Source organism: Ursus americanus, chromosome 6, assembly GCF_024610735.1.
Source record: "Ursus americanus isolate L20-20 chromosome 6, mUrsAme1.1.p, whole genome shotgun sequence".
NCBI classification, from domain to species: domain Eukaryota; kingdom Metazoa; phylum Chordata; class Mammalia; order Carnivora; family Ursidae; genus Ursus; species Ursus americanus.
Window position 1 is genome coordinate 27,954,385 of NC_142132.1, and position 121,896 is coordinate 28,076,280.

Genomic DNA, 121,896 nt, shown 5'->3' on the forward strand with positions numbered 1-121,896 from the left:
GGTCTTAAAGTCTTTTCGGTGGGTTACAACTAGCATTTTTGAAGAATAAAATAGAAGTGAATAGAAAACGCACATCTAATGTAGAAGCGTGCACATAATACTTTGAGTGTGTGTGCACACGGGTATTATGTGTTATGTATATGTTGAGTCACAGTGTAAAGTGTGGGGGCCACAGTAAAAAAATGTTTGAAAAACACTTAAATCTGACCCCCACTGTTTTTGTAACCAGAGAGATGAAGCTCAGAGAAATTGAAATGTATGTCCAAAGTCAGTGCTTAGATCAGGAATAAATCAAGGTCTCCCAATGCCCAGACCATCAGGGTTGAAGCCAGAAGCACAGCCCTGAGTTCCCAGGAAAGTATTGTGTTAGGGGTGTCAGAGAAGGGGCTTCAAATGGAGGGGGCCGTAGCCCAGTGACACGCCGCAGAGATATGGGAGGGGTGTGGACCAAAGAAAGACCTTGCATTTGGCTGGTGGGGTGAGGAAGAGGAGCAGCCAAGGCCCAGGGCAAATTACAAGGAGTTTAGGAGGGAGGCGGTGATGAAGATAGAGAAGCAGTTCCTTCAAAGTTCGGACGGTAACTGCTGTGGAACAACAGAATCCAGGAAAGTCCTGTGTTGTTTTCTCCCAAGATGAGAAAAAGCACAGATTTGAAGGCACTTTTGCCAGTGTTACATAGCTCAGGTTTTAGGACTTGATGGGGCAAGGTTTCTTTTCATTGCAAGTGTGGAAACATGATATCTTTGTAGCTACCGACTGGATTCAAACTATAGGAATAAAATGTCTATCAGTCAATCCAAGACATTAGCTTTTCATCCTGGCTGATTTCATATGCTGATTGCAAGCCGTGAGTGTGGCAGGTGTCGTGAGGCCTCTGCCACTCTAGAGACAAGGGGTGTACCCATCGGAGTCACGGCCAGCAAAACAGACTGGAGTTTCACGCTCAGTAATACAGGTGGTGGCGGTGGGACTGCTCTACTTCACCTGCTTGAGTGTTCTCAGAGCACCTTGTGCATTTCCCTCTAATTTCATAATGTTACTATAAGCACGAGCCACTCAGCTATTTTTAGCTCACAAGGATGTATTGAGTACCAAACACTGTTATGTGCTGGTTAGACCTCGATTATCTGAAGAGCCTGAGGAGGGATGGGGCTCCTCCTCCCGTCTGGGTGGGTGTGAACCAGATGTCCTTGGGACCAGCTGTTCCCTTTCTTTTTCTTTCTCTCTTTCTCTCTCTTTCTCTCTCTCTTCTTTCTTTCTCTCTCTCTCTCCTTCTCTTCACGATTTTGCATTTCCCTGAACTTCTGCTTTGTCCCCTCTCGTTGCAGACCCACACTTCCCGTTTACTCATAGTTTCTACTCCCTCCTCACTTCAGATTACACGTAACCGACTCCTCCCACACTGCCTTGGGGCATTATTACAGCTTCTGTTCCTGTCTGATCTGCCTGATCCCATAATTCAGATTCCCGGGAGAGTGAGTGTAAGTGACTCAGCTTGTGTTTTTTAGTTAGTCCCCATCATATGACCTAGCCATTCATTGATTGGGCACAAATCCATGGTCCAGAACGGTAGAGGTCAAGTCCGGGATGGGGGTCACCTGGTGTAAATCATTGCGATGGGGACTGCCGATGGTGCCGATTTGGGATGTAGTGGGCTCTGGAGGTGGCAGGGGTTCTGAGGTGTGGCTGGTCCACACCAACCCCATGTTTGGAAGTGGGTGGAGGTATCTTTTGGCTGTCACAGTGGCAGGGTGCAGGGAACTACTTGTTTAGAAGGCAAGGAACAGAGATGCTAAATGTTTTCAGTGTGTAGAACTCTCCTACCCAATGAAGAATTATCCTGCTCAGAATGCCAATTGTGTCCCCATTGAGACATTGGAGAAGATGGGTAAGACTTGTGCCTGCCTTCAGGAACTCGCGGTTTTGAACAGAAAACAGCCTATAAACAAACAATTAAAATAGTTTCGTAAGTCCCTTAAGGGGGACTGTTAGATACCTTTCCCCCACTTGGCCCTACTACCTGTGTAACCTTGTGTAAAGCATTTAATCTCTCTGTGCTGCAGTTTCTTCATCAGTAAAACAAGACGATGACAATGTACCTATGTGACCATTTTACGAGGATTAAGTGAGTTTATAGACGTCTACGCAGCTAGAACAGTGCAGTAGAGCCTGGCGCATGGTCACGCTGAATAAACACGAGCCGCCACCATCATTCCACCAGCACGGAGATCCCACGTTGCCTTTGAATACAGTTCAGCAGGGATTTGGTAGCCAGTACTTGTCCTTAGCACTGTACCAGGCATCGGGGGTATCCAGAGAAGAATGCTCCCCCACCCCCGGCACACACAGGAGTTTACGGGTCAGTCGAAGAGGTGAAATGTGAAACCAGGAATCCTGTACTACAGTACCCAAGTCTAGACCATGAATGCCGTGGACGGTCAGAAGGGGGAGGCTCAGTCCTTACCTGAGTTATGGGAAAAGGCCTTAGGAAGATGTTTGAACTTGGGCTAAAGCTGAAGAGAGTGAATAATGGGGGTTGGTGTAGGCAGAAGCGGGGGGAGCATTCCTGGTTGGGGAAACTTTATGAACAAGGGGACACAGTTGCGGTGACAGGAAGGAGCACAGCGTGCGGAGTCCTGAAGCACTGAAATCTGAGAAGCCAGATGGCAGTTTGGACCAGAGCTTGAGGAATAAGGTGAGCGTGTGGTGAGTCACCCTCTCAGCTGTAATCACGGAAACTGCGTAGACGCCCTCTGTGGGGCAAGGAGCCGCTGGAGAGGAGAGCAGGTGTCTGAGAACTGAGCCGCAGGTTGCGGGCGGGCGGAGGAGCGATAGGGCGAGATCATGTGAGGAGGTCAGGAGAAAACCAGAGAATTTAAGAGAGAACGGCCAATGCTTTGAAGAGCCCCAGGGAAATCAAGGAGAATGCCGTTGGATTTGTTGAGGGGGTTATTGGTTGACTGAAAAGACAATATTGCTGGAACAGTGGTGATTCAGATTACTTGCAGAGGATTTCTGTGGGGGAGGAGGTCCTAGAAGGAGGGCATGAAGACCACTCTTTCAAGACCTTTCACTAAAAGGAGCAAAGACCCGTGACCGTAGCTGAGGGGGCACAGAGTCGGACAAAGCTTTCCTGTGCTTGCTTTTTAAAATCAGGGTCTTGTTGCTTGTTGGAGGATAGATGGGTAGGCAGGAGCGAAAGGAGAAGGAAAGGGTAAATACGTGGAGGCAAAAGGACATATATGTAGGGCCCTGTTTCCCCAAAAGTTGGGAGATGATTGAAGCGTGAGAAGAAATCAGGCCCTCCTGAGGTTGGAATGATCCAGTCTGGCAGACTCCCACCCAACCCAGAAGCCTTGCGCTGGCATGAGGAGTTGTATCCTCAAGCCAGGTTGTCTGTTTTCTCCACAAGCCATTACCTAAATTGTCTTTGTACGATGTTTCATCAGCAACGTAGGAAGATTGGCCCGGGAAGATTGCAGGTCTCTGTAAATCAAGAGACCTCAAGGAAAGGCAAGGTATTGAGTATGGACAGGAAGAGGTGAGGCATCTTCTTTCATGTGGACCGGAGGAGGGGTGAATCGAAGCAGAAAACTTGCAAAACTGTGGCAGGCCTGGCCTTAAATGGGATGTCAAAGCGGGAACTCAGGAACTTGACTCACCCACAGAGTGGGTGCCGCGGAGTTTTCCAACTTGATATTTCCTGAGAAACCAGGCAGTGCCCACACTGGGCATGACCATCAGGGTGTGACGGTGCCCACGCACAGCGATTGCTCGTGGGAAGGGCCACATTTGTATACATGGTTCCACAGTGGACCTCATTGTACCATATCAAAAAACCCCTTTCTTCTAATTGTGAACTGAGAGGAGACCGATGGAATACATTGTGTTTCATTGAATCTAAAACACCATCTATTGTAAGACACTGAATAAATTTAGGTACCATTAAAAAGGAAACTTCTAATTTAACACGTTATTACTTGGAAAACACATTTTGCTTTTAGAGATGTTAAAATGTGGGGGGAAAAAGTGCATCTTAGCACCTCCTGAAATGTGAAGATACTTCTACCTAGTGCTGACCTCACAGCAATGCTTCGGCAAAAAATATGGTAGAATTCCTCTAACTCTTTCCTCAGTGCTTTGGAGATAGGGAATTCGATTTTCTTGCTCTCCAGCCTCTGCCCTGCTTAGAGAAAGATTGAAATCTGATTTACGCCCCGTGCCACAGGTCCTAAATTTTAACTAAAACTTTAATCAAAGTTAGAATAGTTCATGATTTTTAAAAACCTTTGGGTAGTGTCTTTTACCCCAACTACAGCAGAGTAATGCTCAGGGCACTCTAAGTTATAATATTGTTGGCATTTAGTAAGTGCCAGTTGCCGTGCTGAATCCTATGGATTAGGTAGACATTAGGCATGCACGAACGTCCAGTAGCGTCTAAGCTTTGTGACTGTGGTAAAGATAGTATTTCCAGAACCTAGTAACTTGGCATATCATAGGTGCTCAGTGAATGTGTGTTGCCGAGTGAAATATTCCATTTTGGGGCACAGAATATGTACGTCAAAAGTTAAGTAGGGTTTTATTACATGTCCTCTTCCAAGTTGAGAGAGTTGCACTGTATTCCTAGTTTTGTGGTATCTATTACAATAAATGGATGTGGGAGTTTTTCAAATATATTTTTTTCCCTGTCAGTTGACTTGGTCATATGATTTTTCTTCTTTTGCCTTTTGATGTGGTGAATTACATCGTTTGATTTTCAAAAGTTGAACTGGCATCTTATACCTAGAATAAATGTGACGTGGGAGTGTTTTAAAAAAAAATAATAAAGTAGTACAATGTGTTTTGTATTGCTGCTTGAGAAGAAGGGAAGCTTAGGGAAAAGACCAGTCCAGGGATTAGAGAGGCCTTCATGTAGCTGGGCTTGAAGGACAGTAGGTGAGCAGAAAGGCAGAGGGACAAGCTGGGCTTGTCACGTTCAAGGATGAAGAAGGGAGCAAATATCGGAGTCCCGTGCGGGTTCCATAATAACGGCAGCAGGGGCCCCGTCCTCAGGGCCTGCTGAGAGGAAATGGCTAACTGCCTAAGTGAGTCCAAAGAGGTTTACATACCGAGTGCCACTCCTCGTGGGACTAGTTAGTAGTTGACGTGGTTACTGCAAACTGAGAAGAGTAAGTGAAGTAACAGGGTAGCAAGTCATATCAGATTTTAGATCTTGGAAGTGACCCACGAGGCCCAACCCATTTGTTATATAGACATGGAAACAACAGGCCAGAGAGGTCATGTAACATGTATGAGATCACCCAGGAAGGATGAGAGGCAGGGCTAGATCCCAGGGCTTTTTTGAGTACTTTATCCACCACTCCTGCCCTCTCAAGATCTTAGAAGCAGTTCCACTTGTAGCCCAGAAATGGAAGCCAAGGGAGATACAGGCGGATGGAGTGACTCCTGGGCTGCCCAGAACTTGGTTAAACCAACACAGCACTTATGATTGGGGCCCCAGGGAAAGACCTGATTTATATTTCCCTGGTTTTGAGGTTTTATTTTTTTTCCATCTTCTAGCTAGAAGATAAGATACTAGTATATAATGTCAGATATCCTGCGTTTAATGAGATTTTACCATCAAAATCAGATCACACTCCAGAAAGAATCTTTATTTTGAGAGATTGGATTCATTCAAATAAATATAACCAAAATCCTTAATGCTTAAGTTCATTCTATTTTGCATTATTCCTTTGTTTCATGAATTTATGTTTTGCCTGTTCAACTTGTTTCATTAAGTCAAATAGAAATAACTTTAAAGACCATCAGTTTAACCCTATCCCGTTTGCTGTTCCTGAACACAGGAGAGATGACACGACTTTCCTGATGAGACTAAAGAAAGCTTTTGAGGGCATTTCAACTTTTTCTACGTGCCCGATGGCCTAGCGCTCTGCTTGGTGGCGCTCTATTAAATATTCATACAGTTTTGTAGTTAGAACTTGAACAGGATTATGATTGAGGTGAATTGATTGGGGGGTGCACAGTTATAAAGGGTACATAAAATACCATGAGGGCAGGTGGAAGGAATGAAAGTGAACCACCTCATAGAAGCTGAAGAAAGTCTAGTTTTATAGAGAAGGATAGAAACATAGCCAGAGGGGCTCGGACACGAGCAAATTTTGAAACATTATTAAAGTTGGAAATACAATGCCAGACATGGCCATGTGCTTACGGAGAAGACATAGAATCCAGCACAGGCCTTGACCCTTCATAGAAAGCGCTGGCCCTGGGTGCTGGTTTTGAATATGCAGCTTTCTCAGCCCTGCAGTCACCAGCAAGCCAGTCACAGACAAGCCCTGTCATTGCTTTGTGCCCGTTTTCTCATTTGTAAAATGAGAGCAATAATAACTTCCCTCAGAGACTTGGTAAATACAACATTAGATGTGTTTGCGTTTGGAAAATAAAGCTTTTCGCATAGAGGTTTGTTGGCTGATTATAATAAAAATCCGCTTAATAAACTGATAATTTATTCCTAGTGAACTGTTTTATGAAAACTGTCTTTGCCCTCTTGATACTTTCACCTCTTCCACCTAAAGATTAGACAACAGTAATAATGTCCCACCAACAGAGCACCCCTCTAGGAGTTGTGTGTATTTGGTAAGTGTTCAAAAATGGTGTTTGAGTTGGTCCTAGAATTAAAGTTCCCATCCTGGCAGTATAGGAAATTGCAGACTCCTGTATGTGGGGCACTTGACTCGTCGATTCTTCCGAAGGCCCGGATGGGGCCTGGAAAAGGAAGGGGCAGATGAGAAGTTTTGAGCTGAGTTTCCCTGAGGTGGAAACCCTCCAAGCAGGGATTGTGCTAGAGGCCACTTGCCCCGGTCGGCAGGCAGTGGCTGAGCAAAACCACAGGGAAAGTCTGTTCAGTTGCTGTTGAAAAGCCAGCAAGACAGTGCCCCAAGTTAGACACTGAGCAAACCTTCTCCAGATTGGAGTCTTGTAGGTGCTAAAGGTAAAGAGGCGGTGGGGGCAGGGTGGCCCTGCTGGAGTGGTGGGAAAAGCGGAAAACCAGGATTTCTGATTGCTCTGGTTGGGCCTGGGGGGAAGATGAGCAAATTTACAAAGACCCCTTTCTCTGGGGGTTTCCTAACAGATTGCTAAGCAGACAGTGGGGGGTTTGCTTTTCAGCAGCCTTTCCTGACCCACCGTGTTCAGCAGTCTACAGGGATCGGGCCAGGAAAGTGACCTCAGAGTATTAAAAAGTGAAGAAAGAATTTGAAATGGATTAACAGAGTAATTGAGAACTGTCGGTATGATAATATTCTCATTTTATAGCAAATGTTCTTTCTTCCACTTTTTTACTCTTTGTCATATCGACGTTACATGTTCACTGCAGAAATACTAGAAAATACAAAGAAAGGAAAAAAAATCAATTTCCATCACCGTCAAGACTTTCTCATTTTCAAATATACGCACTGAAAGTATTTTCCCTTTTTAACGAAACTGCAATTCTTTCATAAGCTCTTGGAATATGCTTTTTTCATTTAACCACACACAGACAACAATATAACAGCCATGTTAATAAATATAAATCTGTATCTCAATGGCTATAATAGCATTCGGTCACGCAGATATGCCGTGATTTCTTTAACCAGGTCCCTTTGGGGAGAAAGTCGGGCTGTTTCTGCTCAGGTTGTTTCTGCATGTTTTTACACCTTGGGGAACATCCCTGCCTATAACGACTTGGGCATTTGTCCAACAATTTATGTATAATAAATTCCTAAAAGTAGACTCCTGGGTTAAAAGGTTTGACTTTTTTTATTTTAAGAAGTAGAGAAAGTAGGGATGCTGGGTGTTTCAGTTGGTTAAGCCTCTGCCTTTGGCTCAGGTCATGATCCCAGGGTCCTGGGATCAAGCCCCACGTCAGGCTCCCTGTTCAGTGGGGACCCTGCTTCTCCCTCTCCCTCTACCCTTCCCCCGTGCTCGCGCTCTTTCTCTCTTGCACTCTCAAATAAATAAAATCTTTTTTTAAAGCAGTTTTTTTTTTTAAATTGTATTTGTCAGAGAGAGCACAAGCAGGGGGAGATGCAGGGGGAGAGAGAGAAGCACTGGAATGGTTTGCCTGCAGACAGAGTAGCTGTTGGTCAGGGGCCCAGAGGCGGGAGCCGGAGCGGGTTCGAATCCAGTCCTGTGCTTACTGAGCCCGTTAACGGAGTTTCTCATCATTCCTCCTCCATACAGTGGGGACGGGGATATGGTAGGATTGTTAGGATTAAATACGCCAGTGTTTGTAAAGGGCTCAGAACAGTGCTCGACACACCCAGTAAGGGCCCTGTAAGTATTTGTTAAAACGGGAGCTGAGAGGAGCTGCACTAGCTGGTGGGGGGAAGCGGCGACGGGGCTCACCAGCGGGGGGACTCACTGTGAGTGCTGCCGTTCGAGGGGCCGCGGGAAGGGCTCTTTACCAAAAGCCGTCATCTCGGGGATTGCTCAGAATCTCACCAGTAGAGAAGTTTAGTTAGCTTGACTCTCCGTTCAATTACTGGTGATACATTAATAGAGTCTTGTGAGATTGAGAAGTGCTGGTTCAGTGCTTTCACAGCCTTCTGCCCCAAATCCGGCTCCTGCCCTTAGGCAGGTTTTCTTTTTTCTCTCTTTCCCCTTTTCTCTTTTTCTGGTTGTTGTTGTTGTTTTTTACATTGGTTCTTTTTAAGTTTAAGTGCTTGCAAGCTGTGAGTGGGCTCCCAGTCCCTGTAAATTCCTCTGTGCTGATCTGTGCTGGGCCCAGCCCACGGAGATCTGCATTCTGATGGCTGCAGGGTAGGTCCCCAAAGTAGGAGGGCCGGGTCCCTGGGCAAAGCCCCAGCCTGGGGCGGAGGGGGTGCAGCAGAGAGCCAGGTCCTAGGGCAGACAAAGTAGACAAGTGCCACTCACTTCACAGCGTGGCCTCTTAAGTGAGAGATGGATGGGCCTTCAGAATTCTTCCCTAAAAAGAGCGTCCCCCCAAAACAAAGCTGAGTAGGAGTAGGCGAAGTGAGCGGTAACACTCTCGGATTAAAAACTCCTGAAGTGAAATCGTGACTGTTTCAGGACCGGGAAAGGAAGGCGGGAGGGGAAGGTGCTGAGCCCTAGCCGAGCTGGGCCGCAGCCTGGCGCTCGTTCCCCTCAGGGGGACTCCAGCTCCATCCTTTAGAACCGGCCCTGCCCTGATAGCCTGGGGGACTCGGGCGATTCATATGTAAATGTGGGAAAGCCTGGGGGAAATGCCTACCCTATTCAAAGGATTTGGGGGTTGCGGAGCATTCCAGAGCTCTGGGAAGATTCCGCTCCGCCTGTTACCCGGGGACTCACACGTCCTCCCCCCGGCAGCGGCCCTTCGGCACAGCAGGTGCGTCCCGGGGCGCCGGAGCTCGCGGCGGCAGGTGGGGCCGCAGGAGCAGCGGCGGACCTTGCCGGCCGGTCAGAGGCTTCCCCGCCAAACCCAGAGCTAGCTTTCAGGGCAAGGCCAGAAGTGAGTGGCTTTTCTCCGTGACTCTGCTTTCAAGTGTGGCTTGTGGAGTTGTGGGAAGCTGCGGGTTCACTGGACCCCTTCCAGCCCGTGCTGCGTAAGGAGCCTGGTGACGCCCACTCACCTGCGGGGGAGGGGGGGCACCGGGACTTCGTGGGGGTGGAGGGACCGGGAAGGGGAACAAAAGGGGAAAAAAACGTACGAATCGTTTGATCAAGGAGTAAATTTGTGCAATCAGTTTTGGCTCCGGCCCCTAAATTCCTCCAGGGCCATCCTAGGAAGGAGGTGGGAGGTGGTCCGCACACTGCCGGGAGGCTGGTACCGGCCTCAGCCTCCTCCATGTGCTCCCTCAGCTTTTATTGTTCTTAGAGAAAAGCGGATTGTCCAGGATCTGGACAGAGCGTTCCCACTTGGTGCATTTCACCGCAGTCTGGTGCAGACGGCAGGTTCCGGTCCATGGTGGGAAAGGAATTAACTTCTGTCGAGTAATGACCTTGTTACTCCCTCAACAGCTTGGGCAAGCAGGTACTGTTACCCTCATTTTACAGATGAGGACATTGAGGCCCAGAGGTAAGAGTGGCCTTGGCCGGGGTTCCCCAGCTAAAGCAGGGACGAGCAAGATTCCAAGCCCGTCTCCCCTGCAGCTAGCCGAGCGAGGAGGCCACCTTCTCTCACTCGGTCGTCCCAGATACTAAAATTTAGATCAGACTTTCTCCGTAGGACCTATTTGGAATAATGGAAAAAGGGTTTTACTTTAGGAGTCATTTCAAGCCAGATATTTCTAGTTTGACTTAATCTTGAGAATTAATATGTGTGTGAAGCTTCAGACATGTAGAATTTTGTCAAAATTTCAGATACATTCCACAGGAATTTTAAATCATGCTAAAGTGTTCTTGGTTTTGTTTTAAAGGCGGTCCAAGAGTTTATAAATGCACCTGCAAAAAAAAAAAAAAAAAAGCATCATGCTGATAGTTTAAAAAAACTGTTACCATTTCTTTTTTTCTCTTTTAGTAAAAATTGAAAATCTGAGTTTCTTAGTGTAGGTTGCTGGCTTTTGATTGATGAATACTTGGTGGCATTTTAAGCTTTCAGCTGTTAAAATTAATAGAACTTTGATTCCTGAGAATGGAATAATTTCCAGGGAATTTTAAAGATTTGAGGCAAATAAACCCCTGACCTTTTCTAGTTGAGATTCCAGGCTAGGGAGGCAAAATGGTACAGGATTAAGTGCAGAGGATTTGGATTGAAATATATTTAGATTCAAATTCCAGAACTAAAATTACAACCCTGGAACAAGTCAGTCAGCCTTTCAAAACCCAGGTTTTCTATTAAATCAAGTAATAATACAACTTCAGAGTTTTGACATGAATATTAAATAAGCTCAGGGACATAAATATGTAAAGCGCATTGCCTGTGGTAGGAATTCAGCCAGTGTTCTCCCTTTCAGAGCTTTTTAGTCCTGTATTAAAAATGAGCGTCTTCTAAAAATAACATATCATTAGGTTGTACACCTGAAGCGAGTATGTCAATTATCCCTAAATAAAAAATAATTTTAAAAATGAGTTTCTCTTCTCAACTTGCCACTTATGAAACCATATTTGTGAGACCCTATTGCTTCAAATTGCAAAGAAAATTTGAAACAAGGCTATAGAAAGTAAATTTTACATATGCAACAATTAATTTTTGATTATGACTTAGCACTCTAGTGAAATAAGAGTTATGCTTGAAATTTTGTCATTCTACCAAAAAAAGTTTAAGAAAGATATTTTCCGATTATGTCTTTTTAAACTTTATTTTGAATAATATAAAATTTATACATTATTGCAGTCGTACAAAGAACCTCCTATGTCCTTTATTCACATCCACCAGCGTTTAACATTTTGTTGGGTTTTTGTGTTCATTCTGTCTATACACACACACACACACACACACACACACACACACACTTTTTTCTGAGTGTAGGTTGCATATATTGTGTCTTTCCTTAAGGTTCCGCGTGTATTTTGTATGAACCATGGATTTTATACATGACCACATAGATTTGCTATTTTAGGAAAATTTTCACTTATTTAATTGTTTATCTAATTTACAGTCTATATTACAACTTCACCGATTGCCCTAGTAATGTCCTTGGTAGCAATTTTTTTCCCCAGATCAGGACCCAGTTCAGATTCACACATGGCATCTGTTTGTCGTCTCCTCAGTCACCTTTGATTGGGAACTGTCTCTCAGGCTTGTCTGTCTGTCTTTCATCCATCCATCCATTCATTCATTCATTCATTCATTCATTTTTTTAAGTAAACTGTATACCCAGTGGGGGGCTCGAACTTGTGTGACCCCAAGATCAAGAGTCACAGTCTCCTCCGAGAGAGCCAGCCAGCCATCCGTGCGCCCCTCTTTGTCTTTCATAACATGACATTTTGAAGAATACAAATCCTCGGTTTGCGTGTGTCTGATATTTCCTCAAGATTTGTTTCAGATTATGCATTTTTGATGGGGATACCACATAAGAGATCTTGTGTTGTTTCCAGATATGACAAATGGAAAAACATGATGTCTGTTTGCCTCTTACTGGTGATGTGAATTTTGTTTACCCAGTGTTCGTATTCTCCCTTTCTCTACTATATATAGTCACTATTTTTCATTTTTGTAATTAATAAGTAATTTGTAATAACTAACTAAAAACTGTGCAAATATCCTTATCCTCAGACCCCGCTGTCAACACCATAATCCATTGATGATTTATGCCTGGACCACATTTTATTCTGATCATTGCAAAATGCTGATTTTCTAATTCCCGTCATTTCTTCTATATTTATTAGTTGACATTATACCATAAGAACAAACGTCCTCTCCCCCATTTATTTATATACTTATATGTTACCAATATGAATTCATGGATTCTCATTTTAGTCAATGGATTATAGTCCATTGCCGTGCTTATTTACTCTGATACTCAAATTGTACCAGATTTGGCCAACAGGAGCCCCTTTAAGCTAGCTCTATGCCTTTTGGAAATACCTCCATCATTTTGTTGGGCGCTTTCTTACTTTCTGCCGTTAGATATTTCTGGTTCACCTATACCTTCCTTGCCCCGGTCTTGGAATTAGCTATTTCTCCAAAGAATTCTGGTTTCTTTTAGTGGAGAGTGGTTTTTAAAACCCAGAATCTGGGTGCGTTCTTTTTTAAACATTGGAATTCCCAGGTTCTTTGAGAAGGGGCAATGGGGAAGATTTTTGAAGACTAAAATCTGCTGTGAAAGCCTGGTTTTCCATAAGCAATATAAACACGCATGTTTTTGCTGCTTAGATCTGCTAAAAATATTCTTGTGATCACACCCAGATTAGTATATTGACTTAACCAAATTCGTAGTTTTTTTTTAAGTGGATCTTAAGGAATTTGAAATAAACTGAGCAGAGATTGCTTCATTGTTGGAATTTTCTTCAATTGTTTAGTGTTTAATATTTATTTTAAATGAACAAATGCCATCCCATCTTTGTAAATCTCATCATGTGTAGCTAACTAATGCGTAATTGTAAAAGCTAATGACAAGGTACGTATTTGTTTTTGTTTTTAGATCATGCGGTTTGGTCCTACAGAGCTGCTTTTGATTGAAAATACCATTAAAAAGAACATCATCTTTCTGGTACCTTTGTACCTTCTAGGGCATTTGAAATAACAAGGTGCCCAAGTCCTTATTATAATGTTTCAATAGGGAGAATCTGAATAATTTTTTGTATATTTCATTGGGGATGTTTATCCTCCGTCACAGTGACTGGAACAGAGTAGGTCCTGTAGTCACCCGGTTCTCAGACAGCTAATTCCTATCGAACTCCCATCTTCTCCCTAGTTGGCTTGTCATGTTCCCCGTGATATTCTTTTTCATGGGCTATAGCAGTGTTTTTAACTTCCAGCTTGGTATTTCTGCTGCTGACCTCATGCATTGGGTTTTTTACCCAATTAAGTGAAAGCAATTCTTTATAAGAACAGCGCCTCTCTCAGCCTCTTCCCCAAGAGGTTGTGGACGCTGATTTGTCCTCCCGAAATGGGCCAGCTACTCCTGTTTAGGACAAATTTGAGAAATGTTATCACACACATGGGAGAAGTTCTCTTTGCAGAAACGGCTTTCTCAGCACTTTGTTCATAATCAGAGCTGACGTGTGATCGGATTTCCTGGTGTTTGACAGCGGCGAGACTTTGGTTCTCAAGGAATGTGTTCTTTTCAGTCTGAACTGTTGAAGAGTCTCGCTTTCACACCCAGAGCTGCTGACCAGTTCTCTCTTCCCTTCTAGAAATGACGCTGCTCTCCTCCCAGTCTTCGTCGCCGGTGGCCCCTCCTGGGTCCATGTACACTGAAAACCCAGAGCAGAGGATGCTGGAGAAGAGAGCCAAGGTGGTAGAAGAACTTCTCCAGACGGAAAGAGACTACATTCGGGATCTGGAAATGTGCATCGAGCACATCATGGTGCCCCTGCAGCAGGCACAGGTGGGAGCCGTGGGAGAAAGTTCGCTTTACCCCGAACGTGATTCTCCAAGCCGGGAGCGTTAGGTTATGGGCGCTTTCACCACAACGGTTACTGGGTTTGAAATAAAGGCGGTGGTGCTGCTGCTCTTAGTTGAAGGGTCCTGCCATGCGTGTGTCGTCAGCTTACGCTTTCAGCATCCTGTCCCTTCCCAAGACTGCCGTTAACTTCCCAGACTTGCCGCAGCAGCTCCCGGGACATGTCCTGCTTCTGTGGCTCCTGAAGACCTCGCAGGCTGTCCGGATGGCCACCGCGTTGGGACGGTGGTCTGATAAACAAGTCTGGGGATGGTGGGCTCCCTGGTCTCACACCTGACGGTACAGCGTTTACTCGGGAAACCCTGACCGTTGTGTGTGTGTGCAGCTCCTTGTCTAGATGCTGGCGGTAGGGAAAAAAGGTTAACAGCATCCTGGGGAGTTCCTGTCCTTGTTGCTGGTTACTGGACCATCTGGGCCTGGCTTGGGTTCATATATCTGGAACATTCACTCCTAAGAACTAGGATAAGAAATGGGCACCGCCATCAGATTTTGGGTACTGCATGGGAATTTGTATCCCAATATAATGCTAGACCAATTGGTAACACGGTCCTTTACTAAGGTAGTGGGGGAGGGGGTCGAGCAGAGAGTAATTGGATCAGGGACAAAGAGTGACACTAAAGATAATGTTGGCACGCTTCTATTCTGGAATCTTGGTGACAGTGAGTGAAGATGACCTTGAACGGTTTTGTATCATCCTTGAGATGTTCCTAGTATGAATGGCATGCCATTAATGTCATTTCCATGCGTCTTTACCTTTTGTTTCCCTTTCTCAGATACCAAACATTGACTTTGAAGGACTTTTTGGAAATATGCAGATGGTGATTAAGGTCTCAAAGCAGTTATTGGCCGATCTGGAAATCAGCGATGCTGTAGGTATGAGCTCCTGCTGTTGCTTCAGAAGCAGCCCCCCCCCCCCTTTTTGTTAAACTTCACGGGTAGGAGGTAAGGGGTGAAGCAGCCCTGCTGGTACTAAGTGGGAAAATGAAGCTCAGGCTACTTAGCTCAGAGGTCACTTGGCCCTCTGCTTCCCCTTTTATCTACACCTACTTTGAGGCACCGCAGGACGTTAGCAATAGAAGAGATTTTAGATGTCACAGAGGGTGAGTTTTCTAGACTGATGGTTGCAGCCTGTTGGTGGGTCATGAGATCACTAGAGCAGGTTGCACCTGGTATATATTTTTTCAATAAAATAATATAGAAAATATCAGAATGTACTATAACGGATAAGCACAGCTACAGTTTTTTGACACTTATTTCAACTCTACATATAAGTATACTGAGTCATGATTTAAAATGTCACTCGTGGGTCATTGTCAAAAATGTTTGAAAAACAGTCATCTGTTTTTAATCAACAAAAGAACTGTATTAGTTATCTATCACTGTGTAACAAACTGTACCCAAACTTAGCAGCTTTAAATCAGAACCAGCATTATCCCCCAGTGCCTGTGGCCGAGGAGTCTGGGAGTGGCTTAGCTGGGCAGTGCTGGCTCAGGGTCTCTCGTGAGGGTGGTCAAGCTGTTGGCCTGGGTCCTGGGGCTCAAGGATCCACTTCCAAGGAAGCTCACTCAGTTCCTGAGGCCCTAGTTCCTTGCCCTTTGAGCCTCTCCGTGGACTGTCCTCAGGACATGGCAGCTGGCTTTCACCAGTGAGTGACCCAAGAGGGTGGGAACGCTCAAGATGGGAGTCCCAGTGTCTTCTCTAACCTAATCCGTCACTTCTGCCATCTTCTGTTGGTCACACAGACCAGCTCTGGTACAACATTGGAAGGGACATCCTACCATTTGCCGTTTTCCTAGGATCACGGTCACAAGATGCTACCACAGTTCTAGCCGTCCCCCTACATACATGACAACATCCAGCAGAAGGGAAAGTAACCCTGTGTCATTTAAGAGTGAGCAAAGCTTTCCCAGTGCTCTCCTACCAGATTTCTCTTTATTTCTCATTGGCCAGAACTGGGTCACAAGCATATGCCTAAGCTGATCACTGGAAAGGAGAATGGGATCGTGATGTTGGCTTAAACTAGGCAGTGTTTACCCGACTCACCTGGGAGAGGAATGGACGCAGGAACAGAATGCGGGCAGGTTAAAGCTTTGGCGAGCCTCTGCTACTAGCAAAGGGCAGGTTGGCATGCGTTGCATAAGCAATTTCTGGGGAGGTCGAGTTTATTTTAATATATTGCTTTGTTTTTTATTTTAATATATTTCTAATTTAACTTATTTTTGATGCATTCCATGGCACACAGAAAGTTACAAAGAACTATTTAATGATAAAGCTCTTACCCATTCCCTAGCCGGCAGCTCTTCAAACCAGAAGCACCCGCTGTTACTAGTTTTCTTCTGTCGCCCGCCTTCCAGAGAGTTCACCGTGTACCAGCGGTTACATATATGTTTCTTTACCCTGGGCCCCGATCCCCATTTTGTAAAATCACACAAGTGGCAGGGAATTATTCAAACTGTTCTACACTAGCCCCCCCCCTCCCCCCCCCCCCCCCCCCCCCGTCAGCTTTGTACCTTCCAAGCCGTTTTATGACCCGGGAATAGAAATGGTGAAAGTAGACAGAGAGGGGGTAACTTGCAAAAAACCAAGGTAATGCAGGTGCTGGCCAAAGCAGCGCGGAATTCGCATTAGTAGTCTGACTGGGGAGGGATTCTCCTGCAGGCAGCACAGATCTAGTGAGGAGGGAAAGAGCGGGACGTGCTCAGGGCTTGGCTGAGTAAGGAGATGAGAAAAAAGCATCAGGAGACTCTGGGTATGTAGTAATGTGGAAGGGATGGGTTTTTAGGTTATTTTACACCTATCTCACAGAAAGGAATCTATTTTACATCGTGACGCAGGACTTGTGTGTGTGCGCGCGTGCTTTGACTGTGTCCAGTGTTTCCTGAGATTTTCTCTTCTATGCCATTTTATTTCCCTAAAGTACTGAATGTGACCCACAGAGTAGATTCATGACCCATTTATGGGTTGTGACCCACAGTTTGAAGGACCCCGGAAATTAAGGTGTAGCTTTGCTAGTCGGTGATTGCTTGAGAGTGGTCCCGACGGGGGAGTTAAGAGCGAGTGGAGGTCGTGCGGCAGCCGTGTGACCGTGACGGTTCTGGGACTGTCTAGGGGAGGGCGGGAAGGAATAACGTGAGAGGAGAAGGCAGGCGGATAGTGGGTAAAGAGCCGTGGGTGGTCCGGGCTCCCGAAGTGTCCCGAAGGTCGGGAAGGCGGCCAGCCCGGTGCACTGCCGTGCTGCTGAGCTGCGGGGACAGACAGAAGTGAGGCCGCCGCGGAGGGGGCAGCATGAGTGCGATGTTTATGAAAAAAGTCAAGTTTCTCTCACAGAAAGGAGCAGTAACTAAAGACGTAGATTTAATAGAAATGAAAACTGAGCTCCGCGAAAGCAGAGCGTTCCATAGGACGGCGCCTGAGAACGGAGGGGGCATTGTGGGGAGAGCAGCTGGGTTCCGTGGCGGGGTGTGCTGCCCACGCAGCTGGTCGGAAGGGTCGCGGGCGGCGCCGAGCGGGGTCGCGTTTTAGGAGAGGAGTGGGGGGCAAGCGGCCGCAGCGCGAGCTGAAGCAGGAAGGACAGGGAGTCCGCGGAGGAAGAGCCGTTGCGGTGGTTGTTAGATTTACAGCTACATTTTTTTGTTTTTGTTTTTTTTTAAGATTTTATTTATTTGAGAGATAGAGACAGCCAGCGAGAGATGGAACAGAGGCAGGGGGAGTGGGAGAGGAAGAAGCAGGCTCCTAGCGGAGGAGCCTGATGTGGGGCTCGATCCCGGTACGCCGGGATCACGCCCTGAGCCGAAGGCAGACGCTTAACCGCTGTGCCACCCAGGCGTCCCTGTGTTGTGCTGTTTAAAGAAGATGTACACGTGTTACTCTATCACAGATCTGGGTTTTTTTTTTTTTTATATATTATAGGTATTTTAATATAATAAACTTCATTTATAGTCTGGTGTATTTAATTCATGCACAAAGAAAAAGTTAGAAACTGCTGCTGCTGTGGTTTCCCTGGGGCTTAGAGAGTGAGGGCCTGGCCGTTCTGACCTTCTGCGGGGAGCCCTTGTAAACGCCTCTGCCTGCCTGGAAAGGGACGGGAGGCGGTTTCCGGGACCAGCTGCGTGTGTGTGTGCGCGCACGCGTGCATGCGCTGAAGAATAAATATGTGATGACATGGTTCTCTTAAATTTTGCTTTAAATAAATATAATTTTGAGCTATGTCATGGAAATTATAAATTGGGTGTTTAGTCTCATTATCATTTCTTGTGCTAGGATTTAACTGATAAAAGTTGGTTATCCACTCGACATTGAGGCAACGGAGAAGAAAGTGACTAAACAACACTGTATGTTTACATATATTCCAAAGGGCCTGTGTTTCTCGATCACCGGGACGAGCTTGAGGGAACGTACAAGGTTTACTGCCAGAATCACGATGAGGCCATTTCACTGCTAGAAATCTACGAGAAGGATGAGAAGATCCAGAAGCATCTTCAGGACTCCTTGGCAGATCTCAAGTAGGAGTTTTGACCCCACTGGGCTTCCATCATAATTCTTTAGTTCTGCCTTTGAGAAGTCAGTCCGTGCATAGGTCTAGACTTCTTATGACCTCAACTTTTTTAAATCATAAATGATATGTTGTTATAGGTCCTGTTATGTAACTTGCTCTTCTGTCATCATATTGCCTTTTCCCTTGAAAATCTTCAGTGGCTTCCCACTTTGTATCTGTAGATACAAAATATTAAGTCAGCATTTCAGGTAGGAAGCGGCCAGGGAGGAGATAGTTTGGTCCAAACCGACAAGAGCATAGGTAAGAAGACCCAATTCACTTATTCCTGACCTGCCGGTGAGATTCTCCTGGATTTAGGTTATAAGGATACAACATATGTCTGAGTAGATTGAAATGAAGTTAGGGGCTTAAATAACTCTTTATCTTAGAGATGGCTCCATAGATACTCATAATTTCCCTTTATCCCATGTGATTTTTTTTTTTTGTCTGCCCAACTGATAAGCATTAGTTGAACTAATATATTCTGTGAAGAATGTGATAATCGGCATTTAGCATTACCTCTAAGCAGCTGTCTGTTTTCTTTTCATGCTCGCGGCCCCGTAGGAGCCTGTACACGGAATGGTAAGTCCCTCGCCCTTGATGCACAAGCTCATTTCTTTATTTTCTTACAGACAGAAACCTAGAAGCAGACCTCCTTTGCTGTATTTTTCTCCGTAGCGCTTACCACCAAATGCTACTTCCTACAATGTTTGTTGCCTGTCTCCTTCCACTAAATCCCTAGCACCTACAACAGTACCTGGTATTTATTAGGTGCCCAGAAAATATTTGCTGAATGAAAGAAATTGGAAAGGAGGGTGAGAGAACAGAGCTATATTTAAGAACCACGTACATTACCAACAGGCCCTGTATCATGGACATTTGATTAAAGGTCTCTTTTTCCTTCTCTATGAGGGGATGCACAAATTACATTAACCTAGGCTCCTTCCTCATCAAACCGGTCCAGAGGGTAATGCGCTACCCACTGCTGCTCATGGAGTTGCTGAATTCCACGCCAGAATCCCACCCCGATAAAGCGCCCTTAACCAACGCAGTCCTTGCAGTCAAGGAGATCAACGTGAACATTAATGAATATAAACGTCGAAAGGACCTGGGTAAGAACAGCATACTTGCAGAAAAGGAGGTATGCCCTTGGGAATGCTCTCCTCCTCAGAGGAATTACTCCTTCACCAGAGATGGGCAGGGCAGAGGGTGGGTAGGAGGGCTCTGCTGCAGAAATGGTGGCAGAACGGGGGTAACGGGGTATGAAAAGGCAGGCAATAACATAATGAAAGTACAGCCGTGGACTATGGAAGTAAGGCCCCTGTGGTCAGGCTTGTAGCAATGAGTCTTTCCCAGGGGCACGCGGAGTGGCTCCTGGGTGCCGGTGATGGCTTTCTCCGCTCCTGGGAGGCAAGCCTTTCCAGCTGTGCTTAGACTTGTTTTCCTGCATGTCGTGTCGGATGTTTCACTACTTCCGCTTAAGGCAGAACTTTAACTCTTCTTTCAGAAACCCCCCCTTCCCCAGTCTCTGGGTCTCGTGACTCCTCTCTGGTCTGAGCTCCGCCCCCAGCGCCGTGTAGTCAGTAGCAAACCACCCAGCGCTTTCTTTACAACGTGGAAGGAACTGAATCGTTTCTTTTCTCTTTCATCAAACCTCTTGGGAGGCTCTAATTTGAACCCTTGATGAGTATAGCATGGTGACCATGCTAAATTGCTTCGTTAGTCGTATCGTCGAAGACTCTGTATAATAGTATAACCTCTTTCTCTGGCTTCCGCCCACCACATCGCCCACATTGGTGTGCTGTGTTGATGGGGCTCTTAAAGCCCTCAGGCCATCTAGCCCTTTGTCTTGGTTCCTAGCGCCTTTTTTTTTTTTTCCTCTTTTAGATTTATTATGTTCATTTATTTTTCTTAAATATTTTATTTATTTATTTGGGAGAGAGGGAGAGTGTGAGAGCACAAGGTGAGGAGGGTCAGAGGGAGAAGCAGACTCCCCGCTGAGCGGGAAGCCTGATGTGGGGCTCGATTCTGGGACCCTGGGATCATGACCGGAGCTGGAGGCAGATGCCTAACTGACTGAGCCACCCAGGAACCCCCCCTTTTTAAAAATTTAAATTCAGTTAATTAACATATAGTGTATTATTGGTTTCAGAGGTACAGTTCGGTGACTCATCAGTCTTATAGAACACACAGGGCTCATTCCATCACGTGCCCCCCTTAATGCCCATCCCCCAGTTACCCCGTCCCCCTTCCCTCCAGCAACCCTCAGCTTGTTTCCTGGAGTTAGAGGAGTCTCTTATGGTTTGTCTCCCTCTCTGGTTCGTATTTCCTAATGTAATGTCTTCATCTCCTACAACAACCGAGTGTGCCTGTGTAGTACCACCCAATCTTCTTGTGACCCTTCTCATGTCTCCAGACTTTTCTAGAGATTGTGCCTAAGGTATGACACAATAGTTGATCACAACTCCTGTGTAGCATTTTACTATGTGAGACAATTGGATATAAATATCTCGTTTATACACAAGACCATTTAAGAGGGTCTTATAAAGCAGCTGTGTTTCTTTCTACATTTTATTGGAAAACAAAATGAGGCTCAGAGGAGTTAAATGACTTCTAGAAGGCCACACCTTGATGAAATGACGGACCCAGGCATTGAGCTCAGAGGTTTCCCCGACTCCAAATCTTAGACCCTTCTCCTGACCCCTCTGGTCCCTTTCCTCCCGACCCCCCCAGTGTGTGCCATCTGTGCTTCGTCACGTATTCCGTCTGTCCGTGGTGGTGACCTGCATGCATGCTTGTCCCTAGTTTGGGTTGTTGATCTCATCTTGTGGCTCGTTTGGTAGTCTGTCCATGGTCAGAGAAGGGCTTTCTTGACTCACTCCCTAGTCCTCAAGTACCGGAAGGGTGATGAAGACAGCCTCATGGAGAAAATTTCCAAACTGAACATCCACTCCATCATCAAGAAATCCAACCGCGTTAGCAGTCACCTGAAACACCTCACTGGCTTTGCTCCGCAGGTGAGGTTCGCACCCACAGCTCCGGCAACGTTTTGGGGTTCCACAGGGCAGCCTGCACGGTAGCGACTGGCAGGACTCCCCTCTTAGTACGTCTTGCGGTGTTTGCCAGCTGGCGGGTGCGGGACGCTGCGGCTGCTGCGTGTGCGAATCCACCCCCCAGCCCCCAGCCGTGCCGCGCAGAGCCGCTTACCCTGCGCGCAAAGGCGGATCTGGAGGCCAAATGGGTCACCGTATAGTGGTTACTGTGGTTCTAGACACCCACCGGGAGCTTGTGATGATGTATTTGGGGAGACCAAACTGTAGACATGAAGCTAGAAGGGATTTAAGAGATCACCGTAGTTCAACACAGCATGTCACAAATTTAAAAAAGTCAAGTCTGAGAAATTGAGTAATTTGGAAACACTGATCCGCATTGCTGAGAGCGGGTCGGAGTCACCAGGCTTCACGCTAGAGCCTACATGCGGCACGCAGTTCGTGGGAAGTGGCAGCTACAAGACAGTCCGCTGCCAAGGGCTGGAGTTTGTTCTCCGCACGCGGCAGTGCTTGGGAAAACAGGAGTCGCGGGACGCTGAGCTTCATTTGACAATAGATTTAATCTAAGCCTCAAAGAAAGGCAGTTTGGCATAGGAACAGGGGAGGGCATATCAGGCAAGGGGACAGCTCGAGCCACGGCACCAGGGTGAACAAGTGTGTCACCGGGGACAGGAAGAGAGTGTCCTGACCACAGCAAAGCACGTCTTCCCATCAGGAGCAGGGAGAGTAAGGTGTGAAGGCAGGAGGGCCCGTGTGTATTTTGATCTTTCAAGGTCACATAGAGGTATTTCAGTTCAATTCAGTATGATTCAGGGAAACATCAAAGGCTTAAAATTTAGACAAAAGATATTTTTAAGAAAGATACTTTTGCCAATAGGATAGATTGAGGGAGAATCCAGATCTGCTAACAGCACTTATTTTGAACAGATCAAAGATGAAGCATTTGAAGAAACAGAAAAGAACTTCCGAATGCAAGAAAGATTGATCAAATCTTTTATCCGAGACCTGTCTCTCTACCTCCAGCATATCCGGGTGAGTGAAGGCCGCGCTCTGCTTAGAATCACATTGGGTGCAGTTCCATCCGTTCTCCTGCTCGTCAGCATATTGTGGGATGCGTGTTGAATAATCTGGACTCAGATGACCACTGTGCCCTGACATACTTGTTCCTGGAAGTCCGGTAGGTTATTTAAGAGGCGACAGCGATCGGAAGATGAGCACGCTGAATGAATTCTAGAGCGGCCCGGCTCCTTCCTCCCTCTTGCGGTCACTGACCTTCCCACCACCTTTTTCTTTTTTTTCTTTTAAAGATTTTATTTATTTATTTGACAGAGAGAGACAGCCAGCGAGAGAGGGAACACAAGCAGGGGGAGTGGGAGAGGAAGAAGCAGGCTCCCAGCGGAGGAGCCCAATGCGGGGCTTGATACCAGGACCCTGGGATCACGCCCTGAGCCGAAGGCAGACGCTTAACAACTGAGCCACCCAGGCGCCCCCCACCACCTTTTTCTTGCCATCTCCTCTGTCCAGTTATTGTGAAGCACTTGTCACAGTTCATTATGTCAAGATCATTTGGAAGATCAAATAATACAAGAATGGTTCCGATCGGAGGCACGCTTTCTCATAATAATGTTAATTTCCGTCTAACTTAGTTGCTGTACTCAAGGCCTCTAAAGTCGTTTTCTGCGTGAACAGGTCTGGAGAGCTGGGGGGGCTGAGGAGGTCAGGCATGTTTGAGTCATGGTCAGAGACGGGACTAGACTCCTTTCTGTTCGGGTGTCTCCTTCCCCTGTGGGCTTCCCAGAATGGTGTTTATGTGAGCCTGTCATGTCCCGCTGTCCCTCACACATGAAAATCTCTTCCTGTGAAACTGTTTTCTTAAAAAGAGATCCTCTGCTTTCTAAAAAAAAAAAAAAAAAAAAAGGAAAATGGTCCAAATTCAAAAGGTACCAAGGGGATAAGTAAAAAGTGAAAATAATTCTTCCTCCAGCCCATCTCCTAGGCACCTTCTAGGAACACGGTCTGCATTAATCAGATTCTTTTCTCATCAGAGATAATCGTGCGTGCGCATGTGTGAGAGAGAGAGAGATACTGTTGAGTATCTTGGGTTTTGCACATAATAGTATTTTGGGAGTCATTCTATGCCTATGCACACAGAACGGCTTTCTTAACAACTGCTCAGTATTTAATTATATGGATGTGTCCTAACATATTTAACTTGTCCCCTTTTGATGGACATTTATTTGTAGTTGGCAAACGATTAGATATATTGGCACAAGGAATATCCTGGTAGCTACATCATTTTCTGATCTGTGAGGGTCTCTGAAGACCAGGGTATTAGATTTGCTGAGCCAAATCATGCAGCGTGTGCATTTTGCTGTTATCAAATTTCATAGACATTGTTCCAGGGAAGACTATCAGTAGTGACGAAACGATTTCCCCATCCCTTACTAGCACACAGTGTCACCAAAATCCAGATGTCTTCTTTTTGCAAGATAGGTTAAAAATGCTATTTCCATATAGTTTAAATTTGCATTCCTTATGAATGAAGTTGAAGATATTTTCCTATCTTTAAGTCGTTAATTCCTTTGTCTGTTGCTTTGTCTGTATTTTGAGGCTCTTATTTATTGATTTGATGCTCTTTCTCTTATTGATTTGTAGTACGTCTGTATAGTTGGAGAAGATAGAATAGCTGTTTGTGGATGACAGTGGTTTACAACTATTTCTCCCTTAGTTTGTTGACTTTGGAGTTTGCTTAGATATTTTCTCCGTGTAGAAAATTTTTAGGTTTACATGGTCTGAACTTTCCTTTTATGGCTTCTTAGATCTATGTCCTACTTGAAAAGGTCTTTCTTTTTCCAAGATAATAAGTATCTCCCAGGTTTTAGTATTTATATTATTTCACTTTTTTAAGTTGAAGTCATTGATGTAGCTGGAATTTAGTGTATAAGGTTGAGGTAGGGATCCAGTGCGATTTTTTTTTTCACCTGCTTTTCCAGTTGTCATCATTTATTAAATAACCCCCGTGATTTGAAATGCCCCCCGCATTTCTTCTAAATAGCAAACTCTTTCCCTTCACATTTTAAGTATATGATTAGGTAAAAATTAGGGTTTATAAAACTTTTTAGGAGCACAGTGGCTAAAAGTAAGAGATTTGGCAAAAACGGGCGCCTGGGTGGCACAGCGGTTAAGCGTCTGCCTTTGGCTCAGGGCGTGATCCCAGCGTTACGGGATCGAGCCCCACATCAGGCTCCTCTGCTATGAGCCTGCTTCTTCCTCTCCCACTCCCCCTGCTTGTGTTCCCTCTCTCACTGGCTGTCTCTATCTCTGTCGAATAAATAAATAAAATCCTTAAAAAAAAAAAAGATTTGGCAAAAACAATGTTGATACAACTCCCAAATGTATTCCCTGCTCTAGGACTTTCCCTTACAATTCTTCTACTTTCGATACCCTCCTATTAGGTGTTTTCTCCCCATGTTTTCTAAATGTGTAGCAAGCATATATCTGAGTCCCCAGCTCTTAAAAGGCCTATCTCCATAGCAGTGGGTGGGACATAATGTAACATCGACAGCCATTTGATAGCGAGGTCAGTTTGGTTCCGGCTGCTAACCAGAAATGAAGGGAGGAAATGTCGAACAGTGTCATCACTGACCTAAAATGAAAAGCCCTGCCAAATAAAATTAGCTGGATCCACTGAGAGCGAGCGAGCTGGCAGGAACATAAGCTGAGGGACATTGGCTATACTGTGGTAACTACATTGGCCCCGGGGACTACTATTTTGAGACTTCACAACATTTTTTTAAAAGAATATAAGAAGACATTATGTTTCACATTCATTCTCCCACTCAGGAGGAATTAGGAAGATTACACAATTTATCCTTCTGATGAAACACGACGTCTACACATAGAGGCATAGGCTATAAAGACAAGAGGTCTGCCAGTGTCATAAAATGTTGTAAAATCAAACCAATGTATGAGGCACTGATGTTTTTGCTTAGGGACTTCCTGCCCTTGAAATAATATGAATGGGGGTTTTTGGTACATTTAGATTTTATTTGGGTTGATATCAAAATATCAACCCAATATTCCCCTAACTTAAACTAAAGAAGGGGAGAACCCAGCGTTGGTTAAGTAGCCAGAGAAAACAGCCTGGGATTTAAAACCTGTCAGGATCCGTCAGGAAGAGTTGACTATGCATTTACTTATTTATTCATTCAGTCAGCAAATGATAATGGAGTCAGCGAACACCACAGACAAAAATCCCTGCCCTCCTGGAGCTTACATGTCGTTAGGGGGTTGTGGGAAGGAAATCGAGACAGTGAGCAAGCATCAGTAAATTACATCGTCTGCAGCGACAAAGGACAGCAGTCAGGTGCCCCTGAGTGCAGGCAGTGGGGCTGTAATCTGCATGGGGTCGTGGCCAGCTGCCTTTGAGAACGTCACAGCCTGAGCCGACACTTGCAGGAGGAGAGGTGATGGCTCATTATCGTGATCCTGCAGGAATCATCTGGGCTCAAATTAGGAACATAAAAAAATGCTAAAGAGCTGATAAAAACCCTCACCGTTTTTTTCTATAAGTAAGAGTCTTGGGCTTTTCTCTGTGCCTCATAAATCATAATTTAGGAGAGTGTGCTTGTTTCAAAGCTAAAATACTGCGCTAGAGAGAAAATTTTTAATTATGGACGCTTTTTGTTCCCTTCTGCTATCCAGGATGAATGGTGAAGGCTAGAAAGTTCTGTCTGTCTTACTGCGTTTGTTTCTAACTGGCTCCAGGAATCGGCGTGTGTGAAAGTGGTGGCTGCCGTGGGCATGTGGGATGTGTGCATGGAGAAGGGACACAGAGACTTGGAGCAGTTCGAGAAGGTGCATCGCTACATCAGTGACCAGCTCTTCGCGAACTTCGTAAGTGACTTCCTTCAACCCTCTTTTCGTAGGGTGGTCGTCTTCCTGGGGTTCTTGAACATCCAGCTTGTGCAAAAGGTCATTCCAGAGACGTGCTGTGTACATCAGGAATACCAGTCATCTTCTAGCACTATCCGTATTGGGGTTTTATATTCAGAACAATGGCTTTTAATTGGTTAAAAGGACTGGTTGGGCGTCTGGTATTCAGAGATTTTTTTTATAGCCTGTGATCAGTCTAGTTTGAAGAGACAGGAAAACTGGGAAATTTCATCTGGTATCACTGTTGATAACTCTGAAGAAAGAAAACTACAGGAGCGCTAACTTTAGAAAGGAATATTCAGGAATAGTTTCAGAGTGAACCAAAGGATCTTTGAGACCGCACGTGCTTCCTTATAAAGATGGTACTAAAGGCCAGATTGCTCTGGCAATTCTAAATATAGATGTGGGATTGTTTGATGGTGAGGAAAAAGTGATGAGTGGGGTTTGAAGGTTTCTTGGAAATTTCTGGGTGGCTTGAGACTGAAGAAAGCATTCATTCATACTTGGGGAACTTACAGGTAAAAGTAACGGACTAAGTCCCTGTGTATGTTCTTAACGGGGCAGTATCCTGACCCTCGCTGGCTGCCCGTCTAGAACAAATTAAAGAGAAAAATCTTTTGAAAAGTAGAAACAGGTGTTAACAAGCAGGTATGATTAGAAGAGGCGTCATGGGTGTACGAACGCTTCTCTACCTCAGATTTATGTAACCGCTACATCTTCGGTTAAATTCAAGCCGTGTAGACCTTGCACATAAGAGGTGATACGCGACAGACTGTCCCAGCCAGGTTGTAACGCAAGGATCGCATGAACGTGTGTCATCTCGCACTTGCCGAGGCGGGCTCAGCACAGCTCGCAGACTCTTTGGCGTGTGCGTGCGATTGATGAAGGTTACACGTTGAGACGTGCTGTAAAAATGCGTGAGTCCGTCTGGGGGCGGGTAAGTAGAACACCGTTCGACCCGCTCGGGTTTAGCTGGTGCGTAGCAGCAAAGCAGGTGGTACAGGGTATCACAGATCCGCCTGAAGGCCATTTCAGAGCAGGACAAACGCGTGGTGACGGGTGTTCACTGGGCTTACTGTGCTGGTCGTTCTGCGGTGTATACAAATACTGGATCCTCGTGTCGTGCACCTGAACCTGGCGTTATGTCCGTTATTTCTCAGAAGCCCTAAATATGGGGTAGGGAACAGCCGAGCCGTGTGATTTTCTCGTCCCCACAGAAGGAGAGGACAGAGCGGCTGGTCATCTCTCCCCTCAATCAGCTGCTGAGCATGTTCACGGGGCCCCACAAGCTGGTGCAGAAACGCTTCGATAAGCTTCTGGACTTCTACAACTGCACGGAACGGGCGGAGAAGCTAAAGGACAAGAAGACCCTGGAGGAGCTGCAGTCGGCCCGCAACAACTACGAGGCCCTGAACGCGCAGCTGCTGGACGAGCTGCCCAAGTTCCACCAGTTCGCGCAGGGGCTGTTCGCCAACTGCGTGCACGGCTACGCCGAGGCCCACTGCGACTTCGTGCGCCGCGCGCTGGAGCAGCTCAAGCCGCTGCTGTCGGTGCGTGACCGCGGCCGCCGGCCCCCCGCCTGGAGGAGTCTGGGGGCTCGCCCCGTGTCCTCCTGGGGAGGCGCACTTGGGTGGCTGGACAGCGCCTCCGAACTAGAGAGATTAAGCGGGTCATTAGGTCAAGCCCGTCCGACTTGGAATTCTCCATCCCCCGCCGGGGCCTGTGGCTTCCAAGCGGCCCTTTCCTCCCTGAGCAGCCGGGAGAGCCAGCCTGCGGGGGGGCCGGCCGGTGGGGGCGCGGGAGCTGTGCCCCCCAGGCCGGGTGGCCCGCCGGCAGTTGCGCCCAGCGAGGGGGAGCTGAGCCGGGGCTGCGGGCCGGGCCTGGGATCGTTCATCCGCGGTCTCTCTCTCTCTCTCTCTCTCTCTCTCTCGCCGCCCGCGCACTCCAGTTGCTTAAAGTCGCCGGCAGAGAGGGAAACCTCATCGCCATCTTCCATGAGGAGCACAGCCGGGTCCTGCAGCAGCTCCAGGTTTTCACCTTCTTCCCAGAGTCGCTTCCGGCGGCCAGGAAGCCGTTTGAGAGGAGGACCGTGGACCGCCAGTCGGCCCGGAAGCCACTCCTGGGCCTGGTGAGTGGGGGGCCCAAGAGGGGGCTTGGCTGAGAGTGGGAGCTGCGGGGTTCAGGCCCGGCTTGGAAGGTGACTCGCCCCGCGTCCCGGAGCAGGCCGCTCAGCCTCTTGCTCGTCTCTAGAACCCGGCTATCCTACTTCCATGGGCGAGGTACTGCGACGTTCAGATGAGTGCGCAGGCGTAAGGCACTTAGAGGTGGCCCGGCCCGTAGTAAGCGCCGCCCACTAAGCTGTCCTCGTGGTTATCGATGGACCCCGCTCTGCCCCCAGCAGGTTCATGGCAGGTTAAGGTCGTGAGTTCTCTCATCTGTCCTGGGCTCCCTCTCTCAGCATCGCGGCTGATAAGGCTGGTCACCTGGTGACCGCCCGGAGCTTTTTCACACTCGCTATGCACGTCAAAACACCTTCTGGAAAGCGTTCTCAGGTCTTAATCTATACAGTGAATGGAGTTCGCAAAGGATTAATATTAATACTTTGACCGGTTAATTAAGGAAACTGATTTAAGGGCATGTTAATTCTGCCAGGCTTCCCCGCGTTTGATCATGTATTGGAAAAGGTAATTATCTGGGGCACCAGGGTGGCTCAGTCCATTGGGCTTCTCCCTTCGGCTTGGGTCATGATCCCGGGATCCTGGGATCGGCCCGTCAGGCTCCCCGCTCAGCGGGAGGTCTGCTTCTCCCTCTCCCTCTGTCGGCTGCTCTCCCTGCTTGTGTGCTCTCACTTGCTCGCTCTCTCTGTCAAATAAATAAAAATAAAATCTTTGGAAAAGAAAAAGAAAGAAAAGGTACTTATCTGATACATGGCCAAACTGTTCATGGCTGACTGCTTTCTTACCTGGAGTTTCATGCTTTTAGAACTCAATTTTGCCATATTTTGAAAAGTAGGATAAGATACTCCAGATTATGTGGGGCCATAATCGAAAAGATTATTGATCTCTGTTTACCACAGTTCGCTCCAGATAATCTCACAGGCATTAATTTATATTACCTTAAAAGGGAGAATCAAATTTATTGTTACCTTTATTTTTTCTAATCCTTACGAATAGTAATCGTTTTATATAGATAGGGAAGTCAAGGAAAGTCTCAGTTTAAATTCATATAGCAAAATAGAAGAAGATCTTGTAATATTACTTAGATATTTTGACTCTTTTGGTGGCACTTTTTTTTTTTTAAGACTTTATTTTTAAGTAATCTCTACCCCCAGTGTGGGGCTCAAACTCACAACTCCAAGATCAAGAGTTGCACTCTCTACCGACTGAGCCAGCCAGCGCCCCACGTGGCACTTTAATCACATTTTTTGTCACAAGATAAACAGATATGAAACTTAAGTGTGTGTTAAATTTTCCTAATAGCTACCAAGGCACTAAAGCATGAACTAAGACCATGATTTTTACCCAGCCACCTGGACTGACTCAGGCATGAAAACATCCCATGGGAGTAGCGAGTGGCTGGCTGTCATTGCCCCCTTTTCTGAGACTCAGCCTGTGAGTTGGGATTAAATGTGGCCGGGGAGGGCTCTTGTCGATCGTATCTCTTGTGTTGCCTTGCAGCCAAGTTACATGCTGCAGTCGGAAGAACTCCGGGCCTCCCTCCTGGCAAGGTATCCCCCTGAAAAACTCTTCCAAGCAGAACGGAACTTCAACGCCGCTCAAGACTTAGATGTCTCACTTCTGGAAGGTGACCTGGTGGGCGTGATCAAAAAAAAGGACCCCATGGGCAGTCAGAACCGCTGGCTGATTGACAATGGAGGTAGGAAAGTTAGACCTCAGATTACTCTAACTCTAAATGAGGAAGAAGTTATTTCTGGCTGTACCCGAATCCTATCTAGGCCAAAAAAAAAAAAAAAAAAAGAGAGAGTCTTTGATTAAAGGGGAAAAATAACCTTACAAGTTCTTGCCCATTTTGGGAGAGTGTAGTGCCCAAGTCATTATCAAAACAAACCCTGTCTTCGGTTTTGTTTTTGTTTTTACAAATTCCAGAGAGGGCTCCGTTTCTTACCTTGCAGGATCTTGCCATGGTTTACAGCTCTTCGGGCCTCAGAGGCCCCGGGGCCCGGGCCCTCTCAACCTGTCCTAAGTGAGCCACGAAAGAAGCTGCCCTCTTCCAAGCTCTGTAAATGGGTTTTGAGAGCATGTGAATTTAAAACCTATAGGAAAGGATTTTTTGTTTGCTTTTTTGAGTTTTTTGTTCCATACCAGTTTTACCTCATGACTGGGGAATGGCTTTAAAAATAGCTTACAGCTTTTTTTCTAGCAGGGGTGGTGGTGGGGGTTGGAGGGTTTGTTGGGTACAAAATTTGAAGAAAAGTAAAAATAATAATCCATGTCATTTCTCCACGATTCCAAAAATCCAAAAAGCTCTGAAAAACAAAGGGCAACCCCCAGAACTCATTTGCCAAAACCATCCCTGATCTGAACTTATTTGGTAGGAAAATCTGAGCAAAGTGTTGTGAGGCTGTTTATGATTGTTACGCCTCTTTTTTGATGTGAACAGTCACACATTATAGAAACATTAATGGGTTTAATTAGGAGGTGGTGACCCAGACCCTGCTGGAGATATCATGCCATAAACCGGGTACGTACTTGATTACTTTTCCCAAATTCACAAAGTCTGAATTCCAAAACCCATCTGGTCCTCAGCATTTTAAAGAAGGACTGTGGGCCTGTACATAACCATCTCTGATCACACCACCGGAATGGAAAATTGTGACATTCTCAGTTTGAAAGTATTTTGTGGATTCCCGCACCCCCGCCCCCGCATCCCTTCCTGCTTACCCAGAAGATTGGAGATTGGCAGTGGGAGAGGAAGGCAAGGTTGGAGGGCGATGGGCAGGGGAAGCCACCGATGGGCTCACAGAAGGACTCCTAGTAAAGATCCAGGCTGCCCAAGAAGCTGTCCCACCCTTGGGGCTTTTATCTACGCCATCCTGCTGAGTGGCGACAGGAAGCCCACAGTCTTAGGATCAGCTGTTAGACCTTCTGCCCCTCGCCATCTGCCCAGGGGACCCCCCCATTCAGCAGGTGTAACAAAAGTGTGCCAGCATATTTTTAGGTACAGAAGACACAAGGACGGTGAAGACCGAGATGGCCCTTGCTCGCATGGAGGTTACGTGTGCTGGGTCCCTGCCTTGACAGATACTTCTTTCTTAATATTATAAAAAAATGTTCCCGTGGATCAAGGATTTCAGTGTTTTAGGTTTAAAAGGTTGAGCTGAGGGCCCCCCTCTGTCATCGTCTTAGGCAATTTATTAAAGCGATCGTGTGCTCTGTACATACCCCGATAAACCGCTTCCTACCTTAGACTGTTCTCGCAGTATGTCCACCACGTTCCCAGACCAGAAGCGGAGAGGCAAGGGCTCCGGGCGGATAAAAGGCCGGCAGCCATATCTGAGGGGCCCGGTCACTGCGAGGATGGTTTTTAAAATCCCCTTTTTCCAGGCTCCGTATGTCTGAACACATCCTTAGTTAAGTCTCTCCTAGCCTTTGTTTCCATGGTGTAGATACCCTGTTAAATTTTCCTCGGATGCTCATCCTCAGTGGCCATTTGTATTCCTTCTCGAATCTCCGCAGGGGCCCCTGTCACTCCGCTGTAGGAGGTTGTAACGAGAGCGCGCTGGCAGGTAGACAGAGCTGTGTCCGCTCCCCCCACGCTGTCCCCTGGGATTGCATGTCTCGGCATTTTTGTCCCTAGGCATCTTACTTTGTGTCTCTCCCTATCAGCCTAGCTTTTCAACCACAGTTTTTTTCTCCGTTGACCGCCCGCCGTCCCTTCCATTAAAAGCTCTCCTGTTGGTTTTTCCTCCCGTAGTCACCAAAGGCTTTGTGTACAGCTCCTTCCTGAAGCCCTACAACGCCCGCCGCAGCCACTCGGACGTCTCCGTTGGCAGCCACTCCTCCACCGAGTCGGAGCCCAGCAGCTCCTCCCCCCGGTTCCCACGGCAGAACAGCAGCAGCGCCTTGACCTTCAATCCCGGCAGCATGGCTGTGTCCTTCACCTCAGGGTCTTGCCAGAAACAGCCTCAAGAGGCAACTGCATCGAAGGAACTGGACCAAGAAACCCTCGGTGCGTCCTTCAACTTGGGTTGTTCAGAGAGCAGTCCTTCCAGATGCCCCTCAGACCCAGACCGCAGCCCCCAGCCCAGGTCATGGGACTTTCCGGAGGCCGCCAGCGCCCTTCACCAGCCCGCGCCGGCCGGCGGGAGCTACAGAAACGCCAGGCGCCCAGAAACGGTCGGGTGCTCCCTACCAGCGCGAGGCGGGCAGGGAAGAGACCTCACGAAAGGGTGTACGAGAACAACCCCGTCTCTGGAGGACAAAAAGGAAGAGCCAGAAAGCCGGGAGGCAGAAGGCAACCAGGTAAGCGCCCTGGTCACCGTGTGGCGGCGGCGGGGGAGCGTTGGGGGCGGTACTGGGAGCCTGGGGGCCGCCGGGGCCTGGGTGCGGATCTGGGCCGGGCTCACGGGCCGGTCTTGCAAAGCACACACGGAAACGCGCTGTAAGAGTGAGCGCGTCCGCACCGGCTGGCCACCTTCCGTGGCTGACCCTTCCCGGGCTCTTTCCGGGCCCCTTCTGCTGTGTCATTGTCATGGAAAATCGTTTCCACTCTGCCAGCTCATAATTCCTCATTGTATAAAGTCCACCATTTATCCCATCTATTTAGTTTTTTATTCAAAGAGCTGTATTTTTCTCCCTGGAATTTAGAAATAACATTCTGACTCTGTTTCAGTTTTTTCCATTCTTTTCATAATGGCCTGTTTTTGTATTATGAATTTGAGTATAGCTTTTGTATCTTGAACATATTAAACCTACCTGTTTTAAAGTCACTTTCACATTCACGGCTGAGGAAGCCCTGTTCACCCACTTGCTGCCTGTACCCCCTCTTGCAGCAGGGAGTTTCCGTGGGTGTCTTATACCATCTGTCTGTGAGCCCATCTCCATCAGGGTTGCCTTTGAGAGACTCAGACGTGTCCTGGGTTGTGGAGCTATTTGCCTCTGCCGAGCCCTGGATTCCAAAAGACCAGTTTTCACATGAGCTTCTCAGCTCGGCCTTTCTGTGCCACATTCCTCAGAGCTACAGATGAGGGTAGGGCCTGCCTGTTTCTCTGGTGATTCTGTCATTATCTGCTGCCCAGGACAGACATCCGAGTTCTGGGCCCATCAGTGGACACTTTTCTAGACATGTGGAAGGAGAAGATGGCCCTTTTTTTGATTCTGATTTTGTTTAAAAAGCTCACTTCTAGCTTCATTGATTCCTCCAAGTCCTAAGAGTGTGTTTTCATTCTTGTGCCCCCATGGGCCTCGTGGCTTCCCCTCCCGATCACCGAGCACCACCCATCTGCCATATTGGCTGAAGATTCCTTCTACTTTTTAAGGCAACTCTGAAAGAGTAAAAGGACATGAATTTTGGTTTTCTTTGGAATCTGCCCTGTTCGTTATGATAGCCACCAACCCTATGTAGCTATTTAAATTGAATTAGAATTAAATAAAATTTAAAATTAAGTGCCTCAGTCTCACTGGCCATACTTCAAGTGCTTGATAGCCACATGTGGCTAGAGGCTGCCATATCGGATAGGGCAGGTAGGGAACATTCCTATCACTACACGAAGTTCTGCTGGGCAGTATTGCTCCAAGCAGTTTCCCATTTCCCAACTCACTTTCTCCCCCTCTCACAGGTCTATTTTGCTGTCTATACCTTCAAGGCACGGAACCCAAATGAGCTGAGTGTGTCAGCCAATCAGAGACTCAAGATCCTGGAGTTTAAAGATGTTACGGGAAATACCGAGTGGTGGTTAGCCGAAGTTAATGGGAAGAAGGGCTATGTTCCATCCAATTATATCCGCAAAACTGAATATACGTGAGCCTGCTCTCCCGCCCGCTCAACCTTGCTGCCTTCACTTTCCTTCTGCTGAAGGGTTCTGGTCGCCCCGCGAGCGGCACCTGCTCCTGGATCACAGGCATTGTTTCACCACGGCACGGCGCAGGGCACGAGATGAGTCTTGTTTTCTGCCATTGGGTTGTCAACTTTGATGCTCACTAGACTTTCTAGAATTTGAAATGGCCCCTGGGGCTTGTGAATGATTCCGTGACCGTGAGAAGAAAGGCAAGTCTTGGGTCAGCCTTTGGAATTGAGAAATTTCCAGTGGGAAGACCAGTATCCGATGTATGCTGGAAGCTGTGCTCCAGCATGAGAAGACGTCGGCGTGGGTTGTACCACACTGAGTTTGGGGTGTTCCCATGCTCCACGAACAAACGACCAGAAACTGACTCGGATGAAGAGAATTCTCTGGGAGCCCTTGTAGACTGTGCCTCTACACATGGCAAGGAGTTTGTTGAGATTGTGCCAAATCTGGTGTTTCAGCACTTCCGTGTTTAGCCCACATTCCCCATACACACCCGCCCCGAATTTCTGAAAGTCCCTAAATACTACCATCTGTAATCTTTCAAATACTGCATTTCCAGATTGGCTAGGCAAAATTCAGTTGTGTTCTTTTTTTAAAAAGCGTTTAGGGTTTTATTTCCCTTCAACCTTTCTACGAATGGTTCTCTCCCCTTTCAGGTGTACAACCATCTACCCCTTTCTGACAGTCACTCTGCTTTATCGAGTCTGTGTGTGATCTCTCCTGGCCCTTCACCCTTAACCCAACAGCTGACAGCTTTTGCCAGGGGAACAAGACCAGAGCTCCAGCCACCCCATGGGAAGAACTCGCCCTGCGGTGAGCTGCAACCGGTCCGGCCTGGTGGAAGACTGGAGGCCTTTCTCCTTCATGCACACGACTGTCCACAGAGGCAGAAGGCATAAAGCTTGTGCACTGTAGGGATGCGGGGACGCCGTCCCAGAGGTAGCTTATCCAAGACTTGGAAATAAGCAGTCTCTGTTCACCACTAACCTCCACGCTTCAGGGACCGTAGTCTAAGCCAAACAGACTCTAAAGTGCCTGATCGTACCTCCCTCTGCCCTCAGGAATATCTTTGCTAACCCTTACACAAAGAATCTCCCCCTGAAAACGCTCTTTAAGCAGGGCTCTTATTCCTGAGGTCTGCCCCAGGTATGAGGCCTACTTGGGAATAGAGAACTATGAAGTTTGTCTTAAGAAAGGGAATTAAGAACACCTTACAGCCCCTGCTCCTTCAAGTGCACCTTTGGCCTTAAAATCCTGATGAAGTGGGAGACACCTGTGGACCCCTTAGCCCTGTGTGTCTGCGGTTCGGTCAGAAGGCAGCAACGCGAGTCTCTTGTGAATAGTGTTTATATTTAGAGATGTTTATATTTAAGTAGTTATTTTATAAATAAAGGCATTTCTAAGGGCCATGAGTATGTTTTCTTGATTTCCGTCCGTGTGTTTAGCCTGAACCTTATCGGATTTCTGAGGGTAGCTTTTTGACAATTCAAAACAATGGCGAGATTCCAGAAAATGGGAGAGGCTAACTAAAGAAATTCAAGTCAAAAATTCATTTTGTCAAACATAATTTCAACAGAATTCCTGTACCATCAAAAGATGTGCATAATGCAGGTGATTGCCTGTTTTTTAAAGCTGTTTTACACTATAAAATCCTAGCAGAAGAACTGAAGGCTCTGAACTGGAATCCCTACAAGGTAAGTGCTTTCCTGATACCACAGAGGTGGAGACTGACGCCCTAGGATGAAGTAAGGCATGGGGTAGCAGCTGGGCGAGGGTGGGGGCGGGAGGGGGAGAAGTAGCAGGAGCACTGGCTGCGGGGGGGCTCTGTGGGGGGGACCGTGAATCAATTGCCTGATACCGTGAAGGGAGAGAAAACATGATGGAATAGGTGGGCTCTGAGGAAGAGAAATCTATAGATCGGCTAGACCAACTCTTGCTTTACGGACTAGGAAAATGGGATCTAGTGACATTGTGACTTCCCCAAGCCACACATTAAGCGTTTGATGGATCCTGAATTGAAACTTGGGTCTCGGGTTCTCTAGCTGAGTCCACCTTGTTCTGGAGCCAGACTGTCTGGCTTCAGATACTTAAGAGCTTTGTGACTTTGGCAACTTACCCAACCCATTCTTCAGCTTCCTCATCTAACGTAGATGGTAATACTACCCACATCATGGGTTGTTGTAAGGATTGAATGAGTTAGGACATGGAGAGTGCTAGAATACTGCCTGTTGCATAGTAATAAATTGGAGAGCCTCGAGGTCCAAGTCAAGGAATTTAGATTTGAAGAGTCTGGTAATGAGAAACTCTGGTAGGTTCTGAAATGGATTGCCTGTTTTAGGAAAGCTAAAAGCTAACAGGATGATTGAGAGGGAGGACAGATCAAAGGCAAGAAAATCTAATTAGTCAGGAAAGAGGTAACTGTTTTGGGCATCAGACTGCTTGAGAGTGGCAAAAAGCATCCTATAAAGACTATGAAATTGAAGAAACGATGGAATCACTGGCAAAAGGGAGATCCCTGGGATGGAAGCAGGTTTATGAAAAGATGTTTCAAACGCTAGGTGTCTGCTTGTCTTGCTCCTGCAAGTGTGGCCTTCAGCCCAGCGGCATCACTATAACCTGGAAGATGCTGGAAATGCAGGTACCTGCCAGGCGTCCCAGGGCTCAAGATCCTGGCATGATTTGTGTGCACAGCAAAATTTGAGAACCATCTGTCAAGGCAATTTTTTTTTTAAAGATTTTATTTGCTTGAGAGAGAAAGCAAGAGCGAGAGCACAGAAGGAGAGGGAGAAGCAGATTCCCTGCTGAGCAGAGTCTGACATGGGGCTCAATCCCAGTACTCTGAGATCATGACCTGAGCCGAACGTAGACGCTTAACCAACTGAGCCACCCAGGCGCTCCAAAGGCAATTTTTTAAATGGAACTTCCTACTGTCAGAAAAGTAAGAGTTCTAAGACCCATGGAAGGAAAGGGTGTCGGATGTCTCAGATACAACAGAAGGAAAAGTTATTGGAGAAAATTTCTAAATCCGGCTTGTCTGCTTGCTTCCTCTCGTGAACTTTCTCCCTTTCCTGCCTGGAGGTAGCTCTTCAGTTGTGCTTTTATCCAAGAGTCCTAGGAGAACAGAGCAGTGGTGAGGACTGCCATCGCTACGGTCTAGATTTCTGGCTTTCATCTCAAGATTTTTGTGAGAACCAAGATGACGTGTGTAAATTTTTTGTGCAATGTGAGCCCTAGGAGTACATGGTTCTAATAAGGATTGAATTTTGTGTCACCCTGTTTTAATTCGTTGTGAAACTAGGACTCTGTTTATGTGGGTTTTGTTTCAGGGTCAGGAATACAAACTGGCCCTAGAAGAACACAGTTGTTCCACGTGGAGAACCTTAGACCCGAGGACCAAGAAACCTCAAGATGTACACACGTCATTCTAAATCCTTTCTCTAGTTGCCACAACTGGTACAACTGGGGATTTTAAGCTCTTCTGCCTATTAATACATTGTATCAATGGAGCTTTTACTGTCACACCTTTGTCAGGTACAGCAGAGCCCTTGCTCTGTCTCACCCAGCCCACTGGAATCTTCTTCCATCGTTACTGAAGATCAGTATTACTATTTTGCCTGTATCAAGAGGGAGTATTCAACAACAAACTGGGGGCCTTGCAAGTTACCTAGGGCTATCTATTCCTTAATACCCCTCCGAGGTGACCCTCAAAGAGAAAGGAGCCAATTTAGTGTCTTCCCAGAGTAAGTTCTGGTAGCGTGGTGGGAGGGAGCGAATGTTCTGGTTAGGGCAACAGCGGGGTGTTCAGTCAGGAAACGTTGATTGGGAGCAGGGAGAAGCATGGGAATCCACGGCAGATCGGGGGTCTGCAGACTTAGACCATGGTACAAGGCACTGCCTGTGTCCCGCCGAGCCTAGCTGTCCCTGAGACCCCAAGGTTCAAGCTCCAAACCTTTCCCATGGCAGCCACTCCTCGGTCCAGGATCAGGGACGTGAGAGAGACTGCTGATCTACCCACAGCCTCCTCTTGTTGTTGGAATCCCCGTGTCTTACTTTAACAAGGGACCTTCCTACAACCTCTCAACTGAGATCAAGAAAAGAGAACCTCCAAAAAAGGATGATGCTGAATAAGATCTTTGCAGTTTGCTAGAAGGGATGACAGGCACGCGCGGGGCTAAAAGATGGCCTAGTCCTCCACAAATTCAAACAACAGGATTCATGACGATCATGAATTATTAAACCAACTTCAGTTGGAGAATATTGGCCATTTTATCAGACCTACTTGGACGCAGGTTATTGTATTGGTTTCCCACGGCTGCTACAACAAATTACTACCGTGTGTGGCCTAAAAACAACACAAATCTATTATCTTACAATTCTGGAGGTCAAAAGTTCAAAATGAGTCTCACTGGGCCAGAGTCACCATGTCAGGAGGGCTGGCTCCTACTAGAGGCTTCAGGAGAGAATTTGTTTCCTTGCCCTTTCCAGCTTCTAGAAGCTGCCTGCATTGGCGTATGGCCCCTTTCTCCAGCATCAAAGCCAGTAGCATAGTGTCTTCGTGTCTCCGTCATCACATCATCTTCATTCCAGCAGACCCTCCTGCCTCTCGTATGGGGATCCTTTTGATGACATTGGGCCCATGTGGGTAAGGTCATCTCCATATCCTTAATCATATCCGCAAAGTCCCTTCTGTTAGGTAAGGTAAATAAATCCTCCTGGGTTTTGAGACTTAGAACATGAATATCTTTGGGGACCATTATTCTATCGGTTGTAGGTAGGAAGCCATGTGATATTTCTGAGGCAAATGATCTTTTTGGAAAGGGAAACATGATCCAGTTCAGGCTACACTGCTGGTGATTCTGGAATAGGGGTCAGCAGACCTTTCCTGTAAAAGGCCAGATAGTAAACATTCTAGATTTGGCAGGTCATACAGTCTGTCACAGCTCCTCAGCTCTGCCATTGTAACCCCAAAGCAGGCATGGATAATCCAGAAACAAGTGAGCAGGGCTGTGTTTCAGCAAATCTCCATTTACAAAAACAGGAAGCCAGATTCGGCCCTTGAGCCATACCCCTACTCTAGGTCCGGCTAAAACAAAAGGATTTGGGTCAACCATGAACACAAATTAAGGATGCAGGAAAATGAGACCCTTGATGAAGGAAAACGAAAAGCTAGCGAAAGCGTGATTGGTTTACAGATCGGAACTAATGTCTCAGCCAGGCAGGTCTCTATGGGGCTAGGAGGTGACTTTATGATACCGGAACATAAACCCTGACAAAGCAGATCACAGCTTACCTGCAGTTGAGTGCTAACAGCAAAGAGCCAGCTGACAATGTTGTTAGCACCAGGTCTAGACAGAGAAATCTGTCTAGATGTACAATGACTGGATAACTTGGCAATCCCTACAGGAGGATTCCCACAAAGTTTGCCAGAGAGGAGTGAGTGGCTGTGAGCTTAAGCAGCAAGTGTCCCGAAGTTTGCTGCTCCAGCAGAGCCCATCGTTCACAGGGGAAGCCAAGAAGAGAGTAAGTGGATCTGAAACCGGTGACCGTGGTGGTGAGGTAGAGGCTATCACAGCAGGGACCAAGGTAACTAACCAATAGGGCGACCAAGGCCTTGATTGAAGAAAGGAGCTCTAATATTAGTCCATTTTTTTAAGTTCAGTAAAAACCAAACTAGTCAATTTTTCTTTTCTTCCTGAAACTTTATTTTTCTGCTCATTTTATATAAAGAAATCCTGCCTTTACATAGACCCCCTTTTGTTTCTGTTTGCAACTTCTATCCTAAGTGGCTGCTTTTTACACAGCAGCGGGTGAATTCTACAGCATAATCTATTACTCGCCTAGGAAGTAAAAAGGAATACTATGGAAATGGAGTGCTTCCTACAGCCAATTCCTTTATGCATTTTTACAGACTTTTACTTTAATATCTTCAAGCGTCAGAAAGCCTTTTTTAAAAAATCTTTATTCCAGTATAGTTAACATACAGTGTTATAAGCGTTTCAGGCGTAAACTATAGTGATTCGGCGGTTCTGCACATGACTCAGCCATCATCATGGTAAGTGTGCTCTTAACCCCCTTCATCCGTGTCACCCATCTCCCCATCCCTCTGCCCTCTGGTAACCAACCATCAGTTTGTTTTCTTAAGAATCTGTGTCTTCGTTTGCTTTGTTCATTTGATTCTTTATGTATATAAAGGTTCCTATTTATTTGACAGCACATGAGCACAAGCAGGGGGAGCTGCAGGCAGAGGGAGAAGCAGACTCCCCACTGAGCCGGGAGCCTGACGTGGGGCTTGATCACAGGACCTGAGCCAAAGACAGACGCTCAACCAACTCAGCCACCCAGGTGCTCCTGTTCATTTTGTTTTTAAATTCCACATATGAGTGAAATCATATGGTATTTGTCTTTCTCTGACTTATTTCACTTAGCATTATATCCTCTAGGTCCATCCATGTTATTGCAAATAGTAAGATTTCATTCTTTTTTTATATAAGGCTGAGTAATGTTCCATTGTGTACATACACATCTTCTTTATCCATTCATCAGTTGATGGACACCTGGGCTGCTTCCATAATCTGGCTATTGTAAAGCTGCAGTAAGTATAGGGGTGCACGTACCCCTTTGAATTTGTGTTTTTGTATTTTTTGGGTAAATACCCAGTAATGGAATTACTGGATCATATGATAGCTCTATTTTTAACTTTCTGAGGAACCGCCATACTGTTTTCCACAGCGGCTGCACCAGTTTGCATTCCACCAACAGTGCACGAGGGTTCCTTTTGCTCCACATCCTCACCAACACTTGTTTCTTGTTTTTGATGTTAGCCACTCTGACAGGTGTGAGGTGGATCTCATTGTGGTTTTGATTTGCATTCCCTGATGATGATGATATTGAACATCTCTTCATGCATCTGTTGACCATCCTTGTGTCTTCTTTGGAGAAATGTCTGTTCATGTCTTCTACCCATTTTTAATTGGATTATTTGGGTTTTTTTGATGTTGAGTTGTGTAAATTCTTTATATATTTTGGATACTAATCTGTTATTGGATATGTAATATGGAAATATCTTCTCCCATTCAGTAAGTTGTCTTTCAGTTTTGTTGACTGTTTCCTTTGCTGTGCAGAAGCTTTTTATTTTGGTGTAGTCCCAATAGTTTATAGTTTGCTTTCTTTCCTCTTGCCTCAGGAGACAGAGAAAAATGTTGCTGCAGCTGATGCCAGAGAAATTACTGCTTGTGTTCTCTTCTTGGATTTTTATGGTTTTAGGTCTCACACTTAGGTCTTTAATCCATCTTGAGTTTATTTTTGTATATGTGTGAGAAAGTGGTCCAGGTTTCTCAACACCATTTTTTTTGTTTGTTTTTTGTTTTTTTAAAGATTTTATTTTTATTTGACAGAGAGACAGCCAGTGAGAGAGGGAACACAGCAGGGGGAGTGTGAGAGGAAGAAGCAGGCTCCTAGCGCAGGAGCCTGATGTGGGGCTCGATCCCAGAACGCCAGGTTCACGCCCTGAGCTGAAGGCAGACACTTAACGACTGAGCCACCCAGGCACCCCTCTCAACACCATTTGTTGAACAGACTTTTTCCCATTGTGTATTCTTCTCTCCTTTGTCCAAGATTAATTGAGCATATAATCATGGATTTATTTCTGTGCTTTCTATTCTGTTCTATTGATCTTGCGTCTATATTTGTGCCTGTACCATACTGTTTTGATTACTACAGCTTTGTAGTGTCTTTTTTTAAATAAATATTTTTTTAAAGATTTTTATTTATTTATCAGAGAGAGGGAGCACACAAGCAGGAGCAGCAGCAGGCGGAGGGAGAAGCAGGCTTCCCCGCACAGCAGAGAGCCCAACATGGGGCTCGGACCCTGGGATCATGACCTGAGCCGAAGGCAGACACTTAACCGACTGAGCCACCCAGGCGTCCCTGTAATGTATCTTGAAAATATTTTGAAATCTGGGATTGTGATACCTCCAGTTTTGTTCTTTTTCAAGACTGCTTTGGCTATTTGGGGTCTTTTGTGGTTCTATACAAATTTTAGGATTGTTTTTTCTAGTTCTGTGTAAAATGCTGTTGGTACATTGATAGAGATTGCATTAAATCTGTAGATTGCTTTTGGTAGTATGGACACTGTAACAATATGATCATGGAATATCTTTCCGTTTGTGTCATCTTCAATTTCTTTCACCAGTGTTCTGTAGTTGTCAGAAGACAGGTCCTTCACTTCCTTGGTTACGTTTATTTCTAGGTATTTTATTATTTTTGTTGCAGTTGTAAATGGGATTGGTTTTTTTGTTGTTGCATTTTTCCCTTGTTTTTTAATTTTTTAATTTAAATGTAAATAACATATAGCATATTAGTTTCAGAGGTAGAGTTTAGTGATTCTTCAGTTGCATGTAACACCCAGTGCTCATTACGTCAAGTGCCCTCCTTAATGCCCATCACCCAGTTACTCCATCCCCCCACCTCCCTCTCTTCCAGCAACCCTCAGTTTCCTAGAGTTAAGAGTCCCTTACGGTTTGTCTCCCTCTCTGATTTTGTCTTATTTTTCCCTCCCTTCCCCTATGCTCCTCTATTTTGTTTCTTAAAGTCCACATATGAGTGAAATCATATGATAATTGGCTTTCTCTGACTTATTTCACTTAGCATAATACCCTTTAGTTCCATCCACATCATTGCAAATGGTAAGATTTTATTTTTTGATGGCTGAGTAGTATCCCATTGTATATACCACATCTTCTTTATCCCTTCGTCTGCTGATAGACATCGGGGCTCTTTCCATAGTTTGGCTGTTGTGGACATGGCTGCTGTACACGTTGGGGTGCAGATGCCCCTTTGGATCACTATGTTTTTATCCTTTGGGTAAATACCTAGTATGGCAATTGCTTGATCATAGGTTAGTTTTATTTTTTACTTTTTGGGGAACCTCCATACTGTTTTCCAGAGTGGCCACACCAGCTTGCATTCCCCCCAGCAGTGTAAGAGGGTTCCCCTTTCTCCGCATTCTTACCTGACTTGTTAATTTTAGCCATTCTGACCCATGTGAGGTGGTATCTCATTATAGTTTTGGTTTGTATTTCCCTGATGCCGAGTGAGGTTGAACATTTTTTTCATGTGTCTGTTGGCCATTTGAATGTCGTCTTTGGAGAAATGTCCGTTCAGGTCTTCTGCCCATTTCTTAACTGGATTATTTGGTCTTTTGGGTGTTGAGTTAGATTGGATTGTTTCTCTTTTTGCTACTTCATTATTAGTGTATAGAAATGCAATGGATTTCTGTATATTGATTTTTTTATCCTTCAACCTTTCTGAATTCATTTATCAGTTGTAGTACGTGTGTGTGTGTGTGCGTGCACGCGTGTATGCGTGTGTGTGAAGTCTTTAGGATTTTCTATATGTAGTATCATGCCATCTGCAAGTAATGAAAGTTTTCGTTCTTCCTTACCGATTTGGATGCCTTTTACTTCTTTTCGTGGTCTGATCGCTGTGGCTAGGACTTCCAGGACTGTGTTGAATAAAAGTGGTGAGAGTAGACATACTTGTCTTATTCCTGACCTTAGAGGGAAAGCTCTCAGTTTTTCCCTCCTGAGTATGTTTGCTGTGGGTTGTTCATATATTGCCCTTATTATGTTGAAGTATTTCCTCTAAACCTACTTTGTTGGGGTTTTTTTATCATGAATGGATGTCGTACCTTGCCAAGTGCTTTTTCTGCATCTATTAAAATGATCCTATGGTCTTTATCCTTTGTTGATGTGATGTATCACATTGATTTGTGAATATTGGACCACCGTTGTATCCTGGGAATAAAGACCACTTGATCATGATGAACAATTTTTTCAATATATTGTTGGATTCTGTTTGCTAACATTCTGTTCAGAATTTTTGCATCTATGTTCGTCAGAGATACTGGCCTATAGCTCTCTTTTTGTAGTATCTTTATCTGGTTTTGGTATCAGGGTAATGCTGGCCTCATAGAATGAATTTGGAAGCTTTCCTTCCTCTTCTGTTTTTTGGAATAGTTTGAGAAGGATAGGTATTAACTCTTTTTTTAAATGTTTGGTAGAATTCACTTGTGAAACCATCTGGTCCTGGACTTTTGTTTGTCGGAGTTGGTTTTTTTTTTTTTTTTTTTTTTTATTACTGACTCAATTTCATTGCTGGTAGTCGGTCTGTTCATATTTTCTCTCTTTCCTTATTCAATTTTGGGAGGTCATATGTTTCTAGGAATTTATCCTACTCTTCTAGGTTGTTTAATTTGCTGACAATTTTTCATAATATTCTCTTATAATCCTTTGTATTTCTGTGGTGGTGGTTCTCTTTCATTTCTGATTTTGAGGGTTTTTTTTTTTTTTAATGAGTCTGGCTAAAGGTTTATCAGTTTTTTGATCCTGGGCCTTTGTTTTATTTTCACTTGTCTCCATGTATTGTATTTCCTCGTTGATTTCTTGGTTGGCCCATTCATTGTTTAGTAGCATGTGATTGAACTTCATGTATCTGTGCTCTCTCCAGATTTTTGTGGTTGATTTCTAGTTTCATAGTGTTGTGGTCAGAAAAGAAGTGCAGTATGACTTTGATCTGTTTGAATTTGTTGACACTTGTTTTATGGCCTAATATGTGATTCTGTTTTTGGAAAATGTTCCATGTGCCCTTGAGAAGAATGTACATTTTGATGTTTTAGGATGGAATGTTCTCAATGTATCTGTTAAATCCATCTGGTCCTATGTGTCATTCAAAGCCATTATTTCCTTGTTGGTTTTCTGTTTGGGTGATCTGTCCACTTATGCAAGTGGGGTGGTCAAGTCCCCTACTATTAATGTACTACTTTTTTTTTTTACTGCTCTGTTTGCTCCCATGGATGCATAACTATTTACAATTGTTATATCTTCTTGTTGGATTGTTCCCTTTGTTTTAAAATCTATTTAGTCTGACGTAAGTATTGCTACCCCAAATTTCTTTTCATATCCATTTGCATGATAAGTGCTTCTCCATCCCTTCACTTTCAATCTGCATGTGTCTTTAGGTCTGAAATGAGTCTCTTGTAGACAGCGTATAGATGGGTCTTGTTTTTTTATCCATTCTGTCATGCTAGGTCTTTTGATTGGAGCATTTTGTCCATTTACATTCAAGTAATTACTGATAGGTATGTATTGCCATTTTGTTACTTGCTTTATGGTTGTTTTTGTAGTTCTTTTCTGTGTCTTCCTTCTCTTCCTGTCTTAAGGTTTGGTGGCTTTAATGACAGATTCTTTCTCTTTATTTTTTGCATCTGTATTACTGGTTTTTGATTCGTGGTTACCGTTAGGTGTATATAACCTATATATATCGCAGTCTATATCACGTTGATGGTCACCTAAGTTTGAACCCACTCTTTACTCCTCTTGTCCCCACATTTTAGGTATATGGTGTCATACTTTACATCTTTACTTTGTAACTTCTTTGATTTGTATAGATATACTTAATTTTACTGCTTTTGTGTTCCCTACTTTTCTTATTCCTACTTATTGTCTTTCCTTTCTACTCAGAGTCCCCTTAATATTTCTTGGAGGGCTGGTTGAGGGGTGATGAATTCCTTTGTTTGGGAAACTCTTTCTCTCCTATTCTGAAGGATAGCCTTGCTGGATAGAGTATTCTTGTTTGCAGGGTTTTCTTTCAGTATTTGCATATATCCTGCCCCTCCCTTGTGACCTGGAAAGCTTGTGCTGAAAAATCAGCGGAGTCTTATGGGATTTCCCTTGTATGTAACAGTTTTCTCTTGCTGCTTTTAAAATTCTCTAGCACTACTTTTTGCCGTTTTAATTACTATGGGACTTGGTGTGGACCTCCTTGGGTTGATTTTGATTTGGGGGCTCTCTGTGCCTCCTGGATCTGGATTTGTTCCCGTCTCCAGATCCAGCAAGTTTTCGGCTATTATCTCTTCAAATTTTCTCTCTCTTATTCTGGGATCCCTATAAGGTGATTGGTATCATACTTCATGGTGTCACTGAGTTCCCTTAGTTTATTAAATCTTCAAAAAAACCAGTTTAGGTTTACTGTCTATGTGGAAGACTCCACACTTACAGCTAAATACGGTCTCTGCTCACTAAGTTGTAGCCATTTAAAGATTTAAATGTCAATGTCTATACAACAGTGTTTGCTAATTTTTTTTAGTAAAGTCATGATCAGTGTGCATTTGTGATTAAATGTGTCCTCATCCTATGACCTAAATGGAACAAATTTCTTCAGAAAGTATTTCAAAAGGCACTTATACAAAACTAGGCTGCTAAAAATTGAGGTTTGATTGGTATGTTTATTCTTCCTGTTTGTGCCAATGTATCCGTGCGAAGTTACTTTTCTTTCCCTATTGCTGCACTTAGCACACATTTTCCCCATTGTGTTTAAGATTTTTTGAACACTGGAAAAAATGTGAGTACTTGCTATATGCTAGCCACTGGAGATACAAAAAATAAGAAACTGTTCTCGTTTTCAAGAGGCTCACTCACAGCTTAGTGAGGGAGACCCAAACAGAAAATTATCTGACAAAGTGATATAATAAGTTAGCCGGGGAGTATTTTTAGTTGTAAATAACAGTCCCCAATTCTGGTAAACTTAAGCAGAAAGGAAGCTTTCAAATGATAGCAGGTAGCTCTCACTGACTCTCTGGGAGAAAGCCCGATGTGAGTCTTTGAAGCTCAATATCATGCAATATCCCTGGCTCTGGTGCTAGAAACCCCACCAGTGGAGAATAGCTGTGACTGTCACAGCTGCTATCACCAGATGTCCCTGCCTCTGTGTCCCCAGCATCTGAATCAAAATCTGCTGCTGGTGTATCTGATTAATGGAAAAACTTTTATAGGCAGAAGGGAATGAGACAAGGAAGTTATATTAGCAATAAGCAGCTTGGTTGTGGTAAGGTCACCTTCCTTTACAGGACACAGGGGTCTGCCAGGAGATCACCTCAGTAGTGTTGACCATGGAATTCCAGATTGACTGGTTTAAGATTCCATTCCTGGGAAAGGCTGAAACTATAAAACCGGTATTCTCACTTTGGTGGCATGAGGCTTAGCATAAGTGACCCCATTTTGGGCTTGTTGTCTCTCTAACAGGAATTAGAAGAAATGTGATTGGACCTGATGTTAGGGGGCTCTGTTATATCATACTCAGGATTTTAACTTTACTCTGGATTGCCACTAAATGAAGGGTTTAAACAGAAGAGTAACCTGGTCAGTTTTGCATATTTGATCACTCCAATAGCCATGAATAGATATATTTAAGAAAAACACAGGATGGAGGGATACCTATGCCCTTAGATGTTGTGAGAACCTGAATTGTAGCAAAAGGGTTGGGAGTAAGGAAAACCAGAAGGGCGTGGTGGTCAGTGTGATCTAAGAAGAAAAGTTAAGAGTGATGCCCAGGGTTTTCATTTTGTAGGACTGAGTAGACAATGTGTCACTGGAGGTAGGAAGTAAAGGAAAAATCTTTTGAGTGGAGGGAGTAGAAAGGTCTGTCAAAGTAGAGGGAGTTGAGTGTCAGCTGCCTGAAGGATCCAGGTGAGAGTAACTGCAGGCAGTTGAATATATGAATGTCAAAACTGGATGAGAGGAAGGGGCTAGAAATGAGAATCATAGAGAAACTGGAAGGTCAAGGACAAAAACATAAGAATATCCTAGTGCTTCAAGGGCAAGTGAAAGAAGGGGACCTTCAGGAAGGAAAGTAGGAAAGAGCAATCATAAGTGGCCCAGAGTAGGGATTCAGTTACCCAGGGTCTGGGCCAACAAGGTTTGAAATGGGAGGAGTCATCATCACCAAAGTTTTAGACCCAGGCTGGTTCTGGTTTCTACCACCGTCACTGGATGTCTTAGTCATCACTTCTGAGAAAATAATGACCTTCATTTATTTGCATCAGCAGGAGTAAGTAGGTCAATAATCCTCTGCCATTGAAGGAAAAATCATTGGCCCAAATCAGCAAATTGGTTTCTGGTCCTGGCTCTGCCAGAAACACCCATGTTTTGTTTTGTTTTTTTTAATGATTTTTTATTATATTATGTTAGTCACCATACAGTACATCCCCAGTTTCCGATGTAAGGCTCGATGATTCATTAGTTGCATATAACACCCAGTGCACCATGCAATACGTGCCCTCCTTACTACCCATCACCAGCCTATCCCATTCCCCCATCCCCCTCCCCTCTGAGGCCCTCAGTTTGTTTCTCATAGTCCATAGTCTCTCATGTTTCATTCGCCCTTCTGATTACCCCCCCTTTCTTTATCCCTTTCTTCCCGTACCGATCTTCCTAGTTCTTATGTTCCATAGATGAGAGAAATCATATGTTAGTCGTCTTTCTCTGCTTGACTTATTTCACTTAGCATTATCTCCTCCAGTGCCGTCCATGTTGCAGCAAATGTTGAGAACTCACTCGTTCTTTCTGATAGCTGAGTAATATTCCATTGTATATATGGACCACAACTTCTTAATCCAGTCATCTGTTGAAGGGCATCTCGGCTCCTTCCACGATTTAGCTATTGTGGACATCGCTGCTATGAACATTGGGGTGCATATGGCCCTTCTCTTCACTACGTCTGTATCTTTGGGGTAAACAAACACCTAGTAGTGCAATGGCTGGGTCATAGGGTAGCTCAATTTTTAACTTTTTAAGGGACCTCCACACTGTTTTCCAGAGTGGCTGTACCAACTTGCATTCCCACCAACAATATAGCAGGGATCCCCTTTCTCCACATCCTCTCCAACAATTGTTGAGAAACACCCATGTTTTGACTTTGGATGTTCTAACCTTTCTCAGGCATGTGCTTATCTGAAAAATAAGAGACTTTAACCTGATAATCTCTAAGGGTTCTATCAGGTTAGTCAGGAGACAGAAACCATACATTATTTTAATAGAACCAGATGAAGAATTAAGCAGGCACTGAAGAACGGGCCGAAGGAAAGTAAGCTAGCATCTACCAGAAGCAGCTGCCACCATGAAGGCTGTGAGAACAGAGCGAGAGAGGTCTGCGTGCCAACCAAACACAGGAGGTGCCCCCCAGAGCCGACTCCCAGACCGCTGAGCAGGTGTGCTGCCCGTGTCTCTGAGGAGCATGACGACACTGGTTCCAGGAGTGCAGGACAGACTGAACTCTGTGCTGCTGCCTGGAGGACCCGCCACCGCAGCCGGCGCTGCTAGGGTGATGCTGATGGGAACAGAGCAAAGAGGAAAAATCCCTTCCTCATCCAGCCTTGCCGCTGTGACACTCTTCCTACAGGAAGTTTCCGTCACCGCGCATCTCACTCGACAGCAAAAATGAATAAATGAAAATATAATTTCATCACTGAAATGGAAGTAAAGCATATACTAAACCCAAAGTAATGTGACACAGAAAACCCTGGAAGATAAGAAGGGTTAAAGCTTAGGGTGACGTCTGAAACCTGGAGACTTTGACCTTTGTTGACAATACAGGATGCCAAGGCAAGAGATAAAGCCCACGCCTGTCAAGATAGAGGATAACGGGAGGCCCTCTGATAAGCCTGGACCCAGAAGCTACCCACCTTTATCTGCAGTGTACAGGTAAGCCCGGGATAAACCCCACCCTGCAGAAGGAGGCAACAAGGCTACGTGTCTATCTCCAACGTGGCACTAGGTCAAGGGGTGGAATCTCCCTTAGAATTTGTGAACCACAAGTTGGTTCTTGTGCCAGATTATGGTCTGAAGTCATACTAACTATATGGTTGGAAACCCCTAGTGGAGAATTTAATTCAAATTGGTACTGGGTAATGACCCCAAGGGACAGGCAAAAGCTTTCCCAGGAGAACTCAGATTCAACTCAGCTTTCAAAGAATGCCCACAGATAAAATGCTAAGGAGAGTGAGCAGCTTGCAGTCAAAATTCACAAGGCACACAAGGAAATAAAGCACCATGAATAAGAACCAGCGGAAACCTCAGTAGTTCCCAGGGAAACATAAAACCTCAACGAGATGCCAGTTCATACTCATCAGATTGACAAGAAGTGTATTAAATTGGCATTACCTAGTGTATGCAAGCGCATACCTCCATTCCTACGTTATATCCTAAAGAAACTCTTACACGTGTATCTCAGGAGTAATACACCAGAATGTTCCTAGCAGTGTTGTTCATACTGGAGAAGAACACCTAGAAATAACCCGACGAGCGACATGACAACGGATGCACTGGGCGCGTTCACGCGTTGCCGTGCTGCGGAGGGAGGGGGAGCCAGCCTCACTTTGCGCATCAACGTGGCTGCATCTCAAGAATAATACTGAACAAAAGCCACAGAATACATCAGGTAGGAGTCAGGTCGTTTACATAAATTAAAAAAGATACACCTCGTTTAAGGGTACATACCTAGTAAAACTACGGTAAAAAGCAAGAGGCTAGGATTATCACAAAATTCAGGATGGTCGTTATCTCTGGGGAGGTAAGTAGGAAGGCGGTATAATCAGAGTGGGATCATCAAACCAGGGTTGGGGGGGTCTACTGTAACTGGATATAATATCCTTCTTTAAAGTGTACATTTTACACACTTCTGTGTAATCTCTCTCACAAAAAGGAATGATCCTTATAGTCCTTTCCAACCCATGGAACCTACTGTCAGAATGATGTGCTGTTCACATTTTCAATGCCAGCTTCTTTGGCCATCAGATAGAAGGGGCCCGAACTTCTCAGCAGTTCCTGAGGGCTGCCATACTCTACAATCTTCCCATTGTCTAGGACCATTATCCTGAAACAAAGGAGAAAGAAAGGTCTCAGCAGCGTCTTGAATCCTGGCATTTGTAAGAACAACCAGGACTAAGTCGTGGTATAGTCATTCACCAAAGGCTACAGAGCAGTGGGAATGACGGACTGCAGCCGTCTGCATTCACATGGGTGGGTCCCACGTCTAACGCCCAAGAATCAAGTAGTAGAGTATATACAGTGTAAGTCCACTTACGTAAGCTTTTTAAAGAGATACACTGTTTAAGGGAGCCGACTGTCTCCAAACAGGTTCCAAGACTACGACATTACCCCCACTTTTAATGTACTATGTCAGATTTGGAAGAAGCAGAAAGCTTCTAGTCATTGTTTGGGGCAGCTGCTGAGACCCAGTGTAGTGGAGATCTGTGGTTATTATCCGCCTCCCTGGCTTGGGCCTCCACATCCCCACACTCAGTCATCATATACAATTGCCCATTTTGCCCTCAAGTCCGTTCCCTTAACTCCGTTGGCTTTCATTAGCTTGGTGTATGATTTTGGACAAATTACTCGAACTCTCGGTTTCCTCATCAGGAGAATGATGGTGGTTAGACCTTCGACTGTAGGATATCTTACGACTAACACTATGACTTGTTCAAGGGCTCAGGCGTGTGTCAGGCTCTGAGGCCACACTCACTTGTCGCTGTCCATGATGGTGTGCAGTCTGTGAGCAATGGTGATGGTGGTGCAGTGGGAGAACTCCTCCTGGATGGTCGTCTGGATGAGGTGATCGGTCTCCAGATCCACGGCGGCAGTGGCCTCGTCCATGATCAGAATCTTGGATTTCCGAAGCAGAGCCCGGGCCAGGCACAGCAACTGCCTCTGCCCGATGCTGCAGGTGTGGAACAAAGCGAACCTTAGCCCCTAGAGACAAGGCCTGACGTGGCGGGGTGTGGGCACCCATGCACCTGCACTGCCCATGTTCCAGAGCCGACTCCTCACAGAAGAGGCTAACACGATGTTTTCCAAACTCTCTCCTACCGCAGGTGCTTAATTTTAAAATTCATATTTCTGGGCCCTACTCTTCTCAAGCGGAATGGGGAGGAGCCTAGGGACATGTATTTTAACAAGCACCCCAGGCAGTTTCCGTGTGTAATGAGTCTGGAAAACCCGAGCCTGGGAACGGTTCTTTGCCTCCCCAGGTGATATCCCAGCACATCGGCAATTCCAAAATAAGACAGGACGCCACCAAGTTCACCGCAGCCATGTTTGACCTGACACTATTGACATAGGGTGACATTGCATCAGAACGCCCCGGTGGCGTTTCTTAGTGGCCTTAGCAAACCCGTTCATTATCTTAATGTGTAATTCTAGTCTCAAGGCTAATTATTTGTTCAAGGCCTTCTGCCTTGATAGAGACGTAGCTATCTAATGACATGATGTCTTGGTGTGAGATGCAATGTATGTGGAATTCGAATATGCTTGTAAAATGCAAATCGCTTTAATTTGCTAAAAGCCAGTAATGAAGGCTGGACCTCTTACTTACATACAGAAGCTTTGGGAAATGATGTGGAGGAAATATTCAGGAATTCGCTAATTGCTCTTTCCTGCTGTGGCCATTAGGGAACTTATTAAACAGAGGGTGGCTAGACTAAAGTTCTGTAATTCTCCGTAAGAAAATGTCTGCAGGAGATGAGAAGTCACCCAAGACGAACTTCCAGTTTCCCTCCGCAGTGTCAGAACAGAGACGCGGCAAGAGCGGGTCAGCGGTACCGCACCCTGCCTGGCCCTGCCGGGCTTGCCAGAGCAGGCCGGGGCCGCCAGGCTGGCCTTCAGCTGCCGTCTCTCTCCACCTGACCACGTCCCGTCACTCACCAGAGAAATGGAAGCTTCAACACCTCCAACCCAGCTCTGAAATCAGGGCCCTGGTCATGCCATTTAGGTGTCCCCCAGCATGGACAGAGAAAGATGGGAGGATCTGTTCTCGCAAACCAGACGTGTCAAGGCCCCCGTGTCACATCCTGCCAGAGGGGCCCACACAGCCCCTCACAGCTGCGTATCCATTATACGACATTCTTTTGTACACGATCAATACATATTTGTGGACTGAAGGGTCTTTTCCATCGGCCTAAAGACCCGCTTACATCCTGCTGGTTCCTAGATCTGTTGCTGCCCGAAAACAAATAGGATGGATTCTATACCCAGGCTACACACTGAAGTCACCTGGGCCCCTGATTCAGTGGCTCTGGGGGTACCGCTTGGGCACTGGGATTTTTAAAAGTTTCCTCAAGTGATTCTAGTGTGGAGCCTAGCTGAGAATCAGTGCTCCAGGTAGCGCTTCTCCATGTAATGGACCACACGTCACCTGGGAAGCTTGCTAACGTGTGGTTTCTGATGAGTGGGCCTCGAGTCAGCGTCTGCATTTGTAACAAGCCCCCAAGGGAAGCCAGAGCTACGGGGCCTCCCTTCTGTTCTGAGCTTCCGCAGCTCATGGTCCATGCCCTGCCTACCGCTCCGCAGGACTGGAATAATCCTAGGGTACCACGGACGGCCTAGCACCGCGAACAAAGGGGTGCTTCCCCCACCTCCTCCCACTGCCTGTGGGGGATTGGGTTATGAAACATTACCTAAGGTTGTCACCAGCCTCTGTCACTTCGTGAGACAACCCAAGTTGCAGGCCAGACACAAAGGATTTGAGGTGAGCCAGCTCCAGGGCCTTCCAAATCTCCTCATCTGAGTGGTTGTTAAAAGGGTCTAGGTTCATCCTCAGGGTTCCAGAGAACAGGATGGGATCCTGCAAGTCGAGAGAGGAGGGGGCTATTGAGGCTCATGACAAAAAAGGGTCTAGCAGTTTTTTTTGTGGCCAGGAGAAGGCAGAGTGGACTGGCCTGAGATGCAAAGCTGGTTAGTGGTCAAGCTTTTGCAAAGTTTCCTCACTGAAGACCAGAGGGGCTGCCACAGAATTAAGAGGGGTTCTTGGTTTTTTCATTTTGAGATTCATGTATGGATTTCCAAGTTTGCCTGAGCATATCTTAAGAAGGTAAGAGGAATGTTCCACACCCTCAAATGAAAACTCAGGGTATGGAAGTGACGGGATCGGGGTGGGCGGGGGAAGAGATAGTACAGTCATGGAAGACTTCACTAGGCTTTTGAAGAAGCTGCAGAAAAGATTACCTCAAACTGAGGGAACACCAGACAAACCAAAACCACCCCCAGAGCCTTGGCTACAGAATAGAGGAGGACTGGTTCTAATAAGGCTCCACATAGTGCACCCCTCCCGACCCCCCCCCCTCCAAGCCAAGAAGCCTCCAAGGCAGACCTTATTTGGTAGGGTCCAGAGAGGAAGCCAAAGGGAAGCCTTTTTTGCTGATGCATTAAGCGTTCCACTTGCTGACAAAAACCTGCAGCAAATTCCCTCCGCTATCTTTTAACCATATCAAATGGGGAGTATAAAGCTTAATGGTTTCAAGCTTCAGCGGCAAAACTGCTAATGTTGATTGTAACGGTCTTGCGAACCCAGGATGGGCTATAGAAATGCTAAATAATCATCTGCTCTATTTGACTTCTGTTGTGTTGCTGCCACCTCGTGGTTAGATGCTGGCAGTCACACGAGCATATCCCCACAAAATGCCAAAGCTGTTTTTGTGAGTTCTGGAAAGGATGTCTTAGGGAACTGGCTTAGGTGTCCTGGGTAGACTGCAGAAATGACACTGCTAAGTGAATACACACCAAGAAGGAGATGCATATGTTTACAGAAAAAGCTGTTCCCTGTTGCATGTACAGAATAAGTCATAGAGCTCACCTGGGGGATGATTGTTAGTTTCTCCCGGAGGTCATGGAGCCCAATGGAAGCAATATCTACTCCATCGATGATGATCTGGCCACCTGCAGCCTCCAGGATTCTGAAGAGGGCATTTGTCAAGGAGGACTTCCCAGCTCCTGTCCTGCCAACCACACCAATCTGTAAATACAGTTCCTTTGCACATTAGTCCATCATGTACTTCTTTGGGGGGCAGGGGGATTTAGCCTGGGGCATTCGTAATCCCAGGTGGAAAGAGGCAGTGACTGACTACTTCATCTCTAAGATGTTCAACTGATTTTGGTTTTGGTGAGAAAAAAAGTACCCAGATGTCAGAAAATGCCTTCTCATTTTACCTTCTCAGTTGTTGGTTGCTGAGAACTACAATGACCTTTGGAAACGGACACATCAGCAGCTATTATAACTATGACTGGACATTATAGGTTTTTAAAAACAATCTTTGTTTAGAAGTGAGGAAAAGGGAAGGATCAGGCCTCATAGCAGTTGAGAACCTCATCAGCAGGACCTCAGCATCCTTACCCAGACTTCCCCCCACCCCACATTTCTACATTCTTACATCAGACCCCAAGTCCTCAGAGAACAGGAACACCACAGGAAGGTGTAGGACTTTGTAGACCAGAGAACTAAGTCATTCTCTCTGCAGGGACCACCTCCACATGGCTGTTCTCACCAGTTCCTTCCCCTCTACATGTCATGGCCCTTACAGGAAGTGAGCCCCCATCAGCCAGAGGTGGCGGCATCTTGTGAGAACACAAGAAAGAAACCCTTCCAACCCAGTAAGTCTGTTTGATCCCTTGTTGATATCCTGCCCTCTGGTGGTGGCACTGTGTCCCTGCACCTTCCCAGGGCAGAAGAGGTGCCCTGAGCCTCTGATTCTCTCCCAATGATGAAAGCAGAGGCCAGCTGCTTTCCACCCCTATATCCAACTGTGTTCTGATCATAAGGACTCACATTCAGGCCTTTCTTCAGCTGCACTTACCTTCTCCATGCTCCTAATGTCACAAGTGATCCCTCTCAGGACAAGATCCAGCTCCGGCCGATACCGCACTTGGTAGTTGTTAAAATGGATCTCCCCTTTGCTGGGCCAACCTGCGGGAGGTCTCTCATCAGTTACCCAGGGTGCCTGGCAGAGACAGGAAAAGAAGTGCTTTACATGGTGGCAACTCACTGAAAAGTCCCTACAGGACTCATGTCCCAGATTAGAAGGATAGCAGTGTCCTAGCCACCTGTGGGCATCTGCACTGACTAGAATGAATTAGACTAGTACTTCCAGAAGGCCCCTACCCTATTCAATGAAAGAAACTCTGTTCCACGATGCTGCTCTGCGGACTTCCAGAATGAAGACACCTTTAACTTGGTGCATTCCAAGACCTGACCTCCCCCTAAACCATTTTCTATTCTAAGTTTCAAGAAACTGGGTTGAGTTAGAGCAAGGAAAACTTTAGGAGAACCGTTATGACTCCATGTGAAATTGCTAGACAGAGCAAAGATGCTCTATTGAAGGAAACATTTTTCTTTTGCCTTGTCCCCAGGTTCTTCTAATTCCTCCTTACCTCGTTTTCCACTTTTATGTACTCATTTATTCTTTCAACAGCCACAATGTTGGTCTCTATTTCTGACGTCATCCTCACTAGCCAGTTCAGGGTCTGTGTGATCTGCAGAAAAACCAGAAGACTAAAGATCATCCCAGGCTCAGAAACCAACTCAATTGTCAAACCGCAAGGTCAGTCCAGTGCCTACTCTGTACCTAAAAGTACGCTGAGCTCTTCGAGAGAGCAAGGAAAAGTGTTAGTGACAATACTCACCTCCTTGGGGGAGGCAATGAGACCAGTGTGGTCTGGAAGACGATTAAATGCTCAACTGTCTGGTGCTCTAATGAAAGCCAATATGAGCTTGGAGTCGCTTGGGCTAAGCTGGGGTTGGACAAGCCGGCAGTTCGTAGAGTGGGTCTAGAACTCCTAATGGAAGGAGCAGTGGGTAGCATTCTATAAATGGGGAAAGCATAAGAAAAGGCACAGGGTAGGAAAAGTCCTTCCAAAAAGCTGCTTCTCTCTGCTCTCAACAAGAACCCAACCATCAGGGTGGAGCATCTCCATGGACCCTCCTTTACCCCAGTAAACTCCTGCCTCCAAAAATACATCTAACCATCAGTGAGAGGTTGTCATAGCCTGGGCCAGTCTAGAGTCTGGGGGATCTGTGGGTTACTTAGATGCAAGCTTCCTTCACACATAGACCTAGACCAGGGAGTTTTTGTTAAGCAAACGGTGGTTAAAAAGAGGGAGAGCACAGGATGTTGGAGAGAGGAGTAACCACTTTGTGTAGGTTGAACCACATGAAATTGTCGATATTTGAATGTTTTTGTTTTCATTCAGTCTAATAGTTGTCTTTGCCCCATCTGCCCCAGGTTAATAAGCCTAAAAACGGGGTGGGGAGGATGTAGGAGCAGTGGTGCAGGGAACTGAATAACTGGTGAACAACAGAGTCCTTTCGCATGCCCCACCATGACTGCCTTGGGTCTTATTAACTCCTAATGAACATGGCACCATACAGAACTGACTGGTAGTCATGTAAACCAATATATTAGTTCCAAAAGAGATCATTGAAAGATGGCCAAATGACTCACCGAATGAGTATCATTTAGTGAACATGGACTGTGGTGCCAGCCACCATCTTGGGCACGAGGAAATGATGGCTAACCTGTATCGCCTAGTCATGCTGGGGATGCATTGTATACTTTTATCGGATTCTACGTTACCTGAATTAACTCTATTCTGTGATTTAAGAAAAACAAAAGTAGGAGAAGATAGTCAAAAGACTTTCTGTTGCTACTATATTATGGAAAAGAAACTGGGGGTGCCTGGCTGGCTCAGTTGGTGAAGCATGTGACTCTTGCTCTCGGGGTCATGCGCATTTGAGCCCCACGTTGGGCATGGAGGCTACTGTAAAAAAAAATGAAAAGAAACTCATTTATTCTCTTTTGATTAGAATCAAAGAGACAAAGAGACAGGGAACTATCAGATAAGTCATATTGAATTGCTTTCTTTTTTAAAGATTCATTTGAGACAGTGAGTGAGAGTGAGAGAGAAAGAGAGCACGTGCGCATGCACGAGAGTAGGGGGAGGGCCAGAGGGAGAGGGAGAGAGGATCCCAAGCAGACTCCACACTGAGCACCACAGACCCCGATGAGGAGCTCTATCTCATGACCCTGAAATCACAACCTGATACAAAACCAAGAGTTGGATGCTCAACCCACTGTGCCACCCAGGTGCCCCTCAAGTTGCTTTCTTAACTCCCAAGGGCAACAAAATTTTTGTCCATTTTTCCAGATGACACTGGTACCCACTTAGAAAGGGTAAGGAACATGTCCCTAGGTTACACAATAAGTAAGAGAGCCAGGGTTTGAACCTCAGTCTTCCCTAGTCCCTCCGGATCTAGAAAGGAATCAAGAACACAGACTCTGTGGTATACTCTAGACTCAATTTAAGAATAAGTGCATTAACTCCCAACTTTCAGACTCACATTAAGCGCATTGGACAGAACAAAGCCCACAGTGTCTCCACTTAGGGTATCTCTATAAATAACCATCATCAGGGATGAAAAGAAGACAATCAGGTTCCCAATCAGCTCCAGACGAATTGCAAGCCACCTGTAGGGCAAGAGAACCAGAGAGAAAGGTGTCATTGATGTTCACCACCTTACCTTAACCAGCAACCTAGGTGTTCAGGGAACATTCTGAGAGGGATTGAGTTGGTTGGGTTGTGCTCTCACAAGATGCCTCAATTTGACTATACCATATTAAATTAGATTTTGGAAAATAAATTGCATTTTAAAGGTACTAGAGAAGTTTGTTAGACTAAGGGAATCCTATGATTCAGTGTCTCCCATACTTGCCAAATCATAAGAATTGCCTGAGGTAATTGTTAAAAATACAAAATTCATGCAAGACAATTCCTGGCCTCTTCCCCAGGAGATTGATTGAGGGAGCCTAGGGTGGAGTTCAGGAATTCACGTGTGTGTGTGTGTGTGTGTGTGTGTGTGTGTGTGTGTGTGTGTGTGTTTTAAGGTAAACTCTACCCCCAGCATGGGGCTCAAACTCACAACCCCAAGATCGAGTCATGCTCTACTGACTGAGCCAGCCAGGCGCCCCAGGAATCTGTATTTTTAACAAATTTTCTCAGTGATTTCTTTTGATTAGGCGGGGCAAACAATGCCATTGAGAATCCATTTGTGAGGTTGGAAAGTAAGCACCGCATGAGGGTTCAATGTGCCCCGATTTCATGATTTTATTTTTTAATTTTTAATTTTTTCATTCTTGGAAAGTATCTAATAAAATATCTTTACAGAGTCCTGTCCCGACCTCTCCATGTTCCAGATAATACCAAGCATCATGAGTCTGCCCTTGACACTTCAAGACAATGTGGAAGCCACTCAGGAATTTTCACTTCCTGAAAAAGACCTTCCTCCTTCAAGGACATATCACTTCTTGCCAAGGTCTCATAATGCTGCAGAAACAAAGAATGCTCACCCTGCCTGGGGAGTCACCAGCTTTCCATTTCTGTCATCACTGGTTTTAACCAAAAAATGACTATGGAGTCTCCTCCCTCCACCCTCAGCTTCTTTCACCACCCTACAGAGTGTCCTGCCTGTGGAGACTCTCACATCTGCTCTCAGGGACGCCAACTACGAATGCCCAGCTTACCCAGCACTTGGTCGGTACGTGGGATACCAAATGCTTAGAGAGGTCATTTGACTCACCAGAACTTTATGATATAGGTTGTGTTCTAGTCATTGTAAAAACAAAAACTGAGACTTTCCTTAGAAGGTAAAGGCGTTTTACGTAGCTCGGTAAATAGCAGAGTAGGCACAGGGACCCGGTCTCTGACTCTGGAGCCCATCTTTTCTTCTACTTACGTGACGGGCATGTTTGGCCACAGTGAAATTCACATCACTGGCTACACCTGCCCTCCCACAGTTCATGTCAAACATGTGGAACCCCAAAGCACATATTTGGGTAAATACCAGGTAAATACGCAGCCTCACCTGTTGGAGACAATCCAGGAGAAGACACATTTCTGGTTGGTGTCAATCCCCACCTCGTTGTGTTTCAGAAACCGCTCCTGGTGCTCAAAGGCACGGATGACAGACAAACCTGACACAGTCTCACTGAAGTGAGAGTAGATCGGGGACCTGGTGACAGAGTCCAGACGTTTCAGCTGGCGGGCAGTGGCCACATAAAATATCTAGACGCCAAAAGTAAAGAGTCAGTCACACAATCACGTTGCATAAGCAATATCCCTCCCTCGGTAGCCCTTACTCAGCGTCCTTCGCCTTGACGGGCACAGCCCATATTTGAACAGGACAGAAGCCTCCAGTCTCACCTCTGGCTAGATGAGAGAGGCCCAAAGGAAGAGGCTGGTGGGGAAAAGAAGATGAAAGTGAGGAGACTATAACCACATGAGAAATTTTGTCAGCCTGATCCATATTTTCCCAAGAACCTGCATACACTGTCCAAGCGACAGTTTTTGTAGCAGCTAGAAAAATGGTCTCCAAATGGATTATGTAAATTGCAGCTGAGACCTAAGGGGCGTGGAAAGTGGAGATGGGCAGGAAATGGCCAGAGAGAGGTATCCTGAGGTTCAGATAAAAATTGAACAGAGTCAGGTAAGTGACCAAACTGTGCTTCAGTGCTGTATGAAGGTGAAGATAGTCCCGGAAATATGCGGAGTGTTGCGAGTCTAAGCACCAGAACTAAATGTAACAGAGTGTACAGATGACTCTGAGATGCAAGGGGTGACGGAGGAGGTTCAGCGGGATGAGGTTCAGTGGTGCTGCTGTGAAGATTTGTTGAAACCAGGAAAAGCTGGGCATTTGAGAGTCAGAATTCAAAATGTTATACCTGCAAGTTTCCTTAAATATCCAGCTTATTTGTTGGTTTGTTATTACAGCTGAAAGGCTGTTATTGAGATAACAACGTACCTGAGGAACTTAACACAAATACCAGGGGGTGTCACCTTACCGTAGGTGACAAGGCTGCCCTTGAATGCAGGTTTTCAGAATTGTTTTCCCAAGGTGAACAGATCATCCCAAAGAATTCTCTCCACAGCTTCTGTCCCCTCATCAGTTTTTAATATGGGAATGGAGTCCCTTCCTCTTGCCCCAGTTTTTCGGTGAGGCATGGCTTTCTAGCTACCTGTTCCCTCAACGACATACTGACATTGAGCCTAAGTCATCCATAGATATCCCGGTAAAACTGCAACTGCCCTGAAGGGAAAAGAGATCTACCTCCTGCTGAAATACATCTCCAAGACATCTCCGAGCAGATAAGCCTAAGCCGATCAAGGAAGCAGCCATAGCATAACCCTTCTAGAGGCAACCAATGACCTAACCATTATGGGGGATCTTACAGAACTTCAAGATCGTCCAGAGTCAACCTGAAGGTAGTCCTGGATCCAAACATAAATCTGCCCCACATAAGGTTCTGGGGGGGCAGCAGCTACGGTGAGATTTGCTGTGAACCATGTACCAACTGGTGCTGACACTTGAGCTTTAGACAGTGACCTATGGGCTCCTTGGTATATCCATATAGGACTAAATGACAAAGATGCTGGAGAGGACCGAGTCACTAGCAATCGACAAAAGAGAAGAGTCTCAGGAAAGAGCCTGGGCTTTTGTAGGTAGAAAGGAGAGGAGACCTGGCTATTTCCAAACCTACCTGAACGGACACATAAATGATGCCAAGAGGAATGATGACGACAACGAAGACTGGAGTGGCCGTGCAAATCATGACAAGGGTGCTGATTATTCCCAGAAAACACAATATCCAGCTGCGCAAGGATAAGGGAAGGGTGTCATCCACTGTGGAAATATCCTAGGAACACATAATTAGAAGAATGGTATAGTAATGGATTCCTGTGCCATTTTCCATCTTCCTGATTCCAGCAGAGAATTTATTTGATTCTGGGTTCCCAGTGACTCCTCCACTGAAGCATTTCATCATCTTCATTTGCAATACACTGTTCTCCTCTCAATAACCAATCTCATTTCTGCAATTTCTTCATCTTTCTAAATTCCTCCAGATATGGCAGTCACCCTTCACCTTTTTCAATAAACTTGGTAAAATGGTTTTCGCTCTTCTCAGTGAAATTCTCATTTGTCAAGTTTATTAAACCATTCATTACATTGTAAGCTAACAGAGCCTTACAGGTAAATCCTCCTATAACCAAGCCAATGCAATTAATCTAACTGTACCCGGGTCCTAATTCCATCGAGTACCTAAATAGAACCTGGCACATGACTAGCACTCAGTGTGTTTGAAAGCTCCGGTCAACAAGCCTGGTCACCCCCTCGTGACTGAAGAACCATCCTCTAGCTGGGAAATTGTTTTCTCCGCCAAACATAGAGCTTCAGGGGGAGAGGAAGGTGGAGTTCGAATGGGACCCTTCCCTGACTAGTGTTCTAACTAAGTAACCCAGAGGTGAAAAATGGGCCTTACTGCCATACTGAGCTTCATGTCATGTTGAATAAATGAGCAGATGGATGGATAGATGAATGGAAAATGGTTTGGTATACTATACAAGGATGCCTGACGTATACTTTGGGTTTCCCTTACCTATTATTTCTTAGATTATGTTGATTCTACAATTAGTAATATGTGAGTATCAAGGTGAATTCAAATGATCTCTGAAGTAAGTTTCCCATCGTTTTTTTTTAAGATTTTATTTATTTATTTGACAGAGACAGCCAGTGAGAGAGGGAATACAAGCAGGGGGAGTGGGAGAGGAAGAAGCAGGCTCCAGCAGAGCAGGGAGCCCGATGCGCGGCTCGATCCCAGGACCCTGGGATCACGCCCTGAGCCGAAGGCAGACGCTTAACGACTGAGCCACCCAGGCACCCCTAAGTTTCCCGTCCTGAATGACTCCTGAGTCTAATTTACTTTCCCAGAGTCATAGCAGAACGCAAATAAGTATGTCCAGGATTAGCAGAAAAAAGAAATCCTCACCAGCTATCCGTTCTAAGTAGATTACTTTTGACCCTTACTTGGCACAGATTCTCCAGCTTGCTTTCTTCCACCCCACCCCCTTCAGCTCTTCTTAGGGGCTCAGCCATCAATATAGAGGATTCTAAATCAAACTCTCCTTTATAAGCAGGAGCCACCTTCACCTACAAAACTCACCATATAATCAATGACAGTTTCCTTTTTTCATGCAAAAGCAGTTAGCAAAATATGACGGTTGCCTTACTAATGCACAGTAAGAGCTCTGTGTTCTTTTTCAGAAGATTAATTATATATATTTTGCAACATCAGAAAAGAGTGTGAATTTTTGCAAAATTCCTGTGAGAATCTCCCCATCTAAAATTGTATGCTTTTTAAGGTTCCATTGAAGGCAGAAAACCCATTGAAATGGTCTCCAATGACCTCACGCTCCCCATTTTTGTCCTCGAGGAAAGTGATAAATGGAGACCAGTCAACTTGCCCACTTTTGAAGCAGCCACTATGTCCCTAGAACCTGGCTGTGGGCTGGCCTTTCTTCTGTCAGCTCCAAAACCAAACAAATAAGGGTCCGAAGCTGCTCAGACATTTCAGAAAATGTGCTCCCTCTTCTACAAATAGAGAATCAAAACTGTGCTCATGACAGTTGACGGTTACTCAGAATTCCTTGGTTTCTGCCTCTGTTCCTGAAATTTTTGACTCCTACGCATTAAGAATCAGTAAGTTCGCTCTGGCCCTTGGAAGAGAGCTGTCTAGGATCTTAACATTCAGGAAGCATTCCAGTGCTCCTATCAGGTGCTCAGTAAGTGCTGTTGAATACATGAATGTGAAGGGCTCCAGGATCTGCAATATGTGGAAACCATGTTTTAAACCTTGTTAAAATTATAGGTGGCTCTCTTCCATAGTCCAGACCCAATTTATTCTTAAAGTAGCAAAGATAGAAGCAGGAATGGAATAGAGACCAAGCAAAGGGTTATCCTGTTTTCCCTTTTACTCACCAGCCTAGCCAGTGATTGTGCTTTTACTTGTTTTTTCCCTCTGCAGAATAATCCTCATTTTGCTTCTACCGCCAACCCCCTGCTCCACCCTCTCCCTGGCTAAGTAAGTTCCTTCAAGGACTTAAGTCTCATGTTTTCTGATATTTCCCACTTGTCACCCAGGCTGAGCTAGTACTGCTGTTCTCAGTCACTGTTTTGTGCTCCCAGAACACCACTATATACACATTGTTGTTACGGGTTTTATTGTCTTCTATCATACTCCTTTATTTCCTTGTCTCCCTCACTAGATGGTGAGCTCCTTAAAGGGCCAGAGCTTTTCATCTCTGTATCCCCAGGATCCTTGGGACCTTGCACAAGATACACAATAAACATCTGCATGCTAAGTGGACCAAAGAATTATAACTGCATGGTGTTGCCTAGGGGGACAGGAGAACTCAGTCCCTATCTGAATGGAAAGATCTTCAGCATAAAAACACATCATACAGCCGTTTAGATACTTACACCAGCAAACCTGTTCACAATCCGGCCTGTGGGTGTTGTGTCAAAAAAACTCATGGGTGCTTGAAGGATATTGCTTAGCAGTTGCCTATGAAGAATGCCTGATGCGTACGTAGAACCATGGGCACTCCAGAGATTTGCCATGAGCACAAACGCACCTAGAAGTGGAATCAGTTTGGTCGGCACGATGCACAGGACTTGGGCCAAGGACACAATGGCATTTTTTCCCCCCAGAATCCCACAGATTCTGCAAGAGATGGCTGTCAAAGCCATCAGACGTACCTTGTGCTAATCCCAGAGCTCCATAGACACCAATTCTCAGGTCCCTCTGAGATGCTGGATAGTTAGTGCCATTATAGGTTTTAGAGTCATTGGTCCAAGCACTGAGCCAGAGGTTGGATCCAATATAAGCCACGGAATTGATCACATAGGCAAAGATGATAAAGAATATTGAACACCATCCTATTGCTTGTAGGTACTTCAGGTAGATGGAGAATTTCACCTGAAAAGCCCCCACCCTCAGTGTTAGAAATTCTAATGGCTTTTGGTGAGGAATTACATAGAATACCAATCACAAGGGGGAGTGGAGACCCCTGGAAAACTGGACAGCAGGTAGCAAAATTTGGTAATCTATGGTCTATTTCTGCATTGAGCCAGGATAATAGATGCTGAAATATAGTGCAGGGGAAATAACATCACATTGTTAATGAGCTCCTGGATGCAATTAAGGGAGAAGGATAAAAACAGAGTGAGACAACCACACACACAACAGAACGGGATGGGGGTTATACAGCAGACCTTGGAATTTGTTTTTATTAATTTGGACTTAAGTTAAAACCCAGGTCTTAGGTTTAAGGTCTTCAGTTTTATTAATTTGAATTGTGGACTCTCAGATTGATTTATTAGTGTTCTCTGGCTCTAAGACTTGCATCTCAAAGCAGTTTTGTTGTTCTCTCCACATATCAGAATGGAATTACTTATGAAATGTGCTATGAGGATATTCACAGGAAACCTGTCATTCTTGGAAATATGATTTAATAGAAAGCCCAAAGCCTCTACCAACATTTCAATGACAAATTTAATGATTTGCAAAGCACACGGGACCTATCTCTCTGGTAGATATATATTCAAGTCATCAAACGAAAATGTTCAGATCCCAAACCTTATGTATCACCTCAAATGGTACTTTTTATTGTGGTGTTCACCTTTCCAGTTTCCATGAATTCCTTCTTAATTAGTTTTTGTCCTTTCACTAGTTCCTCCTCCTCCTTCAGGGTGTTCACATTCCGAGTTTTCAAAGAGTTTCTTAGGGATTTCCGATGCCTGCTGTTGGACCTAGAAATGAGAAATTGAGAAGGGGGGATGCGTTCCTGAGCATGTGGGTGCATCCCGGGGTCTTCTTGCAAGCACATGCCACAGGCGCTCTCCTTACAGCCAAGTGCATTTCAGAACGGATGGCTCTGGGGAAACATGCCACCCTACTCCACCTCTCCTCTCCATTCAAAGAAACAAAGGAAGAGCTGGGAGTGACCCGGGGTCCACTCCCTCAGGAAAAGCCCACAGAGAAAAAAAGAATGATCACGTGGAAATATGGAAGTGATGAGGGCTGCCAGCTGACGAGATAACCAACCTGCGGCTAAGTGTTCGATGAAGGCTGTTCTCTCTTTTCATGGTTAAGGCGGCCACATCCTCAGGGATTTCCTCCACACTGGGCATCAGCCCACAGTCATCTTCTTCTTCAGTGTCCTCATTGACTAGGAGATACATCAAAAGTTAGGGAGATGGCGACATAGAGCTGCAAAGTTCTATGAACAAGAATTATTTTCTGATCTTCCTGGCCCCTCAGCAAGAGATCCCAGATGTACACACAGGTTGGTAATTTTGCTCCAGAAATATTACCGATTAGCACCTCTTCTCATTGAGAAGTACCATGATAAAGGAGAGAGGAGTTTCTAGTAGAAGAAAAAATGGTCGAAAGGAGAGAAATATTCCCATAAGCTTCTCAGTTTCTTTGTATCAGGAAAAGAACTTTTTAAGGGTTATAGTAGATAAGCAGAAGAGTCCTAATTCCCAGAATTGACTAATGAGGTGAGTGTAAATGAAAAATGTTCGTGAATTTCAAATAACTTTACAAAGTTTTATGAATGTAAAACATTTTTTATTTTTATATTTTTTCTTTTCCTTTTGGCAGGGGGGAGAGGCAGGGAGAGAGAGGATTCCAAGCAGGCCCCATGTCCAGCATGGAGCCTGACACGGGATTTGAACCCACAACCCGGAGATCATGACCTGAGCTGAAATCAAGAGTCGGATGCTTAACTGACTGAGCCACCCAGGCGCCCCTGAATTTAAAACATTTAAAAAACATACCCTGCAATAAGAAATTAAAAAATTAAAAATAAAATGTAAAACAGCCTGGGCATCAGTGACAATGGTAAAGACCTCTGGAAATTGTTAACTCCATAAAAGCAATGACAAAATATTATTAAAATCAACTTTATAACTCTGAAATTAACCAATCCTGCAACAATCCAAGGAACATTTAAGAAAAATGGCTAAATCTCAGTAAGAACAGTAAGTTTTGTGATAGTTTAATTTACCCCATTCCCATCCCCCCTTCCTTCAGATCTGCTGTAGCCTAGAATACTAATAACCTCAAAAACATGGTAACTACAAAAAATCAGCAGCCTCCTAACTACTGGAGGGAGCAGAATGTGTTCAAAAATCTCCCAAAAGCCTCATCCTGGAACCAAACCCAAGTCTGTCTGCCCGATAAACAGCAAGGGCAATCACTGAGATACTGAGTATTCAGCAAGGAAAGGGTTTATGCAAGAGGAGGCCAAATGAGGAGAGAGGAGGACAAGCCTTAAATTTGCCTCCCCAAAGAAGGAGAGTCAGGGGAATTTAAAAGCAAATGAAGAAGGCCTGGGTAAAGAGTTGCAGTTGTAATTACTAGTCCCATTAACCCTTTAGTTACCAGTTTCAATCCCTAGAGAACTGTCATTATTTGACCTGGCTGGCAGTTTTCTAGAAAACTCCATTCACAGGGCTTGTCTTTATTGGACTGGACTTGGAGCTAGCTTAAATAATCAGCAGCAACTGTTTGACATCACAGCTGCCTGAGGGATGATAACAGTTGGGGCAAAAAAGAAGCTAAACAAAAACTTAAAAGGAAAAGCTGGGCAAGAAGATACCCTTAGGGAGCTTTGATATTTTTTATGTATTCCTGGCAATTGAGAATGCCACACACATGGGTAGGGCTGTTCACATGCTCGAGAAAGAAGTGAGAAGGCCCTATTCTCTTACCCCGGGCTAAACTTCAGACTCTGCGCAAGCAGGAAACAAAAGGTGATGTAGAATTGTGAACTGCCTGCTGGAGTGTTAAGGACATGCCATCCCCCAACCATGCACACATGCACACAAAGCCTTTCAGAAGGAGCTTAGTGACTTATTGATTCCAGGACTTTAAGGAAATCTCCGTCCAATCATTAGCTGACCAACCAAGCAAAGACTTCCGTGGCCACATAAGACAAAGAATACAGATTTCATAAGAACTAGTTCAGGAAACTAAGCAGGAGGAACAACAAATCCTGACAGTGGAAGGTGGGGAGCAAAATCTTATTTCCAGAGTTGCATTATTTAGAGTGACCAACTCTCAATGAAAAATTGTGAGACATACAAAGCAAGAAAGCATGGGACCATATACAGGAAAAAACAAAACAGTCAACTGGGAAGCACAGACACTGGACTTACCAGAGAAAGACTTTAAAATGACTATTATAAATATATTCAAAGAACAAAGGGAAACCATGTCAAAGATCTAAAGTAGGAGAATGAGTTCTCATCAAATACAGAACATCAGTAAGGGGTCAAATTTAAAAAAGAAAATAGAAATTCTAGAAAAGTACAATAACGAAAATGAAAAATCCACCAGAAAGGCTCATGAGCAAAAGAGATGGAGCATGTGACTTCATCTGATCAACCGTCTTAGCAGAAATGCTGCCGGCTTGGACTGGAGGGGACAGAGACAGGACTAAATGAAAGAACACTGTCAGACTGCTAGGAATCTACCGGCAGAAAATATACCAATAGAATTATCCAGCTGTGAACATGTGTTATCCTTCAAGAAAAGGGAAAATTGGCCCTGGGGTTGGCTACTCCTCAGTTCCAGAGGGTGGGACCACTGCCCAGGGCTGGAAGGGTTGAAACCACCAGCCAAGGCTGAGCCTAAACAACAGAGACAGCATCAGGCCCAACAGGAGCATTATCGAACCTTAAAATCTGGTGGAATTCCTTGCTTGGGATTAATGACCCCCTTTTTCCTCCTGATCTTTCCCTTTTGGAATGGGAATGTCTATCCTAATGCCTGTCTTACTACTGAAGCAGACAACCTGATTTTACAGCTTGACAGATGGAGTCTTGGGACAGAATTCTTCTCCAAGTCTCACCCACAACTGATTTGCGTGAATGATGAAATGTGGGACTTTGAACGGACATTCAGATGAGATTTTGGACTTAGAGTTGATACTGGAATGACTGAGACATTGTGGATGTTGGGACGGCACGAATGTATTTTGCACATGAGAAAAATATGAATTTGGGTATGTCAGAGGACAGGTGTGACAGACTGAGTTCATATGTTGAAATCCTAACCTCCAGGACCTCAGAATGTGACCTTATTTGGAAATATGCTCATTGTAGATGTAATTAGTTAAGAGGAGGTCAGATGGGCCCCTAATCCATTACGTCTGATGTCCTTATACCAAGGGGAAATTTGGACATAGATGCACACGTGCATAGCACGTGAAGAGGAAAGCAGAGAACAATGTGATGTGTCTACAAGATAAAAATGCCAAGGATTGCCAACAAACCCCCAGAAGCTAGGGGAGAAGCTTGGAACATGTCTTTCCCCATCATGTTCAGAAGGAACCAATCCTACCAACTCCTTGATTTTGGACTCCTAGCCTCCAAAACGGTGAGCAAATATTTATTTGCTCTGTTGTTTAAGCCACTCAGTTTGTAGTGCTTTGTTATGGCAGCTAATTAAGAATTACACCAAACCAGTATTGGTACAGGTCCCCTTGCCCTTCCCTTCATTCTACCATGTCATGGCCTGTACCTTGAGTCCCAGAACCAACAACAACAGCATGCCAGGCATTGCTCAGAAATAGTCAGTGTTTACCAGAACAAAGGTGTGATGAACTCTTTTGCAAACTGACCTTTGTACCATAAAGGACAGGTTTCTTCAAAGGGGCTATCCACCCATGCGGGTATATAAGAGAATCTAGAAACTCAGATCATGGCCAAAGGCCGAGGCTGGGGCCGGGGTTCGACGGGGAGGCTAGACTTAGCATAAGGAAACTGTCAGAGCAGGTCATGGTGATATAGCTGACTGAGCAACGACTGGGGAATTAAGCATCAGACACTGCCCTTTGGATTGGGACCTTCGCTCCCCAGATAGGTGCTTTTAGTTTCCTCCAGGCCAGTCCCTAGAGTACATAAATGCTGATAGAAAGTTCTGGCCTTTCTTTCTGCTGGTTCGTGTTACCCCTGACCTGGTCTCCTGGGATGGCTGCCAGTCTTTGTCACCTATTCTTTGCTCCTGCCGTATCCCTCCAACACTTACAGACTTTCTGGTTGAGGCTTTTCTTTCCATCTCTTGTGCTCCCAGGGTGGTTTTGAACCATCATATTTCCTGACTTCAACACCTGCATGAGTCCCCACTTGCGGGCTCTATAGCTACTCCCTCTTCCAACTGACTTCTGGAATGCACCCTCCAGGTCTTGCTTTCTCAGGCTTGATCTCCTGCTGGTAACTGCTACCTAGAACTGTGTACAGGACTACTGTTGGCAGGTTCTTGGGAAGGTCCTCAGGGATCAGGGCTCCACTGCTGACTAGAACTAACTGATGACCCCAGTGGTGGTGGTATTAGGGGCTATTCCTGTGATAGACTGTGAGACCATGCAACTGCCATGATTTTTCCTGATTTGAAACACCCAGTGGTTTTTGGTATATTTTTGTCAAGATGCCTTTGTTAGGGCTTATCAAGAATTTTGCAGTACACTCTTAGTACCAGCCTATGAAGCTGTGCAGGAAATGGTTTTAGTGGATTCAGGGTAGGTGAGGTGGGATGTATAATTTGAATCAATAGAAACACAGCATCCCTGAAAGGGGGCCTTTGATGCCACTACTGTTTCTTCCACAAGGGCTAATCACCCCAAATCTTTAGTCACACCCTTCTAGTGTCCATCGACTACCCCTTAGAGACCATATGAGCAAGATGAGCCCCCAGTTTGGCTCAGGCACAGAGTTTCTATGTCTGTGTTTCTTTACAAAGACAAATACAAAAATAACAGATTTTGGATCTCTGGATAATTCACTTCCAAATCTAACCTACTGGATACTGAATAGTTCAGGAAGTAAATAGTAGTTTATAACTCCTACCCTTTCCATACCTAAGCTTTATCCTGTTCCAATCTTCCCTACTTACCTGTGGCCTCTTCCTCAGGACCCGTCTGTTTTGTGAACGTCTTCAGAATCTTAGCAAATGGTCCTTTCTTGGCCAGCAGAGTGCTGTAAGATCCCTTCTCCAAGATGGTGCCATTCCCCAGAACCACGATCTCATCCACTTGGGGAAGAAAGTGAATGCTATGCGTAACCAAGAGTCGAGTCTGAAAAGACAACAATAAGTTGTGCCAATGCCTTCCGGCTCTGAGATGCTCTGTCCACCACCATCCTTGGCTTGCTCTTAAAAAGGAAAGGAATTAACCTCCCACTAACTATGGGTAGCTAATTTCCAATTACCCAGAATGTCTACCACCTTCCTTGGCAAAAAGAGAGAGAGAGAGAAACAGTCATCTTAATTCACTGTAGGGCTCTGTTTCAAAATATAGCCCTGACCGCTTGACCTCTTTCACTTCCGCTTTCCTTCCCAGTACCTTATCCTGACACCAAACCCTGTGTGTTAAGAGGAGACTCCTTCCCTTGTGAATATATTCAGTTATTTTCCTGTAGTGACAGCGAGATTTGCCCTACACACATTCTTCTAGCTTCCTGGGAGCTTAGGAAGGTCACTTGAGATCAAAGCCTATCAATATAACCAATGCATACAAACCTAATAACTAGCTAACTAACTTCCCCTTCAAATAACCAGCTAACCAACTGCACTAACAAGAGCTGCTCAGATTCTTTCAGCACATGAGATATACTGTAGGGGCATCAAACTTTGTCTTCAGCCCAGGACCTCCCTGGTGTGGGAGGCTGGTCATCCCTTGTATTCCTGTGCATCTGAGAATCACACTAACCAATGAAGCAGACTCCAGTTGGAGAAAGACAAAGGCTCAGGGATCAGTAATGCAGTTCCGACAGGGCTCTTGGGGTTGAAATGGGCCTCTGGAGAGAGAACCCAAGCCACCACCTCTGCTCACTACTTCATAGCCCCACAGAGAGGAGATCCCACTTATCTGGAAGACCCAGGAAATGCTCACCCCCCCGCCCTCCAGTCTCAGCTCAAAGCCAACTCTTCTGGAAGCCTTTCCTGAATCCCCAGGTAAGACTTGGGTATCCCTCTGAAGCTTCTATTGTGTTTTGTATAGACTGCCATTAAAATAATTCTTGTATTATAGTATTATTGTTTGCTTTTCTGTACGTCCTCCCATTAGATTGTATGTTTACTTGAGAGCAGGGACCAGACCTTTTCATTGTGCAAGCCCAGTCTTTGCAACAAGTCAGGCACAGGGTGGTATACAGTTCATGAATGAATGGAGCCAAGAGGCCTTACGGACAGGAGTCAGAACCAGGAATAGGAGGGAGAGGGAGTCCCTGTTGACTCATTGATCCAAGAGAGGCAAAGGGCCTCAGTGGGACAGCAGCCCACCCATCCTCTAACTTGGCGCATATCTTGAAAGAAACAAGCCAAACACAGATGGAGTTTTACTGACCAATACTCAGGGAGATGTTCCTGACAGCCCTCATTCTACATTTGCTGTTGGTGAGGAACATATTCAAGCCCTCAAGGGGCTCTATCAGGCCCCTCCCCCTCTTTCAGCCCACAGTGTCCAGGCAAACGGGCAAACTGGCCTGTGGTCAGGAAAGCCTGGTCTTACTGGCAAGACTTATCCAAAAGAAAAGAGAAAGGACCCAGATTATTAAAATTATGAATGAAAAAGGAGAGGTCACGACGAGCACCATTGAAATTGGAAGGATTATTAGAAATTTTTATCAACAGCTATATGCCAATAAACTAAGCAATCTGGAAGAGATGGAATCCTTCCTGGAAACCTATAAACTACCAAGATTGAAACCGGAAGAAATTGATTCCTTAAACAGGCCAATTAATTATGAAGAAATTGAGTCAGTGATAAACAACCTTCCAAATAACAAAACTCCAGGCCCGGACGGTTTTCCTGGGGAATTCTACCAAACATTCAAAGAAGAAATAATACCTATTCTCCTAAAGCTATTTCAAAAAATAGAAACAGAAGGAAAGCTACCAAACTCATTCTATGAGGCCAATATTACCTTGATCCCCAAACCAGGCAAAGACCCCCTCAAAAAGGAGAATTACAGACCGATTTCCCTAATGAATATGGACGCCAAAATCCTCAACAAGATACTTGCTAATAGAATCCAACAGTACATTAAAAGGATTATCCATCACGATCAAGTGGGATTCATACCTGGGATGCAAGCGTGGTTCAATACTCGCAAATCAATCAGCGTGATACATCATATCAACAAGAAAAGACTCAGGAACCATATGATCCTCTCAATCGATGCCGAAAAAGCATTTGACAAAATACAGCATCCTTTCCTGATTAAAACCCTTCAGAGTGTAGGAATAGAAGGTACATTTCTCAATCTCATAAAAGCCATCTATGAAAAGCCTACTGCAAATATTATTCTCAATGGGGAAAAGCTGGAAGCCTTTCCCTTAAGATCAGGAACTCGACAAGGATGCCCACTCTCGCCACTATTATTCAACATAGTACTAGAAGTCCTTGCAACAGCAATCAGACGACAAAAAGGGATCAAAGGTATTCAAATTGGCAAAGAAGAAGTCAAAATGTCTCTCTTTGCAGATGACATGATACTCTATATGGAAAACCCAAAAGAAGCCACTCCCAAACTATTAGAAGTTATAGAGCAATTCAGTAACGTGGCGGGATACAAAATAAATGCTCAGAAATCAGTTGCATTTCTATACACGAATAACGAGACTGAAGAAAGAGAAATTAGGGAATCCATCCCATTTACAATAGCACCAAAAACCATACGTTACCTTGGAATTAACTTAACCAGAGACGTAAAGGACCTATATTCTAGAAACTATAAATCACTCTTAAAAGACATTGAGGAAGACATAAAAAGATGGAAAGATATTCCATGCTCATGGATCGGAAGAATTAACATAGTTAAAATGTCCATGCTACCCAGAGCAATCTACACTTTCAATGCTATCCCGATCAAAATACCAAGGACATTTTTCAAAGAACTGGAACAAACAGTCCTTAAATTTGTATGGAAACAGAAAAGGCCCCGAATCTCCAAGGAACTGTTGAAAAGGAAAAACAAAGCTGGGGGCATCACAATGCCGGATTTCGAGCTGTACTACAAAGCTGTGATCACAAAGACAGCATGGTACTGGCACAAAAACAGACACATAGACCAATGGAACAGAATAGAGAGCCCAGAAATGGACCCTCGGCTCTTTGGGCAACTAATATTTGATAAAGCAGGAAAAAACATCCAGTGGGAAAAAGACAGTCTCTTCAATAAATGGTGCTGGGAAAATTGGACAGCTACATGCAAGAGAATGAAACTTGACCACTATCTCACACCATACACAAAAATAAACTCCAAATGGATGAAAGACCTCGATGTGAGACAGGAATCCATCAAAATTCTAGAGGAGAACATAGGCAACAACCTCTACGACATCGGCCAAAGCAAACTTTTTCATGACACATCCCCAAAGGCAAGAGAAACAAAAGATAAAATGAATTTATGGGACTTCATCAAGATTAAAAGTTTCTGCACATCCAAGGAAACAGTCAGAAAAACTAAGAGGCAGCCCACGGAATGGGAGAATATATTTGCAAATGACACTACAGATAAAGGACTGGTATCCAAGATCTACAAAGAACTTCTCAAACTCAATACACGAGAAACAAATAAACAAATCAAAAAATGGGCAGAAGATATGAACAGACACTTTTCCAATGAAGACATAAAAATGGCTAACAGACACATGAAAAAATGTTCAAAATCATTAGCCATCAAGGAAATTCAAATCAAAACCACACTGAGATACCACCTTACGCCAGTTAGAATGGCAAAAATAGACAAGGCAAGAAACAACAATTGTTGGAGAGGATGTGGAGAAAGGGGATCCCTCCTACATTGTTGGTGGGAATGCAAGTTGGTACAGCCACTCTGGAAAACAGTGTGGAGGTCCCTTAAAAAGTTAAAAATTGAGCTACCCTATGACCCAGCCATTGCACTACTGGGTATTTACCCCAAAGATACAGACGTAGTGAAGAGAAGGGCCATATGCACCCCAATGTTCATAGCAGCAATGTCCACAATAGCTAAATTGTGGAAGGAGCCGAGATGCCCTTCAACAGATGACTGGATTAAGAAGTTGTGGTCCATATATACAATGGAATATTACTCAGCTATCAGAAAGAACGAGTTCTCAACATTTGCTACAACATGGACAGCACTGGAGGAGATAATGCTAAGTGAAATAAGTCAAGCAGAGAAAGACAACTATCATATGATTTCTCTCATCTATGGAACATAAGAACTAGGATGATCGGTAGGGGAAGAAAGGGATAAAGAAAGGGGGGGTAATCAGAAGGGGGAATGAAACATGAGAGACTATGGACTATGAGAAACAAACTGAGGACTTCAGAGGGGAGGGGGGTGGGGGAATGGGATAGACCGGTGATGGGTAGTAAGGAGGGCACGTATTGCATGGTGCACTGGGTGTTATACACAACTAATGAATCATCGAGCCTTACATCGGAAATCGGGGATGTACTGTATGGTGACTAACATAATATAATAAAAAATCATTTAAAAAAAAAAAAAAAAAAAAAAAAAGGAAAGCCTGGTCTTCACTAACACCGGCTCTCGTGACTTGTTCTAGCTGCCCTATCTGTGCTCTCGGGAGCATTGTGAGAACCAAAGGAGGCAACGCAATCAAAGTGCTTAGCACCGGCCTTATGAATACTCGAGAAACATTAGCTTTGGGTTTTTTTTTTTTGTTTTTAATGTTCAGGTTGAGTCATCCCTTCCAGGCATAGCATTCCTACGTCCTGCAAGGGATCCAGGGGAAGTGCCTTCTTAGAGAATAGCTCTAATAACCTGCAGGATGACCTCTGTCCCACCAGTGAGGAAAGTTGTTGGGTCCTCTGGGAGGTTTTCAGACACCAACCAGGTGTCCAACAATTCAATTCTGACTCGGACTTCCTGGAATTAGCACAAACCCCACGGTTTATGGGCTCGGTCCCATGAGACTGACCCAACTTCAGATGCCAGGTGTAAGTCCTGGGCCACCCATACGTCTGACCAAGTAGCTATAAGGCCCCTTCCTCGTGAACAATAACTGGCTAGAACGGCTCATCAGATCTCCAGAACACACTTACGTTTGTCGGCTTGTTGTGAAAGGGTACAACTCAAGGAGAGTCAAATGGAAGAAACGTACAGGGCAACGTACGGGGGTGTGAGGTGCGCCTGTGGGCCATCCCTGCTCTCCCCAGCTGTGCCATCCTCTCAGCACCTTTGTGCCGTCACCAATCCAGAAGCCCTCTGAATCTCATTGTTCACAAATTTTTATAATCCTGTCTTCAGCCCGTCTCCCTCCCCAGAGATCTGTAGGTGGGGCTGCAAGTTCTAATCTGTCTATTACCTGGGCTTTCTCTCCAACAGCCCTGTCCCGAGGCTATGGAGGGGCCACACCCTAAGTCACTTTTTAGGCTTGGGAACAAAAACCACTCCTAATATTACTCAGGAAATTCCAAAGGTTGGGGGTCTGTGCCAGGAACCAGGGACAAAGACCAAATACACGTCTTTTTATATCACAGGTCTCGAAGTGCCTTTTATCACAGTCAATCATCCTAAGAGGCTCGATGTCAGAGCCACAGAGTACACTGAAATTAGCCAGTTCCGGAGAAGCCGTGACCTCAAGCTGGGAGCTTTCATGGGTCCCTTCCGGGGAGACCGCTCCGACACTGTAACTCTCCACAGCCTAGGAGGCAGGTGAGTAAGGGAATTTGCTTCAGGACGGCAGCGGTCTTAGGAGATGTGTCTCACCACCCCCACGCCAATGTCTTCTTTGCTTTAAGTCATTTCTCACCTTGCCTTTCAGTAGGCCATTGGGCCCCAAGACCTTATTGAAAATATGTTTTCCCACATGAGCATCCACAGCCGACAGGGGGTCATCCAGGACATAGATGTCCGAGTTCTGATAGGTAGCTCTGGCCAGGCTAATCCTCTGCTTCTGACCCCCGCTGAGATTTATACCCTGAAGAAGAAGAAAATTTCTATTAAGCACTCCTCTATAGTTCTGCCTTTTCAGGGACTATTAAGGAGGGGGAAGGAAGAGATTTGCCTCAATAAGGTAGCAAGGACTTTAAAATCTTTCAAGTTCCTCTATATCAATAACTTTGATTCAGATAAATTCCTTCAGGCCCAATTAAATGTATGCCCAAATTACCGTTTTCTATTATATGATTTACTTATGATTTTTATTTCCTGCCCTGTGGGAATATAGAGCTAGACCAGAGCAGATTTTCTCTATTTTACTCAGAGATGTAACTCCAGCACTTAAAGTGAGAGTGTGGCACATAGTAGGTCCTCAGTAAATGCATGTTGAATTAATGAACAAAATCATTCTAGAGCTGTATCTTCATTAGTCTGCTAATATCTGAAGATCCTTGTCCCCCAAAGACTGCTCTATTCATTGTTAGTAATAGGGAGGAAGGTTGAAAACTCCCTAAATATGTAACCAGTTATGCTGTGACCACATAATGGATACAGTAGAGTCATTAAAAATCTATTTTTCAGAAAGGCATTTAAATAACCTGAGAAAATCTTTCACACTTAATTTCTTAGTGTGTGAAGAGATTATTGGAACCTTTCTCTGAGCCTCACTCATACCCACAGGTGGAGTCAGGACACCTAAGCTCTGGTCCTGCCGCCCTGCCCCTCCCCCTGTGAGGTCGGCCTTGGGCCCAGACACTGGCTAGTTAGCCTCTCAGATCCTCAACAGCTTTCTTTTAGATGACACAATTCCAATATTTGCTTCCAACTACAAAATTTTAAATTTCAAATATTGTGTAAACTCATGGTTTCTGGTATGTGTTCCAACCCGACTACCCAGACTGGCCAGCTCTTCTACTCCCATCCTCTTCACTGTCCTCACTTCTTTGTCTTCACTATCTCTTCACCCTTTCAAGGTCCCTTGGGGTTCCAAGTACCTTCTCTCCAATCTCGGCCAGGTCTCCTCCAGGCAGCACTTCCAAGTCTTGGAGGAGGGCACAGGCCTCCAGAATCTGCTGGTATCTCTTTTCATCAAACTCAGATCCAAAAAGGATGTTGTTCTTTATGGTGCCGTTCTGGATCCAGGATTGCTGTGGGACGTAGGCTACGGTGCCCTAAATGGGAAGGATCAGAGCACGTGACAGGTGTACCTCCAGAAAGGCAGGGTTGAAGGAGGGGATGGCAGGATGGGAAGGAAAAATCAGAACTTAGATCTGAAAAAATGAATGTATTTACTGCACCAAACAAGGAGAAAGCTTTGATGTCCTATTCATCATTTAATACCCCCCCTTTTTTGTTTTCACTATCACTTTCTAGCCATGATCCTAAAAACTGGGGGATGAATGCATAAGCTGCTTCTAGAACAAGGTTTTAGTCAGACCCCAGTGAGTTTCCTAAGACCAACAGAGGGCTAACACTGACAGGGGAGAGGATCTAGATGACATTTTAGGAAGAACCAAGAGATTTGAATTAGGGTGCAGGCTGATGCATGAAGCAGATCATGTCCAAAGAGAGATGGAGCCTGACAAAGGCCTGTGTTTGAGAATGAGCTCACTTACGAGTTAGCAAGAAAAAGGTCCTTAATACACCTGAAACTAACGTCACATGGTATGTGAACTATACTCAAAAAGTTTTTTGAGAAAGCTTCCTAAAAGGAGTTAGGAGACATGGCGCACCTGGGTGGCTCAGTTGGTTAAGCAACTGACTCTTGATTTCAGCTCAGGTCTTGATCTCAGGGTCCTGGAAGCAAGCCCCCCCCCACCCCATGCACTCTCTCTCTAAAATAAATATTTTTTAAAAAGGAGTTAGGAAACAGATTTTCATCTGCAGAGTCTGTTCTGCTATACTACAGGTTTATTTAACGTAAATTAGCTCACAAGTGACTGGTAAATCAGAGAATAATGTCAGGATAATGTGCAAGAAGCGTTAGTTCTTAATTTTCTAAGCATGTCAGAGTCAAGCAATCAGGGGCAAGCTTTCTCATAATGAAAAGAAATGCTTAGCAATATACAAAGATCTTAAGGAAAAGAGCTAAAAAAAAATCTATGACATTTTTCTTTTTTTGGATGCAAGTAGTGTCTGGTTAAATGATTCCAAGTACTTATAATTTCCCCTAAATTCAACTCTCCAGGGAAGCAGACAGTGCTAATGAAGATACTATGAAAAGATTTCTTCTCTGTTAAAAAACAAAAACAAAACAACAACAACAAAAAAAAACTGATGGCGAGGTCCATACCCTATATTGAATTTCTGTGTTGGAAGCAAGTGCCCTCAAAGACCAAGCTCTCAGAGGAGGAGGAAGTTGGTCCGGGACCAACTGTGGCGCTGAGTGTAATTTACAGTGTTGCTCTTTTAATTATTATTGTTATTGGTTTTGTTGGTACCCTGGTTACAAAGTTATGTAAGTTTTTTTTTTTAAGATTTTATTTATTTATGAGAGAGACAGAGAGAGAGAGAGCACGCACGAGCAGAGGGAGGAGCAGACTCCCCACTGAGCAGGGAGCCTGACTCGGGGCTTGATCCTGGGACCCGGGGATCATGACCTGAGCTGAAGGCAGATGCTTAACCGACTGAGCCACCCAGGCACCCCAAAAGTTATGTAAGTTTTTAATGATGCTTTTAGAAACATAGACAAAGCAGAATTGCCTATGCTTTGAAGGAAGAGAGATCTCTGTAAGTTTTCAAACTGAAGTATACATAGGGGAATCACCTGCAGATTTTTCAACTACGCCAGAGCCCGAGTCTACGTGTGGAGTGGGGAAAGAGCCTGCAGTGCACAAGTCTCCCAGGCATCTCTAAGACGGCACCTGCAGCAGAGCAACGTGCGGAGCAGATTCTCCTCCGTGCGCTCTCCCAAACAAGAATCAGCGCTAAGTGGCCCACATTTGAATGTCAGAACTCTTCTCCTTGGCATCCTCTCTCACCTTGATGGTTACGTGCCCGTGGACGTTTTCCATTTCTCCCAGCATGGCTGACATCAAGGAGGACTTCCCAGAGCCCACAGCACCCACCACAGCCACCAACTGGCCTGGCGTAATGTCCAGGTTCACACTGAAAAAGAGAAGAGTATTTGAAGGAGATGAGGGGAGTTATTCAAGAGTAAATCGGGCCACTTCTCAGATTATCCATGGGAAGTCTGATATTAGGAAACTTTTCCTCAAGATTGGAAAATTTGTCTTGGATATTGAGGACTCTGAAGTGTTTCTTTAATATCTTTTTTAGGCTCTAAAGGGCTAGAGAGTGAACCCTAACTTACCCAACTATATAAGCTGTTTGTACCATTGTAGCTTTCAACAGGAAAAATTCTCTCAGCACCAACATGGCACCATTGACCAAGACCCGAATGGGAGCCTGGAGACCTGAGTTCAAGTCTCGACTCTGCTATTGCTAAGCTGTATGATCTTGGAAAGCCACTTCCCGTGGACTCTCTTTCATGAACTAATGGGGTTGGAATAGATCCGTGTTTCCCAAACTTGGCCATTCAATGAGAATAGCCATTCAGTGGGACACTTGCTGAATGCACAGATTCCCTGCCCTGGATCTGGCTGTGTCTGGCTGGGGAGCGGCACGCACTGGGCTAGACTCCTAGAAACTCTGTGCCCACCCTATGTTTAAGTCCCTAGAATATTTGGAACATCAGGAACTTCTTCACAATCTTTCTGAACCCGCCCATTGCTAGTCTAAAAGAAGTTCGGCTCAAACTGGGTGCTCTGTCCAGTCTTCTGTCTGCAAAGGGAGGCTTTCAGGTTGGGAGGGTTCAGAGGAGGGGCTTCTGGCCTGATGCCTCCTGGGACAGGCTCCAGAATCCATATCAAAGGCTGTAGGAATAAGAGAGAAGTGTGACAAGTCCTAGGTGTAACAGGGAGAAGATAAGGCATGCTGGGTTGGGAAGAAAGATCTGGGCTGCGCCAGCTTCCTGTGGTATTGTGTGTGCTATGTCCAGTGGAGCTGGGTATATGCTGTGTTTCTCATGCTGCATATACTGTGTTTTCTCCTATCCAGACATCCCTATGATAAAGTTAAATTTATAAATTAGGCCCAGTAGGAGATTAACAATAACTAATAAGATAGAACAGTTGTAACAATATACTGTAATAAAAGGTACGTGAATGTGGTCTTACTCTCTTATGGTACTGTACTCACCCTTCTTCTGATGTAAGAGGAGGCAATGCCTACGTGAAGAGCTGAAGGGAGGTGAATAATGGAGGCACTGTGACCTAGCTTTAGGCTACTATTGACCTTCTGACTGTTGGTCAGAAGGAGGATCACCCCCTTCCAGACCAAGGTGGACCGCAGGTAACCGAAACCGCTGAGAGCAAAACTGTGAATAAGGGAACTCCTGGGCGAGCAGCAGCATGGCAAGAAAGGGTTGACTTAGGGCAAAGGTGGTGGGACGTGGAAATGGGTTATTTAGATGTCAAACTCCAGATCTCAAGTTTAATCTTAAAGGCAGCTCCCATTGTTCATTTTGGGGAAAGAAGCCATATTCTTGATTACTATTCTTGAATGAATGAATACACGGAAATGGATTTCAGATTCTTGTGTGTATTCTTTACCCTCCCCAGAGCCCTAGGCTCCTCGCCGATGCTGCACTCCCTCCATCCGCAGTCTGGAGCACAAGTGCTTCTCGGGCTCTTAGCTGGAGGCGCACGGTCCCACAGGAAGACAGTGGGGGGGGTGGGCAGAGGCAGTTACGGGGAAAGAGGCTCAGAAGTTTTGCTCTCAGCTCATCCCTCCAGGGGTTTAGCCTGCGCTGATCCCTAACTGAACACGGGCACATAGCCCATTTCCCATGCGTCCTATTACGTGGACTTTTCCAACAGGACTGGCAAGGAGAATCCTGAAGAAGAGCAGGATGGAAAGGAGGCAACTCACTCTCGGATTGTGGCTTCCGAGTCCTGGTCCCAGGTAAAGGAGGCCTCCGAAAACTGCACAGCTTTGTCTGTGGAGAAGAAGGCCCTCTCTTTTAGTCAGATGGAGGTCCCCATGTGTCTGTCTGCCCCTTCTCAGCTCTCACATGTCCTTCCTCGCTTCCTTCAGCGGCTCCTGAGTTCAGCTCTGCCAGGTGCTGGCTCCTCGGTTAACAGGAGGCAAAGGAAAGCTCCCGGGATGAGAGCGAAAGTGGCCGCCAACAAGGGCCTTTTTGCTTGGATTTCCAACCCGGTTAGGAACCCAGATTCCTGACTTGCAGACACTCTGGGTACATTCTCAGGCCCTCTGTTGCCTAGTGTCCTGGTAAAAGTTCCACCTCCAGATAGAAATCTGGCCACTCCCTGGACTCCAGACACACAGCTTGCTCTGGCCTGTGGCTGCCCCCAGTCCTTAGAGCTTCAGAACCTCCGTACGTTCTGCACTCCAGCCTACCTTCCCCAAGTCACAGGCTTGGCTCCATCCTGACTTTTGCTTTCTAGATCTTTTGCAGGACTTCCTGCTTATCCCCAGAGTAGCTGGCCCAGCTTTGTTTAGCAATCTGGCTAAGCATGCTGTTCTAAATGAAAACATAAGTAAAAACAGTAAGCTTATTATGCAAATGAAGGTTCAAGGTAAACCCCGCCTAGCTGTCCCTGTCAACCCGTTTGTTGCTGCTAAGCCCGCTATGTCAAGGTGCCAGCGCCTGCGCCGTGGAGCAGCTTGGGGAGCAACTTCAGAATTTGTTACCAGAATTGCAGTCATGTCGAATGGCGGATGTGTCCAAGTCATCCCCTCCCAAGTACTGTTCTAGCCGGTCTCTGGAAACACTGGCCTAGAGAGGGACACACAGGATCTGAATAGAATATCCAATGGCAAGCACAAGCAGGGAGAGGATTTTGACTTTGTCATCAGCCCTGGATGTGGAAGCAGAGTCACCTTGCCAGGCGTCTCGCAGATGGTTCGCCGTGTGCCATGCCTGGAACTTCTGGACACCCACCAAAAACTCTGCCACTCCCCACCCTCGGGAGACAGAGGGTGATTAAGGTGTTCTGCTTCAGCCCTTTAGAAAACTCGGGGGCCAACTTTACTGCCATCTCTCCAATCTTTGGACCCAGTTCCACAAACTGTCTTCTGCCTTCTTCTAAGCACCCCAGCGACCTTACAAATGTCCACATAGGCCAGGTTTAAACTGCAGCTGACTTAAACGTTGGCAGAACACCTATGGTCTCTTGAAACATGAGAACTTGGGAGGATGCCCAGGAACTTTTACAAGGACATTTCTCACTTGTTGCCTCCCTATTCCCAGGGAACCTGTCATGAGACAGTTTCTCATTGCCACCTGGGTTCTCGTGAAGTGGTAGACTCTCTGCCTTGCCCCCCTCCTCTGAGGGCAGCTGCCGCGTGGGTCAGTGTCTCAGACACGGGGGGAGCGCCCCACGGCCCGTGGTGCGTGGTCAGCTGGCCCATTTCATGTCAGGGTCAAACCGCGAGACAGAGAATGCAGGGAGCGGGCACCGCTGCTGATCTTGCTTTCGTGCTCCATGTAAGAAACAATCTGAATCTAAAGAGCCTGCTGTTTCTTTATCAACCCAATCAGCCTTTCTTAACACCCTCCAGCATGCGGAAGTCTAAACTCGTCATTCTTACCTCCCACGTGGCCTGAAGCCAGCCAGCCCTGGGGTCCATGCACATCACCGTACTCCATCTAGTCTGCCACCTGCCCTGTGCATACGCTCCTGGGGTCTGGTACCTGGTCCAGCTCACTGACTGTGCTCACTCTTCAGGACCCTGACACTCCCACTGGCCCATTCGAGGCCTCCTGAACTCCAAACTCAGTTTCCGACAGCTTGGGGCTCAAGAACTACATCTGGTTTGACCACCGCATGGCTTCATGCAGAGAAAACCTTTTCCTTCCCTTCGTGCCCTATTTCCCTGAGGCTGTATAATACCCCAAAGCCTTGGGGAAATGTGGGGGAAACTGGGCTGGGAAAGGGCTTAGGAATGTTCCATGTATCAGGGCTCATCCTCATCCTCTCACTGAATGCTTTCACAACCGTTGTCTCCCTGTGCGGTAGAGGAGATTGGTAGGGTTATCCCCATTTCAGATCAAACTTGGTCTCCAGAGAACAAGCAAATCTGATTGAAAGTTCACCCGCAGAAGCTAGAAGAGAGCTATGATAGGCCATTCTGGAATGTAAGGCTTTTGAGCAGAGGTAAGCGGTTGGCGGGGAGAGATCTTACCCACCTGGAGGACGGTGGAGATCACCATGGGAAACATGCTGAGGGGAAAGCGCAGCATGTTGAAGAGGGTGATGGACGTGAAGGCCTTTTCTGCATCCAGAATATTATTGCTGTCCACCAGAGTGTAGACTGAAAATGTGATCACAGACACCTGGAAAAGCAAGGCCATGAGGAATTCATTCTTAAACGGCTTCAAGTTGCCTTATGCTAAGTCTCGGGAACACGGTATCAGAGTTGAGGGAGCCTTAGTGACGATTATCTCAACCTTCTTGTGTTACAGATGAGAAAGCTGAGCCCAGAGAAGAGGAAATATCTTGCCTGGGGTCACAGGGTCAATTAATAGTATTGCTGGGACCACAGTTTGGGTCTCCCGGCTCCTACTTTGGTGTTCCCTCCCGCTCTAGACCCACACAGCTTCCACAAGACAAGACGCTCTCCTCTGCAAACCGTTCCTGGATACCACATTCATGTGGACCGTCCTGGAAACTTGCTCTGGGCTGCCAGACCGCCAAACTGTACACCACGGTGAAACTAGAGCTGGAGGCATGAGGCAGGAATAGCAGTTTGGGGAAGCTGAGGAGGGGGCAGAGCTCCCTGGATTTCAGGGTTAGGCCTACAGGCCCTGGGGGTGTCTCTCTAGAACAGACCTTCCTCTTCGGGAAGCTGACCCCACCCACGGATTCCTGTTACTCACCAGGACGGGAGTTAAGTGTAAGAGAAACACCATTACAGACTGCATCCGTGCAAAGGCCAGCAGGTTCTTGAGCTCTTTCTTCCGAAGTTCATGAACTTGGTTTTTGAATGAAGGTTCCCAGGCAAAATATTTCAGGATCTAAGAGGATAGAAAACAGCACAGCTCACGTTGTTGCCCCAAAAGGACACCAGGTAGGTCTCACCCACCCAGATTTTAGGATATGTTTTCCAAAATGGGGGACGGAGGTTAGAAATCCAGATTAGAAAGTAGGATTATAGAAAGGTGGGTTGCATTCGTTGACAACCTACTATGTACAAAAACGGTTTATATACCTTAATTAATCCTTATAACAACCTTAGTGTGATCAGTTGTCCCAGTTTGCCTGAATCTAAGGGGTTGCTCAGGACATGGGGTTTTCAGAGCACTAAGCCCAGAAAGTTCTGGGCAAACCAGGGAGAGTCCCAGTTTTATTAGAATTATTGTACCAATTTTAGTGACAAGGAAACAGGCTGAAGAAACTAATTAACTTGCCCAAAGTTCCCAAGCTAGCAAGTGTTAGAGCCAAAACTCAAAGCCAGGGCTATCTTTTCATTTTACTACATTTAGCCGAGAGGCATATCAGAGCTCTCTGTAGAGAAATCTCAGGGAGTTAAAAGAGGCCTCCGAAGAAACAACACATGTGGCGATGAGCACTGGTGTTATACGCCACTACTGAATCATTGAACACTACATCAACAACTAATGATGTACTGTATGTTGGCTAACTGAACATAATAAAAAAGAGGCCTCCGAAGAAACAACAAATGTTGGAGAGGATGTGGAGAAAGGGGATCCCTCTTACACTGTTGGTGGGAATGCAAGTTGGTACAGCCACTTTGGAAAACAGTGTGGAGGACCCCTTAAAAAGTTAAAAATAGGGCTACCCTATGACCCAGCAATTGCACTACTGGGTATTTACCCCAAAGATACAGACATAATGAAGAGAAGGGCCATATGCACCCCAATGTTCATAGCAGCTTTGTCCACAATAGCTAAATTGTGGAAGGAGCCGAGATGTCCTTCAACAGATGACTGCATTAAGAAGATGTGGTCCATATATACAATGGAATATCACTCAGCTATCAGAAAGAACGAGTTCTCAACATTTGCAGCAACATGGACGGGACTGGAGGAGATTATGCTAAGTGAAATAAGTCAAGGAGAGAAAGACAATTATCATATGGTTTCACTCATTTATGGAACATAAGAAATAGCAGGAAGATCGGTAGGAGAAGGAAGGGAAGAATGAAGGGGGGTAAACAGAAGGGGGAATGAACCACGAGAGACTGTGGACTCTGGGAAACAAACTGAGGGCTTCAGAGGGGAGGGGGGTGGGGGATTGGGATAGGCTGGTGATGGGTATTAAGGAGGGCACATATTGCATGGTGCACTGGGTGTTATATGCAAATAATGAATCATGGAACACTACATCAAAAACTAAGGATATACTGTATGGTGACTAACATAATAAAAAATTATTACAAAAAAAAAAAAGAGTCCTCTGTTTCATTTTCAAAAAGTTTAGGGTAATGCTTAAATCCTTGAATTCCAAACAATACAAATATTAAAAAATAACTTCTTGGTGACCTTTGCAGGAGGAAATGCATTATTTTGAAAGCTGACCAATAGAGAGAAAGAAATAAGCATTTATCCTGCCTGTCCTGTACAAATTTCATTTTAGGGTAACCAAGTAGTTGACTAAAGGTACTACTCCATCATAGAATTCCAGCTAATCAATGCCAAAGGAATGACAGAATTAAACTTTCACTCTTTTGCAACTCCTAATGAAATAATGGATCGAGGCCATGATCGTCAATGGATGCAAGAACTTTTATGACCATTTTCGATGTTGGCTACATATTAGAATCACTGGCGGACCTTTAGAAATATATATACGGCTAGGCTTCAACCCCAGAGAGTCTAATTTACGTGGTTTGAATTAGGGCCCAAGCCTCAGTGGATTTTACAAACTTCCCAGGGGGTCAAAATGTGCCGCCAGGGCCACAGAGGTCTGCTCTAGGTGAGATAATGGTGAGAAACCTAGTAAGGGGTGAATCAGGCTGACTACACCCAGACCCCCTGCACAGTACCACCTGAAAATAGGCTTCCTCCCTACTCCCACCAAACAAAAATGAACCAAAAAACCTATCTAATCAAGCCTCTAGATCTGATTACTAATTTATAAGAAATACAGGAACTAAGACAACCTGGTTTCTCCAATATGACCAAAAAAGATTTAAAAAAAGGGAAAGAGTTTATTGTAGATTAAAAGTACTATCATCTAAATGTCACATGTGGACATTTTTTGGATCCGTATTCCAACTAATTTACAGCAAACAAAGGACATATGAGGTAATTGGGAAAATTTAATGGTACCAAAAAATGACTGATTTTTGTTTTTAGGTGTGATAATGGTATTGTGGTTATGTTAAAAAATAAAGTCTTTTAGAAACACATACAAAGCGTTTATGAATGAAATGACAAGATATCTGGGATCTGCTTTAAATATCATTTAGCAGAGCATGAAGAGGGTACAAAGTTGAAACTAGTGAGATGTGCTGATAACTGCTAGACGTGGGTGAGAAGCCCATGGGGTCTCATCAGATCATTCTCTCTACTTTTGTGTGCATTTGACAATTTCTACAGCAAAACATAAAAACAAAGCAAATCACCGAAGGTAAATAAACAGAAATCAAGGTTCAAAAGAGGGCCGGAAACAGGAGGAGAAGCCGGAGACCTGGAGACTTGTGGGCAGTCAGGGGTCCGGTGATACACCTCAGGCCCACAAGGGGGCGTCCACCACCCCCACCAGGCCCGCTTGAGGCTTCGAACCCACCAACACGGCCATTTCACGCGGAGGGCCGCCCCCCTCAGCTTCTCACCTTGATCCCACTGAGAATTTCATTCATGATCTTTAACCGTTTGTCTTTATTCTTCATATTTTTTACCTGCCAGGAAAAGTAAGACAAAAAACACTGCCTTGTGAGAGGGTCCCGATTTGGCACGAATGCTAGGCGGCATTTGTGGAGGTCACTTGGTAAGAACTTGAGGTGCCTCGTGACGGGATGCATCTCCCCGCCACCCTTTTGCCCACTGCTCCTGCCACACCCGTCTTCGTTCTGATCCTTAACTGTGCGAAGTTCATTTCCACACCCACAGGCTTTGCCTGGCTTGCCCTCTCCCCAGGGCGTTCTCCCCGAGGCCGACTCCTTCACAGTCAGGCTCCTGCTCTTCAGAGTTGGACTCAAAGGAACCCTCCTCACCAGGCTGCCCTGACCCTGTAATCGAAAACCACCACCCGCTCACTTGCTAGCCCAGCACCCTGTCTCATTCTCTTCATAGTACTTATCATGACCTGATAGTTTTCTGGTTTATTTCTGTCGATGGCCTGACTCTCCACCCCAAAGAGAATGTAAGCTCCGCCGGAGCAAGAGCTTTGTCTAACATGCACCGTGTTCCCAGAATAGTACGTACGATAAATCTTTTAAAAAGAATTATTTGTAACTAAAGGAATGCAAAGTGAATGAATGACTATATCACGTACACCACGGAGTCCTCCCACCCAACCTATGATTTCTGGCAGGTCAAAGGACTGTGCACGGGGAGCCCTGCCCCCTGGTAGTAGTAGGGCTGACTGCCAGGAGTTAGGCTTACAGCTTGGGTCACTCGTGCTTCTGCTCTGCATGATTGGTTTGTCCTGCTTGATGGGGGAAACAGGGCCAATCATCAGGACTCTAAGAACAGCCCTGGGGGTACATGTGTGGCTCCACTGGTGGAACGTGCAACTCTTGATCTCAGGGTTGTGGGTTCGAGCCCTATGTTGGGTGTAGACATTACTTTTTTTTTTTTTTTTTAAGGATGCCCGGCAAGCAGGGTAGAAGAGTGACGTGCAGGGCCCCTGGGCAGATCTCTCCTCTCTAATCAGGCTCTGCCCTCTCAGATGAATTAAGATGGAGTATATAAACCTTAAGAGTGGCCAAAAGATGAAAAGGGAAGATAGAGAAAGCCACGTTCATGTGGGATGGTGGAACTCTTCTATCAGCTTTGCCTGCCCAAACGTTCAACAGTTAGAGTAAGCCAAAGACTTTAGACTTTGAGGAAGGCGTGTATATCCCCAGGGTGACTCGGTTTCTTTACCTGAACAGCTCTACTCTTGGCAGCAAGTATCCCATTAACTGGAATTAGGAGTACTATCACCCCAACACCTGCTAAGACAGAGGGTCCCAGCTCTGCCCATAGGAAGTAGATAGACAAAGTAATCTGGAGAACATTTGACCACAGCAGATGAAGGTAGCTGGTCACATCCATGAGCTTCTGGGCATCCACAGACATCAGGTTCACTGTTTCTCCAATGGTGTACTGCTTCCTGGCCTGGTTGGACAGGGTCAGCGCCTAAAGAAAAAGATTGGAATTGTGATTTTTGGGCAAGGCCAAGGATAATGGGGAGCAAAAAGGAAACTCAGGAAGTGAGGACACAATAGAAGGATGGGCTCCATATGGACACAACTTTTCCCAGGGGCTCTGCCTTCTTGCCTCCAAATCACACGGTGTTCTTTCATTCTTGACTACTCTTTCAGGTTATTCCAACCTCCCTGAACCCCTTGCCACCCCCTCCCCAACACACACATTTCTTTGCTCAGAAAATTCCTACTCTTGAGTGTTTAGAAGTTTATTCTGAGAAGACTTCCCCGGACTCCTGAGTTTGGGTTAGATGCCGGTACCTCCTATGTACTCCCAGAACATTCTGGGCTTACCTCTGTCATTACATTCATCACACTGAACTATAATTGTTTCATTTTTCTACTTCACCAGATGTAAACTCTGTGGATAAGGGACTACATCCGTTCATTTCACTACTGTAATACATGGCACACAGTAGGGCATCAGATACCGAAGGATGGCAGGAAGGGAGGAATCACGTATTGATTCTGGCCCTTCAGACTGGGGATGCGGCAATATTATTTGGAGCCATGTTCTTATGAGGAAGCTGCAACCATTTCCAAGAAGGACAGATCTTAGGATGAAGAGGAAAGCAGGGTTCATGATTTTGAAGCAAAACAATTTGCTTATTGTCAGGAGTGTGCGGGCAATATCTAGATGCTGAATCATTTAGCATGCACTCCTGTTTTCATGTTAGATCAAATGACTGATCTCCACAGGTCTTTCACTTACAACAACGCCTTGCACAAAGGCGCCCGGCCAAGGGACTTGGCGCTGGGGCACTGAAACCAGTTCACACCATGCTCACCAAACCACCACCTGGCATGGGCTACGTCTGCCTGGAGGAAGGAGAGCCTTCTCATTCCCACAAAAGATAGTGTACGGACTAGGGATACACCCCCGTCCTCGTCCTAGAAGCTCTACTGTCACCTTGATCCACCAAGACATGCTTCTTTGGAACATAACAGGATTCTTAGTTATACAGTAAAATGAGGGAAATTCCCCCAAATGTTAGGCCACCAAGGTTTTAGAGAAATCAGTCCAACACTATGTCTCCCCTTTGGTATGGGAGAGCAAAAACAAACACCCTCCTCCCCAAAACAAACCAAAAAGCCAAACAAACTAATTACCCTTCAAGGTCATCATTTTTCTCTTCTCAATAAAATCTCAGTACAGTAGAAAAGACATTAATTTAGTGCCAACAGCCCTTATCTGAGGGCAAGACCTGGCTATGTGATTGTAGGCATTGAAATGACCTAAGCCTACTTCTCTGTAAAACAGGGATAATGCAGTTACTTCACAGGGCCATGAATTGAAAAATGGATATAAAAAAATGTTTCACTACATTTCATAAATGAAGCATTGTCTAAACACATGAAATTTTAAATTCTATTTCAGTAGCAATATTTATTTGAATGAAAGTCTTATTAAGGGTTCCATTTTACAAATTCTTTATGGATTGTAACAGTTGCAAAACTTGGAATATATTAAGAATCAAAAATAGTGGGAATGAATCCCCGTAACTGTAAAAGTGTACATTCACAGAAATGGCTGAGAAAGCCTGGTTAGTGACCCCGATTCCTGCAAACAAGCAGAAATCCATCATCTCCAAAAGAAATAAGGGGATTAAATATTGGGGGGAAGACAAATTCCCGTGTGAGGCTACCCAGGAGTTCAAAAGACTTGACCAGACTTTTGATCTAAAGACATTTTGGACTACCTGTCTGGGTCTCTGGACGAGTCAACATCTGCCCACGGAAGACAATGACACATTAGTTTTAAGAGACAAATGCAGGGCATCTTGGCTTCTTTCACAATTTAGCTCTTGTGGACAATGCTATGAACATTGGGGTGCATATGGCCCTTCTCTTCACTACGTCTGTATCTTTGGGGTAAATACCCAGTAGTGCAATTGCTGGGTCATAGCGTAGCTCTATTTTTAACTTTTTACGGGACCTCCACACTGTTTTCCAAAGTGGCTGTACCAACTTGCATTCCCACCAACAGTGTAAGAGTGTTCCCCTTTCCCCACATCCTCTCCAACATTTGTTGTTTCTTCAACAGACGAATGGATAAAGAAGACGTGGTCCATATATACAATGGAATATTACTCGGCCATCAGAACGATTACCTAACATTTGAAGCAACATGGACGGGACTGGAGGAGATTATGCTAAGTGAAATAAGTCAAGCAGAGAAAGACAATTATCATATGGTTTCACTCATTCATGGAACATAAGAAATAGCAGGAAGATCAGTAGGAGAAGGAAGGAAAGAATGAAGGTGGGGTAAACAGAACGGGGAATGAACCATGAGAGACTATGGACTCTGGGAAACAAACTGAGGGCTTCGGGGGGGGGGGACTGGGATAGGCTGGTGATGGGTAGTAAGGAGGGCATGTATTGCATGGAGCACTGGGTGTTATACACAAACAATGAATCATGGAACACTACATCAAAAACTAATGATGTACTGGTTAGTATGGTGACTAACATAATAAAAAATTAAAAAAATAAAAAGACAAATGCAAAGGAGAAAACCAGGAACCATAACAGAGAAATCATTATGATGGAACACTCTAGTGGTACAAAAAAGAGGAAGGAATGGCAGTTGGTGTTTAATGTTCTATTCTATAAAAAGTCCTATCTCCTCATGTATGAATTTTTTCCCTCAGACTTGTGGCCACTGATGGTAACTATCCTATTCTCGTTTCTTTTTATTTTTTTATTGATATAGGATTGGGACAAATGAGGGACAAAATGAGGTTTCACGTTGGTATCTAGGATGCGAGGAAAATACAACGGCTCTGAGAAAGTTAATTAAAAGCAACATGTCAGAGGGAAGATTAGCACAATCATCATAAAGAAGTGGGAAAGTTCCTAGGTCTGCAGAACTCAGTAACCAGACAGCATGTGTTTACAAAATGAAAAAAGGACTCAGGCAGAGAAGGGGTGGCAGATGCTGAAGACTAGAAAAAGCAGTCTCTAGGCAAAAGTGGATCTGGGGAGATGGAGCCCTGGCCCATAGAGCTTTCTAGTCTATGGCAACACCGTAACCGAGATGGATGCACCAAGTCTTATGGACCCAGTTTCATGTAGCATCCAGTTTAAATGTTGGTGGTTTTAAGAGTTTTCCATGGGTCAGCTTTTCTGATCTCACATTCTTTCCAATTTCAATATACGTGCCGCCAAAGGGAACACTCTGATCTTACATTCTTTTCCAAGGTGTTCTCACTTTGTCAAGAGGGACAGGTACGCAAGCCTTCAAGGCTGAAAGGCAGATCCTGGGCAGAAAGCACCTTGCCAGCTTTCCTCTAGAGTGCACCCTCCCCCGTGTCCCCTGAACACACACGCGCCCTAGGTCTGTGAATCCACTTTTCACAATTTGCAGAGGAAAATCCAAAAGGAGGCTATCTGGTTAGTCAGAATCAAGGGTGAAGATCAGTTGTCATTTCCATCAAAATTTTCTCAATCTTGGAATAAATGTTCACATTTAAGGGGATTTTCTTCAGTGAGGTCTGACGCGTTCCACTCACCTTCTTATATATGGACGCCAGGATGGTTGTCCGTACAGTGACGCCCAGCTTGAAGCACATCTGAAAGTAGCCCTGAAGGCAGAGGGACTGGATGAGGGCCACAACAAAGAAGAGGACTGAGTAGAGATATCCGGTCCATATATACGTGCCTCGGTCATTTGCGAAGGAGATCAGCAATCTGCCAAAACAAAACCAAGTCAGCGATACCCATCATGTCTCCAAGGACTCTTCACACTCCTCATGCACAGCCAGCTACCCTACCTCGCCCCGCAGTTAACAAAAGTGACCAGAATTGTCCAAAGCCATTGGAAGACCTGAGCTCCACAGCTGGGCCGGTGCTCTTGCTTGCAGGGCTAGCAGCAGGAGGTTCGAGTTGGTGACCCACGGCTGTGAGCAGGGATAAGGAAAGAAATGCTCCTTACACCTGCCGCTGCAATGCTGTGGCCCTGCCTTGCCCACCCGCTGGTAAAAGAGGTTGTATGGGAGAAGGGGATTTGTTCTTGGACCACGCAAGCCCAAAAAGTAATTAAGACAGGTATCCAATGCGAGTTAGACCTTCCCCTAGAGGAGAATTCATTCCATAGATTCTAGCAGACTGTGAAGTCTTGTCACGATTATGCTGAACCTCTCACCGAAGGCTGCGGCTGTAGAGATGGGGTTACAGACACCAGGGACAAGGCTCTCCTGCATTGTGCTGCCCGCGCCTTGGGCAGGGCTCCTCCCATATCAGTTCTGTTTAGCAAGAGTGCCTAACAAGTATCTGGCTTCCTGGGAGGGAAGGGATGTAAAAAAGAGGAAAGCTAGAAGACCTAGCATTTGAGATCTTGAAAACTGCCTTGTGCTTTTCATGAACACAACGCGATAAGGTGGAAGATTATTATCAGCATTTTAAACAATGGGAATTTAATACTAAGCTCCTGCCTGCACATCCAAGGGGCCAGCAAGGAGGAGAGCGGCAGACGGGGCCCTGAAGGGATAGCCAAGGCCCAGGACTCACTTCAGCAGCTGAGGATTCAGAAACATGAGGAGGTCATGCACCAGCTTCAGGAAGAATGATTTCAAGAGAACGATGTAGAAAGTTTTGAAGAGAGTCTTGACCAACCAGGATTTGGGAAAGTTTTTTGTGGTCCCAGACTTTTTTTTCTTTTTAACTTCTTCCTAGGTATAAAACCAAATAACAACAGTGCTTACAGAGCCATGCCATGTAAAACTTTGTCTCACACTGCTCAGCTCCAGAGTGTTAAGCCCCTGAGTCCTATCGCTTTCTCTGTACAGGTTTTGGTCTTCTCACTGCCTGGTCACCATCCACACTTTCAGTTGCCGTCACTGGTTCCCCTTCCCAGCCCTGATACTCCTAATCTACTTGGGGTGAGAAAACCAGACAATCAGACACCTAAGCTGGTGAGAATACCACATAAAAGAAACAAAGAGTAGATGCTAAGTGGGGGGCTTGCAGGGTAATCTCGGAGAGTCGAGGGTGTGAACACGATAATACGTATTTTTGATACCCAGAGCCTTTTCGTTTGTTCTTGCTTGTGGCTGTGGTGGGATGTCATGGGTTAAATTATGTCCCCCCAAAAGATGTTGAAACCCTAACCTCCAGTACCTCCGAATGTGCCTTGATTTGGAAACAGGGACTTTGCCAATGTAATCAAGATGAGGTCCTTAGGGTGGGCCCTAGTCCGAAAGGACTGGTGTCTTTAAAAGAGAAGAGACTCAGAGCCAGAGAGAAGACGGCCAGGTGAGAACAGAGGCAGAGAGTGGAGCGATGCCTCCACAGGCCACACCACAGCCAAACTAGAAGGCAACAGAAGCAAGGAAGGCTTCTCCCCTATGGGTTTTGGAAGGAGTGTGGCTCTGCTGATACTTTGATTTGGGAGTTCTGGCTTCCTACCTGTGAGACAATACATTCGTTTTCAGCCGTGCAGTTAGTGGCACTTTGTGAGGGAGGCCCCAGGAATCTAGTATGGGGGGGCATTACCGCTCACTCACCAGCCTCTTCCTCTTTCCTGGGATCTGGCCTCTTCATTACATTCTCCAGGGTCCCATCAGGCCCCAAATTCAGCTTTTCAGCCTTAGTTTCCAGGTTTTTCTACCAGTGACATCCTCTTGTAATTTTGTCACTGAGATCTCATCTGATCAGTGTCTTGCAGGGGGCAACTGCCCCAGCCTGCCTCCCAGCTTCTACTCTTGCCCCCCAACCTTCCATCCCATTACTCTCCTGTTCAAAACCTCCACTGGCTTTCCATCCTTCATAGAATAAAACCCAGACTCCTTACCATGGTCCTCAAGGGTCTACACAGCACAGTCCCTGTCCACCACCCTGAGCTCATCTCACCCCCCATCCCCAGCCTCTCTCTCCATGCCCCAGGACCTTCTTGCAGTTCTCCGAACAAACTAAATGTGTCCTCCTCGGCCTCACACTTCTGCTCCCCTGGACGGGATTACACTTGCTTCTGATGGTCCCCTAGGTGGACTCTGCTCAGACTTTGGATCTCTGCTCAAGTGACACCTCCTCTGAGAAGTCTCTCCTAGGACCCTGAAGGCATTTCACTGCAAAGACATTAGCGTGTTTTATACATTCTTAACAGCATGTATTACTCTCAAAGAGTAACATGTATTGGTTTATTATTTGTTTTGCAGCTCTCTGAAGAGGACTCTTACAGGCTATTCCTTGTACCCAGTACCCAGACTAGTCTAACACTTGGTACTTAATACTTTTGAGTGAATAAGTGAGTGAGTTAGCTGCTGGCGCTAAAGCCCACTGAAGTGCACATTCTGGAAATGCTAAGGCATATTTTTCTATTTTTAAAGACATATTATAGAAATTTTCAAATATACCCCAAAGGAGAGAAAATGGCACATTTTACCCAAATGTATCCATCACTAAGGTATTATTAGTATTATAAACACTACAAATAACATAAAACACACTGCAATGTATACACGGCTATCAAAACATACGGACAGAATCGCTAGGACACGGCTATCCTCCTGCCTGAAACCTACAGCACATTCACACAGACACTCATGGGGAAGTTACCAGGACAAGGATATCTTGGCTTTGACTCTGATTCTTGTTCAAGCCATGTGGCCCGTCTCCAGTGTTCCGCTGGGCCTTCCTCCGCTGCCGTCTCTGGAGCGCCTTCCTGGCCTTCTGCAGCTCTCCTACCATATGTTTTTCAAACGTGCTGACCAGCGCTTTGGTTTTAATCTCTTCATCGACATCCCAGACATCTTCAAGAGTCAGAGGTTGCTTGTAGCCTTTCATAACAGTGCTGGAACCAGAGCGATCCACAGGCTGAGACCCTACAGGCTGGGTCAGGGGCAGTCCCTTTGCTGCTTCTGTCAGAACCTGCCCTCCACCCCCAGTTCTGAGACGGAGGGACAGAGGCCCACTGCTCCATCTCCTGGCCCTTTAAACGTGACAGAGGCGTGGGGAGGGCAGAAAACTGATAGGAGAGGTGATGGACCGTGGAATACGACAAGGACAAGGGTCAGAGGAGCAGCGCGGCTGAATTGAAAGCCAAAAGAGCATCACGTCCTCCTGCTCGTTCCTCCTTGAACACTGGCTGCCTCTCTGCCACTCTGGCATCTCCCTGAGGGGCCTTCATGATGCCCTTAAGGAACTGAGCAGCCCTGGCGGCCTCCTCTACACTCTGTCTCTAGATCAGGGCCCATCAACCTGGTGTTTGAGAACATGGATACCAAATAAATGACATCTTTGTTTTCACTAGCTTCTAACTGAAATCTAGCCTTTCCGTATAACATGAACGGTGGCAACCAAACACTTGTAAACGGTTGTGCCTGTTCCTTTGACACCAGGAGACGTCACAGTGTTTTCATGGTGCGTGTACACTCATTGCTACTTCGAAATCGTGGTCGTTATCAGCCCCATTGCTAGATCACTACATGTTGTTATTTAACACATTTGTAAAGAAGCACTTGTTACGTCACAAATTTGTGGGTTTTTTAATATTTAAGTGATTATATTTCAATATATTTGGTTTCCTTTGTAATCCTGTGTCTTTTTCTTTAGGCACTGAAAACATTATCTGAGAAAGGATCCCCAGGCAGTCCCAGCCTGCCAAGGGGTTCATGGACTACAAAGGCCAGGAGTGCTTGCTGCAGACCCTTTGGTAGCCCGGGCCAGCTGGTTCCTCCCTTAGCCTTCAGATCGTGCCACACTGCCTGCGCCCAAACATCCCTTTTCTTTTTTTTCTTTTTTTTTTTTTAAATGATTTTTTATTATATTATGTTAGCCACCATACAGTACATCCCCGGTTTCCGATGTAAGGCTCGATGATTCATTAGTTGTGTATAACACCCAGTGCACCATGCAATACGTGCCCTCCTTACTACCCATCACTGGTCTATCCCATTCCCCCACCCCCCTCCCCTCTGAAGTCCTCAGTTTGTTTCTCATAGTCCATAGTCTCTCATCAAACATCCCTTTTCTTATCCTTCCACCTTTTTCCTAACGTCCTTCCTTTTCCCTGTGGAACCCCCAGGCCACCAAGAGCAAACCCCCTCCATCCTCTCCTCCACATCCTAGTCTGAAATAAATACATCTACTAAGTTAATCTCGGACTCTAAGTAGAGGAGAAATGGAGACCTCAGGAAGCATTTTTAAAATTAAGATTTCCATCACTTTCAGAAGAATGAGGGAGTAGGGATATGGACAACCCACACTCCAGGCTTTTCCTACCTGTCATACCAGCTAAACGTAATGTTACTCAGAAACGAGGCTGTGAATGATGGATTCTGCAAGACACACACAAAAAATCAAAAAGTAAATCAACTTGAAACAGGAACTCTGTGGAACTCTAAAATCAGAAACTGATTTTCCTAGATATAATGTTATGCTAAAAAGTAGACATAAGACTGAAATGGACTGGACATCATAGGTTTATCTGGAGACCCTAAAGTCACCAGTAAAACAGTCAGATTTTCTGGCATAGATAGATGAATGAATTGTCCATGCTGAAGGCTGGTGGGTCAGTGCAGAGGTATTTCCCCACTTGTAAGAGAATTTCCATATGCTAGCCACTCTCGATTTCCTTAAGCCATAAATGGTCCACACGGCTATATTCTGGGCTCGTGGGACCTCCATGAGGCTTAGGCATCTCAAAGTTACATGTGTCCAAGTACCATCCAGTGAAATAATGCACGAGGTGGGCGCATTTAGAGTCTCACATTTGAGGAGGCATCTTTTTCTGAAAATGCTGAAAGGACCAGGATCAGGATCTGCAGTGCATAGCTGACGAAGAACAGGCAGGAATAGGCCAGGTTAGAATTGTTGCCCTATGGGGAAGAAAAAAAAAAACCCAACAACAAACATAGAAAATGAGCCTTTTTCCAAATTAAGTCTAAATGGCCCACATAGGTCAATGCTTGTCATTAAAGCCGATCATCAAACCCCCTAAACACAATTCTATCCCGTAGTTCAACGGACTGTAGGCCATTCACTGACTGAGAGGTTGCTCACCACTATCAAGTCACTCTCTCTTTCCTCCTTACCTTCAAGAGTATCCGGATCAGAGTCTGAAACTGGAAAACGCCACAGAGTATTGAGAGAATCCAGAACAGGGACAGGAACCAAGAATCCTTCTGCATGCACCACAGTCTGCTGTGTTGGATCAGCAAAACCAGGAGCTAGAGAGAAATTCACATCAAGTTCTGAAAAATACTGTCACCAAGGACAAGAGGCAAGAAAGATGCAAGAGAGACAGGAGAAGAATGGTGGGTTAAAGGAGGAGATTGTTAGAACTAATCTGGCTAAGCAGAAAACACACAAATAACCAAGTTGTAGACTTCCTGATACAACCCAACCTCCTCTTTTAGGGTGTCCTGCTCTTCCTGGAACTCCCTTCCCCACTTCATCTCCCCAACACACTTGGGTGGGGAGTTAGCCAGGAACACAGAGGGTCACCTTCTGCATTTAATGGAGTTACTTTGGAAGCCAGAAAAGTCTTTTCAAGACCCAAGGAAGTTAATTTCAGGCACTGCAGGGGTCCACCTGGGGGGCAGTTCCTGCTGGGCAGGTGTGAGCTGTCAATGTGATTTTCCGAGAACATCAAACTAAGCTATAAAAAAAACTTGCCTTGTAACATCTCACTTAAGTATAATTAAATGTTGGTTTCCTAGCCTCAGTGCAGAGTTTGTAAACTAGCATTCTGAAAACCAAGCCATGATTAGTAGCAGTTTATTAATTTCTGTGGTATAGATATTACCACCGTGGTGGATTTCAAGCCCCCACACGCCATCACTAAACACAGCATTGGGAAGAGAGGCACATGATTGGCCCCGTGCTGGCTGACCACTGCCCTACGGGGATACAGGCCCATAGGTACAGGGCATTCTGAGTTTTCTAGAAAGTTTAGCAATCCAAATAGTTACATGGCCTCTTCTGCTTTTAAAATGGTAGCAACTAATTCAGTTGTTAACACTGTGCAGGCCTCTGCAAAAACCGAGCCTGCAGGAGAGTGAGCAGTTTCTGTTATTGAGTTTATACAAACAACTCTAGACTCAGTGATCCATTGATGAGTTATTAGTTAATTTAAGAACAATATTTACATTTAGAAATTCCTTTACCTAAAGAAACTTGGCTTTCATATGTGTATGTGTATATTTGTTTTTTACTTTCCAAACACTGAAGCCTGGGGGCAGGGAAAGGGTGTATGAATGTGTGGGACACCAAGCCCAGGAATGCATGTTGACAGCGGTGACATACAGGGCCATACATTGCTGTCCAGTTGCCCAGGGAACAAAGGTGGACGAAGATCTCCATGATAAAGGCCTCATAGATGTTAAGGAACATCACTAGGAGAAATGCTGGCTGAAAAGTATGGTATAGGTCATAGCGTGTTATCATCCAGACCTGGGCGGATGAGATGATGTAATGGACCAGACTGATGCTGGAGTCCATGCTCTTCTGGTGTACTTCCAAACTCAATGCCCTGAGTTCTAACTCAGATGGGATGCAGTGCGACACAATCAGTGTGCCCGTGGCCCAGCCCAGGGCAACAAGCATGATCTTGTACTCCCCCTTGTGTACATTCCAGGACGTGAGAAGGTTTAGGCCTATCAAGTCCGCCACATGCACGCTGACCTTCATGACATCCCAATGAAGTCATAGATGCCGCCTTCCCAGGTGGGAAAAACATGGCTAGGAATAGCATCTTGCACAGCCGCATGAAGAGGTAGGTGACCCTGGCCTGCACACACTTCTGGAAGGCAACGTACTCAGGCCACAGCGTTTGTAGGTGATGAAGTAGGGGAAGTGGGCCAGGGTGAAGCCATTCCAGCAGTGAAACAGGGTCATGGTGTTGACCTCCTGGGCCTGCCAGAGCACGGGTCTCTGCCTCAGCTGGCCTGGCACCCACTCACATATAATTATTAGATGGAAAGATAGGAGGGCATAAGATACATATCTTAGGCACCAAAGCTAGTATTTATGCCAGGGAGAAGGATCTGTAAGTTAGTGTTCAAAAGAATATACAAAACTAAAATTTGATTCAACCCCATTTCAACCAAGCTTTGCCTCATCATAGGCCCCTCAAAAAGGTAGATGAAATTGGACTTAATTTTACCCCCAAAAGAGTACATTTCAACTAGATAGCTATGAATAGGAAGAGGATAAACAGGGCAGGAGTGGGGGTAGGCCTTACCCATGTTCCCAGGTAAAGGCTTGGATTGGTGTATCTAATGGCAGGAACCGTGACTTGTCCAGAGTCTTCTGTGAGTACAAGGGCCAGCTCTATGGCTGCTAGAATAAGAAGAAACCCAACAAGCACCTGAGAAGGAAAAAGACCACTGTTGAGAGGATACCATGCTTTAGAATAGAATGGTTCCTAACAGGTAAAAAGATGGTATGCGGGGATTCAGAGAACACAAGAAATACTTCCGGCATCAATGAACACATGTAGTTCAAGTGACGGAATGAAGTTCAATGTATGCTAGGGGAGGTTTCTGAGGAATGTTGAGTGTGATGGTTTTAAACTATGTTCACAAATAGTGTGATATTCCTCCCTTCAAAAAGTAGATCCTGGTACCCCTTCCCTTGAGTGTGAGCTTAACTTAGTGATTCAATTCTAAAGGATAGAATGTAGTTGAAAGTAAAAAAACAAAACAAACCAATATGGCTTCCCTGTTCTCTCTCTCAGATCACTCATTTCAGGGAAAGCTACTAGTGCCATCGTGAGGACACTCAAATAGCTTTATGGAGAGATCTATCCACTTGGGGCCTCTTGCGACAGCCATGTGAGGGAGTTATCTTAGAATTAGATGCTCTAGTCCCAGTCAAGCCTTCAGAGGACTTTAGTCTCTGCTAGCATATCAGCTGCAATGCCATGAGAGACCCTGAAGTAGAACCCAGATACGCGGCTCCCAAATTTCTGATCCATGTGTGGGGTTGTTTTTTTTTTTTTTAATTGCTAAGTTCTGGAGTTATACAGCAATAGGTAACAAAAATAGATTTAAAAAGGGAACCCCCTTACCCCAATTGGGATTTCCAGTTTCCTTGGTCATCTTCCCTTTCCTTGATTATTCCCAGCCTCTTCCCCAGACAAGATTTGAAGCTAATGTTGTGAACAACTGACTCTGTCACCCTAGGAGGACTCCAAGCCAATCAATATTTGTCCTAGGAGTTCATAAAACATGCTACACATTGTATTACTCTGAAGAATCACCCCCACCCATCAGGATGAAAAATTACTACTTCCACTGAGGAGGCCCACCAGCATCTTAGCCCTCAAAAGGAGGATCTTTAGGACCATCTCCTCTACCCCCATCCCTTCAACTCCCATCCATCCATCCCTACTCATTCTGGGTCTCTTTCATCCAGAGTGGTTCAGGCAGAAATACTGGGCTGCTTGTAATGAAAACCAACCGACGAGGGAGATGAGGGTATCTGTAGTAGGACTAGTGTGATTAGCGAGGCATAAAGTCAAAGACATGTTGATAGAATGCATTTCTCAAGTACATAATATACTAGATTGTGTTTTCTCACATGAGACTGAGGTTTTATCTGGAAAAAAAAATAACAGCTTTTGAAATGGTAACATCTGTTTGCCTTTAGGTAAATTGGGAGTAAACTGGAGCAAGGAGGAGCCAAAGCATCCAGTCCAGGACTTGAGGCACAGGTGAAGAGAATACTAACAGCTCCCCAGGCCATGGAAGAAGAGCAGGCCTGGCCACAGGCTTCCATATGTGAAACTCCTACACATTGACTAGAAATATACTGAGCAAATCCATATCAAAAAGAACAATTTACATTATAAATAACTCCTACAAAGCATTTTAAGATGAAAACAAACAACCCAGTGCAAAAGGCATAAAATGGAAAAACATATGGCTTTTAAACACAGGAACAGATGCTTAACCTGATAATTAGTGCAATTTCAAATTATAACGTTTTACCATTTTTCACTTAACTGCTTAGCAAATGTCAAAAAGTTTGATATTGTTTTCATATGGAAAAATATGAGCCACTGTCTACCATTTACAGTTTTATTCAGTTAACTTACCCACAGGGGTAATCAGGTAGGCTGTGGATGCACAACAGAGGGCACTATGCAGCTATTTTCCACCCCAAACTCCCCTGCCCACTTTCCACAGCCATCCAGACCTTCAGCTCCAGCTTTCATAGAGCGAAGGGCATGCTGGTGAGGTCAGAGGGTAGTTATCTGAAGTGGTATTATCTGTGCACCAGAATGGCTTTCTGCTAGTTATCTAAAGTAGCCACAGCGGAGAACAAATGGAGAGCCAAAGATGGAGTCAGTGCTGTCTGCACTCCTACAACCCATCCTCAATGTCTTTATGTCCTTCACAGTCTTTGCACAGCATTCTTCAGATGACCTTAGAGCCAGATTGTAAGAGGTGACTTGCTTTCCTAGGTCACAGCAGCAATACAAACAGCAACCCAAGATCCCCCCGGCCCGGTAAAGAGGTCCTTTCCTCAGACCCAACAGTTGAAGCTACCTAAGAGGTAGCCCATGACAGGAAGACACTTCCTGATGCCACAGGAGGGAACATCAGCAACGCTAAGCCCATGAGACCAATGCTTTATGGGCAATAGACATGGCAAACCTTATTTCAGCAATAAGCCAGTAGCTGTTTTGGCCCCATGAACCAATACCCCCCCTGACTTTTCATCATGCCTCATTCTGGAGAGATAGGGGTGACAACCACTCTAGCTTCTTCCTGCTGAAAAGGGGTGTAGATCAGAATTTGAAGAATGAAGCAGCCTTACATCCAATTAAAGATATTCCCTAGTAGTAAGTTGAACCCCCGCCCTTCACAGAACCATTATTTTGGAACTTTCACGGGTGGTCGTAGCATCTTATTCTACATTTCACATCAGGGTTGATTAGGTCAGTTCAGTTAAACAGTGAGTGGAGTCATTTCAGGAGGCAGTCCTGCAGGTGGGCTTTCAAAGTCAGACCCATAGTGTGCAAGCAATCAGATAGAAAATCGGCCAGATATACAGGAAACCAGAGTAGTTCAGAATCCAGGCTAGTTTTATAGGTAAACAATAAACATTCAAGGACAATCAGAACTAGAATCTAATAGCCATAAAGGTATGTTACTGAAACATTTTTTTCCCCTCTCTAAAATCACCCTCAAAGGCAGTCAAGTTAAGACTAAGTTGTTTATAAACTAACTCCAGTTTTAACAAACTTGGCCTATTTACGTAAGTACAGAAAGAATAGTGGCTGGCCATTTAAGTTCAAGTTTGGTCTGCTGGAACTTTTTTTTTTTTAATTTTATTTATTCACTTGAGAGAGAGAGAGAATCTGAAGCAGACTCTGCACTGAGCGCAAAGCCCAACACGGGGCTTGATCCACAACCGCAAGATCATGACCTGAACGGAAACCAAGAGTCAGATGTTTAAACTGACTGAGCCACCCAGGGTCCCCTGCTGGAACTTTTCATAAGGAATTTCAGATTGTGCCTTTAACACCTTTCAAGGCCAAGAGCCAAGCCAAATATTTGCTATTAACTCCTCTTCAATGCTTATAGATTTGGGTTACTTCTTCTGTTCCCCAAAATATTGTGAACATGCCAGGAAGTAACCTTTCTTACTTATCTGGTAAGGCTCCCAGGAGCCCTCTATGGAAGGTACCAGGCTGATCCCCCCCTGCAACGGACATTCATCCACTCCATAAAGTCAACCTCAGTTCCTTCAAGCCGTCTGGTCATATCTGAGCCTATGCAGGTCTCTCTCAAATAGGACACTCCAGCCAGGGCCTCGGTATTACAAAGAATCATTCCAGTGGTGTCGTGTTGCAAGTAAAACATTCTTAGTGAACTTCTACAAATAAGCATCACTGATTTCCCTTCGGACAGATTCTCCTGGTTTCACTTAAGTCAGTCACCATAGCAGCTACTGTAGCATTGTGTTGATTAATCATAGGGCCAAGGACAGATTGACTAAAGTCCTGCACTATGCCCTCAGCGGCCTTTAGTCTCCCAGTATCTCAGAGTCATAACACGCGAGCTGCCACCCCCACCTCAGCCCTTTTGCTTAAAATGGCTCCTTAGCACCACTAATTTAGTTGCAGAATATTCCCTCAGTCGCTTTCTGGCTAGTGGGAATTTCCTCTTGGTCCTCCCCAGTGCATTGTATCGTTTTTTGAATGACTACTCTATGGACAATTTGGAAAAAAAAAAAAAAAAACCCTTTGAAATGGTGGAAATGAAAACTGGTAACTCACTGAAGTGGATGAATAGTCTTGTATTTTAAAAGACTATGGAAAACTTGGGGCACCTGGGTGGCTCAGTCGGTCAAGCGTCAGACTCCTGATTTCAGCTCGGGTCATAATCTCAGGGTCGTGAGACTGAGCCCCATGGCTGCTGGGTGCTGGGCATGGAGACTGCTTAAGATTCTCATTCCCTTGCCCTCGGCCCCTCCCCCTCCTCAAAATAAATAAAAGCTTATGGAAAACTCAATTTCAAAGGATTCGGAAATGTCAACTACTACAAGCTGGTATTTAAGATGCTTGTAAATATCATTTATGTTTTTAATTTTGTAAAAATAAAGATTCCTTTTTAACCACACACACAAAAAGTCCTTGTTTGAATCAAAGAGGAGTCCTTACCCCAGGATCCCAAGCTTTAGGAGCCCAGTTCTCTCCAGATACAATAGTCTCACTTCAGTGCACGCCGGTCTGTGCCCACGCACCTTTGCCAGCCTGATTTCTAACCGTTCCTTCTGACGCTGAATTCTTTCAGACTTAATGTCGGTATTGGAGGCACATGCGGCTCATGCGTCCTTTTCCAAAGCCAACACTTCTCTGGTCTGTTAGAGTTCTCTCCTTACTTGGGATTCCCATTCCATGGCCTGGTGTGTGGCACCAATCCATGGCCAAGCTACCACTGCAATAGCTCACACACTTTCTCTTCTCCACACCCTTGAGCCCACCTTTGAGAATAGGATAGCTGACACTCCCTAGGGCACTTCTCTTCTCCACCCCCCACCATGGAGAATAGGATAGTTAACTCTCCCTGGGAGGCGCCTGAGGCATCCCCATACTCACAAGCTGGTCCAAAATGCCCCAAAACACCTGGCCAAGGGGTGCCTGTATGGCTCAGTCGGTTAAGCGGCTGCCTTTGGCTCAGGTCATCATCTCAGCGTCCTAGGAACAAGCCCCACATAGGGCTAACTGCTCAGTGGAGAGCCTGCTTCTCCCTCTCCCTCTGCCTGCCGCTCTGCCTGCTTGTGCTCTCTATCTCTCGGTCAAATAAATACAATCTTAAAAAAAAAAAAACAAACCCCCAAACCTGGCCAAGTCTCCCCACGTGGAGATAGCTGGCCAACCTGGGCTTTCCCCCACGGACAGCCGGCTTTCCCCTAGCACAGCCCGGTTACCCATGCTTGTTTCCTTTTTTGTATCCTACAAGCTAAGCCAATTGTTAGAAGCTGGAGGAACAGTCAGTAGTGTTTCTTCCAGTCTGAGAAGGCACTTTAATATGGAAGAAAATGAAGGAAGCACCTCTAAACCATTTACACAGAATTTGATTCAGGGTAACTTACTGACAGGGGCCAGAGGACAGACGGGTGGGCAATCCAAGGCACCACACAGCTATGCTCCGCCACCTTCCTCCCCATTCTCCACGACTATCTGGACCTTCATCCCCAGCTCTTATAGAGCGAGGGGCTGGTGGTGAGGTCATAGGGTCGCTACTTAAAGTGCCGCCAGGGGCGCCTGGGTGGCACAGCAGTTAAGCGTCTGCCTTCGGCTCAGGGCGTGATCCCGGCGTTATGGGATCGAGCCCCACATCAGGCTCCTCCGCTGTGAGCCTGCTTCTTCCTCTCCCACTCCCCCTGCTTGTGTTCCCTCTCTCGCTGGCTGTCTCTATCTCTGTCGAATAAATAAAATCTTTAAAAAAAATAAATAAAAAATAAAGTGCCGCCATCTGTGCACCAGAGGCTAAAGTGGACCCATCTGTGCCAGAAAAGAGAACAAGATGAAGAGCCAAAGATGGAGTCTGTGTTGTCAGCATGCCTACAGGAGTCATCAAAATTATGTTTAAGAATGTTACTAACAATGGGAAATGCTTTTTATATCATCTTAAATGAAAAGCATAGACTACAAAATTGCATTTGCAAAGAGTTTAATTACATTTTTAAAATATGCCTAGAAAAAGGAGTTTCCAGTTCAAGATACCAGATTGAGTATATTTATCTCCCATCCCTCTCCACCCCTTTGAACTGCTGGTAAAGAGGTACCCAAGTAATAAATCCATAACGGCCCTGAGAATCTGAATGGAGAAGGGCAAGATCAGTAGACCAGAAAAGTTTTAGAAGACAGAAAGCAAACATGTCAATAGTGACAGGAAAAAGAGCAGAGAAAACCACGGCCGAAAGCCCAGAAGGAAAGGCAGCAGGGAAAGGGGAGCCGGAAACAGACATTACTGGTTGCTGCGTATCTTCCCTCTGTCCCAGATTCACCCTCCATCCTCGTCCCTTCAAGCCTGGAGTGGTAACAGTTGGCTGCTAAGTTCCAGGTCCCCTTGTAAAAACAACCTTCTCGCATTATCCTATTTGGCCTCAGACACCTGTTTCCTGTTGTGACCCTGACTGGTACAGTTGCCTACTCAGAGCCATTCTCTTCTTCCTAACAGAACCCCTCCCCTTTTTCGTAAATATCTACCCCACTCCACTCAGCCACGTGCTCAGGTGGAAGCTGGACCCAGCTCCAACCCCATGAGGTGAATTAGAACTAATCATGATGGTCCCGTTCTCCTGGCCTGTTACTGCCTTGGCCATGGGCATGCAACACAATTCTGGCCAAAGAGAACTGGGGGACAGCTTGTGGGGACCAGTTTGTGGGGACTCTGGGAAAGGTTTTCCTCACTGAGCAAAGTGATACATAGATCCAGAATATATAAAGAACCCTTTACACGTCAACAATAAAGAAACCGCAAATGACCCAACTAAAAAATAGGCAAAGAGTTTATTTAAAGAATAGCTTTTTTTCCTAAGAAGGTATATGAAAAGCCGCTCAACATCATTAGTCAAAACCATAATAAGAGAGTCACCCACTTCACGCCAACTAGGATAGCCGTAACTGAAAAGACGAACAATGGCCAGCACGGGTGAGGATGAGTAAGTACTAGAACCTTCATACGCCGCTGGCAGGGATTTAAAGGAGACAATCACTTTGGAAAACAGCTTGTCAGTTCCTCAAAATATCAAACAGCATTACATGACTTAGCAATTCTACTCCTAAGTACATACCTAAGAAAACTGAAAATCTACGTCCACCCCAAATAAACACGATAGGCTGTATCTATACAATGGCATATTATTTAGCCATAACAAGGAATGGGATATTGATATATACTGTCACATGGATGAACCTTGACTACATAATGCTAAATGAAAGTAGCCAGACACAAAAGGCTGCCTATTGTATGACTGCACTTGTATATGAAATATCCAGACTAGACCTAAATAGAGACAGAAAGCAGGTTCGAGGTTTCCAGAGGTTAAGAGGAGGAGGGCATGGGAAGTGATTGTTTAATGGATACAAAGTTTCCACTTGGGGTGATGGAAAGTCCTGGAACTGGATAGCGGTGATGGTTGCACGACATTGTAGATGCATCTAATGCTACTGCATCTTTCACTTTAAATTGGTTGAAATGGTCAGTTTCATGTTCTGTGTATTTTACCACAATGATAATAATAAAGGACTGAAGTACTGATTCATGCTATAACATGTATAAAACTTGAAAACAGGGCACCTGGGTGGCTCAGTCAGTTAAGCGTCTGCCTTCTGCTCAGGGCATGATCTCAGGGTCCCGGGATCCAGCCCTGCATCAGGCTCCCTGCTCCGTGGGGAGTCTGCTTCTCACTCTCCCTATGCCCCTCCCCCCACTTGTGCTCCCTCCCTCTCTCGCTCTCTTGCTCATAAATAAAAATCTTTTAAAAAAAGATGAGGAAAACTTGAAAACAGTTTGCTATGTTAAATAAGTCCGGCGCTAAAGGCTACATGGTATATAATCCCATTATATGAAATGTTTTGAATAGGCAAACCCGTAGACAGAAAGTAGATTAGTAGTTGCTAGGGATCAGGAGAGAGAGATGAGAGGGGAAGGGAATGGGTTGTTACTGCCTAATAGGAACTGACCTTCTTTTTGGAGTAATGAAGCTATTCTGGAATTAGACAGAGGTGATGGTCACACATTTTTGTGAGTCTACTAAAAACCACTGGAACGTACACTTTAAACAGGTGAGTTTTATGGTATGTAGATTATAATTTTTAAGTGACATATAGGAGCTCCTGCTATCTTTATGCCTCTGGACACTGACTTAAGGGTGTGATACCTGGAGAGGTTGCAGCCATCCTGCCATCATGTGCTAGCTTAATAACAGGCTTGACAGGCTGAGCTGATCAGAAAAAAGATGGAAATAATCAGCTATCTGCTGAAGTTGCTGAGCTTCTAAAGTAGTAAGTCCTGGGGCTGCACTGCCTCTGGTCTTATTATGTAAAGAGAATCAATTCCTTATTGTCTTGCCTAACAGGTTATGACTTGCAGGTGAGATCTTTCACTGACAGAAATCCATTCTTTGTAGTCAGCCCCAGCTGAGAGTTAGACTGAGAAAAAAGGACAGCAATCAGAGCCTTAATTGAAGTTCTGTGCACAGAACTGGTACAGTTATGCCCATCACTTCGTTTCCCCCACTTCCAACTCATCATTGCAACTCTATTTGCCACCACACCACCCCCCCGCAACCAGGCTAAAACAGAAGTATTCTCTAAACAAGCTGAATGCTTTTCCTGAGGAGGAATGAGAAGATCGCGTGTGTCTTGGTGCCCCAGAGTAAACTAGTCTTCATTCGGCAGGCAGTAAGATTGGAGAAGTCCAGCACGGGCTACTGCTCTTGGGAGAAGTCAGTAGCTCCCCACGGGAGTCCAGGACTCAGAGCTCAAAGGCCTGCTGGGGGAGCTGACTTACAGAATGGCGGAGGGGTCTACTCAGTCACATATATTCATTAACTTAGTCCTTTGCTTATAAATGCAAAAAGAACACTAATAACCACAAGAAGGTTGAGAAAAACCAATACTGGCAAAGAAGATAGCCAAGATAATTAAACAGAACAACAGACTGTGGGATAAAACAAATTATTAAATGAACAGAAGACACTTTAAAATTATTTTAAAATTAATGTCCTAAGAGAGATTTGAGAAGACATTGCACTCATTAATAGGTTGACGTTTAAAAAAAGGTATATTCAGAAGTCAAGAATAATTCTTAGAAATCAGACCCGTGATTTTGAAAACAAAGGCTCTTTAGGATGACTGAAAGAAAAGAACCTGGGGAATATCTCAGAATATAGGTGAAAAGAAAAAAAGAAATTTTAAAAAGAGAGAGAGAAGTTGAGAAGGAAAATAAAATCAGTGTCCAAAATCCACCTAAAGGAAGTTCTGAAGAGATGGAATTTCAAAATTGGAGGAAAGGAAGTAAAAGGAATAATATATGAAAATTTCTCAGAGGTAAGAAAGACATGAGTCCTTAGGTTGAAAGCATCGAGCCCATTGGATGAGAAAAGACCTATGTAAAGAGACTCTCATGAAATTTCAGGACATCAAGAATAAAGAGGATAAAACCTTCTACAGAAGAGAACTCAGGAGCACGGGATGTTGGGGAGCAATATAACAACATCTTCAGAGTTAAAACAAAATGTTTTTGAGGGTAGCATTCCATATCCAGATGAACGTTTTCAGAAAGCAAGGATTTTGAGACTTTATTTACTGTTGCTCTCTCTCTGAAAATTTTATTTGAGGATCTTCTTCAGATCCAAGAAATGTGGGGCCACGAATTCTCTCATTTTACACCAAGGGGTATCAAGATGTAGAGTCCAAAATTGGCGGCAGATTATTTTTAGGAACAAGGGTAACCAACAGAAGAAGTGCAAACAATCAGACAAAACTAAAAGACTGAGAGAGGAGAAGAAGAAAAGGAAGGTGAGGGGAGGGCCAATGAATTGAATTCCTGTCTTTCACAGACGGCAGAAATAGACCTTTTTTAAAGGTGATAGAACAAGAAATACAGGTATAAACACATTATTTGCAGATACAGAGGTAACCATCAAAATAAATTTAAATGAAGACCTCTGGAGAATGGTACTGGGCGATAGAAGGGTGAGAAAGAGACTTTTACGTTTCATTTTGTGTTTCTTTGTTCAGTTTTTTTTTTTTTTAAGAGAGTGGCAGGAAACATACCAAAATGTTAACAGGAGTATATCAGAGTGATAACAATGATCAGTGGATTTAATTGGCTTCCTACTTCCCTAGAGTTCCCAAACTTTCTACAATAACCATGCATTATTTTTTTAAGATTTTATTTATTTATTTGCCAGAGAGAGACAGAGAGAGCACAAGCAGGAGGAGAGGCAGGCAGAGGCAGAGGGAGAAGCAAACTCTCTGCTGAGCAGGGAGCTGGATGCAGGGCCTGATCCCAGGACCCTGGGATCATGAACTCAGCCAAAGGCAGACACTTAATGGGCTGAGCCACCCAAGCGCTCAACCATGCATCAGTTTTATAATCAGAAACATGCACACACTTTATTAAATATGATCAGGGAAATATTATGGTTGTTCTTAAATAGTCCTTGTCTTTGATCTCTGATTTATTGGAGGAGCTTCAAGTGTACATGGAATTTACTAAACTTCTTAAGAAGACACAATCTCATTGGTATTAAAAAAGAAAAGACAGTGGTTTGGCCATATTTAATATCTCTCCATCTCTGCAAGGTCCTCGTTTTCCCAGAGCTTTATGAACGATAGGCACTCTGGTTGAATCGTCTCTCCATTGTCAAGTGTCTATTTCTACCACTTCCCTGGCAGATAAGTGTCTAATTTCAGCATCAATATTTTCAGGGACTATGGCTCCCAGCAGTCTATTCTATTTTCAGAAAGTCAGTATTATTAGGGGCGCCTGGGTGGCGCAGTCGTTAGGTGTCTGCCTTCGGCTCAGGGCGTGATCCCAGCGTTCTGGGATCGAGCCCCACATCAGGCTTCTCTGCTGGGAGCCTGCTTCTTCCTCTCCCACTCCCCCTGCTTGTGTTCCCTCTCTCGCTGGCTGTCTCTCTCTGTCAAATCAATAAATAAAATCTTAAAAAAAAAAAGTCAGTATTATTAGAAAGTCCTTCAATATATTTAGCCAAAGTGGGCTTCTCCAGAATAACCCCCACCTACTTAATCTTGATCCTGCTCTCTGAAACTTTTCAGAACAAGCCCAGCAATCTTCTGTGCTATATTCTGCAATCACGTAAGGATGATTTCCACATTTCGCTGGCTCAACACCAAGTCTAATTTTGCTGCACATCTTTCTTGCTCTGACCTCAGCACTTCCACAACCTCCAGAACCAAATTCCTCTTTCATTTCCCTGGGATTGAGCTCATTCATTCATTCATTCATTCATTTATTTTGTAATGCAATTCATTCAATTACCTACTGTGCATCGGGTCCTTTCAGTAAGGATGCACCTTTAAGCAAACAAACTTGTAGAATCTCTCATCTTGGTCAAGCAAACTGACTTAGTTCAGACAAGTATAGACAGTTCAGGAAAGTCAGAGAGAAACAGCCCAAAAGCAGGTAGAAGAGAAAATGGAGAAATAAAATCGAGTTGAGGAATGAGCCAAGAAGAAGGTTCTCATAGAAGAAGTAAAGTTTTACTGTGTGAAGAGTTATACTTCAGACTGTTTTAGAGAAGAGACCAATTATTTTGAAATTTTTAAGAGACAGCTAATTATGAATGGAGTTCCTGCGACCATGAGCAAGGACGAGTGGGTTATTAGCTACAAAAGAAAAAAAAAGCCAATACGTTGATTTTCTTTTTCTCTATAGAGATTTATATTTATAAAAGTTAGACAAAATGTGTTCTATCCATATAATAGAATATAATTCAGCCCTAAAACGGGAATGAAGTACTGATTCATGCTACAATATGGATGAACCTTGAAAATCTTATGCCAATTGAAAGAAGACAACCATAAAAGATCATATATTATTATAAGATTTCATTTATATGAAATGTCTGAAATAGGGAAACTATAGAAATAGCAAGTAGGTTAGTGGTTGCTTAGGACTAAGGAGGAGGGGGAGATAGGAGGCTTATTTCTATTCTAAAATTGATTATGGTGATGGTCGTACATATCAATATGCTTTAAAAGATGTATTTAAATGGGTGAATTGAGTCTCCAAAGGCAAGGGAAACCAAAGCAAAAATGAACTATTGGGATGTCATCAAGTTAAAAAGTTTGCATAGCAAAGGAAACAGTCAACAAAACCAAAGGACAACCTACAGAATGGGAGAAGATATTTGCAAATGTTTTATCAGATAAAGAGCTAGTATCCAAAATCTATAAAGAACATAACAAACTCAACACCAAAAGAACAAATAATCCAGTCAAGAAATGGGCAGAAGACATGAGCGGACATTTCTCCAAAGAAGACATACAAATGGCCAACAGACACACGAAAAAATGCTTAACATCACTTGGCATCAGGGAGATACAAATCAAAACCACAATGAGATACCACCTCACATGGGTCAGAGTGGCTAAAATTAACAAGTCAGGAGACAACAGATGTTGGTGAGGATGAGGAGAAAGGGGAACCTTCTTACACTGCTGGTGGGAATGCAAGCTGGTGCAGCCACTCTGAAAAACGGTATGGAGGTTCCTCAAAAAGTCAAAAATAGAGCTACTTACTGTACCACTAGGTATTTACCCAAAAGATACAAATGTAGTGATATGAAGGGGCACCTGCACCCCAATGTTTCTAGCAGCAACATCCATAACAGTCAGACTATGCAAAGAGCTCAGATATCCATCGACAAATGAATGGATAAAGAAGATGTGGTATATCTATATACAATGGAATATTACTCAGCCATCAAAACATGAAATCTTACAATTTTCAATGACGTGGATGGAACTAGGGGATATTATGCTAAGTGAAATAAGTCTATCAGAGAAAGCCAATTATCATATGATTTCACTCATATATGGACTTTAAGAAACAAAACAGAGGATCATAGGGGAAGGGAGGGAAAAATAAAATAAGACAAAATCAGAGAGGGAGACAAACCATAAGAGACTCCTAACTATAGGAAAGAAACTAAGCGTTGCTGGAGGGGAGGGAGGTGGGGGGATCGAGTAACTGGGTGATGGACATTAAGGAGGGCATGTGATATAATGAGCACTGGGTGTTATACACAACTGATGAATCACTGAACTCTACCTCTGAAACAAATAATACACTATATGTTAATTAATTGAATTTAAATAAAATAAAATTAAATTAAATGGGTGAATTGTGTGGTATGTGAATTATATCTCAATAAAGCTTTTTTTTAAGTTAAAAGTTCTTATAGCTAGTTAATAACTATAATTAGGATAGGATACTGATTTATTCATTACCCAGCCTTTTCTTGGACGTCTCTAAGTCATTCCCAAGGGTATTAAAGCATGCTGTTCAATGTTCAGAATCTAACACACTCTTGACCTCTACTTCTAGAGTACATCTAAACATTATAATTTAATTCCACGAATTCATACTGAGTGTTAAGCCCTGTGCTTGGCACTTGGATCAGCAAAGAAGACAATGACCCTGCCCCTACTCTCAGGAACTATTCTTTCCTGTCCAGAATCCAACAAAACTCACCACCAGCCCCTACCTTGGAGTGTCAATGAAAATCCCATTTCATTTGGCCAAGTTCCTTCCTTCCGTTTAGATTCCAGGAAACCTGAAGTCATTGGTATGTGTGCTCATAGCACATCAAATCTAATTAGCCTTTTTAATTAAACTCTGTTCAGATCAGGACAAATAAGGAAAAACAAACAACCACCACCAACAAGGAAAGTAGTGAAAAAAGCAGATGGTGGAGTTTATGAGGTAGCTTTTCAAACTCAATTGAATGTCTTGGTTCCACAGACCCTTTCTGCATTAATCAGTACAACTGGCTGATGGGCACCTCCCCTAGTTCCTCCTGGGCTCTCTCCTGCAGCTCCCGTACTTTCCACATTTCCCTACTCAGGCAAGTCACTGTGAACGCTCACCCTACCTCATTCTACTGTGGGTGACTGTCCAGACTCATGGAAGACTCTGGGAAAATGGAACCCTTATTTCAAACCCAAGTTATGGGAGATGAATGATGGTTGGATTGCCTGAATGGTACAGAGAAAATGGTGCATTTTATTTTCATTTCATTGTAGGTTCCAACTGAATTACAGTCTCCTGATTTATTAGAACAGTTTCAAGACAGGTCATCCAGTATTTGCTTCTCAGATATTAAAAAGATAGTAACTATTTGACTGATTGGTTTACTCATCATTGGTGTTTAAAGAGTCTGATATCAATAAGATTTAAGAGTCACTATCCTTTTATTTTTAAGATTTTATCTATTCATTTGAGAGACAGAGAGAGAGAGAGAGAGAGAGCACATGCACAAGTCGGGGGTAGAGGCATAGGGAGAGGGAGAAGCAGACTCCCCGCTGAGCAGGGAGCCCAACACAGGGCTGGATCCCAAGATCCCAAGATCAAGACCCAAACTGAAGGCAGACACTTAACCAACTGAGCCACCCAGGCACCCCAAGAGTCACTATCCTTATGCAAACTTTAAAGTTGCCTTAACTAAGAAATATGACAAGGGGCCAGTGAGCACCTGTCTCAGGAAAGCTGGTTAAAGATAGGGAAGAAGACACTTTAACCACCAAAAAATGTCTCCATCCTGTACCAAGTAATTAGAAAATAGTGGAGTTCCCGTACCTGCTTAGCGAGGTAGAGTTTGGTTATAGGAGATTTCTCGATTTTGGATCTATACACATGAAGAAGCTGCCAAGGGGCCAGGAGCCAAAGGAAACCCAAGGGAATCCACACCAGAACAGTTTGCTCAAAACAAAGTGGCAGGTCCGCTTCTGGGCTATCCAAGAGTGAAGAATTCTGGGGGACCAAAACAGAAAGATTGTTGAATATATTCATTTTTGGAAGACAGAAAACCAGTGTGAGCACACCCTCCACTTCCACCCGTGTTCTCAAACAATTTTAATTCCATTCTATATCCATACCCAACCTGACCTTTACCTAGATGCATTTTCCTATTTATCTCCATTGATACAAAGTCAACATTTAATGACAGTGACTTTTCTGGTCAATTCAACCTTTAAAAACCTTTTGTTCACCAGCTATTCTAAGTAAACCTCACCACTGCATTTGCCAAGTTGGGGGAAGAAGAGGAACGGACTGTTCTTCAAATAGTTCCCTGGAATATAAGAAACTTGTTCTATTTTTTGCTTCTAGCAGTAAGTAAACCCCCTGACAGATGTTCAAACATGCAGGCAGCAGGATGCTTTAGTCATACTATGGCATTTAGCCTCCTTTGAGCCAGAGGGCTTACAATGATTTGAACCCGAGGGGACTTTGGGCCTAGGAGCTAGTGGATGGAAGGCTCATCCCTAGCAAGTCTGTACTAGTGTTTACGTTCTGCAATAGATAGAGAAGTGCCTTGTGAAGTGAGGGTGGGGAGCACCCATTCTTACTTTTTGAGTCTTGTGAGGGTAGATTTTTCTCTCCTCATAAAAATTTTTTAGTTGTTTTGCATAGTTGTTCACACAGACTCTTTAAAGCAAATATTGCAGTGCCCTGACCAAGATATCTGTCAGATATTCTCAGAGAGAATTCCCAAAAGATGGCCTGGTAAGATCCTGGAGCCTATTAAGCCCCACCTTCCTGGGGTATACATGTCCCAGCCTTGAGGCCCTTGGGGCCCAGGTTCTAAGATGTATTAACCACCTGCTCTGCTATCTCATCCCCACTCTTCTTATCTCTCCAGAAAGTTATCTAACTTTAGAATTCAAAAAAATTACCTAAGACATTTAAACTATTTTAACAACCCCTCCATGTGATTCTGATGCTTTGCTGGGCATTTGCAGACCACACTTTCACAGAATCACTAAATCCTAGGCTCCTTCTCATTTTTGATTCCACTAAGCCATTTGGTACTGTTGATCACCCTGACTTGAATGTCTCTGCTCTAATGGTTCAAAAATTGTCTCGGTGCTCATGATGCCCAAATCTGCATCCCTGGCCTCAACTTCCACTCCATCCCACTAATTGCCAGTTCCTCTAGAAGATATCACTATCATTTTAACACCAGCAGGACTCAACCTTGGGTCTTCTCTTCTTCCTCCCACCCCCCAAACTCCACAACAACAACTTTCCCTCCTAACATTGTTGAAATTGGAAGCCTTTTCCCTGTTTCTCTTTAGAGAAGACAATTTTACAGCTAGCTAGTCTGAGAAAAGAGTCTGAGATACAAGAAATACATGTTAGAGAATACATACATTACCTCTTCCACATAGAATATCATCTGGAGATATTATGACTTAACTTTTCTTAAGCACCACCCAAACCTAAAAAAAAAACCCCAAACCAAAAAACATCTAACTTTTCTGGTTCTTATTGGTAGCCACTGAGGCTCATCTATGAGTTCTGAGTCTGAGAAGAGTCAACTGTGAAAATAAGTATTATTTCTCACCCAAAACGTAGAGTTGCAGAACTTCTCCAGCATGATTCCTGGAGCACTTCTGGAATGAAGACTCTCTGTGACTCTTCGTTTTTTATTTATTCTTTTCCTCAGAGAAGGTGGACTGTGAGCAGTGATGTGTTATCTCCCATTCTGATGTTCTGATGTGCTGATGTTCCTAATAAAGCAGGTCTCCTGACCTTTCATCCTAACAGTTTACTCATTAACCTTGCTCAGATGTTTATTTACATTATCCCAGTGGATAGAGATGTGACTGAGGATTGAGGAGCCCCCAGGGCAGGTAAACTCACCATTCCACAAGGACCAGAAGCCTCTGTAGGTATGGTCATATCTAAAAGGAATCACCGAGCTGGTGGACAACTCAGGAGTGGAGAAGCCTTTCCTTCTCCTGAAGACACATGACCTAAAAAGAGAAGCATCAGTGGAGGGGAAAGTACCCTTAAACATGCAGTTTCACTTCCATTTTAAGGCCTTAGAATTTATAGGAATGTGAAATATCCTACTCCTTTGGGTTTTAAATGAAGACCATTAAGGGGCGCCTGGGTGGTGCAGTCTTGTGAGGTCAGATTAGGCAACTGACTTTTGGTTTTGGCTCAGGTCGTGATCTCAGGGTTGTGGGATTGAGCCTCTCGTGGGGTTCCATGCTCAGCATGGAGTCTGCTTGAAATTCTCTCTCTCCTTCTGCCCTTCCCATTTGTGCACACGCTCTCTCTCTAAAATAAGTAACTCTTAAAAAAAACCCATATAACTTAAAATATACTTAAAAGTAGTATAAATTTTATTTCAAAAAGTCAGATTATAAAATAGCATATCTAGTGTGAACCTACATATATGTATTACATATATATACATATAATTTATGTGACAAAGTGTTAGCCTTATCTGTTAGGATTGTGGGTGGATTTCCTTTTTGCTTGTCTGTATTTTCTGATTTTTCCATAATTATTAGCTATTATGTAATATTTTAAAGCAAGTTTTTGGTATTGTGGGGAAAAATGCATGACATAAATTTTACGATTTCTTTTTTTTTTTTTAAGATTTTGTTTTTATTTATTTGACACAGAGACAGCCAGTGAGAGAGATAGCCAGTGAGAGAGAGATAAGCAGGGGGAGTGGAAGAGGAAGAAGCAGGCGCCCAGCGGAAGAGCCTGATGTGGGGCTCGATCCCAGAATGCCGGGATCATGCCCTGAGCCGAAGGCAGACGCCCGACGACTGAGCCACTCAGGCGCTCCAAACCATTTCTTTTTTTTTTTTTTTTCAAAGATTTTATGTATTTATTTGACATAGAGAGAGACAGCCAGTGAGAGAGGAACACAAGCAGGGGCAGTGGGAGAGGAAGAAGCAGGCTCCCAGCCAAGGAGTCTGATGTGGGGCTTGATCCCAGACCGCCGGGCTCACGCCCTGAGCCAAAGGCAGAGGCTCAACGACTGAGCCACCCAGGCGCCCCATCCCAAACCATTTCTAAATGTATACAGTTCAGTAGTGTTGAGTATATTCACATTGTTATGCAACCAATCTCCAGAACTTTTTCATCTTGCCCAACTGAAATTCTATACTCATTAGACAACAACTCCCCATACTCCCTCCCATAGTAAAGCAAATGCTCTTTTAAAATCAGGTCACCCTAAATTAACAGCAGCCATACATGCTTGCTAACGTATTAAAGTGCAAATGCCATCATTTGGGGGATCACGTGAAACCATTTTGGTCATGAACACAAAAAAACACTTTTTTGTTCTATGGTTATGTACAGACTATAGCTACAGTGAGTAATTAACAAGAGCGTAATGTACACTTTAATGTCTACATACATACATATATATTTCATGTATATTTGAATGCCTGGCCTAAAATTATTTGTACCTTTGGTTACCTTAAACTCACAAATGATAGTAACATTTATCACTAGTACCAGCGGATATGTTATGAATTATTAACATTTGAAAGATGTATAACTTTTATTAGGACATCCATTCAGTTCTCTTCTTATGAGAAGATAACCATAAGATGAACTTCCACACTTTTCTATGTGCCTGTAACAGTGTTAAAATGATTTAGGCCTTAGGGTTTCCAAATATATTTGACTGGATATTTGCTACTGTTTACCACAAACAACATTTTCTAGTTCCTCAATATGCACATTCTACACTATTCTTATGTAATCAGTTGACATCGCCATATTTACCACATAAATGTATAAATGCATAAATAAAACCTGGATAAAAACATGGCGCCAAATACTTCTTACGGATTTGTGATTATCCTCATACTTGTTGCCTGCTTCCACTGTTGGATATCAGAATGATTACATGCTATATGTCCAATATCCCCAGCTGACATCCAACTGATATTGTCTAGAAAGAAAGAAAGAAAGAAAGAAAGAAAGAAAGAAAGAAAGAAAGAAAGAAAGAAAGAAAGAAAGAAGGAAAGAAAGAAAGAAAGAAATCCTCATGGTTGAATCCATTCTTTGGGGAGCTACGTTGACCAAAGTGGGGAAATGAGAAATTCTGACGAGAGAAACAAACAGTATCAATCTGGCTTACCTAAAGCGGTGATGCTAATGGTACACAGGAAGATAATAGACAACTAGTTGCACATGCCCCATGGCCAAGCTCCAGGGGCTTTTCAGAAAAGTCATAAATATCTGCAGTTGTTTTCCCTGATGACCCCGCTGGCCTGCTCAACACCAGGCTTCCCAAACCGATGCCCTCCAGCTAATTAGCTTAGCCAAGAATAGACCCTCACTCTTCCCAAACTGTGTGTTTTCCTCCCTTCCTGTATCCTTCTTCTAAGTCCTGGCTTTTGCCTTTGTTTGTTGACAATAGTGTAACGACAGTCTCCCTCAAGCATGAAAAAACCAGCACACAACATCTAACTAAATGTCCGAGTTATTTCCTGACAACCAGGTCAGTCCTCTATCTTTCTAGCAGGTGGAGAATCTATTGACTGCGCTTGTCTAGCAAGTAGCTGGGAAAGCCAGCTGGCTATGCTTGGAAATGTTCGTTGAGACTGAGGAGAGGACCTAATGAGGGGTATGCTGTGAGTAAAATTATTTTCTGTAGATAAAATGTAATCCCCCGTGATGTCTATTGAAAATAAGAGGAACAAAATGACTGATAGAAATTATAATCATGTTTTAAAACAAGCAGAATTTGTATTCGTTTGTGCTTAAAACATTTTGAGTAGCCAAAAAAAAGATGGAAGAGGATCTAAATAGTCATCAAAACAAATACTGAGATTATAGAATATATACTGACGTGGATGGAATACACATATGATGTATTATTAAATGAAAAAAGAAGTGGGTGGGTCTGGCACATAACAAGCTTGGCAGTTACCATTCCATCCTAACAAGTAAAATGCTGAGCAAACTGAGAAATCAACAACTCTTCTTAGATCAGTAAGAGAAGTGAGGTCACACAGCAAAATGCTGCCCCCCAAAATTGAAAAGACAGACAAGCAAATGCAGAGAATCACAAAACCCCATGAACTAAAACCTCGACAGGATCCAGCGCCAGGGTAAGGATCCCTGAACTATAACTGACCAACTGATAGAGTCTCAGGGTCTGAAAGTCACACAGTCATTGAGAGTTTTGTTTTTTTGTTGTTGTTGTTGCTTTTTAAGATTTTATTTATTTGTTTGACAGAGATAGAGACAGCCAGCGAGATAGGGAACACAAGCAGGGGGAGTGGGAGAGGAAGAAGCAGGCTCCCAGCGGAGGAGCCCAATGCGGGGCTCACGCCCTGAGCCGAAGGCAGATGCTTAATGACTGAGGCACCCAGGCGCCCCTGTTTTTTTTTTTTTTTTAACTACATGAACTATTTATTAAGGGCTTTGCCTACAAAAGCACAACACAAATAGGCAAGGTCCTCCTGAAATATAATTAGTATACACATCATCCAGTTGATAATTTCTAGTAGAAAATGCAGGAGTATGACCTATGACTGGCTTCCCACATGCAAACTCAGGGAAGTGCGTGGGGGAAGACTCTGCTCCAGGAGGCACACCACGCAACTGTTCTGCCATTGTCTCTGCCAAGTCTGTTGGGCAAGTTCGAAAGTACAAGCAGGACTTACTCTATAAACAACCACCCCAAGGCAGGGAGTACCCAACTGACCTCTTCAAATCTTTGTGCCTTTTCCACAGCCATGAGAAATTCTTCTCATAAATCTTCAAAGGTTTCATATGGAGGTAAGTCAAAGCCGTTAAAGCATGTGTGAACTCTGGGCAGTTCAGAACTCCACTATTGCTCTATTGTGAACAGCTGAGAACCACTGGGAGAAAAGGGTGAGACAAGTTCATAGACAGGTACTTGGGATGTCCCTGGGACAAACTGTAGTAACCGGAGACACTTCTTGGCAAGCATCAGCAGCACACCCTTCCAGAACCACGGAATGACAGGAGGGTTTGGGCAGTAGCCTTTCCTGTAAATAGAATGTTGTCTCCGATCATTCATGTCCACACTGCCAAGGTTGCACATCAGCAACTCCAGCTCGTTTTCATAAAATATTTTAATCAAATTGATAGAAAGCAGTTCTGTGAATCGTTCCAAGCGGGTGTTCATTTGCTGCTGGACCCTGTTCACGAATTTGCTCTGGATGACTCAGTCTCTGCCTAAAGTCCAACTGAAGTCTCAGTCAAGTCTGAAAGATAAAAAAAATCCAGGGAGACTCAGTTATGGGGGAGCTCTACCCTACACTTTTGTGAGCTTTTCCTTCAGGAGTTTAGGAGGTTCTCACAATGAATATTGGAGAAATATCTCCTGCTTCTGACAGGGGGAGAACAAAAGCCATTTGAAATATACCAGAGCATTCTGTTCTTAACAAGGTCTGCTCTCAGAAGAAGCTCTTTAACCAGAACTTAACCCGTTGGG

At 44.8% G+C, this 121,896-nt stretch overlaps 2 protein-coding genes, 1 long non-coding RNA gene and 1 pseudogene across 7 annotated transcripts in view; 1 reads left to right on the top strand and 3 right to left on the bottom strand.

The window, feature by feature from the left end:
* DNMBP (dynamin binding protein) overlaps window positions 1-36,005 on the top strand; it is a 105,815-nt gene extending 69,810 nt beyond the window's left edge. For all 4 annotated transcript variants that reach the window (XM_045784319.2, XM_045784336.2, XM_045784329.2 and 1 more), the window contains 13 exons: window positions 13,780-13,973; window positions 14,822-14,921; window positions 18,403-18,550; window positions 19,147-19,164; window positions 19,495-19,694; window positions 21,469-21,599; window positions 22,560-22,664; window positions 26,400-26,528; window positions 27,785-28,117; window positions 28,516-28,695; window positions 30,245-30,443; window positions 32,502-33,049; window positions 34,366-36,005. In XM_045784319.2, the coding sequence (XP_045640275.2) occupies window positions 13,780-13,973; window positions 14,822-14,921; window positions 18,403-18,550; window positions 19,147-19,164; window positions 19,495-19,694; window positions 21,469-21,599; window positions 22,560-22,664; window positions 26,400-26,528; window positions 27,785-28,117; window positions 28,516-28,695; window positions 30,245-30,443; window positions 32,502-33,049; window positions 34,366-34,551 (2,471 nt within the window). In that variant the 3' untranslated portion in view covers window positions 34,552-36,005. The remainder of the gene's footprint in view (window positions 1-13,779; window positions 13,974-14,821; window positions 14,922-18,402; window positions 18,551-19,146; window positions 19,165-19,494; window positions 19,695-21,468; window positions 21,600-22,559; window positions 22,665-26,399; window positions 26,529-27,784; window positions 28,118-28,515; window positions 28,696-30,244; window positions 30,444-32,501; window positions 33,050-34,365) is intronic.
* On the bottom strand, window positions 17,933-32,502 carry LOC148109781 (uncharacterized). The gene is made up of 2 exons (XR_015724752.1): window positions 31,990-32,502; window positions 17,933-18,758 (listed from the first exon to the last, which is right to left on the bottom strand). It is a non-coding gene; the product is annotated as an uncharacterized LOC148109781 (long non-coding RNA).
* A 14,861-nt stretch (window positions 36,006-50,866) lies between the features above and the next one.
* Window positions 50,867-121,674, bottom strand: ABCC2 (ATP binding cassette subfamily C member 2). Of its 2 annotated transcripts, XM_087862808.1 has the most exons (33): window positions 121,141-121,674; window positions 117,312-117,424; window positions 115,245-115,418; window positions 100,631-100,756; window positions 98,481-98,615; window positions 98,157-98,264; window positions 97,669-97,724; window positions 96,004-96,238; window positions 93,958-94,118; window positions 92,961-93,138; window positions 89,123-89,377; window positions 87,868-87,933; window positions 84,947-85,084; window positions 84,257-84,403; window positions 82,759-82,843; window positions 81,976-82,042; window positions 80,025-80,151; window positions 78,039-78,215; window positions 76,916-77,083; window positions 71,045-71,225; window positions 66,188-66,311; window positions 65,763-65,892; window positions 64,840-65,059; window positions 64,561-64,715; window positions 61,784-61,939; window positions 60,112-60,311; window positions 58,591-58,717; window positions 56,625-56,726; window positions 56,051-56,194; window positions 55,054-55,212; window positions 53,879-54,045; window positions 51,949-52,143; window positions 50,867-51,300 (listed from the first exon to the last, which is right to left on the bottom strand). In XM_087862808.1, the coding sequence occupies exons 2-33, from the start codon at window positions 117,348-117,350 to the stop codon at window positions 51,171-51,173; spliced, it is 4,632 nt and encodes a 1,543-aa protein (XP_087718934.1). In that variant the 5' UTR covers window positions 117,351-117,424; window positions 121,141-121,674; the 3' UTR covers window positions 50,867-51,170. The 2 variants fall into 2 exon arrangements, with proteins under 2 accessions (XP_087718934.1, XP_045640321.2); XM_045784365.2 differs by lacking the exon at window positions 121,141-121,674 and having other exon boundaries at window positions 117,013-117,438.
* On the bottom strand, window positions 98,625-100,624 carry LOC123783594 (BOS complex subunit TMEM147 pseudogene; annotated as a pseudogene).
* Window positions 121,675-121,896: the final 222 nt, after the last annotated feature.

Excerpts from the sequence above, each read along its gene's own strand:
- ABCC2 (XM_087862808.1), bottom strand. The coding sequence starts at position 117,350 with ATGACCATACCTACAGAGGCTTCTGGTCCTTGTGGAATG. Across the intron at positions 94,119-96,003 it reads GCCAAGATATCCTTGTCCTG|GAAGAAGTTAAAAAGAAAAA; the intron begins GTAACTTCCCCA and ends TTTTATACCTAG. Across the intron at positions 52,144-53,878 it reads GAGGCTGGTGACAACCTTAG|CATCGGGCAGAGGCAGTTGC; the intron begins GTAATGTTTCAT and ends CCACACCTGCAG.